The sequence below is a fragment of the Triturus cristatus genome, chromosome 4_1 (assembly GCF_964204655.1).
Source record: "Triturus cristatus chromosome 4_1, aTriCri1.1, whole genome shotgun sequence".
Lineage (NCBI taxonomy): Eukaryota > Metazoa > Chordata > Amphibia > Caudata > Salamandridae > Triturus > Triturus cristatus.
The window spans coordinates 1,310,193,988-1,310,338,166 of NC_140585.1; positions in this window are offsets into that span (position 1 = coordinate 1,310,193,988).

Consider the following 144,179-nt stretch of genomic DNA (forward strand, 5'->3'; position numbering starts at 1 on the left):
CTCTCCCCCTATGCTCTCTGTTTGGGTAGAGTGATCCATAGTTTCAGGCTTCACTCCCCTTACTTTCTCCTGGGGTGGAGGTGAGGCCCTCAGGGTCTCATCCACTCTCTCAGGGATGCCTAACATTCTTAAATGGGAAATGCGGTCTACCTCAGCCCAGGCTGAGATCTCTAGATCATTCCCCAGTAAACAATCTACAGGCAAGTTTGGGGACACTGCCACTCTCTTGGGGCCAGTGACCCCTCCCCAGCTGAGATTTACTACTGCCATGGGATGGTCTGTCCTAATTCCATCAATGTTGGTCACCTGGTAGCTAAACTCAGGTAAAAGCTGTTCTAGGGGCACTAGTCTCCTTGTCACCATGGTGACACTAGCCCCTGTGTCCCTGTAGGCCACAGCCTTCTGACCATTGATCATAGGCTCTTGTCTGTACCTGCCCAAGATATTGGGACTCATGGTAAAGTTGGCAAACCCCATGCCACCATCACAGACTAGAGTTGCTTGTGTAGGGGACCTGGTTAGGCCAGAGTCCACCTGTGTTCCCCAAGAAAACCCAACTAAGTTTTTGGGTGCACTCCCACCACCTGGGGGATTACTACTGGTAGTAACAGGAGGTGTTGGAGCTGCTTTGGGCGGAACATTCTCTTTATTGCCATTCTTTGGACAGCTGGAGTCAGTTTTCCAGTGTCCAGGTTGTTTGCACACATGGCAATATGGTTTCTTATTGGAAGAGGAAGGATTTTGGGACCCACCCCCAGAACTGGGTTTTTGGGGCCCTTCAGAGGACTTTTCTGTTTTATCATCCCCACCTTTCTCTTTGGGCTTAGTGGAATCTTTCTTCTGGTCACCACCTTGGTTCTTGGGCCTAACCCTGGTTCTGACCCATTTGTCTGCCTTCTTTCCCAATTCTTGGGGAGAGGTCAGATCAGAGTCCACCAGGTACTGGTGTAAGAGTTGGTTTTGACAATTATTAAGGATCTGCTCTCTCATAATCAGATTATACAATCCCTTAAAGTCAGTGACTCTACTGCCAACAATCCAACCCTCCAGAGCCTTGGTAGCACAATCTACAAAGTCCACCCAATCCTGAGTCTGTGCTTTCTGGGTATCCCTGAACTTCAACCTGTACTGTTCAGTGGTTAAGCCAAACCCATCTATCAAAGCACTCTTCAGGGATTCATAGTCATTAGCATCCTCTTCTCTAACAGTGAGGAGCTTGTCTCTACCTTTATCTGAAAAGGAGAGCCACAAGATTGCTGCCCACTGTTTCTGGGGGACCTGTTGAACTTTACAGGCCCTCTCCATAGCAGTTATCCATTTGTGGATATCATCCCCACTCTGGTAGGGAGGAACAACCTTGGACAGGTTCCTATGGTCAGGAGTATAATCTCTGTTTCTAGGGACACTGTTGCTGCCACCAGGGGCATCTAACCCCTCCTTCTTTGAAGCTCTCTGGAGCTCGAAGGCTTCCCTATCTAAGGCCAGTTGCTTGGTTCTGAGAGCAAGCCTAGCTTCCTCATACTGTAGCAACTTGTACCTTCTCTCAGAAGAGGTCTCCCTGGGAAAGTTGGAGTTCTTCTGTGGGACAGATTCTCTTCCAGAGTGGTATGAATGGTCAGATTCCCTTGAGAGGGACCTAGGCCTCTCTCCCACTCTGTCAGTTCTCTTAGAGAGAATTCCTCTGTTCCTTTCAGACTCTTCTAAGTCTGGCCCTTCAATCACAGACTCCAGGTCATCTTGATTTTCATCATCAGACCCAGAGACTATGTTTCACCCACCCCCTGATCCAGACCCATTTGCTCCTAGAGCTTGTTTCAGGTCATCTGCTACTAGCAGATCTATCAGGTGCTGTGATGAGGGACTCCTGCCCACCCTCAGTCCTCTTTCAAAGCATAAGGCCTTCAGGTCAGTGTAGGCCAGGTCTTTGTACTGAGCTGGGATGGACCCACTGGCTCCATCCTGGTGAGGCATACTAGTGTTGTGCAGTGTTGTACTACCTACACTAGTTGTGGCCTACTAAACCTAGCTTGAGCTGTAGCAAGGGTGTGTTTATCCCTTTACACACAGCTCTAAGTTCAGTAGAACTTATTGATACTAGCTTGACTTTATATGTACCTTGAGTACCTTAAGTGGTTTTCAGTTAGTAATTCAAATTGAGATTTTCTGGTAAAACAATGGCAAGCTGTAATCCCACACGCTGCCCACCAATGTGAGAAGTTGGCCTGGCATATGCTGGTCACTAGTTCTAGTGGTCACCTTGCACCAGTCCAATTCGACTCTTGGTAGATAGGTTTAAAGACAACCTTTTAAAAGAAAGCTATCCTAGTGGTAGCTGTGGAGAGCAGCCTTCAGGCTAAGTCTCTGAGGAATGTAAAGCAGCTTGTTTTACCTTATAATCTCTTGAATTACCAAATGAAAAGACACCACACAGGTATATATATGAAATATATATGTATTTATTACTAAATATACTCTACTAATCTCTTTATGAGATTAGTCCCAGGTAAACATTTAAAAGATCAACATTTCTCAACAAATTAAGCACATAAATCACTGTAGCCCAAGGGGCGTACCAGACCATATACTAAGTAAATGGTATAACAAATTCGACAAGCAAAATGAAGAGGCCTAGGGCCTTGGGAATCGCTGGGGCTTCACTGCTGTAGTGTTTTCAGGTAAGTAACTAGCCCACAGGAGGCGCGTGCAGTGTCTAAACACGCACGCGAGTTTCTCATAGACTTCAATGCAAAAATGTTGCGATTTGTATTTTAAAGTTCTAGGGCACTTCTGAGTGGACAACAAGCACACAACTTACAGGGTAAGTATTTCGATAGCCAATGCACACTTGGGCACCGTAATGCCAGAGTTACCTCACCCAGGGAGTCCGGGTGCACAGGTGTCCTTTGGTGTCGGGTCGCGATGCTGATTTCAATGGGAATCGAGGTGTTCTTGCGGCTTGTGTCGTCGAGAGAGGTGTCCGTTCGGTTCCAATGATGGATTGGAGTTGCAGGCGACCTGGAAATTGAGGGGACAGAGTTCAGAGTCACTTGCCAGTGACCAGTGGCCTTCAGGATAGATGACCACAACTGTTGCGTCGCTTTCGTCGCTGATGGTGTTTTGTCTCTTCGCCCACGCCGTCCAGGAGAGATCGATGACAACCAGCAGCTGGAGTTGGAGGGTCCCACAACGTCTGCAGCTGTTGGCGGTGTCGGCACTCGGATTGGAGCCAACAAACCTTGGCAACTGCAAGTCTCGAGGTGAGTGAAGATGGTGGATGGCTCAGACCAGCAAGGTCCGAGGGACTTACCCAGCAAGGGTAAGTGAGGGTAGGCCCAGAGCAACCAGGCCAGTCCTTGGAATAGTCGAGGATGTCTTCAGGAGGGCTACTAGCCAACGGGCAAGCAACCGCGAAGACGCCTTTGCAGGAAAACTTCAGCAACAGCCCACGGTCACTCGGGATGGGGTAGGCCGCTGATCTTTGGTTCAGTACCTGCTCAGGACTTGGACATTAAGTGGTCCAAAGCACAGGTTTGTAGTTCGTCGTTCAGGGCTTGAACTCGAAATCAGTGCACGGTTCCCTGGTATTGTTGTGCCTCGTCACTCGTGGGGTCCAGACGCCACAGCTTCGCTGGGGACTCAAAATGGCCGTAGAGAGGTCAGGAAATCGACTTCAGGGGACGCAGGGACTTCGGGCTCCGGCGGGAGCGGTAAAGTTTGCAACCGTTGTTCAGTCCTTAAGGTGCCTGCAAAGCAGGGGAGCCACTCCTTGGCTCCAAGGGAGATCCTTCGGTCTTCTAAAGGTAATAGAACGTTGAAGGGACCGGATTCTTCTTCGTAGAGCGTCGTCCAGGTGTAATCTGAATTGCATTGGCAATATTTGGTATCTTATACTGTAAAGATGGGAGGGACTAGCTCTATGGCCACTCCTCTAGGAGGGCTAGGGTAGGGGTGGTTACACCCACTTCCCTTTGTCCAGTTTCGCGCCAGGACAGGGGCAGAGGCCCCTGAACCGGTTTGAGCTGGCATATGCACAGGGGAGCCTACTGCTCCCCCAGTGCAGGACTTCAAAGGCACTCTAAGAGTGCACCCACCCAGCTCCAATACACTAAATCCTGTCTGGAAGGTTGTGACACCTCCCTGTGACAGGAAACCCTTTGTTGAGCTCCCTCCACTGCGAGTTTCGGTCAGCAGCAGGAGGGCAGCCTGGTGTCTGTGCTGGTGGCATCCATTTTGTGGTGCCAGGGCTCTAGAAGATTTCTACCGTTTGGTACAGTGGGTACATGTCGTCCCCTCTAGTAGGGTGGGATCATACTCCCACACCAGTTACTGGTGTGGGGGTATGATTCCAAAACGTTTGACACCAAACACGACATGTTTTGATGCAGTCATTCCAAAGTTAGCATTAACCGGGAGGTTATAATGCACTTAAGAGTATATGGTTTAACCGCATCCACAAACAGCAGCAGAGAATAGACTCTGCCAGCTGCAGAGGGGTCCTGCTCAGGCAGAAGCACCCCCTCACATAGTAAACCACGCACCCTGCCCTTGGGATTGATAGGGCCTACCATAGGGGTGACTGATAGGTTCATATGTGTGTGTATGGTGAGATATAGAAACCTATACCTCAGTGAGGAGTGCTAACACTACCTCACACAGGCTGCAGTAGCAGGCCTGTGGTGTCAGATTGAGAATGCTTCCCAGGGGTGGCATAATACATGCTGCAGCCCCTGGTAGGCCTGTGAAGTACCAATGCCCTAGGTACCTAAGGTACCATATACTAGGGGCTCACAAGGTACCACAGTATCCAATCACTAGTGCATCTAATATGCACACCAATCATTTTAGGGAGTAAGCAGACAGGCTGGGGTCCTGAATAGCAGGATCCCAGCCAGACTAGTCAAAAACCACTCAAACACCAGGAAAAAAGTGGGGGCAACCATATAGTCAGATTCCACCTTCCTACATAACCCCCCCCCAAACGAAAGGAGATAAGGCTAACCTTGTCCAGATAAGCCTTTATTTCCTGAGTGGCCATATAAGGAAGAACCTGCACTAGCATGGTTGCTCCCTGTCTCATGGTCCACTTGGGAAATTCTACCCCAAGGGGTTCTAGAGTTTCTCCAAAGTCTAGGGAAATTACCTGTATTGGTTTTTGGGTCAGAGGTGGGCTGGTGGGGTGTCTGAGTCTGGAAGTGAGGCCCTATTTGGGTTGGTCTCAACCTCCTCAGATCACTGGCCACTATGGAAGCCTTTCTGCCCATGACTGTGTCATATCTGGCCTAAGGGTCAACCTCTGGCTGCCTACAGCTGGGGGTTGGATCCCTTTGGTTGGAATAGTGGAGGGCACTGGAAGGTTTGGGGCAACTAGGCCCCAGGTTTCCCTGTGTTCAACAACATCCATTTGAGGGGTGCCTATACCTAGGGGTAAGGGGGATCCCTCAGGGTGTAGAGGAATTTTCACCTGGCTAGAACTACTCTGCTGGGTGTCCCTAATCTGCTGATGAGGGGGTTCCTCTGGACAGGGGCCCATTAAGGGTCCACTGACCTCCCTGACCTCTGCAGCCCTGGGCTGACTGAGGCAAGGTAGAGAGGGGCAGGATACCTGCTCCAGACTGGGTACCACCTTGGAAGGATCCCCTGCCATCAGAGAGGTGACCAGGCCAGGCCTGTCCATTTCTGGGGCAGTTACTTCACAAGGGGCAGGATCAGTTCCCTTAGAAACTTGACCCTCACCCTTGGTCTGGTGGGGGGAGGACTGTTCCTCTCCCCCTATGCTCTCTGTTTGGGTAGAGTGATCCATAGTTTCAGGCTTCACTCCCCTTACTTTCTCCTGGGGTGGAGGTGAGGCCCTCAGGGTCTCATCCACTCTCTCAGGGATGCCTAACATTCTTAAATGGGCAATGCGGTCTACCTCAGCCCAGGCTGAGATCTCTAGATCATTCCCCAGTAAACAATCTACAGGCAAGGTTGGGGACACTGCCACTCTCTTGGGGCCAGTGACCCCTCCCCAGCTGAGATTTACTACTGCCATGGGATGGTCTGTCCTAATTCCATCAATGTTGGTCACCTGGTAGCTAAACTCAGGTAAAAGCTGTTCTAGGGGCACTAGTCTCCTTGTCACCATGGTGACACTAGCCCCTGTGTCCCTGTAGGCCACAGCCTTCTGACCATTGATCATAGGCTCTTGTCTGTACCTGCCCAAGATATTGGGACTCATGGTAAAGTTGGCAAACCCCATGCCACCATCACAGACTAGAGTTGCTTGTGTAGGGGACCTGGTTAGGCCAGAGTCCACCTGTGTTCCCCAAGAAAACCCAACTAAGTTTTTGGGTGCACTCCCACCACCTGGGGGATTACTACTGGTAGTAACAGGAGGTGTTGGAGCTGCTTTGGGCGGAACATTCTCTTTATTGCCATTCTTTGGACAGCTGGAGTCAGTTTTCCAGTGTCCAGGTTGTTTGCACACATGGCAATATGGTTTCTTATTGGAAGAGGAAGGATTTTGGGACCCACCCCCAGAACTGGGTTTTTGGGGCCCTTCAGAGGACTTTTCTGTTTTATCATCCCCACCTTTCTCTTTGGGCTTAGTGGAATCTTTCTTCTGGTCACCACCTTGGTTCTTGGGCCTAACCCTGGTTCTGACCCATTTGTCTGCCTTCTTTCCCAATTCTTGGGGAGAGGTCAGATCAGAGTCCACCAGGTACTGGTGTAAGAGTTGGTTTTGACAATTATTAAGGATCTGCTCTCTCATAATCAGATTATACAATCCCTTAAAGTCAGTGACTCTACTGCCAACAATCCAACCCTCCAGAGCCTTGGTAGCACAATCTACAAAGTCCACCCAATCCTGAGTCTGTGCTTTCTGGGTATCCCTGAACTTCAACCTGTACTGTTCAGTGGTTAAGCCAAACCCATCTATCAAAGCACTCTTCAGGGATTCATAGTCATTAGCATCCTCTTCTCTAACAGTGAGGAGCTTGTCTCTACCTTTATCTGAAAAGGAGAGCCACAAGATTGCTGCCCACTGTTTCTGGGGGACCTGTTGAACTTTACAGGCCCTCTCCATAGCAGTTATCCATTTGTGGATATCATCCCCACTCTGGTAGGGAGGAACAACCTTGGACAGGTTCCTATGGTCAGGAGTATAATCTCTGTTTCTAGGGACACTGTTGCTGCCACCAGGGGCATCTAACCCCTCCTTCTTTGAAGCTCTCTGGAGCTCGAAGGCTTCCCTATCTAAGGCCAGTTGCTTGGTTCTGAGAGCAAGCCTAGCTTCCTCATACTGTAGCAACTTGTACCTTCTCTCAGAAGAGGTCTCCCTGGGAAAGTTGGAGTTCTTCTGTGGGACAGATTCTCTTCCAGAGTGGTATGAATGGTCAGATTCCCTTGAGAGGGACCTAGGCCTCTCTCCCACTCTGTCAGTTCTCTTAGAGAGAATTCCTCTGTTCCTTTCAGACTCTTCTAAGTCTGGCCCTTCAATCACAGACTCCAGGTCATCTTGATTTTCATCATCAGACCCAGAGACTATGTTTGACCCACCCCCTGATCCAGACCCATTTGCTCCTAGAGCTTGTTTCAGGTCATCTGCTACTAGCAGATCTATCAGGTGCTGTGATGAGGGACTCCTGCCCACCCTCAGTCCTCTTTCAAAGCATAAGGCCTTCAGGTCAGTGTAGGCCAGGTCTTTGTACTGAGCTGGGATGGACCCACTGGCTCCATCCTGGTGAGGCATACTAGTGTTGTGCAGTGTTGTACTACCTACACTAGTTGTGGCCTACTAAACCTAGCTTGAGCTGTAGCAAGGGTGTGTTTATCCCTTTACACACAGCTCTAAGTTCAGTAGAACTTATTGATACTAGCTTGACTTTATATGTACCTTGAGTACCTTAAGTGGTTTTCAGTTAGTAATTCAAATTGAGATTTTCTGGTAAAACAATGGCAAGCTGTAATCCCACACGCTGCCCACCAATGTGAGAAGTTGGCCTGGCATATGCTGGTCACTAGTTCTAGTGGCCACCTTGCACCAGTCCAATTCGACTCTTGGTAGATAGGTTTAAAGACAACCTTTTAAAAGAAAGCTATCCTAGTGGTAGCTGTGGAGAGCATACTTCAGGCTAAGTCTCTGAGCAATGTAAAGCAGCTTGTTTTACCTTATAATCTCTTGAATTACCAAATGAAAAGACACCACACAGGTATATATATGAAATATATATGTATTTATTACTAAATATACTCTACTAATCTCTTTATGAGATTAGTCCCAGGTAAACATTTAAAAGATCAACATTTCTCAACAAATTAAGCACATAAATCACTGTAGCCCAAGGGGCGTACCAGACCATATACTAAGTAAATGGTATAACAAATTCGACAAGCAAAATGAAGAGGCCTAGGGCCTTGGGAATCGCTGGGGCTTCACTGCTGTAGTGTTTTCAGGTAAGTAACTAGCCCACAGGAGGCGCGTGCAGTGTCTAAAAACGCACGCGAGTTTCTCATAGACTTCAATGCAAAAATGTCGCGATTTGTATTTTAAAGTTCTAGGGCACTTCTGAGTGGACAACAAGCACACAACTTACAGGGTAAGTATTTCGATAGCCAATGCACACTTGGGCACCGTAATGCCAGAGTTACCTCACCCAGGGAGTCCGGGTGCACAGGTGTCCTTTGGTGTCGGGTCGCGATGCTGATTTCAATGGGAATCGAGGTGTTCTTGTGGCTTGTGTCGTCGAGAGAGGTGTCCGTTCGGTTCCAATGATGGATTGGAGTTGCAGGCGACCTGGAAATTGAGGGGACAGAGTTCAGAGTCACTTGCCAGTGACCAGTGGCCTTCAGGATAGATGACCACAACTGTTGCGTCGCTTTCGTCGCTGATGGTGTTTTGTCTCTTCGCCCACGCCGTCCAGGAGAGATCGATGACAACCAGCAGCTGGAGTTGGGGGGTCCCACAACGTCTGCAGCTGTTGGCGGTGTCGGCACTCGGATTGGAGCCAACAAACCTTGGCAACTGCAAGTCTCGAGGTGAGTGAAGATGGTGGATGGCTCAGACCAGCAAGGTCCGAGGGACTTACCCAGCAAGGGTAAGTGAGGGTAGGCCCAGAGCAACCAGGCCAGTCCTTGGAATAGTCGAGGATGTCTTCAGGAGGGCTACTAGCCAACGGGCAAGCAACCGCGAAGACGCCTTTGCAGGAAAACTTCAGCAACAGCCCACGGTCACTCGGGATGGGGTAGGCCGCTGATCTTTGGTTCAGTACCTGCTCAGGACTTGGACATTAAGTGGTCCAAAGCACAGGTTTTTAGTTCATCGTTCAGGGCTTGCACTCGAAATCAGTGCACGGTTCCCTGGTATTGTTGTTCCTCGTCACTCGTGGGGTCCAGACGCCACAGCTTCGCTGGGGACTCAAAATGGCCGTAGAGAGGTCAGGAAATTGACTTCAGGGGACGCAGGGACTTCGGGCTCCGGCGGGAGCGGTAAAGTTTGCAACCGTTGTTCAGTCCTTAAGGTGCCTGCAAAGCAGGGGAGCCACTCCTTGGCTCCAAGGGAGATCCTTCGGTCTTCTAAAGGTAATAGAACGTTGAAGGGACCGGATTCTTCTTCGTAGAGCGTCGTCCAGGTGTAATCTGAATTGCATTGGCAATATTTGGTATCTTATACTGTAAAGATGGGAGGGACTAGCTCTATGGCCACTCCTCTAGGAGGGCTAGGGTAGGGGTGGTTACACCCACTTCCCTTTGTCCAGTTTCACGCCAGGACAGGGGCAGAGGCCCCTGAACCGGTTTGAGCTGGCATATGCACAGGGGAGCCTACTGCTCCCCCAGTGCAGGACTTCAAAGGCACTCTAAGAGTGCACCCACCCAGCTCCAATACACTAAATCCTGTTTGGAAGGTTGTGACACCTCCCTGTGACAGGAAACCCTTTGTTGAGCTCCCTCCACTGCGAGTTTCGGTCAGCAGCAGGAGGGCAGCCTGGTGTCTGTGCTGGTGGCATCCATTTTGTGGTGCCAGGGCTCTAGAAGATTTCTACCGTTTGGTACAGTGGGTACATGTCGTCCCCTCTAGTAGGGTGGGATCATACTCCCACACCAGTTACTGGTGTGGGGGTATGATTCCAAAACGTTTGACACCAAACACGACATGTTTTGATGCAGTCATTCCAAAGTTAGCATTAACCGGCAGGTTATAATGCACTTAAGAGTATATGGTTTAACCGCATCCACAAACAGCAGCAGAGAATAGACTCTGCCAGCTGCAGAGGGGTCCTGCTCAGGCAGAAGCACCCCCTCACATAGTAAACCACGCACCCTGCCCTTGGGATTGATAGGGCCTACCATAGGGGTGACTGATAGGTTCATATGTGTGTGTATGGTGAGATATAGAAACCTATACCTCAGTGAGGAGTGCTAACACTGCCTCACACAGGCTGCAGTAGCAGGCCTGTGGTGTCAGATTGAGAATGCTTCCCAGGGGTGGCATAATACATGCTGCAGCCCCTGGTAGGCCTGTGAAGTACCAATGCCCTAGGTACCTAAGGTACCATATACTAGGGGCTCACAAGGTACCACAGTATCCAATCACTAGTGCATCTAATATGCACACCAATCATTTTAGGGAGTAAGCAGACAGGCTGGGGTCCTGAATAGCAGGATCCCAGCCAGACTAGTCAAAAACCACTCAAACACCAGGAAAAAAGTGGGGGCAACCATATAGTCAGATTCCACCTTCCTACATAACCCCCCCCCCCCCCCAAACGAAAGGAGATAAGGCTAACCTTGTCCAGATAAACCTTTATTTCCTGAGTGGCCATATAAGGAAGAACCTGCACTAGCATGGTTGCTCCCTGTCTCATGGTCCACTTGGAAAATTCTACCCAAAGGGGTTCTAGAGTTTCTCCAAAGTCTAGGGAAATTACCTGTATTGGTTTTTGGGTCAGAGGTGGGCTGGTGGGGTGTCTGAGTCTGGAAGTGAGGCCCTATTTGGGTTGGTCTCAACCTCCTCAGATCACTGGCCACTATGGAAGCCTTTCTGCCCATGACTGTGTCATATCTGGCCCTAAGGGTCAACCTCTGGCTGCCTACAGCTGGGGGTTGGATCCCTTTGGTTGGAATAGTGGAGGGCACTGGAAGGTTTGGGGCAACTAGGCCCCAGGTTTCCCTGTGTTCAACAACATCCATTTGAGGGGTGCCTATACCTAGGGGTAAGGGGGATCCCTCAGGGTGTAGAGGAATTTTCACCTGGCTAGAACTACTCTGCTGGGTGTCCCTAATCTGCTGATGAGGGGGTTCCTCTGGACAGGGGCCCATTAAGGGTCCACTGACCTCCCTGACCTCTGCAGCCCTGGGCTGACTGAGGCAGGGTAGAGAGGGGCAGGATACCTGCTCCAGACTGGGTACCACCTTGGAAGGATCCCCTGCCATCAGAGAGGTGACCAGGCCAGGCCTGTCCATTTCTGGGGCAGTTACTTCACAAGGGGCAGGATCAGTTCCCTTAGAAACTTGACCCTCACCCTTGGTCTGGTGGGGGGAGGACTGTTCCTCTCCCCCTATGCTCTCTGTTTGGGTAGAGTGATCCATAGTTTCAGGCTTCACTCCCCTTACTTTCTCCTGGGGTGGAGGTGAGGCCCTCAGGGTCTCATCCACTCTCTCAGGGATGCCTAACATTCTTAAATGGGCAATGCGGTCTACCTCAGCCCAGGCTGAGATCTCTAGATCATTCCCCAGTAAACAATCTATAGGCAAGGTTGGGGACACTGACACTCTCTTGGGGCCAGTGACCCCTCCCCAGCTGAGATTTACTACTGCCATGGGATGGTCTGTCCTAATTCCATCAATGTTGGTCACCTGGTAGCTAAACTCAGGTAAAAGCTGTTCTAGGGGCACTAGTCTCCTTGTCACCATGGTGACACTAGCCCCTGTGTCCCTGTAGGCCACAGCCTTCTGACCATTGATCATAGGCTCTTGTCTGTACCTGCCCAAGATATTGGGACTCATGGTAAAGTTGGCAAACCCCATGCCACCATCACAGACTAGAGTTGCTTGTGTAGGGGACCTGGTTAGGCCAGAGTCCACCTGTGTTCCCCAAGAAAACCCAACTAAGTTTTTTGGTGCACTCCCACCACCTGGGGGATTACTACTGGTAGTAACAGGAGGTGTTGGAGCTGCTTTGGGCGGAACATTCTCTTTATTGCCATTCTTTGGACAGCTGGAGTCAGTTTTCCAGTGCCCAGGTTGTTTGCACACATGGCAATATGGTTTCTTATTGGAAGAGGAAGGATTTTGGGACCCACCCCCAGAACGGGGTTTTTGGGGCCCTTCAGAGGACTTTTCTGTTTTATCATCCCCACCTTTCTCTTTGGGCTTAGTGGAATCTTTCTTCTGGTCACCACCTTGGTTCTTGGGCCTAACCCTGGTTCTGACCCATTTGTCTGCCTTCTTTCCCAATTCTTGGGGAGAGGTCAGATCAGAGTCCATCAGGTACTGGTGTAAGAGTTGGTTTTGACAATTATTAAGGATCTGCTCTCTCATAATCAGATTATACAATCCCTTAAAGTCAGTGACTCTACTGCCAACAATCCAACCCTCCAGAGCCTTGGTAGCACAATCTACAAAGTCCACCCAATCCTGAGTCTGTGCTTTCTGGGTATCCCTGAACTTCAACCTGTACTGTTCAGTGGTTAAGCCAAACCCATCTATCAAAGCACTCTTCAGGGATTCATAGTCATTAGCATCCTCTTCTCTAACAGTGAGGAGCTTGTCTCTACCTTTATCTGAAAAGGAGAGCCACAAGATTGCTGCCCACTGTTTCTGGGGGACCTGTTGAACTTTACATGCCCTCTCCATAGCAGTTATCCATTTGTGGATATCATCCCCACTCTGGTAGGGAGGAACAACCTTGGACAGGTTCCTATGGTCAGGAGTATAATCTCTGTTTCTAGGGACACTGTTGCTGCCACCAGGGGCATCTAACCCCTCCTTCTTTGAAGCTCTCTGGAGCTCGAAGGCTTCCCTATCTAAGGCCAGTTGCTTGGTTCTGAGAGCAAGCCTAGCTTCCTCATACTGTAGCAACTTGTACCTTCTCTCAGAAGAGGTCTCACTGGGAAAGTTGGAGTTCTTCTGTGGGACAGATTCTCTTCCAGAGTGGTATGAATGGTCAGATTCCCTTGAGAGGGACCTAGGCCTCTCTCCCACTCTGTCAGTTCTCTTAGAGAGAATTCCTCTGTTCCTTTCAGACTCTTCTAAGTCTGGCCCTTCAATCACAGACTCCAGGTCATCTTGATTTTCATCATCAGACCCAGAGACTATGTTTGACCCACCCCCTGATCCAGACCCATTTGCTCCTAGAGCTTGTTTCAGGTCATCTGCTACTAGCAGATCTATCAGGTGCTGTGATGAGGGACTCCTGCCCACCCTCAGTCCTCTTTCAAAGCATAAGGCCTTCAGGTCAGTGTAGGCCAGGTCTTTGTACTGAGCTGGGATGGACCCACTGGCTCCATCCTGGTGAGGCATACTAGTGTTGTGCAATGTTGTACTACCTACACTAGTTGTGGCCTACTAAACCTAGCTTGAGCTGTAGCAAGGGTGTGCTTATCCCTTTACACACAGCTCTAAGTTCAGTAGAACTTATTGATACTAGCTTGACTTTATATGTACCTTGAGTACCTTAAGTGGTTTTCAGTAAGTAATTCAAATTGAGATTTTCTGGTAAAACAATGGCAAGCTGTAATCCCACACGCTGCCCACCAATGTGAGAAGTTGGCCTGGCATATGCTGGTCACTAGTTCTAGTGGCCACCTTGCACCAGTCCAATTCGACTCTTGGTAGATAGGTTTAAAGACAACCTTTTAAAAGAAAGCTATCCTAGTGGTAGCTGTGGAGAGCAGCCTTCAGGCTAAGTCTCTGAGGAATGTAAAGCAGCTTGTTTTACCTTATAATCTCTTGAATTACCAAATGAAAAGACACCACACAGGTATATATATGAAATATATATGTATTTATTACTAAATATACTCTACTAATCTCTTTATGAGATTAGTCCCAGGTAAACATTTAAAAGATCAACATTTCTCAACAAATTAAGCACATAAATCACTGTAGCCCAAGGGGCGTACCAGACCATATACTAAGTAAATGGTATAACAAATTCGACAAGCAAAATGAAGAGGCCTAGGGCCTTGGGAATCGTTGGGGCTTCACTGCTGTAGTGTTTTCAGGTAAGTAACTAGCCCACAGGAGGCGCGTGCAGTGTCTAAACACGCACGCGAGTTTCTCATAGACTTCAATGCAAAAATGTCGCGATTTGTATTTTAAAGTTCTAGGGCACTTCTGAGTGGACAACAAGCACACAACTTACAGGGTAAGTATTTCGATAGCCAATGCACACTTGGGCACCGTAATGCCAGAGTTACCTCACCCAGGGAGTCCGGGTGCACAGGTGTCCTTTGGTGTCGGGTCGCGATGCTGATTTCAATGGGAATCGAGGTGTTCTTGCGGCTTGTGTCGTCGAGAGAGGTGTCCGTTCGGTTCCAATGATGGATTGGAGTTGCAGGCGACCTGGAAATTGAGGGGACAGAGTTCAGAGTCACTTGCCAGTGACCGGTGGCCTTCAGGATAGATGACCACAACTGTCGCGTCGCTTTCGTCGCTGATGGTGTTTTGTCTCTTCGCCCACGCCGTCCAGGAGGGATCGATGATGACCAGCAGCTGGAGTTGGGGGGTGCCACAACGTCTGCAGCTGTTGGCGGTGTCGGCACTCGGATTGGAGCCAACAAACCTTGGCAACTGCAAGTCTCGGGGTGAGTGAAGATGGTGGATGGCTCAGACCAGCAAGGTCCGAGGGACTTACCCAGCAAGGGTAAGTGAGGGTAGGCCCAGAGCAACCAGGCCAGCCCTTGGAATAGTCGAGGATGTCTTCAGGAGGGCTACTAGCCAACGGGCAAGCAACTGCAAAGACGCCTTTGCAGGAAAACTTCAGCAACAGCCCACGGTCACTCGGGACGGGGTAGGCCGCTGATCTTTGGTTCAGTACCTGCTCAGCACTTGGACATTCAGTGGTCCAAAGCACAGGTTTGTAGTTTGTCGTTCAGGGCTTGCACTCGAAATCAGTGCACGGTTCCCTGGTATTGTCGTTCCTCAACACTCGTGGGGTCCAGACGCCACAGCTTCACTGGGGACTCAAAATGGCCGTAGAGAGGTCAGGAAATCGACTTCAGGGGACGCAGGGACTTCGGGCTCCGGCGGGAGCGGTAAAGTTTGCAACCGTTGTTCAGTCCTTAAGGTGCCTGCAAAGCAGGGGAGCCACTCCTTGGCTCCAAGGGAGATCCTTCGGTCTTCTAAAGGTAGTAGAACGTTGAAGGGACCGGATTCTTCTTCGTAGAGCGTCGTCCAGGTATAATCTGAATTGCATTGGCAATATTTGGTATCTTATACTGTAAAGATGGGAGGGACTAGCTCTATGGCCACTCCTCTAGGAGGGCCAGGGTAGGGGTGGTTACACCCACTTCCCTTTGTCCAGTTTCGCGCCAGGACAGGGGCAGAGGCCCCTGAACCGGTTTGAGCTGGCATATGCACAGGGGAGCCTACTGCTCCCCCAGTGCAGGACTTCAAAGGCACTCTAAGAGTGCACCCACCCAGCTCCAATACACTAAATCCTGTCTGGAAGGTTGTGACACCTCCCTGTGACAGGAAACCCTTTGTTGAGCTCCCTCCACTGCGAGTTTCGGTCAGCAGCAGGAGGGCAGCCCGGTGTCTGTGCTGGTGGCATCCATTTTGTGGTGCCAGGGCTCTAGAAGATTTCTACCGTTTGGTACAGTGGGTACATGTCGTCCCCTCTAGTAGGGTGGGATCATACTCCCACACCAGTTACTGGTGTGGGGGTATGATTCCAAAACGTTTGACACCAAACACGACATGTTTTGATGCAGTCATTCCAAAGTTAGCATTAACCGGGAGGTTATAATGCACTTAAGAGTATATGGTTTAACCACATCCACAAACAGCAGCAGAGAATAGACTCTGCCAGCTGCAGAGGGGTCCTGCTCAGGCAGAATCACCCCCTCACATAGTAAACCACGCACCCTGCCCTTGGGATTGATAGGGCCTACCATAGGGGTGACTGATAGGTTCATATGTGTGTGTATGGTGAGATATAGAAACCTATACCTCAGTGAGGAGTGCTAACACTACCTCACACAGGCTGCAGTAGCAGGCCTGTGGTGTCAGATTGAGAATGCTTCCCAGGGGTGGCATAATACATGCTGCAGCCCCTGGTAGGCCTGTGAAGTACCAATGCCCTAGGTACCTAAGGTACCATATACTAGGGGCTCACAAGGTACCACAGTATCCAATCACTAGTGCATCTAATATGCACACCAATCATTTTAGGGAGTAAGCAGACAGGCTGGGGTCCTGAATAGCAGGATCCCAGCCAGACTAGTCAAAAACCACTCAAACACCAGGAAAAAAGTGGGGGCAACCATATAGTCAGATTCCACCTTCCTACACTGATGTATCCCTTAGTGGTTCATGAGTTTGACTGTTCTGGAGTTGGGTTTATGGCCTTGGGTGCGGCGCAAGGAGTCCTTGGATTATGGGATATCGAGAAGGCAGCAGTTGACTTCCTGGCACGAAGTTACATTGAGATGCCTGCTTCATGTCCACGTGGAGTACTTGATGCTCATTTCCCTGTGGAACATGTGTGTTCTTTTTCTTTGCTGAACTGGATGACAGACAATTTCGCGGATGACTCCATTAATTTTCTACTGGAAGCTGCAGCTACATATGCTGCTTATACTTTCCTGAATTAACAATTGTACTCACAATGCCTGATGGCGAGTCAAGTGGAGTGATTTTTTTCTCTCTTCTCACAAACGATCGTTGGCCTTTACGGACGATGGATTGTGTTTTTACATTTTTTTTTCCTCCTTCTTCGGAAAAATTGTTTTTCTTCCTCTCATTTTCTGAACTCACATTTCAAGCTCTTTTAGTCTGCATCATTGATCTTGAACTCTGCGTTCTGTTAAAATATTCGCCCCTGGTTATACCGTGGTTCGATCAAAGGGGGATGTCACGTGGTTTTAGGCCACTCCCTATTTACAGTGCTAAGTTAGCTCAATCACGTTAGCTGTTGGAAAACCATCTTGTTGCTTTTGCTGCCTTTGCACCCGACACTGTTGTTACATGTTATTCATTTGAGAAATGCAGACTCGCTCTTGTCTCAAGTGAATGTTATTTATACATCCTTAACAGTTGCTAGTGCCCTTGGTCTGTACATCGAGTAAAGAACTGTTCTAGGACACTAGACGGTGCCGGCTGATTGTGTTCAGGGTGATCGTACCACTGTTTAGTCACAACATGCACGCAGCTGCAAATACCAGAAAGTCGTGGGCTTTAATATCACAGCGCAGCATATTGTTAGGGCATTCGATAGAAGAGCTGTTGCAGAGAACACTGAGCTTATCCTGTGATGTGATACACCTAAGCTGATCTATACGGTATGGGGTCCCCTATGCAAGCCTATGAGACCTTCTAATAGTCTAATAATATTTTATTAGTTGCTAGAGAAAGGAGGGTGGTTGTTTTCCACTGTCATTAGTAATATGATCGCTCCTTTCATTTTCTATGGTATTGTAACAATGCTAATGGTAATGATCTTAACCATTTGTCTGCTTATGTTAGCCAAAGTACTGTATAACAGGACTCGAGGTTTATGAATAAATTCTTTAAACTTTACTGTGTCTTAGTTATTCTGTTGTGGACTGATAAATATGTGCAAACGGGTATTTCGGGTTCCCACCATTCCTGAGAATAACTAAGTCGCATGTTCTGGGTTGTCTATACATTGGGACCGCCGAGCTAAATCTCGGATAACGAATGTGACACTAAGCTAGTCGGATAAGGGGTTCTTAGTTCTGAGGGGAGTTTCTGGTACACCACAATTCTCTAAGGTTCTGGTTTCCTGCGCATAGTTCTGTGCATACGCAGAATCCCTACAACAATGCCTTTAGGGGCTGTAATTGCAATGCATTCTAATGATCCACAAATGTGATGAGTACTGTCATCATAAAGTGATGTTTAAATGTATTCTTGCTGCTGCACTTAGGTGAAGAACCCAGACTACTAGCCTTTAAGATATAGAGGTGTATACTTCATGGTCAGTAGGGAATGCTCAGTCAGGGTTGTGTGTCACCAAGGTAGGGTTACCTATTTTAAATGCTTGTTGAGATAATGGGGTGAGTCGCCACTGGTATGGTGCCAGTGCACCGGGCCCTCACTCCAGGTTACGTTCAACTAACTGCATTGGGGGCAAGATGATGACCATACATAGGAGTGGTGGTACTAGACCCCAACTCCCCTGCGGGAGGGGTGGAGATGTTATGCAATGTCACAAAGTAATTCCAACAGCTTATGTATATTTGTAAATTGGCGCATAGTATTGAGTAGTGTGTGTGTGTTTTATAAATGTACTCTTACTTTTATAGAGCAAAGTACAGACTGGACAATCAATTATTATAGCCTTATAGCCCGCCGTAGCGGGCTATACCGGCTGTTAAAGGCCCGCTGCAGCGTTAAAGGCCCGAGCCGAAGGCGAGGGACTTTAACAACAGCAGCGGGACTTTAAAAGCTGGTATAGCCCTGCTACGAAGGGCTATAAGGCTATTAGAACATTCTGCCACTAGAGGGCAGAATGTTCTAACAAAACGAAGCCTTCAGGGAGCGCGAGGGGATTCAAATCCCCTCCGGCTCCCTGAAGTCTTTGTTCACAGCCAGAGCTGTGAACAAAGACACATTGGAATGTTGGCACTCCGGGCTTATACCAGCCATTATAAGCCCGGAGCACTCCATTGTTTTCAATGGAGCTGCCAACATTCCAATGTTCTAATGAGTGTTATTTCTGCGCACCTGCAAATGGCGATTACTAGCCCACACCACCTACCTTGAGTAAGCCACAGACTGCTCTGCAACGCTACCCTCTGAGAGTCAGGCACTACAATTGGGTGTTTGGTTCCCAGTGAAGGACAAATGTAGTCATGTTATTTGTGCAGGCCTCACAGATGCTGCCTCGTTTTCCAACATTGGTGTGTAGCGGCGGGAAACATAGTATCCCATTCTGGTGCCCATTTATCGCATTTGATAAGTCCAGTTTTGCCACACATTACCTATGCAGTAATGAGCAAATGGAAGAGCGCAAGGCTCTGGGAAGGGTTCAAAGTTTTGGTTATGTGAACTAGAAGTATGGGAAAGGAAAGCCCCGTGCACCTTTATGTCATGTGAAGATATTATGGTTTAAATGTAAACTGTATTGACATGACAGAGATTGCGTTAATTATCATGTGCTAGCGGGATGGTGCTTTCCAGGAAATGATTGCAAACAAATGTCCTAAGCCATATTGTACACCTTTGAACCCTAACACTACAGGCACTACACCTGCATGAGAAGGGTGTCTCCTCAAGAGATAGGAACAGCAACTGATACCTACATCACAGGTGTAGGGGTGGATTGACCTTTAAGGGGGACAGGAGAGGTAGGGGTCCTGGAAGGTTCCCGCGCTTTTTAAGGGCAGGGAGGGTTTCCACAGTAGGGGCCCCAGGTATCCTTCCCCCGCTGAAAGTTTACTTGCCATTGGCGCAGGCCAAAACCACTGGAAAGGTGGGGCAGAAGGTTTCTTTACCCCGGGTAGTAACGCCCCTGGGGTTCCCATGATGGGGGACCCCAAGGAACTTTTCCCACGGTGGGAGGAGAGTGTGGTAGAGATGGGTGTCAGGCAGGTCCCCCTGGTTAACTGGTGGGGAGGTGAGCAATCCATGGGTGGCCCCTGGTAGTGGGTGTCCCCAATGGAGGGTAGTTCTTGAGTGATGGTGTGTAGTGGTAGCCCCTAGGTACACTAGGTGGGCTAGGTAACTAACCCAGTGGAGATCTGAGTGGGGGTGATGTGCTCCCTAGGTTCCAGGTGGAGGGTTAGTGGCTGACCCTGAGGTGTCAGGGTTTGATGTGTGGTTACCCCGGGGTGGCCCATGGTGATGGGTGGCCCCAAAGGAGGGTTAGGTTTTGAGCTTGGATGTCACCCTGGAGCTAGTGTGGTGAGCCTGAGGTGGAGGCTGGGGCGATGACTGGCCAGGTGTCCCGTCAGGTAGGTCCTAGGGGCCTTGTATCCCAGGACCAGGAGCATGATGGTGTTCTCCAGCTCTATGCAGGAGGTGGACTTCTGCAAGGTAGTACCACCCTGGACACAGGTGGGGCCTATCTTAATTGAAGGGGCCCTGTGTTTCCCCAAAGGGGTGGTGCAGGCCTAGCCGGGATCCTTAGGGTCCCTGGCTGATGGAGGTAGTACCGCCCTGAAGACAGGTGGGACCTATCTTAAGTGAAGGGACCCTGTGCTTCAGCTGAGGGTGGTGCAGGCCTAGCCAGGGTCTTTAGGGTCCCTGGCTGAGTGTGGTAGTAGTATCCTGAAGGCAGGTGGGGCCTATCTTAAGTGAAGGGACTCTGCTATTCAGAAGGGGTAGTGCAGGCCATCCAAGGATCCTGTGGGTCCCTGGACGGTCTCCCAAGGTGCCGCCGGGAGACCGGGGAGAGCCATGAGAGGTGGGCCTGGGTCTAGCTAACTCGGGGCCCACAGGCGCTCTAAGGGTACTCCGGGAGGAGAGCGCGCCTCTCGGAGGGAAGGGTGCATGGGCCCTGTTCTTGCAGCGGAGAACAAGGAAAGGGTCTAGGTTCCCGGGGTAGTTTCCGTGTGGAACTACTGACAGGGGTAATGAGCTGTAGGATGTCTGACGAGGCACCCTCAGTGTTCCTCCCTGGCACTGCCAGTGTGGTAGTGAGGTCGGTCTGAGGTCCTATTCTGGGAGCAGGCCAGTGGCCAGAGGAGCTTTTCTGTGTGGGAAAAGCATGAGTGGCTGTGCTTTCGTCAGGGAAGATAGTCATCCCGAAAGGGTGGTGGCAGCAGAATGACCCCAGCGGCAGGCTGAGGGTAAGGGTCCGGAGAGGTTGCCTCTTTGGGGTGCAAGGACCAAAACGGAGAGAGGGTACTGGTTGGAACAAACTCTGGAAGGGAGACCAGCTAGTGACCCAGGGGATGGGATGTAGACCAATCCCAGAAGACCGCATCGGTGCTGAGGCTCTGTACCCTTGTCCAGAGAAGTGGGAGGCATAGTGTTGCATGCCCTAGGGCAAAGGTAGGCCTAGTTAGGCTGAATCCATGTAGACCATGAGTGACCTAGAGGTATCTAACCTAGAGCCGGGAGGGTTCTTAGGGTAGTCTGGGATCCCTGTCATCGGTGGAGATTTCATGGATGGGAGGAGTAGGTGGTCTGAGCGGATAACTGGTGAGTAAGGGGGGTCTGGTCACAACCCCTTATAATTAGTTATCGCTGACTACGGGAGTGTACCTATGTAGAGTGGCTACTTCTTCCCTGTAGGAATCAGCTGGGCGTGGCCTGTGTTAGAAGGTGGTTCTTACACTATGGGCCGCCCGGATTTTTCACTTTTTGAGCACCTAATTGCTGAGCTTTTACTGTGGGGGAGCCTCATAAGTTGGGACTCACCCCCAGTGAACTCAGGATGTAAGAGTCTGCATGAGGATTTTACTGGGGTTCCCCCTGGCTTGAACAGGCCACTGCACAATAGCTGGAGTAAGGGACACTGGGCTGGTTACATGCAGACACATGTGTACATAAGTTTGCACACGTGTAGGGGCTGTGTAGGGGAGATTCTTAGCATGCGCAGCCCAGGAGCAGCTACAGAGGGAATGGTGTGGCAGGACTTATGCAGAATTGGGTGGTGACATGGAATAGGCTTTATACACTGAGAAGGAACATGCCAGGGAAAGTCAGTGGGTTTACTGTTTTTCACTTCATTATTGCCCTATGGGGATGTGGAGCACATGGGCTAGAGTAACTTTCAAAAGGCCTACAGATTCCAGACACGCACTAAAGTCCACTGTAACGGAGGTGAAAAGGAGTATTCTGCAGAGTCCAAAGTCATATTTGTACTGCTTTTGGGTCATCCAGAAATGTCACATTTCTCTGAGTCTGTCATAACCAGGGCCTTTCTTCCACAAGCTAAGGACTCCTCTCCATGAAGAGTAGATGGGTGGGGCTGCAGGCTCATCCATCAGCAGCTATCACTGGGTGCCAGGCACCAGGCTGCACCAAGGAGGGAAGGCAGTGAGGGGGGAAGCTTTTTTAGAGACCATGTGGCAAGAGACCCTGGACGATGCCATTTTGAACAAACCCAGAGGCTGGGCAGGAAGGAGGGAGCAGGGGCAGTGAAGTGATGTGTTGCTGTTTGATAGGAAAAACAGAGACTTCCTGCCAGCCTCCTACTCCACTTTTAAAAAGTGCTTGCGCAGCAAGAGAAGCTCTCTCTGGGGTGCGGTCTGCTGAGGCAGAAGGTGCTGGAGCCTGATGCCATGGGCATTTGGAAGGAGGAACCCCCTGATTGCCCCCAGGATCCTGAACAGCGCCAGAAGAAGAGTCTAGGACCAGTGCGCAGGAGCAGAGGACTCTGTGCAGGGAGAAGAGAGGCCCAGGAGGTGAGCCAAGTGAAAGGCTGGCGCAGGGAGCCAGTGAACACAGCTCCCTGCTGAATCCCCCCTCTCAGAGACCCAGAGGGCAAGAAGAGGCCAATATCAGCCAAATCGAACTCCTGGGGGCCGAGATATGCCCCCCCAGAAGGTAGGCGACCTTTGACCTCTGGAGGGACCGATGCAAGAATCAACGAATCGAGGGATCGCAGCTGAAGAAATCGACGCAGCGCTGTTCGATGACGGTGCATCGTTCACCGACGCATCCTGGATTTCCACGCATGGTCCCTGTGCGGCAAGTTTTACCCAATGCATCACCTGCATATCGGAGTCGTCTCAGAATCGATGCATCGCTTCCTCCTACAAACCGGACCCGACGCACCGCTTCCCTGTGTCCAGCGGAACTGTTGCATTGCATCCGCGAAAGTCTCAGGAATCGACGCATCTCTTTGTTTTTCGCCGCTTTCCATCACTGCAGCTGTTTGGCATGGGGAATTGTGTCGCAACCACAGGTACTTTACAAGAAATCGCGCATCCATTGTTTTCTATGGACTCAGTTGCTAAAACCTTTTGAAAGTCATTTTTCTTAATACTTGTTTGTTGGATTTTTGTTATTTTAGTCTTGTTCAGTTTAGATAAAGATGCTTTATTTTTCTAAACCAATGTGGTGGCCATTTGTGGTGTTATCACTGTGTTACTGTGAGTGTTGGTACAAATACTTTACACATTGCCTTTGGGATAATCCGGTCTGCTTGTGCCAAGCTACCAAGGGGGTGAGCAGAGGTTATCTAGAGTGTGTATCCCCTTACCCTGACTAGAAGCAAGGGTCGCTATTTGGAGAAAGGAACCTACCTCTGCCAACTAGAGACCCTCATTTCTAGCAATTGCCTACAGGACAAACAAGACGCATAAATACATTTATCACTTTCTGCAATGATTTCGTAGTTTATGTCTTACAATGCCCTTGTAGATACCAATATGTGAGAAGCACCATTTGCCCCGTGAAAAAGAGGGTGCTGGAGCACTACACGGCCATTAGGAACTGTGATACGAACTATCCGGTAGCGATGCATTGGGTCAGATTTCACGAACATGATGCTGACTTATTATGTTATTTTGGCATTGACAGGATCCTGCAAGGTTCACGTAGTGGAGACAGAGAGAGGCATCTTAGGCTGCTGGAGTCGGAGTGTATTATCCTGCTTGGTACCAAATCCCTGGGAGGTCTCAATGAGTACGAGGAGCTTCATGTACATATCAGCTGACTCTAAATAGGATGATGGCCAACTATAATGTCTTCCTCCAGGTTGCATGTAAAGATTCTTTAGTGATAACATCTATGTTTGCATCAAAATCCTGCCTTTAGAGCATTACTGGTAGAATTTTTTCAAAATGTCTTACTAATATTTCTCAGATGTCTCTGTCATGAATAATTATTGGCTGATATGGTTTCTCTTATTTTGAATATACAGTTGACTTTTGTCTAGTTTTGTTTTTTGTTTTTTGCTCTATGAGGTAGTGGGCACCTATCTGGAAGATACCGGAGAGATAAGGTGCTGGGGTTTGGAAACTACGTTGCAGTAAACATAGGCAAAAATGTATTGTATTTGCACAGGTGTGAAATTAGTTGATGCATTTCAAAAAATGAGTGGAGGGTTTGGGAGAATTATCTCACACATGTTTGGTATCATGGAAATGGGTTGTGTAAACAGCCACTTGGCCTTTGTATGTTTCATTTGTTGTGTTATAATCTGGGGATTAAAATAACCCCTTTTTTCTACTATTTTCTACTACAGAACATAGACAGGTGACCACATATTGGCTGAGTCTGTGTCTGCATGCATACATCGTGAACATGGTTGTGAGACAATGCCACTTGGCATTGGCATGAGTTTTCTTAACACCTCTGTGCAGTGACATTTTTACTTAAAATTGTATGCTGGTGCCCGAGGTTCAGCCACCAGACTGACTTTGTCCCAGGATGTTTACATGATTTATGTACTTTGATCTTCAGCCACTGGGCAGATTCAGATGTATTTACACACCAATCTGATTGGGTTCACTCTTATTCATTTATATTTTTTCTTACTGTGAGATCAGTATAATTAACAGAGACATTTTTGTAGAGAGCCAACCGGGCTCTTCCATACAATGTATCTAACTACACGCATCCATACACCCCTCGGGGCGGGCTCGACCTGAGGGGATAAATAAATGGCTGGAGACCGCTCGGGGTGTAAAAGTGGTGTGGCGTACCTTCTTCGAGAGCTGCTGCGGCCTGTACTCCACGTGGCCCCGCCGTGCTAAATTGGCGATGAGACCGGTCGCGCCTCACGCGTGCATCGCCTCCTACTCGGCGATCAGGTGAGAGCTTGCGGAGCCCACCCATGTCGCTCCGCCCCTGCCCGCAGAGGAAGATCTGACCGGTGCCTCCATGTGTCACTGTCGGTGACTGCGGCCCGCATCACCAGCCCCTGCCATGGCTGCCAGTGCCACGTACACAGGAACTGGCTCCAGGCCCTCCGCCACTGTGCCCTGCGCCAGCCAGCGGGAGCGCATTCAGCTGGCAGCACACACTGTGTCCGGAATCATCTGCTGTGAGTTCCTGCCTAAAGAGAGAGCTTTTCCCACTGTGGTGACTCGCGGTAGTGCCGACGCTCCTCCTGCTTGCCGTGTCAGCTGCTTCAGTGCAGGACGTCTCGCTCCTGCCTTCGGGCCCCCCCACCTCCGTCTGCCAGTGCCTAGACCTGGTGCAAGGCCTCAACTCTCGCCGCTGCCCAGCCTGCTGCAAGGCCCTAACTCTCGCTGCTGCCCAGCCTGCTGCCTACACCTGCCTGAGAGTCTGAAGAAAAAAAGGGGGAGTGAGTGAAAAGAGAGCTCGTCCACAAATAAAGGGAAGGCACACTGGAACCACATCAATGTTCACCAGGTTTTGGCGCTTGGTTTGTCCCCTGCAAGCACGCCTAGAAGACGCCATTCACCCCAGTCCGTGCCAGGGAGCAAAGCCACCTCTTCTGCGCCATCAAGGCCCCAGACCAGTCAATTGCCCCTGGCCACGCGCCAGCGTGCACGCTCACCCACAGATTCTTAGCGCCAAAGCTACGCCTCCACACCTGCGCGCAGATGCACGGACGCCATGAGCAACCCAGCTCTAACTGATGCTGTCAGCCAGCAGGCCAGAGGAAGCAATCCAGACAGGGGTGCCAATGCACCACAGCCACACAGCCATCACACCTCTGCCACCTTTCTGTGAAGCCTCAGACCCTGCCACGGCTGCGCCACGATGGAAAGCGTGGGTTGAACGGCTCAACCATTACTTCAAAGGCACCAGTCAGACCGATGGCACCGTGAAAAGGTCTCTACTCATCTACTATTGAGGCTCTGAAATTTATGACCTCTTTGATACGCTCCCCAACACAGGTAATGACGACAACTACGAAGCAACAGTCACCGCGCTCAACAGGCACTTTGATCCCCAACTTAAACCCGACTTCGAGAGGTTTAAGTTCAGACGGGAATCGCAGTTGGACACGGAGTCTGTCGACATGTTTTACGCGCGGCTGTGCTGGCTGGCTAGCACGTGCACCTTCCCGGATCATAGGGAAGAGATACGAGGCCAAATCATCTTAGGGTGCCATTCCAAACTCCTGCGGAAGCTGATCCTTCGTCAACCTGGGATCTCGCTGGACGAGATCCTTGTCTTGGCCCGCTCCCACGAGCTGTCGGATGTTCGGGCTGATGAAATGGAGGCCGCCCTACACACGCCCGTAGCCACATCACATACGTCCAGGCACGTGCCCATCAAAGAAGAGAAGGATGAAGCAATCCAACAACGCCTCAACACAATCCACCAAGCGCCGAGGATGCAGCCCGGAGGGCAATGTGGATACTGTGGTGAGGATCACTCAGCGACAGCTGTCTGCGGGTCCGAAAGGGAAGACATGCTCCCGCGGAGGCAAGATCAACCATTTCGCCATGGTGTGCCGCAGCGGTCGGTTCAGGCAGATTCCTTCGAAGACGCGTGGCATGTCGCAACACCTTCGCCAGGTCTCCATCGATGACTTGCCATCGACAAGGGGGATCCAGCAGCAGGAACGCTGCCTTGCTGTTGAGGATGATGACGACAAAGTGTTTGTCATGTCATATGTCAGCAGGACCGACCATCGGCAAAGTCCACCACCAATGTGCTCTGTCTCAATGGAAGGGACGGCTGTTCAGGCCCTCATCGACACTGGTGCCTCTGTCAACGTGATGGACTCAGAGCAATACGACCGCCTGTTGCCACGGCCCCCGCTGAAGTCCTCCAGGGCCCGGATTTATACATACGGAGGGATAGATCCATTTCATCTCCGAGGAGTCATCCATGCCAAAGTCGTCAGTGGAAAGTACACCACGGTGACCAGGTTCCACATCACAGAAGGAAGTAAGGGGACACTGCTCAGCTGCCACACAGCTGAAGACCTGGGGCTCGTCTTCTTTGCCAACCAGATCCATGACTCCCACGCCGAATCCATTCTGAAGGAGTTTCCAGCATTATTCACTGGACTAGGGAAACTCAAGGGTAAGAAGTTCAAACTCCACATCGACCCCACAGTGAGACCAGTCACCCTAAGGCACCGGAGAGTGCCGTTCAATCTCTGCCCGCAGGTGGAAGAAGAGCTGAAGAAGCTTGAGGATCTTGACATGATTGAGAAGGTCTCTGGCCCCACCCCGTGGGTATCCCCGCTGGTCGTGGCTCCCAAACCCAAGCAGCCCGGAGCCATCCGGCTCTGCGTGGACATGAGGCTACCCAATACGGCAGTCAAGAGAGAACGCACATTACACCCACCATGGACGACATTGTGGCAGACCTGAACGGAGCCAAGTGTTTCTCAAAACTGGATTTAAACGCGGGATACAATCAGCTGGAACTTGAACCCGAGAGCAGGTACATCACCACCTTCTCAACACACGTTGGCCTCCGGAGGTATAAGAGACTCAGCTTTGGGGTGTCGTCGGCAGCCGAAGTCTTCCAAAACGCCATCAGACACTATCCTGGGTGAAAAATGCACTGGTGAACAATGGCTGGGCACATTTCATGGATGGAACCCGTTTTCACAGGACAGAAGTCAGCAACGCTAGGCAACAACTCTGGCAAGTGTGCCAGGAACTCAGTGTGGGTGAGCAGTGGGTCATCTTGAGAGGACATCTGATTGTAATTCCAGAAAGGCTGCAGAGATGGATACTCATGCTGGCGCATGTTGGACACCAGGGGATGGCTAAGACGAAGGCCAGGCTGCGAAACAAAGTCTGGTTCCCGTCAATGGACTCCATGGTGGAGGAAATGGTGAGACAGTGCCATGCCTGCACAATCACAGTGGGAGATCCGGCGCTGGCATCAGTGATCCCCGGAGAACCCAGTGAGACCTTCTGGGCCAAAGTCAGCCTTGACTTCGGGAGCTTCCCCAGTGGACCCCACATGCTAGTAATGGTCGACTCTTTCTCGAAGTTCCCTGTTGTGGAGGTGGTGGCATCGACGGCGTTCACACACGTAAAGAGGGTTTTGGACAAGACATTCGCAATGATGGGTCTGCCCGAGGAAATCAGGTCAGACAATGGACCCCCGTTCCAGGGCCGGGAATTCCAAGACTTCCTAGAAAATAAAGCGATACATCACCGGAAGATCACCCCATTGTGGCCTCAAGCCAACGGGGAGGTGGAATGTCTGATGCGAACACTTAACCGAACACTGCGCATTGCCGTAGACCATGGGGAAGACGCAGAGGCGACACTGGACCAATTCCTTGGCGTCTGTCGACAGATGCCCTGCCCCACAGCACCACCAAGTGCGCTCCGTCCCACCTACTATTCAAGCGGCCCCTGCGATACAGCATCCCGTCAGACCTGACATGGGAGCCCCCGGAGCGAGACAACGAAGCGGTTCAGACAAGAAGGACAATGACTAACCACAAGGCCAGCGAGGCCCGCCGGGCACAAGAGCCCCAGCTCAGAGTGGGGGATTGTGTAGTGATCAAGGACAGGCACCCTGACTGGAAGTTCAGGACACCCTAGGAGCCAGAGGAATGGGCTGTCATTGGCACTCAAGGGACCATGGTCACTGCCCAGCGGGGACAGCAGTCCATCACAAGAAATGTGTCCAGCTTCAAGAAGATTTGCGAGAACGACTCTGGCCACGAAGAGTCGGACCATCCAGAGACCTCCTCGAGTCTCTCCCCACCAGTCTCGCCAGGAAAGCTGAATCCGTCACTGATGGGCTCACAAAGGGTGAGCATAGAGGCTGTCCCCGTGGCAACTGAGTCACCCTCGAATACTCTATCTAGCGCAGTAGCCAGTGCCAGCTCCCAGAGCCAGAAGTATGGTCTCCGGGCCAAACCATGCGCCAAGTCAAAGACTGAAAGACTTTGTATGCACCTCTCTGTGAATCTGAAGGACCTGATGGTCAGGTACTGAAAGAAAGGAGGGATGTAGAGAGCCACCCGGACTCTTCCATACAATGTATCTAACTACACGCATCCATACACCCCTCGGAGCGGGCTCGACCCGAGGGGATAAATAAACGGCTGGAGACCGCTCGGGATTTTCCGGTCAAGAAAGTAAAAGTGGTGTGGTGTACCTTCTTCGAGCGCTGCTGCGGCCTGTACTCCACGTGGCCCCGCCGCGCTACAATTTTGACAATTATCATTGTGAGTTTTTAAAAAATCTGAAAAATTCAAAGAATTCAAAAGTCTGAATTTTAAGACGCAATGTGTTTTCCATTTCCATGGATTTACCTGACCTCTTGTTTTTAAAGTTGATGGAGCACTGTGTTTATTTTGAAAGCCCGAACGCGGGTGAAATGCATTGCAAAAATAAACCTTTTCTGGAAAATCCTGAACTGTGAAGTGTGATTTTGTCTGGATTAGATCTGAAATTCAGACTTTCATCTGATATACAAAACGGACTCTGCACCCGTGTGATTGCTCCAGCCCCGTCAGAGTGGACAAGACTGGCTCTTTTGCACGACTTTGCTTCAATATATATATATATATTTACATGCATTTATTTTTTTACCTTCTTACCCTCGCCAGTGTGTAGTTATATTTAGGACCTAGTTGCCATAGGAAAAGTGTTTATTTATTTGCCAATAACTTTGGCGTTGTTTGATGAATCCTCACAAGCGTTTCACAACTAGTTTGCTACTGACTTCAGCTGCTGTCTTGAAAGTTTCAGCATCCATCAAGCGGTGGCGGAGAAAAAGGGGGTTCCCAAAACAAGTTTTCCCCATGTCAACTTCTTCTTTTTTTTTTTTAAGTTTTTTTTTTCTTTGCAGTGAACACAGAATACATAACATAGAATACGAAAATACAATGTGTAGCGACCCCCCCTACCCCCACAGGGCTGAGCGTATCCAACGAGTGCGAACTCTTTAAAAATCTGTAAAAAAGTTAATCATTATAGCTAAACACATGAGATAATGTGGCCAACACCACAGCAGAGTAAATATTAATCGATGTGACTAAGAAAGCGTGAGGTAAAGTGGCCAGTGAGACTGTACATCATTAATAATAGAAGAAAAAAAACACCACAGCAGAATATATATTAATTAATGTGGCTGAGGGACATAAGATAAAGTGACCAGTGCAACAGTACATAATTAGACAAAAACAGTACCTTAGCAGAGTAAATAACTCGCATTTGAGTGAAAAAGGTTGCCTGATTTAAATAAAATGCTATCCTTGAGCATTATCCTCGCTTACTTCAAGAATTGGTAAGTTAAGCCAGCGAGAAAGAGGCTCCCAGATGACCAATCCTCTTTTTTTTCTCGATAACCCTTTTTAGAGTAGACTGCTTTTTCAAGAGAGAAAATTGAATAAAACCTAGCTAACCATTGCGTAAACAATGGGGGATTAGGGTACAACCAGGCAGACGCAATGCTCAGCCTGTAGGTAGCCATGGCAACGAATATTAGGGCCCCCCCCATTCTTTCTGTCAGTCAAGTCCTGTACGCCAAGTATTATGGTGGAGAGTGTTAAAGATACATTTTGAAGTAGCACATGACCTAGGAAGGATTGAATTTTGTTTAGTAGCGTCTTCAATTTTACACATGTGGCTAACATGTGGATTGAATCGGCGCTGAATTCATCGCAGCGCGGACAATGTGTGCCTTTCCCGGTCCCCCATTTTGCTATGCTGGAGGGAGTAAAATATAAAAAGAAACAAGTTTTATAAAACTGCGCTTGGAGACTAGCAGACAGCAGATCATTTTGGGCAGATTTAAGCGCCAAGCTGAAGACATTATTAGAAATGTTCAGTTTTTGATGTCACTTAGTTGAAACTATAGTCAGATCGTCAGGCATTAAGCTATTGAGAAAATTGTAGATGATACCAATGCGTGGAGGCGTGGTTCTGCAAAGTTTCCTGATTAATTCACAGTTTGCAAATCCTGAGAGCCCCCCTGTCTTCCTTAAAAAGAAAGACTTAATGGCAAGATATTTAAAGGAGTCCCTGTTATCTAAATTATAGAGGGATTGAAGTTTTTCAAAGCACAAGACCTCTTCGGATGAGCAAAGGTCGCCTAATTTCATTACCCCTTATCTATCCAGGTTTGAAAGTAAGATGGGCCAAAGATATCCGGTAGATTGGGATTATTCTTGATAGGAGTATAGAATTTCAGTCTACCAATACCTAAATTATTATGTACGGCAGAAAAAACCTTATATACACCAAGAAGGGTCTTAAATTTGACCCTTTTATAATATCCAAATTCCAACTGTCGCCACAGACAACCCAAAGCCTCGGGACCAAGCAAGAGTTCGAAGGGTGAGGGTAGACCTGCAGCGGGGGTTAGAGGAGAGTCTTGCAGCAGTATAGGACACGATTGCAAGATGGTAGCACAATAACATATTTTTAAATTGGGTATGGCACACCCCCCTCTTTCCCGGGGAAGGAACAAGAATTTATATGCCCTCCTAGGTCGAGAAAATGCCCAAACAAACTGGGAAAATAGCCTGTCAAATCTTAAAAGTGTTGACTTACTAAACTCCAAAGGTATGGCTCTAAACAAATACAAAATTTTGGGGAAAAAAATATTTTTAATATATTGCAGCGACCAACGATGGAAAGGTGTAGATTGTTAAGATGGTTCAGGGCTTTCCTTGTCTCTGAGACAAGAGGGTCCATATTTTGGCCAACTATCAGGTCAGTATCAGCCGAGATGTCAATACCTAGGTATTTAGCCACAACTCTTCCATCGTTCCAGGTGACATTTTTATTGATTATAATTTGGGTTTTTCCTTTGTTCAGTTTATATCCTGATATGGAACCGAATAATTGGGCCTCAGCCACGAATTCTGGAATGGCTTTCTCTGGATCCGGTGTGACCAAAGCCAAATCATCGGCATAGGGCATGATTTTAGTTGCTAGGCCAAATCTACTTATTGCCTGTATAGCCTGGTTTTCTTCAATAAGTGGGTCGATGTACATGGCAAAAAGTAGTGGGGAGCAGGGACAACCTTGTCGAGTCCCCCACGAGACTTTTATTTGCTCCATCAAAGACCCGTTAATAGACACCCTAGCCAGAGGTGTGAATTATAATGCCTTAATGGCCTGGATGGCTTTAGGCCCAAAATTCATTCTCTGCATGACGCCCCAAAGGAAGTTCCAGGAGAACCGATCGAATGTTTTTTCGGCATCAGTGAGTATTACAGCCATCGGGTCTCCTGAAACCTGTGCAGCGTCAAGCAGAGTAATGACCCTCTGAATATACTCGGCGGTACCTTTGGCGGGTATAAACCCATGCTGCCACCTGGAAACAAGACATTCAATCTTGGCCGAGAGTTGATTGTGGCAAAACTTTTAGAATATACCTTTGAATCACCGTTAATAAGGGTGATTGGGCGATATGAACCCATTTCTGTTGGCGGTTTGTCTTTTTTAAGGAAGACAATAATCTTGGCTATGGACCAAGATCGAGGAGGAGTGGCACCATGAAAGATCTGTGTCACTACAGCATTAAAAATATCCTTAATTTGACAAAGGAAAACCTTATAGAATTCGACTGGAATACGGTCGGGCCCGGCAGCTTTCCCGTCAGGTAGATTAATCAAAGCCTTGGAGATTTCGTCCCATGTGGGAGGAGCCTCAAGTTGCTCCCACTCCTTTCTACTATGAAATGACAGTGCAATTGGGTCCAAGTAATTCTTAAGGTCAGATTGTCCATCCAATTGGGATGTCGCCGCTTCCTCCGAGTATAAACCCTGAAAGAATTCGCAAAAGGCAGTACCGATTTCTTCCGGGTTGCTGGTTATCACTCCTGAGGAAGTCCTAATTTTTGTAATTTCGTAACCGGTGGTCTGTTTTCTGGTTCTCATTCCCAACTGGTGGCCAATCTTTTCGCTACACTCTTATGCCTTTTCTCGTGCAGCAGCCCACTTAGAAGCTGCTATCTTGGCCAAAATTGAGCAGATCTCGGCCCTGGCAGCAGCCACTGCCAATTGAGCCGGATCTCCCTTGGACTGAACTACCGCAATAAGGTTTTCCTCTGTTTTAGCCAATTTTGCGTGTAACTTCACCAGCTGTGCCTTCTCCTGCCTGTTTTTCCTCAGTGAGAATTGTAAGGTTTCACCCCGAACACAAGGTTTTAACGTGTCCCAGACTACCATGACAGGACTGAGCCTAAGTTATTATCAAGAAAAGTCTGTATCCAATGCTTCACATCAATCTGGTAGCCCTCGTCCAACAGGAGTGCTCTCTCAAAACTCCAGGATGAGATTTTCTTGCAGGTGAGCAAACCCCGAATAGTAAGGCATAAAGGGTTACGATCGGAAAGAATGCGGGGAAGCAGATCAATTTCACTATTATGGATTAAAGAAGAGGAAAGCAAGAAAAAGTCCAGGCGTGCAAAGGATTTATGGGGCGCGGAAAAGAATGTGTAGCCTGGCGAAGTTGCATTTAAATGAGACAAGGCATCCAAGAGCCCATAAATATGTAAAAGATTTTTAAGAGCTTGAAGCACTCTGGGTTTGTGAGTAGCCAGCCGGAATTGGGAATTTGACCCCAGTTGCAGGGTAGATTGATATTAAGATCCCCTCATACGATGACGCGGAGGGGTGATGGAGCAAGGTTTCGAATTAGAAGAAACTAGCTCGTATGCAATCCTCTTGAATAACCTGTAACATTATACCCAACCTGTTTGTAAGTACTAATTTTGCACCATATTTTACATATCGTATCTAGGGGAAGCTTTTCTATGTGCTTCACTAATGAGTAACCCAAATATCTTTAAAATGGCCGCAAAAAACGCGGGAACTCTTCTGCGCATGCGTCTACTACATCTATGTAGTATGACGTCTTCTTCAGCTTGGTGGGAAATCTTTGCAGCTGCGCAATAGCTTTTAACATGGCTGCTCGAAACCCTCGCTTTAACGCACATGCCGTGCTGAAACTAACCTATGCAAGTTTTACTAAGCCACTAATGCAAAAGAAATATTAAGTAAATGGGGTTAGAGTAGAAGTAAGTGGTATACAGTGAATTCATTTAATTTTGTATTCTAACATGTTCTTCTCTGACTTTATTAATAGCACGCATTTGGGCCTAGGAGGGTGACCGATATCCTCAAGTTTTGTGTCAACTACGCATGCGCACAACCTCCTTGTTCTGAAACTAATGAAACTATTGAATGGCTGCCAATCCATGTGCTCGGCGAGGACATGGGAAGAACAACTCCTGACCCTACGAGAGGAAGAACCTGAAACATTCTATTACAGATTTATCGATCCACACATGAAATGCTTGTGGGAATAAAGCTTGTGGGTATTAAAATTAAGGGGCGGGGAATTAGACAATAGAACCAAAGAAAAGTATTGCACTTAGTATGGTGTGATGTCCTCACCCCATTGCCTGGCCCAATCAAATTGAGGGGTGTTCATGGAATTGAAACATTTGGGGGTGGATCATACATTTGAATTGGTATAACAGAGGTAAGTTCTAGTTAGTTAGACACACTTGACCCACTTGATGCCGATGCTATGCTGAGATGCTGCCCGATTTTGCTGCAATCTGATTGAAGAATCCAACACTAGGGAAAGATCGCTGAACAACGGAGGAGGCACATCTAGGACGGGGTCCGGACGAACCCGAGCCGGAGAGAGTAGCACCAGAGAGGAGTGTAACGCTGGCGTTACACTAGAAGAGGTCACCTTCCCGGTCCTGAACCTGTCCTGAATCCTTGATACTCTGATGTCTAGGTCCTCACACCATTCTAGGTAAATATAGTTCTGTGGGGTTGTGCTTCGTATTTGCTCTCTGTTCTTTCTCTCCTCCGGTAATGTCATCACATGAGATTAATTAATATGAATTGAATTATAAACAAATTGAACTACTTTTCCTGATGGAGAATCTTAATGTGTCAACGTGTACTTGACTTGACTCACAAAATTATTAATTCAGATAAATCTTTAAAACTCCTACTGAGTCTGTGGTTCTTTGAATAAAGTTGAATGTATTGTTATTACTATTATCGTTTCCTCCCTATTCTAATCTAATACTAGATCTTTCGACAGGTACATTTACTTAGGAGACAGGATTGGTAAGAATACTGTTGTAAAGGTTCTCTAAGGTAAATCAAAATTGATGTCCAGCGGATATATACTAGCTCATTGAATGTATGAATGTTTATAGGCCCACATGAGTGTTGTGTGTATGTATGTATAGAGTTGGTAACCTCCGCTGCATCAGGGGCCAGTGTGCGAATTCTGCCGAAACCCGGTCTATCACGCTAGGGTCATCCAAGACGCTCCTGTATATAGAGCAAAGGGTAAAAGAAAAGGCAGGGGTTATATGGCATTCTGCAAACACCCATCTTCCTTGGGGATCTGATTTGACTTGAGTCGACTGAGGTAAGCAATTATAGCGTGCCAAAATAGCAACACCCCTCGTTCGGGTCCCTTGTGATGTCCCCCCAATAACTTTAGATCCCAGAGTGTTTAGAGGATGCAATTGAGAGCCTTCTATGTGTGTCTCTTGGAGCAGACAATGTTGGCCCCCAGCAACCGTAAATTCTGGGCTACCTTCTGCCTTTTTTGATTATCATTTAACCCGCAGATATTCAAGGAAATGATTTTAAGATTTGTTGTACTCAGCAAAATTTTAAAGAAAAAAACCCCCCTTGAAAGAACACTATGAATGAATGTGTGCAATATACATACAATATACTTGCCCATATGTCATATAGCCAATATAAATTAAACACATTGAGACACATTGAGACACACTGAGGCCTCCCAGAGTGAGTGGTTGGATAGCCCATATCAGACTATAGGACATTTTAGATATACTTTTGGCATAGAACTGCTCATGAAAATTGAAAATTAAGCACATCAAAAAAGCAAAAACAACTGTTTTAAACTCAGCCTTTCCCCCCTGAACACCCACCCCCCAAAAAAAATGAGCAATCAGGAGAACCCTGAATGATGGAGCCTATTATAACACCCCGCCACCCGTCCCTTGCCATGTAGAGTAATCCCATGTTTGGCATGCGGCACATACTAACGAGAAAGAAAGGGAAAAGAATGAAGAGCGAAAGAGAAAAAAGAGAAAAAGAAAAAAAAAAGAAAAGCAAATTCAGCGTAGCTCTTATCCTGAGTCTCTTAATCGAATAACTCTTTCCTAAGAGTAGCCCAGACGTTTAAATAGGGCTGTCTTAGTATTAAGGTAAATTTCCTAAGATCACAAATATCTAACCAGAAAAGATCAACTATAGAAATACTATAACCATATTAAGCCCAAATTAATATTAATTTGGCACTTTTCTGGCCTTGAGTCCAGTGAGAAACTCTTGAGCCTTGATTTCTGAGAAAAAAATTCGTGAAGCGCCGTTCAAGATGACCTTCAGCTTCGCAGGGTTCATGAGGAAGACCTGTGCTCCCAGCTCTTGGAATGGGGAAATTTAATGTCGAAGGTGCCATCTTCACTCCAAGGTGGTATGACAAAAGTCAGGTTTGGCGAAGAAAGATACCCCCTCAAAACATTTCTGAGAGGATTGTCAATCTTGGTCAAAGATTAGCTGTCTTAATAAAAAGTTCCAGAAGAAAACCAGGAAGGCTCGAGGCTTTGTGGATTCATTAGAACTGCCATACTGCTTCTTTAGTGTGAAGGGGAAGCGGTGAGCTCGATGGACTTCGTGTTCCTAGCACCACTCAGTCTGTTCGGCGAAGGCCCCCCTTAGAAATTTTATTATATAGCGCCGAGGATCTTCCCCCTCCACTCCTTCGGGAATCCCAAGCAGGCGGAGGTTATTTCGGTGCTGCCTGTTTTCCTGTTCTTCCAACTTCCACATGACAACCGTCATCCGATCACCCTGGGAAGAACATTGACTTTTAAGCAGCACGACATCTGATTCGAGGCTTTCAGTGCGGCCTTCCACCATGGTCACTCTCTCACAGATATCAGAGCACGTTTTGTTAAGTTTTAAAGAGACCCCCGTGTAGTTTTTTAGCAGCGCATTTAGCCTGTTGGCTGTCTACCCGGACTTCTTCCTGAAATTGCTTAATTGAATCAGAATGGCGGCCAGCGAGGGCTCTTCGGACTGAACTTGTGGGGTGTAGGCCATCTTAGCAGGTTCACCATTGGGGTAAAAAGAGAGATGAGACCCTGAATAGTCCCATTTGAGATGGTCTTTCTTGTCTAATTTCTTCCCCCTGCCTTTAGCCCTGTGGTGCTTCTGTTTTTGAACCGTGTTTTTCCCTTTAGAGGCATTGCTGATATTGGATTCAGAAAGGTCGATGTCACTTGATGAAGAAGAGCTTGCTTCAGCCGGAGAATTCGAACCGTCTGAGACCGAGAAAAAGTGCTCCCCCAAAGGATCTGGAGATCCAGGATTTTGTAACCAATGTGTATTAGTATCTTTCGCCTCGAAGGTTTCAGTGGGTGAAGAGCCCCAGATATCGTGAGCATGGGGAACGCTTGCCGCTGGAATCAAGCTAGAGTCAGCACCAATCAACAGGTCTGTCTCAACAGGGGTAGCTGAAACTTCCGTATTGAGGGTCGCTTTATCGGCTATTAGAGGCCCTTGAGGTTGAGCTATCAAACCGGGCTCTAAGCCGAGTATGCCGAGTCGAGAAGGAATAAGCTGTGAGTCTGGCTGTACATCAGGGAGTTTAGCCGGGCTGGCCCAGATTGATTTTGTTAAATCACTTACGAGCCATTTGTGGGTCTTGCCCCGCTGCCAGAGCCTGAATTAGTCACCATCCCCGCTACAGAGAACAGTTTGGCTACCGAGAGTTGGGAGGAGCCCCCATCCTTTGGGGGTGCCCCCACCAGTAAGTTTGTTTGAGTTTTGTTTAGGCCCCACAGTCTCTCGCTTGCTTCTGGGGATTGGTTCTGCTTCCAGAGAATGGGGCGCTGCAATTGTGGGACAGAAGCTTGGATTTGGAGGTATTTTGCCTTTTGACCCCGGACCCCCGACACAACATGCTCTACCCACCCGTTGAAGAGTCGGCAATTAGCGCAATTGAGGCTCGTGAGGGACAGCGCCGACTCACCAGGGAAAACAGCCAAGCAGCAAAAAGACCAAGCAGGAGGACAAGACAGCTCCAGCGCCCCATGGAGAACATCAGCACAGTCCGAGCTCCGAGATTTAAGGCAAGGCTCCGCTCTTTAAAATGCTTATTTCCGCTCCACGTCCTCGACTTTCTCAGCATTATCTGAGTTTTTCGCGGTTGCAGCTGCAGAGCTCTGCGCGGTCGAGGGGGAAATCCGCAGGTGCACCCAGAGCAGCAAACCGAGGCAGACTGATCCCAACAGAGTAGTGTCTCCAGATCAGGCCTCATAGCCGACGGCCGAGTGATCGCGTGACGCAGGTGGCGGTGAGGCAGGGAAGCACACAGGCACCATCTTGCTCCACCCCATGTCAACCTTTGTAGGAACTTTAGACACGGCTGCAGCCCGAACTGCTGAATGGATTACACCAAATTTGTCAGAAAGGTAGATGTTAGTTCAGGGAAGTGTTTTTTTGTGATATGGTGTAAATCTGTTAAGTAGTTGTGGAGTTACTAAAAGAAATTTCCAATTTTATATATTGGAATGCTGAGGATCAGTGACCTCTCACAATCTGAGACTTGAAATTAGGAAGTGTTGGCAGTCATCTTGAGACTCGGCTCAAGCCGAGTCCCAGAAACATTTTTACAAAAAGGGGGCAGGGTAGGAATACCCTGACCCCTAGGCCTCGTGGAGGAAGGGATCCCACAGGGACCCCGTTGCGCCCAAAAAACATTTTTTTGTTGAACTTTTAATGGCAGCTGCGTTAGATCCGCGGTTCCCACCGAAAAAGATGCTCCACTGGTCTGAGAAGACCAGTTTTGTACTAAAGCCAGAGCAAACAATAGACTGGGAGGGATGTAACAGTTTGCGGTTCTCTAGATAGGTCGAAAGCTGATCTTTAACATGATTTTCTGCAATCTTAACATGAATCTACAAAAAACAAATGGGCCGAAATTAGATTTGGTTTTTTAAAGTAAATTGACTACCAGGACATGTTTCCAAATCAAAGTAACATTGCCTTCCCGTCATGACAGTGAACTCCTCTTGTTCAATAATGGAAGTCAACAGGATTTATTTCAATAACTTCACTAAAAGTTAAGGCGGACTCTGCCTTGATGGGATTCAGGCCCACGGTCTGCGGGTATCATCCAGATATTGTTAGGGAACAGATTGAGCAATCTGACTAATTAAGACCAGAAAAGATGGGCGAAAATAATATAATAATATGTTTAGGTAAGCATATTTTCAGACCATTGTGAAAGACCGTAGTTATGAGGCACAAATAAGATCACCTTTTCGGATGTCTTATTTTCATAACACAATTGTCGTAGTGTTTAACTAAGACACGTTTTTGGAAATTGCAGAATTTATGTTAGCAGATAGACCCAGATAAAAAGCTGGTGAATAAATATCTAGAAAACAGGCCAAGTTCCTGGAAAAATGCCAGTATTTCTCATCTTCTATTCTATTCCCCATTCCATATGTGCCAATAGTGGGATACCCTTTAATCCCTTAGAAAAACCATGTACTGATACTAGCAATACTCCAGATATTAGAAATTCCTTGTCTGGTATTACCATCAGGAAATAGGATCCAGCTTGTAATGCTGGGCTATTGCCACCTATAATTGAGCAATTCAAACAACTGTGGCACCAATTGGCATTTGAGAAGAAAGCATTTGACTGAACTACAGTTTCACTGTTGAAACATCTTACTCCCTTTTTTTGTATGCTGGCAGAACAGAGAAGTAAACCCTAATGTTAGAATTTTGGAGGTGGAAAAGGCGGCAGAGTAGACTCCTGGGATGGCTAGGGGATTGCTGGCAACATCTTGCCTATAAGGGCAGTCTGTTACCCAAAAACTCTTTTTACAAGCCCATTGCGCCGCTGGTGCACTGGCAGCTCAATGACTTGCCATATGTACAGGACCACGTAAAGTCACCCTGCGTGACTTTTCATGGCCTTGTAAATATGGGCCCCTTTCACTCATTACTCTACATGAAAGGGGCATTCCCTGGTGTTGCTGTGGTTGTTCCCACACAACATCCATGGAATTTGACACATTCCCAGATTTACAACATTTTGTAAAACTGGGAATGCATCAGTATGCTACGCCTCCCAAGGGGAGGTGTAGGAATGGGGCAACAATGAGAAATGCTTTTATTTCTTCTCTTTCTATGCATGCCGCATTTAGCAGCACGCATAGAAAGAGGAAGATGCCATCATTTATCATTTTTGTGTAAGAAGGTGTCCCTTCCTGCACAAAAACAATCATCCCTGCAGTGCAGGCACCCTTGCAAAATGACACATGGGTGCCTGCGCTGGCGCATTGCAACCAATTGTTCGTCTGCACAGGGGAAAGCATAGGGATGCGTTGTATTGTTGTTAATATGACACATCCATGTGCTTTGATAATGGGGTACCACTGCACAGCTAAATTGCTTGCTGCGCTGCATCTTTTTCTTGTGGATGAGACCCTATTGATTTAAACTCACCTCGAGTGCTACATTTGAGACCAGAGAGGGAGCAGAGGAGGGCATTTAACAATACAGATGCAGGAAATTAGGGGATGTTTAACATTAAGATGACTCAACACACCTAAACATACTATGTAGTTATGGCCAGGATAAGACACTACCAATGTTAGCATATTTGTTCTACAATAGGCAACTATTACGATTTTTCTAGCTATCTTGGAGATAAAATATATAAAACAGTCAAGGTAAACGTTAGGAAACTGTGATTTATCAAATTCAAAATATGAATAAAGTGGTTATTTGTATCATCTAGGTAGCGACTGAGAATGCAAATGAAACACAAAACACAAAATGCTGATTTATTTTGTTCTCAGAACTGAAAAGCAAGTGAGTGGAGTTTCTCCTGATACGTCTTCAAATTATTGAATTTCATTGCATTTGCCCTGTAGCCATTCCCTCCCAGTCCTCTAGGCCTGGAAGTAGCATATCGACTTCCTTTGGAACGTCTAAAAAACCGTCAACGCATTGAATTTGATGACCTTCTCGGAGCTCCGATTGACAGAATTACTTAATTTTGTCCATTTCCAAAGTCAACTTTGTCCATAATAGGAAAATATTTTGTGAAAATGAAAGGCTGCAGATACCAGTGTTTTTCATACCTCTCGATCAGTGATGCCTCGGCCTTTTTAGCTAGCCCCGGAAATAGGCTATTTGTTTAAAGAGGAGACTGGCGGATTACCATTTTTATTGTTGCTCCATCATTTTCACGGGAAAAAGCATCTCTTCTCTTAAATAAGAACGCTTTTTGTTTCACATGGACGTACCTGCAGATAAGCTGCCAGTTAATTTAAAAGCAGAGTCCCTGTTTCTTGGAATGGAAAGGTAATTACTGCGTGAGAATGACCTTTTATGGCTCTGCTCACCACAAGATTGGAATCCGGGCCTCTGAGGTGAAAGGTGACAATTAATCCTGCCTGGACCTCATTTCTGCTCGCTGAAGGTTTCAAGCAGTTATCATGTGTGTAGAGGTGAAGGCTTCCTATCTGAGAACACGAGAGAACTCCTGTGAGTTAGAAGCGTGCCGATGAGGCACGTTCTCCTGCTAGCAGGCTTGGAGGGGCAGAAGGTGAACTGCGCATATTAAGGGTTAAAAGGTGAATGTCTAAAGGGATTATTTCTTCATCACTTCCCTGCCTTTGATCAAGCTAGTTACATGTGAACACACTGGCACCAGTTCCTTATTGCAAGTCCTTGTGCAAAAACAAAATATGTTCTTAGTATTGATGAAATAGTTTTTGCAAGATATAAAGTTAGCATACTCTTATCAGGTATATTACTGTGGAACATTCAGGAGGTGTGATGTAACTTCCGAGCTTTGGTCCTCTAATCTCATATAATTCCTCATAATCCACCTAATTTCGGGGCATATTATCAAGACACGGCGTTAAAATTATCGCCCTTGAGAATTCCCATGGTGTCAACATGGGCTTCTATTGGAATTCTCTTCGGCATATTATCAAGCCCATTATTGCCGCTTTAGCGGCAGTTTTCTGCCGCTAAAGCAGTGATAATTTTAACGCAGTGCTTGATAATATGCCCCAGAGTGCTTTGTAGCTAGGATCGGTTAAGCACTGCTGCTGAGTGATGCACAGAGATTTTCGAATGGTCAGTGCATCCGGTTGCCGGCGGGACCTCACCGGAATAAGAGAACTGCTGAAGGACATCGACGGAGGTGCATCCTTGCCGAAAAGCGCAAGGCGGGATAGGGTGACCAGAAGCACCCGGTCTTGCCTAACACCGTTCATGCGGTACAAAAGGGGGTGGTGATGGACGGAGCATCAGAACCAATCAAACACTCACACCCAGTCAACAGATCTGGATTTGATCCATCAGCGTTCTTTAGCCCACTCTGACACCGTTCATGTGCTGTTGCTGTGGGGAGTATTGTATGCAGTAAAGGGCTAGGGGCCCCGCCATCACATACTGTTTGCAGGCTTGATTGCCAATGTTTGTAGCTGCCTTCTTATTAGCCACCATAAATCTGACATCACGTCCTATTTTTAGGGAGCATGGACAAAACACTAATTAATTTAGCTTAATTTGTGTCCTTCTGCTACTAGTGCTGCGCTTTTGAGAATTTGTTTTACCTACAATTTCTTCGTTTCAGACCACCATTGTTTCACATCTGCTTTGCATCAGCATCTTCACCAATGGAGTAGCATATATTTCGTTCCATCCTTCCACGTTTGGCTAGGCCAAGTACATATTTATTTACATTTGGCCTAATGTACTCGTGTGATGCAATAATATTAATGAGATATCATGCCAGAAGGTATAGAAGTGCATCTATTGTGTGTTTTTAAATATATGTGTGTGCATATTAAGGTTTTTCTTTTTAGAAACATCTAGACTGCCTATATTGATCTTCTATAGGTTTGAATTGTAAGGTGGTGTGCTAATGCAGTGTGTTCACCTAGGATTAGTGAGAATGAATCACGTGTTTAATTCTTTCCTTATAAATTGTGAACAGTTGTCATAAGTAGTAAATTACATGTATTAGTTTATGTGCCACATATAAGAGTACCGCTCAATATAGCTTGATTCATTATTAAACATTTCAAATATTGGATTATATGTAAGTTGTAAAGCTAATATGCATTTAAGGAGAAATTTTAATATAGCACGATTGTGGGTCTTAAGCTTGCAGTCTAGACATATAGAATTAAGTCGAAAGTTGTTTTTCTGGACGTTGTTCTCCTGTGCAGGTGCAGACCAAAGGCATTCAATAGTTAGTGAAAAGCACATTGTATTTCAGAGATAGTGAGGCGAGGAAACGCTGGCAAGGTCAGATGATTTTATTGAAGAACAAAGGGAGTGTTACTGGTTTGCACTACCAGATGAAGGGAGGAACCAAGGACGCTTTGGAAGTGGAGAATGGAATATGGAATTAGCGTTCAAGGCATCAAGTTTTCTTCTGGGCAATGGAAAACATAATATGATGGGTAGAAGGTCATGTTTTCACGAATGTGCATTTGTATTAGTGATCCCAACTTGCGTTTAGTCAGATTCCCTTTAGACTTGGAGAGGCACAGACCTCTCTCTCGACATCTCTGGCTGTGTGGCTTCATGCTGTACATGAAGAATCTTTACTTTTAGAACTTCTGCACAGGTTCTGATGCTGATGCCTTTCTTGCTGCCTTGCTTCAGTAGGGTTTTTCCTTTTCTTAGTTTAGTGTAGGGTTTAGTAGATGCTGCAGCTGTTTTGCATGTATGGGAGAAGGATCGAAACCATTTGATGAGTCATCAAATTTGTTTCCTTATTTTCTGTATCGTAACTACTGAGATCCTTATATGTTTTTTGCTGATGAGGACCACTATTTTAAGATGCTTTGGTCCCCCTTTGGTTACTTTAAACTTTTATTGTATGTTTTTGAGAATGATATACATCAGTCTGGCATTGAGTTTGTAATAAATCTTTTTGACTTCAAGTTATTGATTCAGACTTTTATGTGTGTTGTCCTAATTATCACACTGTAATTTGAGATGAAAATTGCCATTAACCTCTCTCCCTCACAAGCTACTACAACGGTTTATTGACCAGAGCTGAATCGGAAGATAAGGCCCAGAGCATTCTGAGATGGTAGAATATCGAGAATGGCTAGTACCTGAAGTAAATGGGTTAGAAAACTAATACTTTAGATTTCTCTAAATACAGTCGCAGTCCCAAGTATCCATGTTTTGACTTGGAGAATCAGTGTTGGGGATGTTGCAGTGATTCGAGAGTGAGTTGTAACAGTGGAGGAGTGAGTATCAATAGGATTCTGTGTAAATGGTTTATGCTTAGCTTGTGGTGTTTGCGACAATTGTGAGCTGTCTTGTGGAGATTGCGTAATATGATGTGGTAATGTTTAGATGATTGTGTGAGTGTACCGCTTATTGTGGAGAATTTGTTATTGGGTCCGACGTGGCCTAAAATTCCAGGATCATATTAAAAAGAGTAGAAGACACTGTATTTTAATTGTCTGCTGAGGTTTTGTGAGGTTTATTGTGAGACGTCGTTCAAGTGGGGAGGTAGTCCACCTCGAGCTGCATGAGTTTTGGGAGCGGCGGCCACCCCTTGCTCGTACCTGCGGCTGTCACGGGGCAGCAAAGGCTGGAATCACTAGCACCCCCACACTCTTACATTATGCCACTGCGGGTAACAAATGCAGGGGCCGCCACAGGAGGCATAAGGCCTAGCTACACCACAGTTTCATTGACAGTCAAATAGAAATTTGTGTGTAAATGAACACATTTTAATTGAAAATTAAAAGTTTTAAAGTTGTACGAGATTTGTTAAGAGGAAATGTTCAGATATCTCTTGGGGGGGAAGAAGACCTGCCTAAAGACACTGCAAATAATTACATGGCAATCAATGTAGGGTTACACACATGTATTTGGCTAGAACAATGACACAAGATCACTGAGAAAGAACGTGCAGTGGTGTGTTCACATTTTAGTTTTAGTACATTTAATTTGAGAAGTATTAAAAATGTGAGGCGAATTTTACATGAGATGAAACTACAACCTAGTTCTACACAGTTTGCAGTGCTTAACGATTGGGAACAGCGGTTCATGGAAGAGAAAAAGAGACATCAGGGATGAGGGAAATGGTACGGCGTTCCTGTGCAGATGTGAGGTGGGATACGGAGCAGAAAAGGTGGAGAAATTATATGATAGCGGGGGCGAAATTATACCCATTATTGCAAACAGGAGAGTTGTAAAGAGGGACTGAAAAGAGAAAGAAGAAAAAAAGCAAGAGTTTCTGGAGAGAAAGATGTAAACAGTGATAGCGATACTAGTGATAAGTGACCACCTCTGCATGATGAGATTAGAATGGAAGGAGGTGGGAGCAAGGCTGCAGGTGGGAATACTGGATTGCCTATTAAACCAGTAAATATGAGCCCTCGTACAATAGGGATTTCTCTTGTGCAGAAGAACCAGAGCGTAATGGGGTCTATTACAGTGACTCAAAACATGATAGGAGGAAATTCAGAGACTTGCATTCCTGAGATCTCCACTGGTCGTACGGTCCCAGATGCACTTAAAGTTCCTGTTACCATTGGACCAGGGGTTTCTATGTATAAACCTGTTTCTGGGGGAAGTCAAAACTCAGCTGTTCCTGCTCAAAAACAAGCATCAGACATTACACCCATGAATCAGAGAAAGTAGGGGAATTTGTTATGTTAAGTTCTCCTTGCAGTGCAAGAGCAGACCCATCTGTATGTCAAACTGGATTTGGACCTTTAAGGTTGTTCCCAGGGTTACCAGATCGGGGTTTACTTACCTGGGAACTGTCTTTAAATATGCATAGCAGTACATCTGAAGTAAAGGCAATATCTAAAGCTTCTAAGGTACATCCTGGTGTTAATATCCAGGAATTGGAAGATTGTTTGAAAGCTCTTAATGTTACATCAGATGAGAGTAGGAGTACGAAAGTGAGTTAGGGAGCTCTTCAGTAGTCTTTGAAAGTAAATGTGGTGGATGTAGGAAAATTAAAGTTGGGATTGGACAAAGTGGTAAGTAGTTGTCTTGCTTTGGATCAAATAGAAAAGTATCAGAGGAGTGAAGTTGTGTTCATGAGTAAAGATGTTACTAGAAGAGCAGGACAACCACATGACAAATTATCGGAATTGGCTCAGAAAGTTCAGATAGTTTTAGAGCAGAAAAAGGCTTTAGGAAAAAGCAACCAGCTCGATTTTAGTGATCAGGACATAGAACATCTGAGAATATCACAAATGATGATACAAATTTTGAGTGAATTAGAGAATAGGGATGTTAAATGGCAAAAAAGAATGACTCCCAAGAAAACGTAGGGTGAGCACCCTCCTCCTGGAGGGGAGGTGGAGGTACAGGAGCTACAAGCTTTCTTTTGCGGGAAGTACTGAGCGGAGGTTATTTATATGTACCTAGGAGTAGGAGTGATCTTGCGTCATTTAAAAATGAATTCCCTAAATTAAGAGAGAAGCTTGTGGAGTGGAACAAACAAGTTTGGTGGTTTGTTAAAATTTTGAAGGTTTCACAGACTTATCTGAACACCTTGTTTGACATTGTGGTCCCAGGTGATTTGAGTACGGCATGTAAAAAAGCCATTGAGAGGCTAGAGAGAGAGCCAACAAGAGACCCTGTGACTAATGATCCTTCAGATATGAGGAAGTAGGATCAGGTGATGATGTGGTTGAAGTATAAGGTGCCACCCCAAGATATCGACTGGATCAACATTGATCAGCCGACCCAAGAACTGAAGGAGATGGTTCATGATTGCTACAAGAGATTGTTAAAGGCATTTAAACAGTATAGTGGAAATGGAAACATTGGACCCTAAAGATATGGGTCATTTTGTATCCAGGTGTGTGATATGATTGAGTCCTGAGATTAGTATGATGATTCAAAAGCATATGATTTGTTGGCAGAATAAGTCGGTTGATGAGTGTTGCAAAGTTATCCTGTGCCCTGGGCACCCCCATTTTGTTTGCTGACTGCCACCGGTGGTAACCGACTCTGACTGTTCCTGAACTCTGCCTAACCAGGCCCAGAGCCAGTGCTATGCTGAAAACACACTTAGAATACAGCGAAAACACCTACACACAGGCTACTATGATTTAGGGTACCACTATGATTGGTATGACCTACCCTATAAGGCCATAGTATATAATAGGGTAGGGGAATCAAAACTACCTTTAAGTCCCTAGTATGCAATAGGGCAGGGCAATTTAGAGGCCATCAGCCCTTCCTGCACTTGCATGTGTGCACTGCTGAGGAATGAGGTCAGTTTATAAGCATTGTTGCAGGACTGCTTTAATACAACAGTTATGCTCAAAACTGACTTTGGTGGTTTGGGGCACACAAAAATTAATAAGCTACAATATTTTGCCATATTGGGTACCCCCAGGGTCACCCCTTGCTGTCCCAGTGGTGGGGGGTCAGATAATTATAAGGAGGAACTTTATGAAATATGTTTTATATGCCTTGGGTTTAGTGAAATTGCACATTTTCCTTCCCTCATCGTAGTAAAGTGCTTCCCAAAATTGACGTTTGTGCTAGGCGCACTGTGGAGTGTGGATCTGCAATCTATGTGAATATTCAGAACCCCTAAAGTCTCCCTTAGTTGTTGCAGGGGTGGGGGGTCCTAAAGATATAAGCAGGGCCCTTATTAACTGATGTTTTATAAGCCCTGGTGCTGGAGAAAATTGCCCAGTTCATCTTTCCCATTGCAGGTTTCCAGCTACATAGGTTAACATGGCAAGATGTTATCAAGGAATAATTCCCTCCAGAAACACCGAAAAATATCATTCGAGGTCGTACTAGAATGGCATTAATACATACAACACCATGCTATTGTTGAAATTATCCTAACATGTACAGACAAGAAGTTAAAAGACTTTCTTGTTTGTAAGCCAGCAGTAAGCCTTCCAGTGATCTGCCCTGATTGGTCGGAGTTAAGTGGATTAGCCAAGCTGCTTTGATGAGGTGAAAAATCGCCCCTGGCGTGATAGTGCCATTCTGGGAGGAGAGGGTTCTGCTGTATAGGAATGCCAGAGCAAGGGGGAGGATTAACCATAATCTTCAAAAGAAGGAGGAGACAGGCAGAAGAAGCCAGTTTAATCTACAACCCTACTTTTTGATCCCACCCAGATGGGAGGCTCAAGGAAGGAATGTGCAAATGCCAGGGGGAGGGAGACTACGTAGATGAGCCATCCTGGAGGTTGGCTTAGCCAGCTCTTGCCTCTCCAATAAGACTTCAGCAATATTGAATTTTGTAGAAGTAGTGCTTTCTGGGAGACAATTGTGGCACACTTTGGAGGAAATTGTCATGCTCTGGGATGTTGCCCTGCACCTCATTGCACAGGAGGGCCTTCCTGTGTAATCCCATACAAAACTGAAGAAGTATCTGAGAGGGGCAGTGCCTCTCAGATCTGCTGCTTGAAACTAAAGGAAGAAGAAGGGTCCATGCTGAGAAGTTCGATTAGCACCAACCAGGCCCTTCACTCAGACTGACTGCGCCTGCTGCACAATTTGGAACAACAGTCCTGTGGATCAAACCTGCTTCAAAATGAATGAAGGGAAGAATTCTCTGCAAGCTACAAGTTAACATATCTCCCATGGACCATCACCACCAAGAATCCCCAGACTGGATGGAGTACTACTGGTGGATTTGTAAGGTTCTTGTCCAAGTATATTGGTCCCAAACTTTCAAGGACCCTCTTGGAGCTTCCAGACCCTTGGAGTAAGTTTTGCACACTTTGGAACCCTCACAGGAACTTCAGAAAGAAGTTCCAGAAGTATGGAGAACTTTGGAGCAACTTTTTAAAAAAAGCTCCATAAGTGGACTGCCTCAACCTGGCCAGCCAAGCTGGTGACCCTCAATCGCAAGCCGGCCTGCCCTCCAGGTGCGCACCGATGAAACGCTCCGTAGGTCCGACTTCCAGAGTTTGACATTCCCATTGTGATGCCTATTTCATAGGCATCCCTGGGAATGCCAAAGAACGACTAGCCAGACCAGGAGAAACTACTGAACTGGTGATCGGTTCCTACATGGGTTTGGGGGTGTGCGAGAGGGGCGGTCTCGCTTCACCAAACTCATAATAAGGCCCTAAGAAAAGATAAAATTGGCTGAGGCCAAGGATCGGCCAAACCTAAATATCTTTTTCCCAATCATCCTAGACATTATCCTGTCATTCTTTTCACTTTGAGATTTGAATCACTGGGCTTCCCCTTCATTGTGAGTCAAGTTGTCCCTAAGAAACCACACAATGGTTTCTTAAATAGGCACCCACACCCTTGCTCAATGTCAGTAGCATTACAGCTTGAAGCACTTGAGGTACACCTAAGGCTGTGTCATCTATCTCATCATGCAATTCTGAAAGCACAGATCACCTTGGACTGAGCACAAAGAATAACCAACATGAGTGACTACCACATTTTTTATTTTCAACTTTCACCCTCACAAACGTAGCAAATTGTCTCTTCCCTCTTATTGAATTTTAGTAAAGTTGGAGCATTTCATTTCTGTTAACACTACTGCCGAACAGAAGTTGAGATGCTAACAGTTCATTTCTTGCAAGGTCACCCATTATCAAATGGTAGGGCTAGGATCATGCAGATAGTTTACTTTAATCAGCAACTGTTGATAGTTGTGTAGAGAGCCAGTTTCATAATTTTCCACGCTAGCTGCATTATATATTTCAAAACATTGATGGACAAAGATGACCCTCGCATGCAGATATTTAATTTCCACTGGTGAGACAAAGGCACTGAAGACAGTGCAGTTTACAGAGTGGTAATAATTTTTTTGGGACCACTTTGGCAAACTGCTTGGTTTCACATGGAAAATTAGTTTCAGTAAATAAAATAAAAAACTTTGAAAATTATGCCATGATGATCAGGCAGACTTCCCTCTGTGTATCTGAGCCATTTTTTGGTTTCTGTGCTGTAGACTGCATGCTTCACATGGCAGTGCCAGCCAGGAAACTCAGTGACTGTCGTTTTGGTTTACTAACAAAATATCAAAATTACAAATATTGTGGGAAAAAAATATCAAGTACAAGAATATCGTTAACCAATACTTATAATGTAAATAACTAAAATATAGAAAAATACATCGTAATACACTAATATCCAACACAAACATATTGTTTTTTAATATAAACATAGTTAAACATAGCAACCATGGGTTTCAGGGCTGTTAGAGTTAGCTGGACGTTTCACTCGTACAAAACCATAGAAATTCCTCCGTTATAGTTGGTTCTGCTAACTATAACTCGCGCGCCTGCAATGCACTGCTGATGATGTCACACATTACATCATTCATGACATGACTGCCAGTAGGTAATAGATAAATATATATATATATATATATATTACAGCAGCTTGTGACACACTCCCGTTTTCGCACGGAAATCACTAGTACAGACCCACTTGTGCAGCATTATTTTTTATTTTTCACTCCTCATATGTCAGGACGCGTTTCGGCCGTCCAAGCGGCCTTGATCACCTGATCGCACGTCACTGATAGACCCGTTTTTAAAGTGCAAGTGCATGGATCAACAATAGACATAGAAGACATACTCTGTTTTCCTTATTTTAAATCACTCTAAATCGACCATCCATGATCATATTATAATTTAAAATGAAAACATTTATAATTGCATAATGCACATGTATGCCTATAGTGTAACTCACAAAATTAAAGCCTAAATGCATTAGTACTTGCACATGAGTATGCATGTCTAAGTGAGTTATCTTATGGCAAATGTATAATGAGAGTATCATTCATTGTCTAAAATTACATTTAAGTTGATTCATTGCAAAATTTTCCTAACAAAATTTATACCTTTTTTCTTTTATAAAGTGCTCACCGAAATAAAGTGCTATAGTTACATCCTTTTAAAGTATACATAATACTAAAAAATAGATATACTATGATACAATTAAAACCATGAAATCTGTAACATTGCAACAAACAATCAGGGACATGAAATTGGAAGAGAATACTTTCTAGAGGGATAACATATGTGCGTTATGATTTGTCTATGGGGGATCTGATGAAATACCAATCAACCATGTTGTGTTAAAATTAATTCAATAAAACCAGCCTGGTGACGCAGTTAAAACAATCAATATAAAAAAAACAAACATAGATAAAACTACCCATGAAATTCCTTTTAAGATTGACTGTAAAAACCAGCGTCCACATGCACATATCAAAATACAGTACAGATAGCCATATGGTATAGGGCACCCTCTATTTCCTGATGGATATTAGAGTAGCGTGTAAAGATCTTCAGTCGTGTTTAAACCACCCGGCCACTTACTATTGAACTCCAGTATATAGTTGGTCTCAAGCCTACGGAGGGTAGCCTCCCTGTCCCCTCCTCTTTTTGTTGTAGGGATGGACTCAATGGCAAAATAATGAAGAAATCTCGGGTCACTGTTGTGCATAGCTTCAAAATGTCTAGCGACCGGGTAATTCTGATCTTTGTTTGTTATTGCCCTTAGATGTTGGAGGATTCGCTTATGGACTGCCAACTTTGTGCTGCCAATATATTTAAGATGGCAGTCACATTCAAGGACATATACACAGAATTCCGTTTTGCAGGTTAGGTGTTGCTTTATTTCTCTATCATTATTCGAGAAAAATGTCCTGTATTTTTTGGTATTTACACCAAATTGGCAGGCTCTGCAACTTGTGCACTTATAAAATCCTTTCCTTGCTATAAGCCAGCTCTCCTTTTTACTTAGCTCTTGGCTATTTCTCGATAGGACATTACCCATACTAGTAGACTTTCTGAAGGCTATTGCTGGATTGTGTGGCATCAATTCACCTATCACTGGGTCATCTCTGACAAAGTGCCAGTTCCGTCTAACAATGTTTCTCAATTGTTTCTCCTGTTTTGAATAGGTAAAAATTAAACGGACTGGTTCCACTTTGTCAGGAACTGTTTTGGTCTTGTATTGGAGAAGTTTATCTCGAGGCTGAAGATTTGCTTTAGTTATGGCCGCTTTAATAACTTTAGGGCTGTATCCCCTATCTAAAAACCGTGCCTGACTTGCCATTTGTTTAATCTTCATGTCTGCTGGGTCACTGCATATGCGCCTAATTCTGAGCATCTCCCCATATGGGATACTATTTATAAGATGTTTGGGGTGTGCACTTGTAGCATGTAACAGTGTATTACCAGCGGTCGGTTTCCTAAAAAGGGTAGTTCTTAATACATTATTGTCAACTAAAATTTCAACATCTAAAAACGTCACCGAGCTTTTACTAATATTAGATGTAAAATTTAAATTAAATTCATTGTGATTGATATTTTGTACAAAATGTAAAACTCCCTCCTCAGAACCTCTCCAAACAATAAACAAATCATCTATAAAACGCCACCAGGAGACTATGTTATTTTTGCAGACTTGATCATAATCACGATGGAGGACCAGCTCTTCCCACCAGCCCATAAATAAACAGGCATAGCTGGGGGAAAAGCTGGCCCCCATAGCCACGCCTTGTACTTGCTGATAAAATTGATCATTGAATAAAAAATAGTTGTTTTCCAAACAGAAGGTTAACATACTAAGTAACATTCGTGTATGTTCAGTATATTCCATTGGTCTTCTGTTTAAAAAGTACTCCACTGCTCTAAGGCCATCCATGTGCTTAATACAAGTATATAGGGAAGTCACATCCAGTGTCACTAACAAGAGTTCAGAGCTCCATACCAGATCCTTGATTTTGTTCAGAAAATCGCTGGTGTCTTGTACATAGGAATCTAAGTTTTTCATGTGGGTCTGGAGAAAGTAATCTATGTATTGTGAGAGATTTTCAAGGGGTCCATTGCACGCTGAAATAATGGGCCTTCCAGGGGGGGCTGTTAAACTCTTATGAACTTTGGGTATAAAATAAATATATGGTACAAGTGGATATTCCTTTTTGATAAATTTGTACTCATCCCAACTTAACAGTCCTAAGCCCTTCCAAGCCAGTAGACTCTGAAATAATTTGTCTTGCATGGCTTTGAATTTCACAAGGTTGCTTTTCCTATAACACTGGATGTCATCTAACTGCCTGTGAGCTTCCTTCAAGTACATTGTTACTGGCCAAAGAACAATGTTGCCACCTTTATCCGAGTTCCTTATTATCAGGCCCCCTTCGCGTAGCTTCTCCATCAATTGGTGGTATTTTCTTTCAGTGTTAGAATATTTTTTCTTTTGTCTAGTCACTGCAAAAGTCAATCTTTTGATCTGCCCGACCACATGCTCGTTGAATGCGTCCAAACCATCGTTGGCAGATAGGGGGACGAACTTAGATTTGGGTTTGAAGTGGGTTTCCACTCTCTTCTGGCCAATGAAAGTTGATGCTTCCTGTGTGTTACTATTTGCACCTGAAGCTAGTTGGCACATGTCTTGTAACAAACCCAAGTCTGAGATTTTCAATCCAGGGGGGTCTTTCTCATTGGTTATTTGCAGGGCTTGATCCGAATTAGCTCTTTGTAGATGAAATTTCTTGAGCTTTAATTTACGGATGAATTGATATATGTCGGCTCTTGTTTTGGTGTCTTGAAAATTTGATTCAGGACAAAAACTTAGCCCTAGACATAGCAGTTGTTCCTCTGCTGCTGACAGTTCAATTGCACTCAGATTGATAATGGATTTAATTTTTTCCTTTTCTGGTACCTGGCCGGTGGATGTTGTTTGTCCATCTTTCAATTCTAGTACCTCCGACCTCTTCCCCTGCCTCTGCCCCGCTTTCTTTGTTCTACATTGTTTGCGGGCCTTGCGTCTCCCCCGTCTCCTCTGGCTGCTGGTTTGGCTTGTGCTTCTTGTTGACGGGGCCTCAGGGTGTCCCTCCTGCTCTGCTTTAGGACGTCCAATTCTTCCCCCAACGTCAGTTTCACTCCAGTTGTTCTGTTGGCGCATTCATTTTCCGATTCACTCTCTGGTGCCGAGCTAGATACTGGAGATATCTCATTTTGTTGTTGACGGCTTGGCACCTCTTTAGAAGCTTGAGCTCGTTTTTTTGCTGTTGCTGCTCTGAGTGAGTCGTATCGGCGCGCAAAAGTAAAGATTTGACCATGTTGATAGTCATCCCGGTCCCTTCTAAATTTGTACGTTTTGCGAGTTTTGATTTTATCCTCTTCTTTGGTTAGTCTTGTAGTCATATCCTTCCTCAATTTAATGATCTGATCCTGGTGGGCTTCATCGCTCTGCTGTTGTATCTTGGCTTCCAGGGCATCAATTTTGATTTGTAGGTCTGCCCCATCTATCTCCGCATATTTTACTAAAATCTGCATGAGACGTTTGGATGACTCAAGGTTACACTGCCCCCATTCCGCCATCATCAGGGGGTTTGGCGTCTCATAACTAGGGGCCAACATAATGCGAAGCCCTCTTGGTACTCGCCCCACATCCAAGTACCTTTTAAGTGAGCGTGCTTCCCACCATTTGGCCTGCTCTTGCTTTTTGTATTTCTCCAAGAGTCTGAAGGATTCTTTTAGACCTGTAGTTTCAGTCCCTGTGTTTGTGCAATTTTCGTTTCCGCCTGTTACAACCTCATTTTCCAAGGCGTCTGAAAAAATATCATCCGCGGCAAGCTCACGGGCTCTACGTGCGTCGTTTGACATACTGAGAGGAGTTTATTCTTGGAAAATATGCTTAGCTCTTGATAAAGGTTTGCCCCTGTACGTTGTAGTTGATTTACTGCATCTATGTGGCCAAACGGTCTTCACAATACAGTCAACCACTCTTCTCCGGCTTCCATTTATCAGCTTAAACCTCCCGAACCACTGAGCCTATGTTTTGCGAGCGCGCTAGTACCTTGAAACGGGGACTGCGAGCGATGCCTCCGACTTCCGTCTGCTCAGCCGAGTGACTAAGATGTCAGAGACGTCTTGGCTCTCCCCGCTCTCTCCGCGCTGCTCACTTTGAATCTCCGGCACTCTCCCAAAGGCTCTTGGGGGGCTTTACCCAATCCGTAGTCGGAACTCTGTTTAGTGCCCCCGGGGTCCACGCCAAATCCACATCACGAGCCCGCAATGTCGATAGTCCGTAGACGCCTGAGGACAATTGGACTGCCTCTGGTAAAGCCTTCTTGCTTCGGGGGGGGTCCGTAAACCGGCTGCAATCCACGCCGGTAACACTTTACAGCAGCTTGTGACACACTCCCGTTTTCGCACGGAAATCACTAGTACAGACCCACTTGTGCAGCATTATTTTTTATTTTTCACTCCTCATATGTCAGGACGCGTTTCGGCCGTCCAAGCGGCCTTGATCACCTGATCGCACGTCACTGATAGACCCGTTTTTAAAGTGCAAGTGCATGGATCAACAATAGACATAGAAGACATACTCTGTTTTCCTTATTTTAAATCACTCTAAATCGACCATCCATGATCATATTATAATTTAAAATGAAAACATTTATAATTGCATAATGCACATGTATGCCTATAGTGTAACTCACAAAATTAATGGTTGTTATATGTCAGTAAACATTCGAATCGGTCGAAATCAGGAAGTGTCGGCCGCCATTTTGTCTCTCGCAGTCTGAGGCAGTGAAAAACAAAGGTGGAGAACGTGAAAAGGGGGCAGGGTGGACAGTTCCTGACCCCCGAGCCTTTGTCAGGGGGTCACAGAAGGACCCCCAAGGGTGAAATTTTTTTAATTTTTTTTTTTTAAAAATCGCGGGGTGCGCGCACCGTGCGCGCACGGTAAAAAATCCTTTTAAAAAAAAAACCATATAAGAACGTGAAAAGGGGGCAGGGTAGAGAGGTTCTGACCCCCTAGCCTTTGTCAGGGGGTCCCTGAAGGGTGAGAAAAAATCGGAAAGGTGCGCGCACAGTGCGCGCATGTTGAGCGCAACTGTAAATGCCATAAAAAAAAAAAGATATATAAATTAGCATTTAAAAAACCTTTGAAATTAACTGAAAAAACCATAGGTTTCACACACATTATAGTTAGGAATTAGCATTTAAAAAACCTTGCAAATTCACTTAAAAAACCATAGGTTTCACAAATGTTATAGTTAGCTGGACATTTCACTCGAAAAAAACCAATGAAATTCCACCGTTATAGTTAGTTCAGGCAACTATAACTCACGCGACCGCAATCCACTGCTGATGACGTCAGATATTACGTCACCGATGACATATGTGTCTTTCTGTAAAATAAATATTTGTAATATATGTATAGCTGAAGATTAATGGAAGAATAAATGGGTAAATAAGTGTCTAAATACAGTGATGTAATATCTGACGTCATCAGCAGTGGATTGCGGTCGCGTGAGTTATAGTTGCCTGAACTAACTATAAAGGGGGAATTTCATTGGTTTTTTTCGAGTGAAATGTCCAGCTAACTATCACATTTGTGAAACCTATGTTTTTTTAAGTGAATATATATATTATAGTGAATATATATATACGCATATATATATATATATATATATATATATATACATATATATTCACTGATTTCAAGGACTTTACAAATTAGCATTTAAAGAACCTTTAAAATTCACAGAAAAAAACATAGGTTTCAGGGATGTTATAGTTAGTTGGATATTTCACAAAAACCAGAAAAAGTCAGCCGTTATAGTTAGTTGAGCTAACTATTACTCACGCCCCCGCAATGCACTGCTGATGATGTCACATATTACATCATTCATGACATGGTCAGTGACATCACTGATGACATCACTGTTGAATTTCACTTCATTGTCAACCTAGTGAAAACAGCCAATATCCCCAGTTTTCCAGCAATAGCTTCCACAAAAAAAAATTGTCACAAATGAGAACAACAACTAACGGTAATAATATTCAGAGTAGATGTCCCCGTGCAAAAATTAACACAAAAGCACCAGATCCCGATATTTTCAACGAGCAGCCAAATCTGGGGTGCGATCCAAAAACAGGGAATAAGCCACGTTTGCAGTAGGTATCTAACATCTGCATTTTACTGGTGTAAATCAGGACGACTACCTGCAGTGTGAAAGGGATCGGAGCCCAGAATCACATCTGAAGCGCAACATATGTCATAGAATTACTGATTGCGCAGCTCAAACACCCAGGAAGGCCACAACACTCACTGGCACCAGCCTCAGGACGTCGCCCCCGGACCACCCCCTCCCTACTAGCACTGAGGCAGCGTAGAACAGGATAGCGGACCTTCCAAAAATGGCATGGTCCCTCAGCCACACAATACTTGAATGTTGGCAGATATAGCAAGCAAATATGTGTGAAGGACGCAACTCATCCATCAATAATAATAATGCACACAATACCAAGTGTAGTGGTGATGTGCTGTACAGACCTCACTATACAGATCATAAACCTCTCCATCTATACATGTACTGCTGGTGCTTGTAGTATTGTGCTCAATAGACGTAACCATGTTACCTCAGGCAGTGGGGAAGACCTCGGACATGTAGCTGTGTTGTCCTCCCCTGGAAGCGGAAGCGCAGTGGGCTGGTCCAACGTATGCCACTCCAGCGTAGGAGTATGAATAAATAAGCCGGGGCTCTGGGCGTGGTTCACTTGTGAACTGTGAAGACCAACGAGTCTCCCAAATTGGCGGGCCTCACCCTGCCACCTGGCTGCCGCCATGACCTTGGGTCTCCTCGACACAGGCCCCCTGCGAACCCAGCGGCACAGTACTGCAGTCTTATGTCTGTACAGACTACTGCCTTCGATCTACACTGCGGACAGCAGGCATCACAATTCAGATGGAGTAGCGATTGCAGATGACACAGTCCAGTACGCAAGAGACTTTGCTCCCAGTGCGTCCCTCTCGGACCACGCATCATCGCAGGGTGCGAACACGCTGAGTGCTTCAGGTGCCACTAACTCAGTGCACCACAAGTCATTGCCAAGGCAGAATTCAAAAGGCATTGGTACAAGTGCGGCCCCCCAGACCACGCATCATCGCAGGATACGTACAGACTGAGCGCCAAAGTTACTACTAACTCAGTGCACCATAAGTCATCGCTACGTGGCCGTATTAAGGCAGAATTCAATAGACAAAAGACATTGGTCCGAGAGCGGCCCCCCCGGACCACGCATCATCGCAGGGTACGTACACGCTCAGTGCCAATGGTACTACTAACTCAGTGCACCGTAAGTCATCGCCATGTGGCCTTGTTGAGGCAGAATTCAATAGACAAAAGACATTGGTCTGAGTGTGGCCCTCCCGGACCACGCATCATCGCTGGGTACGTACACGCTGAGCGCCAAAGGTACTACTAACTCAGTGCACCATAAGTCATCGCCACGGGGCCTTAGTGAGGCAGAATTCAATAGACAAAAGACATTGGTCCGGGAGCAGCCCCCCCGGACCACGCATCATCGCTGGGTACGTACACGCTGAGCGCCAAAGGTACTACTAGCTCAGTGGACCATAAGTCATCGCCACGGGGCCTTAGTGAGGCAGAATTCAATAGACAAAAGATATTGGTCCGAGTGCGCCCCCCCAGACCACGCATCATCGCAGGGTACATACATGCTGAGCGCCAAAGGTACTACTAACTCAGTGCACCATAAGTCATCACAAGGAAGAGTGAACAGTTTTATGTCAGCAGTGAGGCATACTATCACTCGAAAATAACCCAAAAATACTTATAATATAAAATGATCGGAAGAATCGAAGTACATTAATGTTACGGAAAATATAAATGAAGGAAAATACGTTGTAATTGGATCTGAAGGATGTTTTTTAAAGTATGCCAAAGGAAATCTGATTAATCGCAGGAAACTAAGTTGCGATACTCCAGATAAAAGAGAGTTTTTCTATTTAGCTCTTCTACAACTCTTCTAACCTTGGCGGACTGAAATAGAATTACTTGGAGATTGTGACTGCTATGATGATTCTTTCAATGCATGTAAAGATAGAATTGAATGTATAATTTTTCAAAATTATCTCCAAATGTTGAAAAAAGAAAGGAATCAAGAAAGTACTATTGCAGCTGAAATAGCCATAGATAGTTCTCAAGATAGTCAGAGAATTTCCTGCTTATCTGTTTGTGGAAGCTTGTTTTAAGTTACGTACTGCACAATGTATTTATAATTATTGTTACAATAAATTAAAACAAAACAAAATGCCAGCTAGAGCTGTCCATAATGACTTAGAATTAGTTGCTATACCTCCTAAACTTACAGATTTAAATACATATAAGGCCATCCTTATACAATCTGTGCACCCTTTTCAGGCTATAATTTGTATGCAGCCTAAAACAGGTAAGCTGCCTTCAACAGATCTATGAAGAGGTTTGAAAGGAAGAGTTGTGTATTTACCTTTAGATTTTAAGAAAAATGTCGAAACTGTTAGTGTAGAAAGAGACGATACTGAACCTGTAGTCATTCTTGTTAATGGTGTACCCACAAAGATTCGGGAAATATGGCAAGAGTTAGTACATGTCACGAAAGTCCAAAAGGCTACATTACATCTGGTGCAACACAATATTTGCTATAAAATTGTAAATGTAGAAGGAGAAGAAATGACTTTAGAAGATGAAACACATATTTCAAGTGGACAATTCAAGAAAAGAAGAAATTTATGAACATTATACTATACATCCTCTACATTCAAAATAACAGATTGGACATACTATTGAATTGTTCCAGATGCAAAAAAGCAAAACGAACTCCCATGAGTGTGTGGGAAACAAGTTTGGAAGCTCGTTGTTTTCCACAGCTCTTCCCTACTGAAAAGGTAGACGATATGATGAAGGACCAGTTCAGATTCTAGCTTCAGAATACCGTACTTTACAACTGTACTCAAAACAACCAAGATTTCCTCAGTGTATTCCATAAATGTTTCATCTTTTGTTCCATACACCAGAACTGCGGTCAGCCGAGCTCACAATTTAAATTGAAACATGATTTATTTATTAGAGAGAATTGTACTCTATGTCCTCGAACTTTGTCAAGAGGATGTGACTAAAAACATTCCTCGATGTCTGTGCTGACTACTGCCTTCGATGTACACTAGCGATAGCAGGGCTCACAATTCACATTGAGTTGCGATTCTGTGGCTCGCCCGCAACACGCATCATCGCTGGATGCGCAGATGCTAAATGCTTCTGATGCCCCTATCTCAGTGCAGCACAACTCATGCACCCTTTCTGATACAATATTTTGTGTATACTTTCACATCTGCTGTCTTACCTCAGTGTTTCACAAGTCATGAACCCTTTACGATAGAATCTTTTCTGTATGATTTCATATCTGGTACCCGTACCTTAGTGCAGCACAAATCATTGACCCTTTATGATTGAATCTCTGTGTCTGATCCAATGATTACTGTTCTACTTATTGCCAACACCAACCATTCCCTGAGGGCTGGCTTACACTCACACCACACGCATCCAGCACAGACGTCACTGGACATGTGACACTGGTAATAAAAAGGAGTCGAGCGCACGTGCCCGTACCCAGTTCCACTATCTACCTGTGTCCGTGTGTTCATTATGTATGCAGCGTGCTTCCCCTAGGCCCTACCACATTACATAGTGCTCTGGACAGCGTATGCAACCATCTTACCTTTGACAGTGGGGGAAAACTTTAGTTATGTAACTTTGTCTTGGTCATTGTACAAGTACGTACATAGAGACTGCATCATTAGAGTACTGCAAGCAGAGTGTATAGTGAATTTATAAGTGGGTGAGGATCGTCGCAGTGAATGTATAAGCACATATGTTGGTGCTGCCTAACTCTGACAACGACCTTGTCTCTAATTGGCTGCCCTCCATGTGCCAAACACTGAATCTTCAACTTTCCATGGCCCTGCATTGCTACAGCTGCAACACTCCACTGAATGTACAATAAACATTCATATCCACACAGATGGCTCATGTCCACCATCTTTCTTGTTTGGAACTATGGATGAATATAGGGTCAGTAATTCCCCGTACCTTCCATGTTTGCCATATTGTTGGACTTGGCACACAGAGTGACACTATGGCTTTTGCAACCCGGGTGACGGTAGCACTCCAACACGGACACCCACATCCAGTGTTGTCAGATTTTTTAAGCTTTCTATAGCCTAAGCCAACCAAAAAGTAGCCCAAAGTAGCCCAATATTGCTACTTTAGGAAAGGAGAGGCAGGCACAGCGGCAAGCAGGCGGTGAATGCATTGGAATTGATGTTGCAGCAGGATGCCAAGTAAATATTTGTCTAATAAAGCGCTTTAACATAATACTTTGCTGGAGCGTTGTATTTATATTTATATAATCTGGCAACTAGCACAAACCAAAATTGTACCACACAACTGGCAAAATATAGCCCAATTGTGCGTGATCTAGCCCAATCTGGCAACAGCCACTCCCTCACAGCTGGTATACACCCACACCACACCCATCCAGCACAGGCATCACAGGACACGTGACCCTACTAATAAAAAGACCGGGTGCACGTGCTCTGTGCCATTTTAGAGTTGCTCGCAACGCATGCACTGCGGCTGGCACCTTCACACCGCCACGTGATGGACCATCCCGGTGGTCCAGACACTTGATGTTTTGTGTGCTCTGCTGCACCGCAGTGTAGGCCTGAGCCCAACAGCGATGCCTCACTTCTCACTGAGTTAGTAGCACCGCAAGGACTGAGCGGGTGTACAACCTGCGATGATGATAGGTGCGCTAGTATGTCCTCTGACATGGCGAAATCAAGACTCAGTAACAAATGTGAGACCTATTAGCTTGCAGAATGGAGCTGCATGATTCGGAGGGTGCCGTGACCGCGAAAAGGTGAGCAGTGAGGCCTTGGTGCGCAGCGTCGGGTAGATACCTCTGGTCGGCGGGAGTGGATGGGGGACAGCAGCCTGAATGCAGAAAGACGGCAGAGCGATTTAGGCGTACGCACTCGTATATACTCTGCTACAGCGTCGGATTGGTAATGCAGGCCCTGGTGCTCTGCCCGAGGAGCCGGTGCCGAGTTCCAACTGTAGGCTACTTTTTGGAGCAGTTTGGGGGGCAGATTTGGGCGGTGTCGCTGTTGTTTGGATACAGCCCGCACCCAGTGGGTCTCTGAATGGCCTTTCTAGAGGCAGATGGGCGTCATTACCTCACGTTTAGCAACAGGCAGAGGTGTCACTTTCTTTCTCTCGCAGGGCCACCCATTAATGTATGCATACCTAGCAGGCCAGGGGGCCTGAGCAGAAGTGGCCTCACTTGTTTTTAAGTCACCAGTGTAAATGAATCCGTGCATTTTTTTGTATCTCCCCTACCCCCCTTTTTTAAGATAAAATTTTGCCGAAGCAGTGTTTTGAGGAAAGGCAATATGCAAATGTGGGCCACTTTTTTTTAGCATGCCCGGGCCGGTTTTGAATCCTAATCCAACCCTGCTCTGCCATTACTAATTCTGTACTATCTTTCAGATGTGGGAGCTTGAGAGTTGCACTAGGTTGCGGCACATGGGTGGAGACAGAATGGTGGTATAAAGGTAAGCTGTGCCAGTTTTGTACACAGTGTGGGCACTCAGTGTCCCTCCTCATCTCTTCTTTTCTCTCCCTCACACTCTTTCTATCTCCCTCTTCCTCTTACACTGTTTGTCTCTTTCTCTCTCTCTTCCTCTCTCTGTTTCTCTCTCTCTCACTCTTCCTCTGTTTCTCTGTTCCTCTTTCTCACACTCTTTCTCTCTCTCTTCCTCTCTCTCACTGTTTCTCTCTCTCTCTTCGTCTTTCCCTCTGTCTTCTTCTCACTTTCTTTCTTCTTCTCTCTCTCTTTCTCTCACTCTCACTGTTTCTCTCTTTCTCGCCGTCTTCTGCTCACTCTTTCTTCCTTTCTCTCACTCTTCCTCTCTCCTTTGAGGGACGCATGATGCACAATCTTATCTTGCTTTTTATCTAACAGGCTGTGAATCACGATTCGATGTTCACCCCCCCAACACCACCAAAGCTGAACGCACGAAAAATCTGCTTGGGCACGTGGTAGCCCTCTTACACACACGCCGGTGGCAGAAGGTGAGCAGAGAGACTTCTTTCCGCAGCAGCGGGCAGTCACCTCTGGGCGGTGGGAGTTGATAGTGTGAAGCAGTCAGGGCGCTCAAGAGTGCACAGACACCTCCGAGCAGTGGTAGTGGATGGGGTGCTCCAGCCTTGCGCATTAGCGAAACAGAAAATTAGGCATGTGCAGTTGTATGTACTCTGCAATTACTAATTCTATACCATCTTTCAGATCACTAAACTTGAGGGCTGCACTATTTCCCGGCATGTGGTTGGAGACACACCAGTGGCACAAAGGTGAGCTGCAAAGATTTTCTCCGGTGTCAACACTCCCTCTCCATCTCCTCCTTCCTCTCTCTCTCACTTTCTCTCTTTCTCTGTCTCTTACTCTCCCTCATTCTTTCATTTTCTCTTCCTCTCTCTCACTCTTTCTCTCTCTCTCCCTCTCTCTCACTTTTTATCTCTCTTTCTTCCTCTCTCTCACACTGTTTCTCTCCTTCTATCATCCTTGTATCTTACTCTTTCTCTCTTTTTCTCTCACTCTTTCTCTCTGTGTCTGTCTTTCTCTCTCTCACTCTTTCTCTCTTCCTCTCTCACTTTCTCTCTCTCTCTTCCTCACTCTCACACTGTTTCTCTTTTTCTCTCTTCCTTGAAACAGAGAATTACGCGTGTGCAGTTGTATGTACTCTGCAATAACTAAATCTATACTATCTTTCAGATCACTAAACTTGACAGTGCACTATATCCCGGCACGTGGTTGGAGACACACCGGTGACAGAAAGGTGAGCTGCGAAGATTTTCTCCAGTGTCAACACTCCCTCTCCATGTCTTACTTTCTCTCTCTCACACTTTCTCTTTTTCTGTCTCTTCCTCTCTCTCTCATTCTTTCTTTCTCTCTTCCTCTCTCTCACTCTCTCACTTTCTATCTCTCTCTTTCTTCCTCTCTCCCTCTTTATCTCTCTCTTCCTCTCCCTCACTCTGTTTCTCTCTTTATCTCTCTCTCTTACTCTCTCTCACACTGTTTCTCTTGTTGTCTTCCTCTCAGTCTCACTCTTTTTCTCTTTTTCTGGTTTCCTCTCTCTCACTCTCTCTCTCTTCCTCTCTCTCACTCTTTCTCTTCCTCTTTCTCACACTGATTCTCTCTTTCTCTCTTCCTCGTATCTCACTCTTTCTCTCTCTTTCTCTGTCTCCCTCGCTCTCACACTGTTTCTCTCTTCCTTGTAGCTCACTCTTTCTCTCTTCCTCTCACTCACTCTTTCTCTCTCTGTCTTCCTCTCTCTCACACTGTTTCTCTTTCTCTCTTCCTTATATCTTACTATTTCTCTCTTTCTCTCTTCCTCTCTCTCTCTTCCTCTCACTCACTCTTTCTCTCTCTCTCTCTTTCTCCTTTGCTGGACGCATGACGCACCATCTCATCTTTCTTTTTGCCTTGCAGGCTGTGAATCACAAATGGACCTGCGATGACACGCCACGGCTGTACATAATTTTATTTGTTGTTGGGTTTTTTAAATAATATGTTTTATATGTAAATCTGTACATGACTAAGATTCTTATTTCTCCAACCTCACAAGCATCTTGTTATTAATAGTTCATAGAGGGACACTTCCGGGCCCAAGAAGGTTGTTGGGGGTATGCTGGTGATGTGGGAAGGGGGTGCATTACCTGCTGATGTGGGGAGACGCATCGTGAAAGGGGTATCTCTCACAGAAAGAGCTCCGGTATGTTTTCAGAAATGCCTCGGACAGATGACAGCTGACTGACTGAATAACAAAATGGCTTTTCAATGCTCATATAGTGTGACTTATGAACAGTTCGTACCCAGGCTAACAGTTCCTGGTTTGAAGTGTTAGCAGCCAATCAGAGGACACTCCTGCTTTGAAGTGTTAGCAGCCAATCAGAGGCAAGCTCATGCTCGGGAGTTAGGCACTGACCAGATATATATATATTTTTCCTTTAATATCTCAAAAACTACCAAATGGATTTACACCATTTCTACAAAACCGCGCATTCTGGACCAAGAACTTTCTCCCTGCCAAATTTGGCGCAATTCCGTTCAGCAGTTTGACCTGTAGCCTTCTCTAAAGTTTCCTATGGAAAATGCATTGAGAAAACACGTTTTTACACCCCCCTTTTTCTCAGCCCCCCTTGACCAATCATCCCTAAACTGTCAAGATAGGAGCTGATCAAAAAAGAGAAACTTTTTTGAAAATTTCATTAAGAATCGTCAAACGATGCCAAAGTTATAAGCAGATGGAGTGCTCCAGGAGGGGGGCTGCGCAGCACGCCTCCCAACATGAGTGAAGCTCCGAGACTGCCGGGACCCCAGCGGGCCCCCGCAGCCCCAGCGAGCCCCCACTATTCTTTTTTAAGAAATTCCCCCGTGACCTAGCCCACACCGGGGTCTCCTGAAAATAAAACTCAGGAATCCGCGACCCCAGCATGAATTGCGCCAAATTTCTTTTTTTAACTTTTTTTTGGGGCCCTGAGGTTCCTTCTGGGACTCCCTGAGCAGGCCTAGGGGGTCAGGGTGTTTCTACCCTGCCCCTTCTCTTGTTTCTCTGTTTTCTAGCGACTCGCTTCTACCGAGCCACAAGATGGCTGCCAACACTTCCTGGTTTGGAGTGTTGGCAGCCAATCACAGTGAAACTCGTGCACGGGACTTAGGGTCCGCCCAGATATTGAAACTTTTATTTTTCTATTTTCTCAGCAACTAATGAACGGATTTACACTATTTAAAAAAAGGTCATTTTCTGACCCACGCACTACCTTTGTGCCAAATTTGGGGTAATTCAGTAGTTTCAGCTGTAGCCTTGCACAAAGTTTCCTATGGGAAATTGATTTTTTGACTCTTATTTTTTGAATTTCTCAAAAGCTACCGAACGGATTTACACCATTTAAAAAAAGGTCGCATTCTGAACCAAGCTCTACCTTTCTGCCAAATTTGGGGTAATTCCGTTTCATCAGTTCGGGGTGTAGCTCGTCGCAAAATTTCCTATGGAAATTAACATGGGGAAAACGCGTTTTGGGACACCCTTATTCTCAGACCCCCCCTTGACGAATCACCCCCAAACTTTCAGGATAGGAGCTGACCTTGATAGACTTTTATTTTGGAGAATTTCGCAAAGATTCGTCACACCCCCAAAGTTATTAGCATATCAAAAAATGCTTTTCCTATGGAAACTAGGTTGTAACTATAACTACCTACTGGCGACCGCCAGTAGGTAATATATATATACACATAAACACACATACTCGCAATACATTACTAACTGTAACAAATACTTTGGAAAACATTCTAAATAATATACCAATTTAATTACAGACAAAAACAGTAAAGGAAATAAAAAAATAAATTTTACTAAAAATATATGCCATATTCCAAACATTAATAAGTAAAAATCATATAATGTTAAATGAGCCCTATTATGTAGAATACACTCCCTTCATGGCAGTCACAAACTCGCACTGTCCCCAGGGCAGCAAATTCAAAAGTGATATGGAGCAATTGTTTAAAAGCTGCTTCATGTTTCATCCCTGTGCAGGCGGCAACCTGCCTGCACTTTCAAAAGGGATTCGAGCTTCCCTTGCAGGCAGATGCAGTTAGTGACAGCACCCACCAGAAAGGGGATGTCTGCAGAGTCCATATAGACCCCCTTTCATCTCTTGAGAGCGCTAGACTCAGGGGGCGCACTGACAGTACTCCACCTTTTATGTGGCACACTTTGAGTGCACCTACAAAGGGCATGTTTGCCTCTGCTCCCATGTCGGTAACATGGCGCAGTGTTAACAAAGTGATTCGCTCATTTGTTTGACACCACACTCCCATGCAAATAAGTGAACACATTCTCTTTATAGATGTGCACCAGCACTATCTGTATTACAGCAGGGGCCGTACAAGCATGTGCAGCCCCTATTGTAATACCAAAGTGCCCCAGGGGCATGCAAAGTGAGCGCAAACTCCAATTGTGCCCCCGGGGCATTTTCTATAATACGGCCCCAGGAGAGAGAAAAGAGCCAAGTAGGATGATTGGATGAGCGTCAGATGACCCACAAGCAAGTTGATTCAAACTTACTTACAGTAAAATAGCAACAAAAAATAACAAAAGCTACAGCAGTAAACAGACAAGGGAAAATTCAAAAAGAATGATTAGATCTGCAGAGAATAATTATGGGCAAAAATGTAGAAAAAGCAGGCTTTGAGCTTAAGAATAAATTCTGTTATAACATGTGTTGCTACTCATCCTTTTTCAACCACTGTTTGACCTCAGAGGGAGAGACAGTGGCACATCTTAGATTGGGAAGTTCATGTGATTTCCAATGGAGAGACCGCCCTTTTGAATTGGACACTCATGCTGCTCCTTCTGCTGGAAGCTCATGGCATCTCTAATCCAGAAATGAAGAAGCCCAGGTTTGACCTTCTGTATGCTATGCTGTAAACTGGAAGCCCACCAACACTTACCATGCCATCTGTTACCTGAGAGGAGTACTTGGTGCTTCCAGGGAAGCAGAGACTCTGATAAACAGAAGACCCCCCTTTAACCATAGCACAGTAAACAGCTACACTCTGAACATACGCACATCCTAGACTACTCCTGTAAAAGCTTACAAACCTTGAATAAGAGATTAGTGTAGATATCGGAATAAAGTGGTAAGCATGAACATATACAGCGAAACGTTAAAAACGACTAATTTATGCTACTGGTTTTACTGATTTTATAACTGTCAGCACTCCGAAAATTATATTGTCACAAAGGGAGATTTTCAAAGCATAAGGAATTTGAATCATTTCTCTGTGACCCATAATTTGATAAGGAGTCTTTTCCCACACACTAGGCCAGCAAAGGATATGCAGTGATAACACCAGTATTATAATCCTGTCGCTCTCTGTTAGAAGAGGCAAGTGGCTGCAATTCCTGAACTACAGAAAAATTAACTGTTTTGTCAGGAATATAGTTTCCATGTACTAAAAGTGAAATTCGAATTAATATTATAATCCACTTTAGAATGGATATGACTCCAGTATTAATCAACCTGTGAGACTGAGGTGGAACAAGATATTTGTTACAAAATCAACAGCAAGCAAGGAGTCTGTTGTGTTTATTGATTGTTGGAGGGATTATTATTTTTCCTCCTTCAAAATTTGTATCAGAGATCTATTCATATAAGTGAAGGTTTTTCTTGTGGTTCATTGTTGCAGAAGTTGCAAATGTTCATATTGCGGCATCAAGTTAACTTGTTGAAATTGGAACTTAGTGTAAAGCAGGGGACACAGCAGGGTTATTAGTCCCCACGATGGGGCTGATGATTTCCGTGTGACGGTACTCTTCATGGGATAATACATCCAGTGCAGGGAGAGGATGTGTTAATCTCCTCTGGAGGCACCTTGGTGTTGGCTGGGGTATGCTGAACAGAACGGGCTGCATAGTGCTCAATCTACACTTTCCTGTTCATTTTGCACTAGGAAGATTACTGTACAAGTTCCATCTACTCCAAGTACTAGAACAGGTGGTCCATAAGACTGTCCAAAAACTTTCTTGTCAGGGATTATTCCCTGAACTACATCTCCCACTTTGGAGAGCAGCGTTATTAACTATATCTTCATTGGTGGCAGAGTCAGAGTTCATGACTTGGTCTTTTAGTTCTAGTTTCTTGAACAGTCTGCAACAGATTGAAACTGGTAAGATCACCAACTGTCACCTTTTCAAGGACATAAAGATCAGGCACATGCATTGGTACACTGAAGAATAATTATTATGGTGTTACCACCTAATGCTCATGTAGGTAAATTATGTTGTGCTCTCTGAACTCCATAAAGGTTATGTTGCCAGGTAAATCCAGTATTCAATAACTTGTTTAAGCGTGCAGTTAGCACGCTGTAAGCCCCCGTTTGATTTGAAATGCAGGGGGTGTGAGTACAGCAGTCATACTTCCAAAGCAGACACTGCATCCATGAATGCTTTTTCAGTGAACACTGAAATATTATCTAAATGAAAGGTATGACCTGCTCCTATGTATGCTAGGCACTGCAAGTCTTTTATAATGCTGGAATAGTGGGAGGCTTATGAGGCCGAATCCACAGGAAACTAGAGAAAGTATGAATCACAACCAATTTATATAGTAATATAAATTGACACTTGGTAGTGACCCGGTATGGTTTGTGCTGGTCTTACATGGTCAAATGTTTTATTTCTTTAAAAATACTGCACATATATTTCGCAAGCTTTGGTAAGCATAGCCGCCAGTATTGTTGGTGTAGGATGGACACATTAGCCCTGATACCAGAACGAGCTGACGGCTATTCCCTCATGAACTGTTCAAATGAGATTGCAATTAGTGGTCTCATTAGGAATGGGTCTATTCCTCACTCCAGGTATAAAAATAAGAAGAATAGTATCTTTAGTGACAATGTAAGAGTATTTAGAGGGCAAACGATTGGGAGACTGTTTCCTTTCAGTGTTGCAAGAATTGCTACTTACATTTCTGCATTGATACTGGTTTGAGATCAGGTTACAGCAGATACATTTGTAATGCTGTCTTTGCAGCTACACTCACTGCACAGTTATCTTTCCGCTGAATTCCTTCACTTTTATGAGCCATTGTGTGTTCTTATGGGATAAAAGAAAATTGTCCTGTAGAACAGCGATCTTTCCTTAAGTTCCTTACTTTTTATTGATTTCCCCTTTGAATCTCTGAAAATCATTTAAGCATCAAAGCAGTAAATCTACATTATAGCCTTTTAAATACAATTCTGAATCTGAAACAGTAAGTACAGGAACTGACTGATCAATTTTTGAAAGACACGTAACAGGGCATATTTTTCTACTAGCTGTGCAGTGGAATCACCCAACACTTTGGTGTGTGCATGGTGCCCTGAAACTGCAGAGTACTTCAATTTGGTTCCAACAACAGGTCGTGTAGAGCCGTCCATGTAGAACACGCTCATATACACATGTTTGTTTAAATTGTACGGAGCTGGATTTTCTTTGTGTACTGAAAAAATTCCTGAACATGAAGTGTAGTCATATTTAGATTTTACATCAGTAGCATTTAACAAGCAGCCCCCTGCACCCAATGAAGATAAACACCACACATGTTAGAACTACTAGCTTTTGTTGTAGCTTCCAGGGTAGGTATGAGAGAAATTATAATGATGTGTTGTCCCTGTGCTAAAGGGCGCTTCTTCAGTATTGCTATCAGTACTGCTGTAAGAAGTATCTTAGTAGGAGTGAACTGTTTTTCAGAAGAATAATTCAAATTGTATCTGTATGCTATGGGAGTTGTCTGTTCCTCATTGTATACTACATTATTGTAGTCAAGATTTCTAGGAACAACCCTTAATGCTAGGTTTGTCTTGTTTTCCTGTGTCTATAAATATTTAGTGCCATATTTATGGCAAAGAAATTCAACACAGCGCGGTAAGTCACTTACAGGAAAAGGGGAGAAATCTGCTGAATTTAAAAGATTACAATACATTTGTGTCCATGTCCCTCCACTGGTGCCATTTTCGCACTCTAGCTCCAATGCAGGCACCCTTGCACCATGGTGCAAGGGTGCCTGCTTTGCAGACAGGATGGTTTTCGTGCAGGAAGGACATCTTTCTGCACAAAAACAAACCTGAGAGGCAAATTCCTCTTCCTACCTGTGCTGCAGAATGCAGCACTGATAGAAAGAGAACATAAAGAGGAGAAATAAAGATATTTCTCCTCGTTACACTTCACTGGGAAGGCATATCGTTTTGGCGCATTCCCAGGTTTACCAGTTCTGGTAAATCTGGTAAATCTGGTAATGCATCAAAAACGATGGGAGTTTGAGCGAGAACACCCACAAAATTCCCATGGAAATGCCTCCCTAGTGCAGAGTAAGGCAACATAGCAATTTGCACTGACTTGCTTTATTCAAAATTTATGAAGCCACTCAGGGCTCCACAAGGTAGCCATGCATGGCTTTATAAATTTCGTTTTGTATTACATCCTTTTTGCACCATGTTGCGTGGTGCAAGAGTAATGCAACAGAGCTTTTAAATATGGCCCTAAGTCTTGAACATTCCTGCTTGCAGTCTATTTAAGCTAGCTGTGTCTGTTTTTGTCCAATTCGTTTTGGAAAATATTGGAGTGATTAATTCATACAAAGGCTTAAATCACTCAGCATAATGTGACAAGGAAGTCCTGCCAAAGTTAAGTAACTTCATCAAGGCTTGTATCTTTCTCAATATATTTGTAGGTTGTAATGTAGGGCACTTCTGAAGGGAAGTCAGGTGTTAATCCTTTCTGGTCACTGGATAATTCACATCCAGGAAAAATCACATTAAAATTCTACATTTTACATTCAAAAAAAGTATTTTTATACCCATGATGGGCTTAACATATCACTGTCCTTTCCAACCGTGTCAGGAATTCAGTCAATTCAGTGTCAGTAATATAGATGTCATTAATAATGATAGCAAGTCCAGATCTTTTTGTAAGATCTCTGTAATTCTTGCTATAAAAAGCCCTGGGTTACTGTAATATCCCTGAGGCAACCTTGTATAAGAGTACTGAAATCGTAGGGTGAAAAAAAAGGTTTGATACTGGGATTTAGGTGCTACATTTTGACTAAAGAATCCATTAGATATATCATTTAATATTTTTTCCTGGCTAGATAAGTCATTAATCCGGTATTGTGAGCCTATTGTACAGCTTGTGTGATGTGTGCATGTTAGACCTGGCACCTTGGCGTGGGTCTCCCTTCCATTTTTTGCTGTTGCCTCATGTATTTTTGCTGGTGTTAGATGCTTTGGGCACTGTGCCACTGCTATCCAGTGCCACAGTGCAAATGCTCCCTATGGTAAATTGATGTATGGATTAGTGATTCCATGATTGGCTGGTTTGGTTTACCTGTCAGACCCTAGTACAGTGTACCAGGAGTGCCCAGGGCTGGCAATCCAAATGCTGCTAGTGGGCTTGAAGCACTGGTTGTGCCACCCACAGAAGCAGCCTGTTAACCCCTTCGGTGCTCATGACGGAATGGTTCCGTCATGACCCACGGTTGAGCTGTGCTCATGACGGAACCATTCCGTCATGACCACGCCCGCGCAAGATTCCGTCAGCACAGCGGCGGAATCTGCGCAGCATCGAAGGGGTTAAAGTGCGTCTAAGGCTTGCCATTGCAGAGCCTGTGTGCAGTCTGGTACTGCCATGCTGACTGGACAAGTGCACCCACTTGCCAGTCCCTAAACCTTCCCTTTTCTTCATATCAGACACCCTTATGGTAGGCCCAAGGGCAGGGTGCAAGTATAAGGTAGGACATGCTCTGGTGTGTGTGGCATGTCCTAATAGTGAATTACAGCCATTTTGTTTTTACTATTGCAAGGATACCTGTTCCCCATAGGCCAGAATGGGCAGTTTGATTATTACATCTTATAATCCTAACTGACTCAGGGAACATGGTAAAAATTCGAGCTTAGCATGCCTGAACTCAGAATGATAAAATGCATCTTTTAGTGAAGTTGGTTTTAACATTCTGTATTTGAAAATACCACTTTTGGAAAGTAGGTATTTTCTTGTTTAACCATTCAAACCTGCCTCTGCTAGGTTGTGTATTCCTTGTCTGGAGTTTGAGTGACAGGAGCTGGGGAATTTCAGGAGACAGGGTGAGTCAGCACAGGGCTGAATAGAGAGATCTGTATTTAGATGGGTGGGAGGAGTTGCACCTGGGACCTGAATAGTGCTGTGCCTTCCCTCCACAATGCTGGCTCCACCTCCTGTGGAGCATCTGATGTCTCTGCCCTGCACTTTGAAAGGAAAGAAGGAGTCTTGTCAACAAAGTGCTCCAGGACTGACCAGAACTGGTTTGGACTAGGCAAAGGCCTCTCTGCCTTCAGAGAACAAAGAGAACCTGGGGATAAATATTGGGACCCAAACCCAAAAACTTTAGATCACTTTGGGAAACAAGAAGGAACCTTTGCTGAGGGGAGGAACCAGAAAGACTGAGGAGAGACTATCCCTAAGCTTGAGGGATTGGCCTGTAGTGGTTGCCTGACTGCCAAAGAGAGGAGAAAAGGAACTTTGTGTACTCTATACAACTTGTGAAGGATCTCCAAGGGCTTGAGAAAAGAGCTTGCCTCCTGCTGAAGTCTCAGGGATAACAGACTTCACCCACCAGCTCCCCAAGAGTTCTTTGGGAGTGCCTGCTGTTTTGTGAGGTTTTCTGAGGGACTGCGTGTCGCAAGGAGCTGGAAGTGCGACTCACGAGCAAGAAGCATGTCGTCGCACTGCAGCTTCACAATGAGAAAGCGCATCGCCGGAGAAGAGGATCGACGTCGCATCAGACGCCGCCGCATCACCGGGAAGCATGTCGTAGGGCCTGTCGCAGCCCAGAAGAACCGTTGAGTCATCACAAAGTCCCTGCAGCACCTCGCATCGCCGGAGAAGAGGATCGACGTCGCAGTAGACGCCGCCGCATCACCGGGAAGCGTGTCGCAGGGCCTGCCGCGGCTCGCATCATTGTCGAAGCAACTCGCATCGCCGGAGAAGAGGATTGACGTCGCATCAGATGCCGCCTCACCCCCGGGAAGAGTGTCGCAGGGCCTGTCGCGGCTCACATCGTTGCCGGAGCGTTGCGCACCATCGGAGAAGAGGATAGGCGTTGCAGCAGATGCCGCCGCCTCACCGAGAAGCATGTCACAGGGCCTGTCGCAGTCTGCATCGTGTCACATCAAGAAAAGACGCATTCTTTGTTTCTTTGCACTGGATCTGCATCGCATCACAACGTTGCGTGCCACATCACCACGGAAGCGCAGTAAGAAACCGATGCATCACCTTCCCTGCAACACTTTCGTTGTATTGCGTTACGCATCTTAAGGTACATTGAACTCAAAGTGTTGCATTTTAACATCTAAAGAGAATTAAGCTAACTCTACCATTTTAAGAACAGTATTGTTGATTTTTCTCATTTGTGGTCTTGTGATAAGTCTATATAAAGAATACTTATTCTTTATATAAAACTTGTGTGGTGTCCATCTGTAGTGTTGTCTCTTGCACAAATGCTTTACACACTGCCTCTGAGATAAGCCTGTCTGCTAGTGCCAAGCTACAAAGGGGGTGATCAGGGGTTATTTTAAGGAGTGTACCCCCTTACCCTGACTAGACGCAAGGGCCCCTACTTGGACAAGGGTACCTACCTCTGCCAACTAGAGACCCCCAAATCTAACAGTGCAAGTATGTTCATTCAAATTTCTATTATTCAATTGATGGGTGTGCGCAGAATGATAAAGTCCAGATAGCAGAAGTAAGATTTAAAAGATTTCTTTATTGTTCAGTCAATATCAAAGCTTTAGATTCCAGCCAACGCATTTTGTTCTCCCTGGGAGAACTTCATCAGGGCTGAAAAAGTACAAAGACAACATTCAATTTTTTGTATAAACAAATAGTAAAACAAGGGAAGAAAAAGCAAGAAATGATGAGACACATGAAAACACACAAATGTACTGTCACGTGAGAAACTAATACACAAAACATAACTATATAGAACAACACCACATTGATAATATCAATTTAATCACAATATATTGATTTGCATTGGATGACGGCAGAAAGTAAACAATGATACTTGACATTTAAACTAATAGTAGGACATAATAATACAAAAATGGAAATCCTGAAAAATACCTCATTTCAAACTTGTTTAAAAACAATCAAAAGCCATTGATTCTTAACCACACATAGAGGGAGAGCATTTATATGCGGTCATGAGGCAGCTCCCACTTGAATTATGGAGGGCTTATCAGAGCATGCGTGGACACACAAATAAAAATACCAAACAACAGATATAATATATAAATAGACAATCACTACATGGTAAGAAGAAGAAGGGGAGAGATGGCCATAGAGAAGCATATTTTGAAGTGATATAAACAAAATGTATCGCCAATAATAAGTTACATTCATTTGTAATAGATCAGAACAATGACAGAAAAGGGAAATGGGGATAAGATAAAAATTAAAAAGTCGCCCTCATCGTGAGACCCTTGACAAATCCTAAACCAGGATGAGATTCAACATTGAAGCAATATCTGCTATGTGTTATCAAATGGACTCAAAAGTATTCAAGGAAAAAACGAATATAAAGAGAGATCTCACCTCCTATGGGTAATCGCACTTATTATTGGGAAACCAAGTTGAGTATAGAAAATCCTTATATCTATGAGATATCCTGAGCTGTGCCCGAATATTTCTTCGGCAAAGATGTCTATAATGATAGATGACAGAGCGATTCAGTAACAGATCTTGTGTATCATCACAGAAAATAAAAAATAAATAATAATTTTAAAAAACGAGAATAGGAGAAATGAGCAAATAAACAAGAGGGATAGAAAAATAAATAAAATTGAATAAGAGTCTAGCAAAGTGAGATAGAAAGAAAATAATACATGAACGGAGGTTCATATAAACAAACCTGAATCAGTCACAACTTCACATGAAGCCTAGGTAGGAATTCTGACTAGCGACTCCCACTCTTATGAAGACAAGAATTGATTGCCGTGTGCTCAGAGACAGATCTATATAGATCCTGAGTTCTTCATTCACACATGTAATAAGAAAAAGAGCAAATGTCAGATTACTATGAAACAGGGCCACTAACTACCCTGGATAAACATTATAGTGAGAAGCGTTAAAGTGAAGTCATAAACATGGATTGAATATATGTCCATTAACAATAAAGAGACAGGTGTACTGTTGAACTCCCAATTTGGGATGTTATGGCAGAATGTATAATCTCACACTTGTTGGCAAAGGTCCTGATTTCTAAAAACAAGTCCGAAGCGCAAGTTGTAAAGTAATAATATAAAGTTATTAACCCCTTCGCTGCTAGGCCTTTCCCCCCCCGCCCCCCCCCCGTGCTAAACCTTTTTTAGGCTTTTTGGGGTTGGTGCGCACTTAGGCCCCTGTATCGTTTTGACCACATAAGGTATCCACGCCCAATCTACGTCCTTTTCTTCCAACATCATTGGGATTCTAAAGGTACCCAGGGTTTGTGGATTCCAGAAATTAGCCGAAATACAGCTAAATTTTGTTTTTGGGGGGAAAAATGGGAAAAAAGGGCTGCAAATGAAAGCGTCTGGGTTTTATCTCTGCAAATGGTATCAAAAAAAGGATTGTGGTGCTGAAATCACTATCTTCCCAGCTTTCAGGGACAAGCAGACTTTTGTCAGAAAACCACATTCTTTTACACAGTTTTGGCATTTTTCTGGGACATTGCCTATTTTTGCTATTTTTTGTGCTTTCAACCTCTTACGGGTTAATGGTAGAATTGGGTATGAAAGCAATATTGCATCCAGGAAAGCTATATATTTTGGAACAGTAGACAATGTTCTGAATTCAGCAAGGGGTCATTTGTGTAGATCCTTCAAGGTTTCGTTATAGAAAATAACAGTTAAATATAGGAAAAATTGAAAATTAGTTGAAAAAAACAGCCTTTTGTGTCAACGTTTTTACATGTAACTTCTTCTAATTATGACACCTCTATGAAAGCAATATACCGTTACATCCGCTGGACCTTCCTGGTTGTGGGGATATATAGGACTTGTAGGTTCACCAAGAACCCGATGAACCCAGAGCCAAAAACTTATCAGTGACTTGCAATGGTTTTTAATTATGTACCGGGTATATAGCAATTATTCTGGGAAAATGTGTACATGGAAAAATCAGTATGAAAGACACCTATGTATTTCTGAAATGGGAACAAAATATAAAGTTTAGAAACAGTAGATATTTGCACATTTCCGAAATTGGGAATACTCATAATAGCATGAGAATTATCGATCATTTTTCAAAATGACTTCTTTTTTACACATCATCGAAAGTCAATAGGTAATAACAGTTGCTTTACAAATCTGAATCTCCCAATAAAAATGGTACCTCACTTGTGTGGGTAGGCATAGTGCCCACGACAGGAAATTGCTCAAAACCCAATGTGAAAACACCACAATTTCACAATGAAAAATTACCCTTTTTTGCAAAGTGCCTAGCTGTAGTTTTTGAACCCTAGCTCTGCCGGCACCTAGGGAAACCTAGCAAACCTATACATTTTTTTAAAACTAGATACCCAGGGGAATCCAGGATGTGGTGACTTGACTGCCTCTCACAGGTTCTGTTACCCAGAATACCTTGCAAACCAAAACGTTTGTCCAAAAAAACACATTTTTCTCAAATTTCTGGGGTGGAAAGTTCTGGAATTTGCGTGGATCCACAAATTTCCACCCACCCCGCGTTCCCCAAAGTCTTTCAAGAAAAATAGTACCTCACTTGTGTGGGTAGACCTAGTGCCCGTGACAGGAAACGGCGCAAAATGCAACATGGATACACCCCAATTTCACAGTGAAAAATTACCCTTTTTTGGCAAAGCTGTAGTTTTTAAACCCTAGCTCTGCCGGCACCTAGGGAAACCTAGAAAACCTATACGTTTTTCAAAACTAAACACCCAGTGGAATCAAGGATGGGGTGACTTGACTGCCTCCCACCAGGTTCTGTTACCCAGAATCCCTTGCAAATCTAAAACATTGTCAAAAAAACTAATTTTCCCCACATTTCTGTGGTGGAAAGTTCTGGAATCTGCGTGGATCCACAAATTTCCACGCACCCCGCGTTCCCCAAAGTCTTCTAAGAAAAATGATACCTCACTTGTGTGGGTCGGCCTAGTGCCCGTGACAGGAAATGGCGCAAAACACAACGTGGACACACCTCAATTTTGCAGTGAAAAATGACCCTTTTTTGGCAAAGTGCCTCACTGTAGTTTTTGAACTATAGCTCTGCCGGCACCTAGGGAGACCTAGCAAACCTATACATTTTTGAAAACTAGACACCCAGGAGAATCCAGGATGGGGTGACTTGACTTCCTCCCACCAGGTTCTGTTACCCAGAATCCCTTGCAAACCGAAAATATTGTCCAAAAAAACAAGTTCTGGAATCTGCATGGATCCACAAATTTCCTCCCACCCAATGTTCCCCCAGGTCTCCCAATAAAAATGTTACCTCACTTGTGTGGGTGGGTCAAGCACCCACGACAGACATGGGCCCAAAACCTATTGAGGCAACATCAAAATTACCTATCACAAACCAACCTCGTTTTGCATGGGGGTCCCATGTGTTTTTGGCCCGGGGCTCGGCAGCCATCTAGGGAAACCTACCAAACCCACACATTTCTGGAAACTAGACACCCAGGGTAGCCCAGCGAGGTATGGCTTTCAATATTGCAAGGACTAGCTCTTCCATAGGCTATCATTTGAGCTGGCTTTGAATATTTTGCAAGTGTAACTTTCAATTTGGAACATCTAGAGATTTGGAGTTTGTGCTCTCTGAACTCAGAGTTTAATAACACACCTTTTAGTAAAGGTTTTTTTTAAAATTGTGTGTTTTAAAATACAACATTAAGAAAGTGGGCCTTTTCTTTTGTAACCATCCTGTGTGCCTCTTTGTGCTTGTGGATTCACCATCTGGTTTTAAACTGACAGGGGTTGTTTGTCCATTCACTCCAGACATTCACAAAACGGGAGCTGAGGTGTGCCCTGCATATGCTGATGGGTCATCCTGGCCTATAGTGGTGGGAGGAGTTGTCACCAGCACCTGAATAGGCTGTGGGTGCTCTGCACAATGCTGTCTCCACCTCCTGTAGTGAATCTGGACCAGGGAGGACATAACTGGTTTTACTGAGCAAAAGAGAGACTTTCTGAACAAAGACTTACAAGGAAAAAAGAGGTATAAGTTTTAGACCTAAAACCCCAAAAATGTCAGATTGCTTCTGTACTAAGAGGACCCTACCAAGAAGAAAAGCTGAAGAGCTGCCATGACGTATGTGGCCCCCCTTTGTTGTGTGTTGCTTTATTGGGTGGATCTGCAGTTGCTGCTTCTGTCTGTGGGTAGTGGCATAGACTGAACGTTTGCCCTATGTGTATCCTGCTTAAAGAAGATCTCCAAGGGCTTGATGTAGAACTAGCCTCCTGTTAAGAAGTCTCAGGGACACAAAGTCTTAATCTGCAGCTTCCTTGAACTCCACTGCTGGGAGTTCTGACGTGTCTTGTGGTGCCAAACCCAGTTCTGGGCTCTTGAAGGTTGTTCCTGCTGCAAAGATCTACAACAATTTGAGAAACCTGAAAAGTCGACACTTCACTCTTCTTGCAGCTGAATTTTCCAATGCAGCACTGCTGTGTGGGAGAAATTCCCAATGCACAGCCCCGTGCAGCTGAAAAAACTATGCATTGCCTGTCAGCTGCCCGAAGAATCGCAGAGTCCAATGCAATAGTCTCCAAAGTCCCAGAACACTGCCCTAACTCCGATGCAAGCCCGGCTGTGCCTCTAAAAGAAACGACGCATCATGGGACCGCAACTGAAGAAATTGATGCAGCGCTTGTTTGCCGCCACCGCACCGACCCCCAGCACATCCAGATTTCCATGCATTTCACCTGAGTGCAAGTTTTCCCTATGCAGCGCCCGCAGTCCAGAACCATTTTGAAATCGATGCCTCACTTTCCCATACTTTCTGGATTTGATGCATCACTTGTCCTGTGTGCAGCAGAACTGTTGCATCGCCTCCCCAAGGACTCAGGAACTGACGCATCATTGTATTTTACAATACTTTCCTTCTCTGTGTCTGTTTTGTCTTGTGGATTTTGACACATTTGCGGTACTTTGTATAGAAACCGCGCATCCATAGTTTTCTATGGACAGAATTGCTTGAAACCTTTAAAAAGCCATATTTTGAGTTGTGTTTGTTGGATTTTTGTCATTTTGGTCTTGTATGCTTTAGATAAAGATACATTATTTTTCTAAACTGGTGTGGTGTCTATTTGTAGTATTTTCACTGTATTATTGTGTGTTTGGGTGCAAATACTTTACACATTGCCTCTGAGATAAGCCTATCTGCTCATGCCAAGCTATCAAGGGAGTGAGCCAGTGTTCTCTAAGTGCGTAACTCCCTTATCCTAATTAGAAGGAATGGTCCCGACGTGGACAGGGTGCATACCACTGCCAACTAAAGACCACCATTTCTAACACCATTTTTCTATGAAAGTCTTACAGAAGTTATGCATTGAGAAGCATTATCAATGCAAGGTATTTGGTCTTAGTACTGAGATGTGAAGTGCTCCATTATGAAAAGGAATATTGGCAGGGACTTCCACTAGGGGGTCTGTCTTTATAGGGTACCCGTTTTATTTTAGCACTAGATCCATGATTAGAATCATTTTCAGAATATAAATAGCCTGATTGTGATCTGCTAAATTGTTTCATATAATAATGTATACCTATTCATTTTCAGACAGGTATTGCAAAATGCTGCAATCCTGTGTTTAAGACCAATTGTACAAAGAATAAGATCTGAGCAAACATTATTTATTTATTCACTTTAGAGAGGAATATGTTATAACAGAATAAAAATAACTCAAGACAGCAGTGATTATGGGTGTGAGAGCAAAGACTCTTTGGGCATATTTACGAGGCCCGCTGCTTCGGATGCAACACATCCTGCAGCACACATAGAAAGAAGAATATGCATTGCCTTGCACCATGGAGCAAGGATGCCTGTGTTGGCGCTAGGCAGCCAAAACAGCGCCAGCGTAGGAACAAGGACAGAAATGCATCATATACTAGTTAATATGGCGCATTCCTGCCCTGTCTCTGTAACACAGCACATTGCAGCAAGGTGACTTGCTATGCTGCCTTGCTTTACTTTGCCATAATTATGGCCCACAGTCTATTCTAGACAATGGCGGATACAAAATCAGGGAGTCAGGTCTGAAAGGAGAAGACCTTTGAATTGTTTTAGATTGTTTTTCATGAAATTAGGATTTTAGGAGATCAACGCTGGAGGGGGGTGGCAATATCATCATTCATAAGTCACCTGCCCTAGCCCTTCCACTTTGCTTTTTAGAAATTAGCCAGTTTCCCTGCTTTTTCTTGGATTAAGCTCTGAATTTTCCTTCATGCCTATAAAAATAGAAATGTTATTCTTTAACCCCTTCGATGCTGCGCAGATTCCGCCGCTGTGCTGGCGGAATCTTGCGCGGACGGGGTCATGACGGAATGGTTCCGTCATGAGCACAGCTCAACCGTGGGTCATGACGGAACCATTCCGTCATGAGCACCGAAGGGGTTAATTGCTTTATTCTGAAAAATTGTTGTTTTTGAATTTTTTGGAAATGTATATGTCAGGACAACCCTGATCACTTTTTGGTTTCCTTATTCCAGATGAAGAAGGGTCTTGCTGCCTATTGAGAATGCAGGGGAAGAGGATATGTCGCAAAGATTCTGCCTGATGTTGGTTACATATGGGAACGGGGTTGTAAAGTTTATGTTTCATTTTACTCATATTTATTCATAAATGCCAACAAAATACACTTTCACTCTTCCATGTTGTCAATGGGGCTGCATACAGAGTGACAATTTCCATATTTACCTTGGTTTTTGGAGGGATGTTTCATTGTGTGAGGGCGTAAGTGTGGGATCCTCGAAGTCACATGATAAGATGATACTCCAGCCCAATGTATGCCATCTTAAGGTAGACTATATCAGAGTATGTAAAAGCATATGGTAAGCAAGGGTGTCAATCGCCCTTAAGTTCGAAGAGACAGCATTTGAGAGAGATTTTGAAAGCTGGTGGTGGAGGTGGTGCACACATGATCCCAAGGGAGGGACTTCCTGCCTAAAGGAAAAGGTCCAAAATGGTGAACTGAAAAGTGGCGGTAAGGGGTGCAGGGGGAGAATATAAGAGGTTAGGGTTTGCAGATTGTGGTGTACACGCTGAGGGTAGTGTACCAGTAATGTTTTTTTTTTTAGGGTCAATATGTAGTTCACTGACCACAGGAAGGATGCACCAAAACACACACATCTGGGGGCATATTTATGACAGCTTTGCATAACCGCTTGCACCGAGCAATGTGGTACATCCATGACGCAAACCTCTAAGTCATATTTATGAAGCTACGCACAGCCACTTTACGTGGGTTTGAATGGCTTCAAATATATTGAGTAATGCAACACATTGCAAATCACTGTGTTGCATTACTCTGCTCAAGGGAGGTGGTACAGGGGCGTTGCGGTGAATGTTCCCACACAAATCCCATGGGTTGTTGACATATTGCCAGATTTAACAAACCTGATAAACCCGGGAACATGCCAAAAAGATACGTCTCCCCAGTTGAGGCGTAATGTGGATAAATATCTGTATTTGTTGTATTTTTTTCCTCTTTCTATGTGTGCTGTATTCTGCAACACACATGAAAAGGCCGGTCAGGATTGTTTTTTGTGCAGGAAGGTGTACATTCCTGCACAAAAACAATCCTACATACTACAGAGGCACCTTTGCACCATATTACAAGGGTGCCTGAGTATGCGCCAGGCTGCCGCAACGGCCCTAGTGCAGGGGGAAAGAACAGGAATCCACCGTATTGGATAAATACTGACATTCCTGCCCAGCAAACAAATCTCTTAAATACCCCTCTTAATTTGCTCTTGAAGGTTCACCTATTGAAGTGGCTAGCAAATAAAGATGCTAATGAGATGCGTGAAGAAAGAAATATGTTTTTTCTTTTGAAAAATAATTGCAACCTTCAACACGCATATTAGGACTTCGAGAATACCTAGTTATTTTGTGATTTAGAGTTCTGGCTCGATGAATAGCTGAGTTGCCTTACGCAAAGAATAGGAGTGATGTTTAAAATCCATTAACATTTTTGCCAGACCAGGCGCCTGTACCTGTGAGAAAGAGGTGTGAGGAAGTAATGATGGTATGAGCCTTTTAATATTAACAGGTTTTAAGAGCCTTCCTTTTCAGAGCTGACAGGTCAATGTTAATCACGTTGATTAATTGGCTGTTTCATTTCCCAGGGAACGTGTGTGCCCTGCGTGTACTTAACTCAGACCTTTGCAGTGTGTTGTGGTGTGCATGTCGTTAGGGTGCTTTCTTGCAGGAGCGCAGATGCACTCACTGGAATGAAGGCGACAGTGCAGACCTGCCACATTATCAAGCCGAAGGCGCCGCCTGCTCAGATGAAGGTGTCCCCGACATGATGATCATGGTGCGAAAATCAGATAACCTGGACCCATCTTTGCACATTTCCGAATACACGTTTTTGTTTTTGATTTATTCAGCCCTTACCTCCCACGCTTTGTTATGTGCTTCAAAATGTCAGGGGTTTATGAATTTTAGTCAGTTGTTGCGATGTTCTTTAAATAAAATGTCTGATAATGTTCTGATCCAAACAAGGCAAGTACTATTAAGCTCAATTACATAAAAAATGAAGTACTGATGATTTGCACCTAGAAGTTATTTAGCACAGTTATAATTATCATTAGGGTATGCTATTTGGTTCCATTTATTTTTACATTCGCCATTGCCCTTTTTTGGCATCAAAATATTGGCCTTTGGTCATGTAATACATCTTCATTTCAAATCATTCTCCTGTGCATTCTTACACTCATTCTTGCACTTATCCATTTATTCATCTACCCAATGATTCCTTTTGAGTTCACTTGCTTACCTGTCAACAGTAAAACGCAAAAAAGCTCAAGACGCATATGCAAGACAAATTACACGTGCAGACTAAATGGGATGTGTTGGACCAGGCACTTATTTCAGGGTCACCCCCAAACTTTTTGCCTTCACCCCTTCTGTTTTGTAAACCCTTCTTGTTGACTTTTAGGACTCTGTGCACTTTACCCCTGCAAACCAGTGATAAAGCACTTGTGTTCTCCTATTTAAACATGGTTGAATTGGCTTACATCCAATTGGCACATTTAATTTACTTATAATACCCTAGTCAAATTGTACTACCTGTACTCAGGGCCTATAAATTACATACTACTAGTGGGCCAGCAGCACTTATTGTGCCACCCACTTAAGTAGCATTTTAAAACATGTCCTAGGCCTGCCATCGCAGCCTGTGCATGAAGTTTTAAATTGCCATTTCGACCCGGAAAAATAAATCTTTTGCCACGCCTAAACCTTCCCTCTTAATACACATAAGTCAACCCATAGGTAGGCAGGCACAAAACAGCCAATAGAGCAGTGTGCCTTGTATGAAAAAACTTGGTCAGGTACTTTTGAGTTTTACAAGTCCTGGCAGTGGAAAAATCTCAAATTCGTTTTTTACTACTTCAAGGCCAACCTATTACAGAAGGTAAGTCATGTTTGGTGTCTGAGGAATTGCAATTGTCTTTAATGGTTAAAATTGATTTAATGTCACTTTCAGAAAGTTGGCATTTTCTCCTAGCCATTTGGTGCCTGCAGCCTGTTTCCTGGGTGACAAGACTAGGTGTAGAAGATTGCTGACATTTGTGTATTATTCCCAGACAGAATAACAATAGAGGGTCTGGGTTTTGGCTGGATGGGCCATCCTGGCTTGATGGGGGTGGGGGAGCTGTCACCTACCTCACTTGCACTTCAAAGGCACTTGGGCAGCTCACACACAAAGGACTTCATTTTAGCCTATTTTGCCTGCATACAAACTAGGACCCGGGAGGGTAGGTGAGAAATTCCAGATATTTCTGTAGGGTGAAGCCTCTAGTAGTTTATTAACCTTTAAAGTGGTCACCAGGTATAACAAGCACTGAAATGTCAGTAGGTCTTGCACTTACTAGAGTTAGAGGTACCCGCATTGTACTTGATTTAGGGCCAGATGTACAACCAGTTTTTGCGTGCAAACGGGTTCGCAACCCATGTGCTCACGCAAAAAGCTAAATAGTGTTTTGCGACTCACTATTAGGAAGTGGCTTTCCCTTCCTAATAGCGACTCTCTAGCCATGAATGAATGTTTTGCGAGTGCAATACACTCGCAATTTACCGCCCTCTTCAAGAGGGTGGTAATGGAGTCGCAAATGGGAATGGGTCCCCGGGGACCCCTTCCCCTTTGTGACTGGCTCTAAAAATATTTTTTAAGGGCAGTCAGTGGTCCTAGCGACCGCTACCTGCCCTTAAAAAATTAAACGAAAACGCTTCATTTAAAAAAAAAAGAAAAATGCAAGCCATTTGCCTTTAAGGAAAACGGGCTGCACTTAAAAAAAAGCAGTGCTTTATTGACAAGCAGTTACAGACAAGGAGGTCTGCTGAGCCCAGCAAGCCAAGCCATTCCCAATGGGGTCGCAAATTGTGAGTGGCTCATTAATATTCATGAGCCTCGCATTTTGCGACCCCATTGTGAATCGCAATCAGTGTCTCTGACACTGTTGTACATTCCAAATTGCAACTCGCAATTTGCGACTCGCAATTGAGCGCAAATTGCGAGTTGCAATTTGGAATTGTCGTACATCTGACCCAATGTCTTTTACCGATGTGTTTTACTTTGGAGTGGAGAGGATTATGTGTAGCACTGAGAAAACAAGGGAAAGAGGTCTGAATGATTTACATTAAAATTAGATGAACATGGACAAAAAAAAGCTTAGAGCTTACAACGGTTGACTGAAACCTTTGGCTCCACTCCTCTACGCCAAATGTAATTCCAATGGGAAACCCGGTCTGAAAATGTAACTTCCCTACATACTGTTCCAAATATAGTGCCCCAACAGCCATCACAAGCATTAACATCTGTAAAAAGTATTTCCTCTTCAGGGAGTAATAAAGCACATCTGATTATTAAGTACCTTCCTTAGCCATTTATTTTCCTTAATAACACAAATACTCTCCCTCACTTAAAAATTTGCCAAAATTGAGAGAAGCCACATTACTGTGTAGAAAACATCGGAGGCACTGCAAGTCTTGATGTATGGGCAGCGGACTGCCACTGTACAGTAAGAAAATGATGGTGCTTTTTAGTAAAATTAGGAGATATCATGATACTGTATTGAAAAGACTCGAAAGGGCCGGGGCAGTGTTAGTAGCATGGAAAGTGATACTTGACGTGCAGCTCACTGCCACTGTAAAAGGTGAAGAATAGGGTGCCTTTTAGTAAAAGTAAAAACATTCCATGTTACTGCGTCGAATATACCGGAAGGGCTGGGACAGCTTTAGTGACACTGGAAGTTCTGGTTAATGTGCAGTTCCCTGCCACTGTAAAATATGAAAAATATGATGGCTTTTAAAACAAGGATAGGCTTCCGTGCTATTCCATGAAAATATGATAAAGTCTCTTCAAAATTAAACTGACACTGAAAGCGCTGCTGGTATTTACTGTGCCATACGAGCCCAAGTCGTATGCTCTGTTGTTAAACATTGGGGGCCTTATTTATGAGGCCCTGCAACTGTTTTGCGCTTCTGTTGTGTCACTTTTTGTGACGCATCGGCAGCGTAAAACATGCCTCCTGTTGCACCCTATTTACAAAGTGACGCATCTAAGCAGATGCGTCACTTTGTAAACCCATGCGCTACATTATACCTGTGTCAGGTATAATGTATTTAGGGTAGGCGTTCCCACGTAAGTAAGCTTCGTAGAAGTGACGCAGTGAAATGTACGAGATTTCACTGCACCACTTCTAGGGTGCAAATGCGTCAATATCTTATGCCTGCCTCACAGGGCTTGCCCCATGTGAAAGGACACATTGCTGGATTTGCGTCACTTTTTTCTAGCAATGCGTCACTTTTGCGCCTACAAATACGTCAGAAATAGTGACGTATCTTTAACTCCTTGCGACATGATGCGTCATACAGTAAATATGATGCATCCATTATATCGCAAGGAGGGCGCACTAGGAAGTGACGCATCGCTGCTTTCACGCAGCGATGCGTCACTTCTCATAAATGAGGCCCTGTGTATGCTTCCAGCTCACTGAGTTCATTGCTGGCAAATACTTTGTGCACATTCCTCATCTGAGGATCAATATGTACATGACCTGTCGACACTGTATGCACCATTGTCAAACACCGTTTGAACTTCTGCCATGTACAGCAGGTAAAAACATTACGCTCACTGCCAGTACTGCATCTCACTGGCAAACCCTGCTGAGTATACTTCCGGGCGGTAAAGTGTGTGCTGCCACTAAACATCTTCTACACTCCTGGCACTGAGACAAATGCTGTATACCCCTCCTGTTCCTCTCTTCTAATTACCACCTGAGGCAAAGTGTGCCCAGAAATAACTCAAAGAGTTAACACAATCCCAAAAGAACACAATCCCCCAAAAATCCCAAAAGATTGTGTTAACACAATCCCAAAAGAATGTGATGCAAAACATTAGGAAATGTAACAAAGAACCAAAGAAGGGGGAGTGTGGGGGTCTGACTTGGTTCAGTATGGGAGCCGGCTGGGTAAGGAGGGGGTGGAGATATATTCCCTGAGGGGTGTGAATATTTGAATACCCTGGGCCGTGAGAAGCCACGTGAAATGCAATGCAGGTGACAGATGACAGGACAGGTTAATGGCAGAAGAGGCTGAGATGTTGGTGGGAAACCAACGAATGTCGGTAAAAGAAACAATGCCATATTGCCACAAAAAAAGGACAATTTAACAATATTTCCGTCCTTGTGCTGCAAACAAATCAATTTGGTGCCTCATTATTCGAGGGGGGCTGTGTTTGGCACATTCCTGGGTCCTGAAATCATTGAAATGTATTTACAGTCCTCGCCAATGGACATACAGTGCTTGCAATCATGGCAGTGGTTTCCTTGAGCACAAACATTATCACTGTTCTCAGGAAACCCCCAAATCCTTGAATTTCCTGCAATTAGATTATGGCGAGAAGGACGGAACATAATGATTGGTCCACTGCAAGGGTTTAGCAGGAGATCTGTGACACCCGATGTTTCTTGTTTCAATCGCAGCACGATCAGCTTATCTGTTCATCCTCCTTTGGAGTGAATGAAATTAAATCCTATAGTAGTACGTAAGGAGGAGATTGAGCAGAATGAGGTATCATTTCCATCATGCTGCAAAGGAATTTTGATTCGTGAAATTAGCGTCATGCCTATGGTCAAAGGAATCTGAATATTAGAAAGAACACCACTTTGTAAAACTGCTCCATATTCATTTATTGGTTTGGATACAGAGGCTGTACAACAGAGTTGCTGTGAAATCCTATCTAACATAAAGTGCAAAAAGAACCTGTTGCTAATTGCACAATGACGTTTCAACCACATTCTGCTGTGCGCCTCTCGTTGCATTGTCTGCGTGTTTGCTATGGAAGCAAAAGGGATTTGATGTGTCCTGTAAAATGAAATACCTTTGTTCCACTGCTGTGAAAGTTTAACAAAATTGTGAGCCTTATTTATGGGAAGTGGCGCATCGCTGCGTGAAAGCAGCGATGCACCACTTCTCAGTGTGGCCTCCGTGCGACACCAATGATGTGTCATATTTACAGTATGACGCATCATGTCGCAAGGAATGATAGATACGTCAGTATTACTGATGTATCTGTTGGCGCAAATAGTTGCACATTGCTTGAGTTGAGTCGGAAGCCTGACGCAACTCCAGCAATGTTCTTTTCACATGGGGGAAGGGCCTGCATCACCCTTACATCTGCCATGAGACAGGCGTAAGGTTTTGACGCATTGGTGGCATAGAAGTGTCGTAGTAAAATCTCATAGATTTCACTGCGACACTTCTACGGGGCTTTGTTATGAGAGAACGCCCACCCTGCATACAGTATGCCTGACGCAGGTATTATGTAGCGTAGGGCTTTGCAAGGTGACGCATCTGCCTAGATGCGTCACTCGGTTAATATGGCGCAACATGGCGCTTTTTTTACACCTCTGGTGCATCACAAAAAGTGACGCACCGGCGGCGCAAAACATGCGCAAGGGCTCATAAATAAGCCCCTCAGTGTGGAATCCTGAAAAAGAATGGATGACTTCCCTCAGTTTGTGACAGCAGGTCCAGGGAAACATGTCGGCATGCAAATGATACCGACTTACCCCCTACCTGTCGATCTTTAAACTTAAAATGCAGATGAAGTCAGGCTTTTACGATAGTGACCCAACCAAGGTCAATTAAGAATGATGATTTAGTCTTCATGTACTACTACATAAGAGCATCTACCTCATGAACATGCATTTTGTTAATCTATCCGTCAGGTTTCTAAATCGCTTTGAGATCCATCTTTTATTTCAATGATTTGCACAGATTTACCGGATATTGACGATGTGCTCTGATACGAACCTGGCTCTCCAGTTCCCGCACCCTGCATGCCTCACACCACCAGTGTTTATCTGAGGGCCCTCGGTTGGCGCAGAGCAGCACTGGGAATTAGAACTACACTATTGAATGGGAGGAATGGTTGGTCAACACATTAGCTGTGGGGAAATGGAGCACCGACATCCATAACTAAAAAAAAAGAGCAGTGAGCACTATATGTTGTTTGTACTGATGCCTAGGAGTCTGCTGCACTAATGTTCTCTGCTCACCTAACACCAGCCCACCCAAAAGACCTACAACGCCTTTGGCGCTCCTTCTGTCATATGCTCTTGAGGATGGATAGCTGATTAGGCCCCTCATGCCTGAGAAAACAGTATATGAAAGTATTCACTGAGATCCGCAAACCGAATGCCTGAAATGCTGAAGCCTCAAGCCAACTATGGTGGCCACCAAGGACCGCTTCTTCTGATGCCTTTGAATGCAGGCAGCTAGCGAAGGAAAGACATTGGGGCGGTGGGCACACAGGAATTTGTTGAAGCTGGTGCCATTGAATTCAATGTAAAGATGCAGGTGCCTAGTGAGGAGGGTGCTGAAAAACGATATTTGTTCGGGGCATGTGCCATTGAGCTGCACCTTGATCCCAGCTGTTGCTATGTCAGGACAGGCAGATGACGCCAGGTTATGGTGGCACACATAGTCCATACTCCAGCCGCCCCAGACAAAGGGGGTCAGCAAGCCACAACTTACAAGGGCGAGTCAATAGCTGTGGGATCAAGCCTGTGACAAGTGGCACAGGCCATTTCATGCTACCTGAGTATTAATTCACCCAGCTTTCACAAACAGCTTCGGCTTTCCCTGTGCCACCCATATTTTAGGTGTGAAAGGGGAATGCAGGTGGGCAAGAGACCTACTAAACAATTGAAAATGAGAATGAGGGGAGCTGCTGATCTTTTAGGAAGGGCATCCTGGAACCATAATGTACCCTCTCTTCACCACCTGCTATTTTTCTTCACCCTGGCTCTCTGCGACACATGAGAATCTCATCTGCAGAAGTAAGGGGCCTCATTATGAGTTTGATTGTGCCGGAGAGGGGTGGCTCACCACCACCCCACTCCCACACTGCCAAACCCGAATGCTGCCTGCCCTCCAGATTATGATACAAATTGTTGTCTGGCGGTCGGGCAGCCTGACGTTCCTACAGAGGTGCAGTAAAACAGCAAAATGAGTCTTTAGTACTGCCCCGCCATGGGACCATCACAGAGCACTCCAGCATGGCATGGAGTGTAAAGTCCATGCTGTGCTGGAACTGGGTGGGGTTTGCACACAGGGGGCACAACATGTGCCCCCCTGCATGCGCCATTTGGGGAAATGAGGGGCCTGTAGGGCCCCTTTGTTCGCCAGTGCCAGCTTTTACATGTCGGTGCTGACCACTGTGTAAGACTGGTGGTCAGGAAACTCAAAATATGCATGGCAGTTATGCAGCAGCACCGCCTGCATATTCTGAGGCCATGACTGCTGCGCCACCACCAGGGAACACTGTGTGCTGGCAGTTGCAGCGGTCAATTGTCAGTCCGACCTCCAAAATTATAATACGGTTGTCGGACTGCTGGTGTGGCAGTGGCTGGATTCCGACCACCCATCCCCACGAGTCTGGCTATCCTTGGACTGCAACTGAAAACACGAGGGAGTACAAAGCACACAAAGAAAGTAGTTCCAAATCACATGCTAAGAAGATAACTAGTGGAGTGAGATTGTACTTATTCCTTCTCTTGGCGAGGGAGAAACACTAAAAGAGGCATGACAATGCAATCAGCAAATAGCAAGCCTATGGGCTGGATGTAACTCCACAAACTGAATACAGCATGTCTCGAAGAGACAGAACGTGCGCTGCATGCGCTGCCTAGGCTTGACCTTAAAAGGGGACCCTCAAACCCACTCTTCAGTGCACTCCTGGACTTGTGGATACTACAGGAAGTCCCGTTCAGCTGACCTTCTGCCCTGTACCTCCCTGGACCAACAACTGGACCTACTTGAGGCCTGCCCTGCTGTCTGAGAATGAAGAATGGACATGCACGCTTCACCTCAGGCTGAACTGACCTCCTGTTCTGAGTCAGCTAAGCTCTAGAGTCCTCCCTGCAACTGTCCAGCTGGCCTGCTGTACTGGACCTACCTGGACCTGCTACTGAACTCCTTGAGCTCGGCTTACCTCTGCTGGAGTGCCCACCTGATCTCCAAGAGGGGCCTTTCAGGTCCTTGACCCTTAGAGTGGCATCCATTGAGCTCCTTCTAAAAAAAGGAGAAATTCTGAGGTTTTGGGCTCTTTGCAAACACCAACATGCCCATTCGCACCAAGATCTTGCTACTTGTGTTGACCAAAAAATGTAAAACTCCTGTGAACCCGACTCTTTGAGCTACAATGACTGTCAGTGACAACCGGCAATAGGTGATCTGGAGTTCACGCTATAGTATCGACAGTCCGCAGTGACCACCAACACAAATCTCCAACCTGCAATGCCCGTCCTGCTCTTCACACAACAGCGACGACCATCCGTGGTGCTCTCCCTGCTCCTTTTATTTGTGTCAAGTTTTGTATAGCGCGAACTAGACCCGGAGGTATCAGAGCACTTTACATGGGCACCAGTTACGTTACAGACGGACGCATTCATTTTTGTTAGGCACGGGGAGATGAAGTGATTTGCCCAGAATCACAGAATGTTGAGCATCCCTGCAGAGACTCGAACCCGGTTCCCCAGCTCCGAGGTCAACTGCCCTAGCCGTTAGGCCACATTCTCTCCCCAACACTGTGGCCTCCTCCCCAACAAACGGAACTCTTAACTCTGAAATGAAGAAGGAAACTTTTCCAACAGGCCTAACCTGGTCCCTTTATACGGCCCACTCTTGATCGTGGTCAGCCTGAACTTGTGACTTTTGCCCGGTCTCGCATAACCAGATAACCATGAGTGGCGTTTTGTTCTTTTTGGGTCTATACTTACCCAAATTCTTTGTAATTGCATAGCTTCGGTTCTGCTGATTTAATTTTGATCATTTTGGTATCAAATAATTTATGAAATTTTACTTTAATTTTCTAAATTGGTGTGGGATTTCTTGTGTTGTGTTTTCACTATATTACTGTTTTAGTACTGCATAAATACTTTACACCTTGCCTCTAAGTTAAACCTGCCAGCTTTTGTGCCAAGCTACCAGAGGGTTAAGCACAGGTTAATTTTGTGACTTTTTGTGGTTCACCCTGACAAGGGTTGTGAATGCTACTTAAGAAGGGCTCACACTCCCCCTCAACCAACAACCCAATTTCTCACTTTTGGTGGCAGTGGTGGGAACCAGCACTTTGTGTTCGTGCAGTGCTTTACAGTGATTTGAGTAACACAAAAATTCCATTATAAATAATTTGATGCCTTAATCTCTTTTTAAATTCTCCTTCATTGGCTCTTTTGCTTTTTCAAAATTCACTCCCATTCAACCTGTCTGTTCATGTGGTACTATCTGCAAGGGTGAAGTTTGAGCTTAGCCAGATGAAGAGCAACACTGCAACTGATTTCAGAGAGTTCTGCCAGGAAAGGGCAGCTCTAGCGAAGTGGAGGGGAGCACAGGTCAAGAGCTATAGCACTCAGAGCAAGAGGAGGAGGACAAATTGTCTACGGGAAAGGTGTCCCCTGCCAGGGCAGACGACAAGGTGTCTTCCTGCGGCTGTCCACTGATAAGTTGATGGACAGGAGGGCTAAGAGAGGATTTAGGCTGCAGATGGCAAAAATCAAAATTGAGGCAGAGGAGAGGAAGGCTGAGACAGAGAGACTTGGCAGGGGAAAAGGCTGAGAGGGCTTTGGCTGAAAAGAACCAGTTTTGGCTCATGAAGTGAGCATGAAGGAGCTGGGCATCAAAGCAAAACAAGCCTCATAGTCCAGCAAAAGTGATTGCATAGATACTCCAGTGTCCTCTGGGAACCGAAGGGTCCACATCCCCTAGTATCTTGTGACCACTTTGTTGTGAGGAGTGACATAGGTAAATTGTTTGAGGGCTATGAGGTTTCCCTAATGATGCCCAGGGTTACTATGCCAATATATAGTTGAAAGTTTGCTCACTGACCCCAGGGAGCCTCCTAAGGAGGCGGAATGCTGGCTCAGCACAAGGGCAAACTAGAAGGCCCCTGGGAGGGACCTCAAGGAGGGTTGTTCTTGTTCGCCCAAGCAGGGTGAGGGGGAGGTCAAAGGGGACAGACAAGCCCCAAAATAAGGTGAGTGGAATTGGGTCCCATGCCCCTTCTGAGAAAAAGTAGAAGATACTGGTGTGTGATGGCCCAGGGAGTCCCATTTCTAACCCTGCTGTTTTGGTTGTTCTCAGCAAGAACAAGAGCAGGGGAACTCTGTCTGTCCTAGGAAACTACCCATTTGTGGAAGATCCACAGGGGAGGCGAATGTGGCCTTAGGGGTAAGTAGTCCCCTGGGGCAGGAGTTAGACCATGCCTTAGTCTCCTTTATTTGGGAGGTAGGCTCAGAGGGTGGGATGGTGATCTCTAAGGGGGTGGGGTTGTCACTTCCACCAGGTCAAAGTGAATGAGATCACTGTTACTGCTCTGATCAACACCAGGTTCATCCAGACCATGGTCGTGAAAACGCCGGTTTCCCTAGAGCAGCACCAGGGACAGATGTGTAGGGTAACTCAGGCCCAGGGTCAAGACTTTTCTGCTCCATGACTCTGGTATCCCTGTAGTGGGGCGGGTGGGGTGGGGGGAGGTGATCCACACAGATGAGGACAAGGGTTCCTCATAGGTCAGTTCAGTGATTCCGGAGAGCGTACACAGAGGTATCCAATTGAGCTCAGAGGGGCATAGAACTCACAATTACCACTGCATATGAGAGTCTTCATCCTCCCTCAACCAGCAACCCAGTTTCCCACAGTATGCTTGCAATAAAACATAAATAAAACATAGCCGAGGCCTGTCACCTTGCACATACTGTACATAATTTATTGTCAATTAAAAGTTCCAACACGGCTCCCCTGTTTAGATGCGATGTGTTGGCAATCCGAGAACAATAAACAATTAAACACCATGGAAAATGTCATTACAAGATGGCTGTCTGATTCAGTAAACCTATGGCACGAAATTCACTACTTCGTTTTGACAGTCAACATCCCAAATCGCTTCGCGCCAATTTGCCTTATGGGCAATTTCTCCGTATTAGGAGGAACTGTTCCACCCGTGAGAATTTTGAAATCCACTCTGCAATTTTGAAACAACAACTTCTTGAGAAAGAGTATCCTAAGAAACTGATCAAAACAGCGTATAAAAGAGCATCCAACAACAACAGGGATGCTCTTTTAGACCCCCCAGTGGATAAGCCTCCATTGGAGCGGTTAACGTGTGTTACCACCTTCTGCACTCTAACCAACGTGATCCAAAAAAGTGTTCGCAAACACTGGCGAATACTGAACAGTGATTCTGACAAGATACCACTCCCTTTGTTTTCTCTGAAAAGAAGCACTAATTTGAAAGATGTACTAGTCCACACTCGCCCTCGTGAACAGAAACAAGCTACAGACACCACGTTATGGGGTTTACCTCCAGTCCAGGGACACTACCCATGCGGCAATTGTGCCGTCTTCCCACAAACCCACGCATCAAAAACAGTGAACATTGGTACCCCTAGACCTTGGATACAGAAAAGTTTCACAAACTGCAACAGTGAAAACCTTGTATACCTCATCACATGTCCATGCTCGCTTGAGTACGTGGGCATGACAACGAGAAAGGTAAAACTCCGGATGCAGGAACACAAGAGCACATTCAGATGTAAAAAAACCATCACGAAACTAACAAAACACTTCGTTGAGAAAAACCATGATGCAGGTGATTTTAGTTGGACTGTACTTGAAAAACCATACATCCCACCACATGTGAGTGATGTATCAAATTTCTTGTTCTTACGTGAACAACGGTGGATTTTTAAATTGTCCAGCGATACCCAGGGCCTGAACGACGCGATACCATGGATGTCGCTAAAGAAATATTGAACACTAAGAACTATAGGTGATCAGAATACATGGTAGCTTCTGGCCCAAGAAACTCAAGAAAACTGATTTTACCATCACTGGGTTTTCCCTAAACACTTGTGACTAGAGATTTTTCTTTCTTGCTCTCCAGTCTAGATTGCCGTCTTTCTCTCTTTCTGGGCACAATATTTTCCACACAGCATATGTGCCTTCACTGTTATCTACATCCGCATTGTAAACAAATTAATTATCTTATCCCCTTTGTTGCTATTTAGCGCTATATAGCAAGTCTAAATAAAGTCTTTTTGAGTTTCATAAAAAAACACAGCCTTAGTCTAGAACTACATTAACCAGCCCTCGAGATCCCTCTTGTAGTCCTATAGACGTCACACTCAGCGCGCCAGAATTTCGTCTGATGGGCGTTACTGATTGTAGACAGGTGAGGCTCTCCCCGACTCGACATAAAAACAGCCGATCCCGTCACGTCAGGTACCTCCATCCCAGTACGAGTCCCAGCCGGAGGTACCGACGGACAGGTAAGGCTCAGGAGATTCACCCTTGCATGTAGATCTATTTTTATACTTACAGCCTCGCATGCCGCAATTCGGTTTCTGCGAAGTTTTTCTCTTTAAATAACGATGCACCTTGAGTGCTGTAAATACGAGTTTTTCATTTTACAAGTCATCTAAAGATGATAAGTTTCTGCCTTGATCAGATTGTTTGGTGGATCATTCCGTCTTTTTGGAAGTGGAGTTTTGCATTTCGTTTTCGTGCCAAATTCAGCTATGTTATTTAATGCCATTGAAAAATCGGCTGACATGTCCCGGTCACTACTACGGGTGTGAGACATCGTCAAGCGCTGACAATACTTCCCCTTTTTTTGTAAAACAAATTGTTTTGACGAATGTACCGTTCTCTAGTGGTAGAGACCGGTCTATTTATTGGCTCACGTTTACTTACAGAGCGGGGCCTCTTCCTTGACTCAAGCTGGTGCCGAGTGAGGTGGGGCTTTTTCCTCAGATATTGTTCGGTAAGCATGATTCTTTTTTCTAAACGTTCTTCAACAGAATGAGGTTACAGACGTCCTGAAGCAAAATGTCTCATGTGGTTTTTTGTCCATTTAATTTATTATACTGTTGTTTCTCTTGTCTTGTAGATGTCAACTAACATCAGCAATCACATAGAGGAATTGAAGACATAGTGAAGGGTATGGTAGCAACCCAGTTTCTTTTTTCAAAGTCCATACTAGGGACTTTGTTCATGAGGTCCTGAAGAAAGCCAAGGAGAGTTTCTCCGGAAGGCTGAAACATGTCGACCAATCAGCAAACGTTGGTTACCTGCCTTCCTTTTTCTTTTTCTCACTATTTTAGATAGAAACACGATTGATGGGGCACAGTTTAGTACTTACGTATATCTAGTACATATCAATTGTGTATTCTGTTTTATGAGCACTGGTAAAATACAAAAACATTTGTTTATTTTCTTTGCACTCTTCTACATACTTTCGCTTTTTTCCTCTTCTTTTGGATGTTTCTTGAGAAGAGGATACAACTCATTCATTTAACCTCGATACATTATGAGGACCCTGTGAAGAGTTGTTTGGTAACCCAGATGATGACACTGGGCACTTTAAGAGTGTAATGATGGGATGCTGATTATCCTTAGATCAAGCTTTTTTGCTTCACCTTCTGCACCTTTCAACTGTTGTATTGCTCTATCACATGTTTACCTATATTACCATTGGCATAAAAATGGCTATTAGCCAACTCTCTTGAATCTCAGATCAAGGGTTGTAGATTAGACCTCGGATTCCTCTCTTGGTTTTTTGAAATGATTCAGTAAGTAACAGTGTGACGCATTGCACATGAAATGAGTAACAAGCAGTGTGCCGTCCGGGGAGCTGCATTACATTGTAAAAATATTAGTAAAATAAAAAAGGAAAAGGATAGGAATGAATGGGGACCTATAAAAAGAGAAAATGAAAAACTGAAGGACGGGCCTACCAGCTGTGGCACTGAAGCACATTTATTTTCAAGCAGACTTGCGCATGTGAACAGGCAAAATGCTGTAACTCATAAGGCAATAGAGTGGTAGCTGAAGTGGGCTGACTCATTGCAATGTTGTCTGCTGTGATGAAAGGAAGCAGAATGAGAATAATACTAGAATGAATCAATCTCAGAAGAGGACTGATCCAAAGCCTCTATATCTTTCTATACGTGTGTGTGTGTGTGTGTGTGTGTGTGTGTATATATATATTTGTTTTCTAATTACTAGTTCCTGTCAGACAACTAAACCTTTCAGTCCCTCCTGAGAGTGTCTATAAAGGATTATTACAATGCATATGTTTCACCATTAGTTTTTTTCAAATGGAGTAATCAACACCAAAACTTGTTCCTGCTAAAATGCTAAAATAATTGGTAAGATTTTATGTACCAGAATAACTATCTCCAGGCTTAACTGGGTGTAGTAAGACTCTACTATTGAGGTCAATTAGCTACAACATACGCTTTTCATGATAAATATATCACCCTACGGCTGATATATCTTTTCCTTAAGAACAAATCAGGTCTATAGCCTTTAAAATTGTTTTGCCACTGTATTCAACTCTGGTCTGCTCTATTGAGCACAACCTATCCTCAAGGTAACTATCAGACGTACAGTCATTAATGTATAAAATTACCATTGACAAAACATTGTGCAAACCTTGTTACTGGGTGTAACTTGGGTTCTAATAGTGGAAATCTTCTACCCTCCCCTGGTTTTTAAATGGGGGTAACTAACACCAGCATCTGTGACTGGTATGTTGATCATTGAACTTCCTTTTAACAAAACATCTATTCACAGTCTTAAACACAGTGTAATACCAATCCACCCTTAAAGGCTTGTTGGCTTTAAGAAATGTTTTTCACAAAATTACAGTCAGACCTACAGCCTTCGTCTAAATTTAATTGAATTTTATTGAAGTGCTTTCGAACCATAATATAAAACATAGCTGCCTTTTGCACAAATAGTTACAAACAAAGTATAAAAGATAAAATAAGTTAAAAGCAATGCTAAAACACTGTGGGGCATATTTACTGGTAAAGTTGCGAAGAGTGTTGTCAAGCCAAGAAGGCTAACGACACGCTCGGTCACTTTAGAAATTCAGTGCTGCACCATATTTACTAGAATATGGTGCAGCTCTGCATTTCCCTCTGCGTTGGCGCTAAATTTAGCAGCCAGGCACCATAGTGCATGGGTGTCTGCATTGCAGTGGATGATTGTTTATCTGCAGGAAGGTGTCTCGTTCTCGCTTCGGTAACACCTGAAAAGTTAAATTTTTCTTTTTTAAATGCATCCTGTTTTCCTTTAAGGAAAAGGGGCTGTATTAAAAAAAACTGCTTTATTCAAAAAGCAGTCACAGACATGGTGCTCTGCTGACCCCAGCAGGCCACCATCCCTGGGAGTGCTAGCCATTCCCAATGGGTCCGCAAATTGCGCTTGTCTCTTGTATATTAATGAGGCATACAATTTGCGACCCCATTGAGAATCCTGAACAGTGTCAGAGACACTGTTGTACATTCAATTTTGCGAGTCGCAAACTGCGAGTTGCAATTTTATGCAATTTCCAATTCGCAAAATTGATTGGTCGTACATCTGACCCCTAAAAGTTTTCTTTCTTTGTGGTTTGTTAGTAGGGCAAGATATAGTTGAGCATGCAGGGATGATTCAAACAGGCCAATATAGGAACTCGTTTTTAATCTGCCAAGGGCAGCCAATGTTTCCTGGAGCTTTAAAATCAGTGATTGTGTTTTTTACGATGGCATTTTGCCTCTTGCGTATTGGTAGGCTGGTGATTGAATATGGCGATATGCCCTGCATCTCTGCTTCTTTAAGCCATTCGATCACATAGCTGGATTTAGGCTGAGCAGATTTTTTTTTATTTCCAGGCCTTGTCAACAAGGTGGGAAGTTCTTGAAATCAGCCTTTTCAGTCCATATTTAATGGGGGGGGGGGGGTTGACATTTGGATTCGACTGAGGAATAACCATAAACCACCTCCACTTCAGCAAACAGGAAGCTTGCTGTGTTTTCCAAAACCTCCTCGCAATGTCCTACCCGTTTTCTTGAGCTGCTGAGCCCCCTCAACTCCTCTACATGGGAAATCTTTGCTCCCACTTCTACTTGAAAAACATTTTTTATGAAGCTGGTAAACCTACATGACTATTCCTGTACACCATCTACAGAATTCGATTTATAGCAGCTTCTGAATTTACAATTGTTAATGTTTTGATAATTGGACACCTAAGTGTTTAAAGGTGCCACTTCCTTGAGTTTATCTCAATTTCTGAAGAATGAAATCTTTTTTGAATGCTTGCTCCCAAAGATCATTATCTTGGTTTTATTGATATCGAGTATACCAATTTATTTGTCTTGCGTTAAGTTTCTATCACTAGGAGCTTGGCTTGGAAGGCTTTGAAGGTTTTTGATAGGAGAATGAAATTGTCCACATATTATAAAGCTGAAGTCTTAAAACTGTTGATTGATGAATGGTGCATTGGGAGATGCTTTCAAAACGCCTTCTTATATATATCATTAATATAAAGAGAACAAAAAAGGTGGTAGGACACAGCCCTGCTTGACTCCCCTATTTGTGTATAATTTCCTTCTAATATGCCCCTTTTGGCTTAGTCTCCTCTGAATGAAGGCACCGAAATATAGCATCTGAACTAAACACAAAAGCCTGGCTCTAAGCCAAATATGAAAAGACACACAGAGAATCACAGGGAGAAGTCCATGAAGAAAAAGAGACCGTACTGCTCCCTATCAAATGTATACTCACTAAAAGTATGTTCGCAAGCAAAACATAGATGCAAAAAGAAACAGGGTCCCCACTCGTGAAGTGGACCCAGGAAGGATGTTTGTGTTTAGAACATAGGAAAAGTATAAATGAGGTGGAAAGAATGAGAACACTCACTCACCCGAGGGTGACATGCTTCATAATAGGGTGTCCTCCTCTCACCAGGGCTGCAGGGTCCCTGGTGTGGGCTACAACTCTTCTGGTTAAGAAGAGGAGCTGAGGGGTTTTCTAAGGGGAAAGGACCGGAGATTTTTCTTTTTTTCTTTTTTAGAGTTTTTATATAGCGTGAACTGGACCCGAATATATCAGGTATCAGAGCGCTTTACATCAGCACCAGTTTTGTTTCAGATTGACACATCCATTTTTGTTAGGCACGGGAAGATTAAGTGATTTGCCCAGAATCACAGGATGTTGAGCGTCGTTGCCGAGACTCGAACCCGGTTCCCCAGTCTCGAGGTCGACCGCTCTAGCCGTAAGGCTACATCCTGTCCCATTCATCATCTCGCCACCGAAGATGGTGGGGAGTGAGGGGCAAAGTGCAAAAGAGGAGTCTTTATAATGATAAAACTGACTGTGGGAGACCAAAAAACATTATTGTCTCGCAGGACAGGATTAAAAAAGTAGAGGACTCGTGGTTACCAACAAATAACCCCTTACTTAGGACTTACTCTAGGCCAAGTAAGCACAGTTTTTCCCAAAGACCATTTCTTGAGACCAGATCGAAGGCAGAGGACAAGCCTAATAATGCCACTTACTGGGACATTTTTGTCACTGTACTGGTCATGTGGAATAAGCGTAGAAGAGTAAAAATCCTGATGATGATCCACTCATCTAAGGCCATCGATACCAGTTTGGATATTTTTTTTACAGCTGATGTCAATTAGACTATTATCAGTCTACAGGACTTCTTAAATAAGTGGGACAATAATGATATTTTAACAAGAGAGGTGTGACAGCACTGATATGCTACAAGCCCTAAAGACTTCTGTGAGGATTTCTGCCCACCAATCTAAGTCCTCAATAAATGTGTCCAGGGAGTTCACGTTGGGACCTTGGGCCTTTCCTTTATGAAGGCTTTTTATAGCTTCAATTATTTTGCCTTTTGCGAATACTTCCAGGTGGCTGGAACTGGGCACATTGCCACTGGTTCTGGTAGCACTGCCAAGGGGAAGTGACTCTTGGCATAGGTCAGAAATAGCATTAAAATGGTTATAAAATGCTTTACCCAAGCAGCATCAGAGATATTAGCTTCCAGGTGTTTTTACTTACTTCGTGGCCTTCCCTGATCTTCCTACAAAAGGCCTGTGTAGCTTTCTCTGCAGCAAATCTTTCCAACTCCAACTATTGTCTGTTTACAAACTCTGCCTTCTTTTTCTTGATTAGCAACTTGTAGCTGAGTGTTGATGCCCTTCTAACCTGATTGTGGATTCTCTTTGGAACACATCTTGTAGTACTTGTTTCAATATCTTTTATCCTTTATCAAACCATCGAATCTTCTCAGAGTTATTTTGGTTATTGTAGGATTTTTTGAAAGTGCAAGATCTTGAGACAATTGGGGTTAATGATTTCAGCAAGAGATGATAAAGGGATAATATAGTCTCCCCACTTGCTCCATTTGCTATCTTTGTCGAGAGATCCACGGTCTAGGGGTAATGTTTCCAGTCTTTCATTTTGGATGCAAGGTTAACATTCCATTTAATTCTTTTTTGCCCTACAAAGTCCTAGTTGTAGTTGAAATTCAGTGTTTGTCTGAGCTTGAAAGCAGTGTTATTCATTACCTCCAGTGAAAGGGAATTTTGATCACTTTGCAATTTCCAATTTAACCTCATATTTTCAAATCTATGCCAGTTCATGATCCTGATCAGGATTTAATCTATTAGACATTGGGCACCACTGGCATCATAGGTGGATGTAGAAAATATGGTAGAATTTTCATTTTTGTAGGAATTATGTGCTGACATGAGACCTTCAACCGAGCAGAAGTGGGCCAGGCATTTTCCTTTAGCATCTATATTTCGGAGGCCATGTCAGATTGACGGGACACCACATGGTGTTTTATATTCGGCTATTCCCTCATCATCGTTTCCCCACTCTCCCATCTTGCAGTTTGAATTGTCACAGACTATAGGTACAACTTCCAGCTTGGAGGGAAAATGTAGTGCCTCCTTGATGCCCATTAGGAGGCATTAAAATCTGCAATCTTCTTCTGTTGGGCATAGATATTTATTATTCGCAGGATGGAGTTATCTAGAAGTCGAATACCAACAACTTGTAGGTCCTTATGAAAATCTTCCCAGACTTTGCTTGATATGCATATCTCTGTTCTATACAATACCTATAAGTCACCACTGTTTCTAGTTTTCTCCTGTACTTTTTCTTCTTTTCAATAGAAGAATAATCACGTCATGGGACATCAGATAGTTTAAAAGGTCATCATCACCCAGTATCTGGGAGATTCCTGCATTGCTCCAGAAAATAATTGAGCTATTTTGAGGCTGATTATGGAGCCTTTGAATGTATTGCCTCTGACCCTGTGGCAGTCAGTTCAAGTTCGCATTTCAGGATATCACCACTCTGGGGGAAGCCAAGAGTGTGAGAGCTCTACAAGATGAATTGCTGTTTTATAGAGACTTCATGTTCTTTACATAACTATGTATTTTTACTGAAGGATTTGGGTTCTTAACACTCTCCTTAGTCAAGGATGGGTATGCCCCTTTGCTATGCACTTGGGGATGCTTATTAAAATTCCCTTTGGAGGTAGAGGTATCCTGGCTGGTGGGGTTTGGTTTGGCCTGTACAAATGTGCCTTTGCCTATCTTTAAAGAATAAACATATCATGTCTATGGTCTTGAAAATTGAATTGACACCATAGCCAACTCAGTCCTGTATTAACCATAAGGTGAAAAATGAGAAGTGCAAGCACTCTTTTTCAGCAGAAGCACACATCTGCCCAATCAAATGCCTTACTTGAGGGAATTAGCATGTGGGTGGAGCCAAAGTCCCTGTCTTTGTAGTGTTTTTAAAGCTCTTTTTCTGTTTATCATTTTCTTTTTAAGTTGGCTTGACAGTGCAGATGTTGCCAGACTTTATGTGGAGTGGAAGAATGCAGTCTTACTATACGCAATTTGGTGCAAAATAGGATTGCAGTGCAAACAAGAACCATTTGGATAGTTTTTGATATCAGACCCCAAAAGTATAATAAAATCAGCACCCACAATGGAATCCTGAGAATGAGTCAGACAATCACATTGCATAGAATGTCGGAACTTTTGTTTGCCCGTATGCACAGTTCATTTGTAGGGAAATGAAGCAGACAAATACAGTATTTATTTGCCTTTTTTAGGATGAGACTAAGAGTGATGGGTGCTAATTGCTGCATTATCCACAAGCATTTGGGAAATTACTCCTGTTATTTGAACTGTTTTTCAATGTAGATTTTTGCTTCTTACCCATAATTGCTAGAGTGACACTGCACAGATGACATTACCTATGAATACCGTTAGGTAGGATGTGGGCAGCAGAATATGGTGAAGGATGTGCCTGCTGAGTTTTCTGACATGGGTGACTACCTTATATGTAATACCGGCTAATTAAGAAGCAACTCAATAAAGAACCTTGTTATTGTGGTCAGAATCAGAATTGGAGGTATAGGGCCTCACTTACGAATGATAGGAGTAGGGCAGCACTGCAAGTCTTTGTGCTATGCTGCCCTTTGCCAACTTGAAAGGGCAGGAATGCACTGTATTTGTGAGATACAGTGCATTCCTGTCCTTTCTGCCAGTGCCAGCACATTCCTGCACACAAACAATCCTGAGAGTCATTTTCCTCGTGTTATGTGTGCTGCACAATGCAGCACACATGGAAGGAGGAAAGGATGAGGAGAAAGGGATACATTTCTCCCTGTTACACCTGATCTGTGAAGGCATAAGGTCCCTGGTGTATGTGATTTTGTAAATCTGGAGCAGCGTCAAAATCCATGGGTGTTGTTTGGGAAAACCCACCACAACACTTTGTGCTGGCTTGCCTTACTCCATATCACAGAGGCCATGCAAAGCCACACAGGGTGGCTTTACTTTGCCTCATAGATATGATTGAGGGGGCTGTGCCACCAGAGCATCAAAAAGGTGAGGCTCTGGCGGCACAGGCCTCTTGTAAAATGCCCCATAATGTCTGGCCACTGCACGCACAATCGCTCCTCGTTTTGTCAGTTTCTTGTAGTTTGGGAATTTTACAGGCACGGAATTTGCATTGCGCAATCTCAAAATCACAATGGATTGACTCACTAGTTTGAAATCGTTCTCTAGGATGAAGCGTTTAATACTTTGTAGGGGCCTATGATGGTGCATTTCCTCCTCAGCCAATGAGACGATGTGTTCTTCTAGGTTCAGGAACTGGCACAACTCGTAACTGGAGGGCGACAGTTCAATATCGTCAAATATTTAAGCCAAGCTTTTGCAGGGATGTGGCAATTTGTGGAGGAGGCCAGAAGGAAATCTTTTTCCATTGGGATAAACATGAGATGTTGTAAATCATCCAAGCTTGATTTTCAGGCGGTACCCTAGTTAAAGCCATCCTTATGTTTAGGGGAGGAGTTTTCTGACATAGCTGGGTCTCATTCATCGAGATGAGGATATACAAGATGTTTGAGTATAAAGCTTTTAATGCAGCATTGAGGGGTCAGAGAGTGACTTTGACAGTTTTATGAATTGACAATGATTTTTAATGAACAATGTGAATCAGGTTCGGAAGCTTCAGAATGACTGTATATACTAGTATATGCTACAAATCAGACCCCCCCAGGATATTGCGGCATAGATTTGCAAATTTTGCAGCACAAAAAGTCCTAAAAAAAAAAAAAGAAGTGGGGGGACTAACCAAGTTAGGTAGTTTGCAAGTCACCTCACACATAGTTTTATCTGGTATATCAGGAGTACATTTAAGCGCATTATGAGATTCAACAAATTAGATTTGCTTTGCTCCAAAACAAAGTGGTGCAATCCCAAAATCTGGGCCTCAACTAATATATATTTCTTTACAAAGCCTTGCCACAAATGAATTGGCAACAAGCAGAAGCATGGCAGTAAATCTATTCTGCTTAACTGGTTGCAAAATCTGCATTTTTAAATATTTTATGTTGTTAAGGCTTCTGCTACAGAGGTGCCCAGTAAATCTCAAGGAATAATAATAGTGGTGAGATAACTCTGGAGGTTAAAGCTTTTCTGGAGAGGTCTGTGTTTTGTGTAGTCCCAGATTTGTATCAAAGTAGTATAGAAGATTAATGTGCCAACCATCTAATAATATCACTACACTGTTCTGGTGTACATGGATCAGCATACGTCGACCACCTAATCACGCTACACTTTTCTTCTGCCAAGGGTTCTCAGTGTGTGAAACACTTAACAATGCCACTACCTTTTACAAAACGTATCAATCACGCAATGGATATACACCTTGTGATGCAAGTGCTTTCAACGTGCCTACCTTCTAAGAACACCAGGTTACTTTTTTGGAGCATGGGTCTTTCAGAACTCCCTCAAACTAATAATGCAACACTTTACTTGGGCAGTAGTCCTGTATTGTTGCAACCAGTAAAGCTATTGCACTTTTTTGGGTGCAAGGGTTTTCAGTAAGCTAACTACTTAATGCCGTCACATATCTCTGATGCACAAGCTTTGCAATGTGCCTGCCATCTATTGTCACTATGCTTTTTATGTTCTTTAGGGCTTTCGACGGGCCACTGACCTAGAGCCACTACACTTTCCTGGTGTCTAAGGCTTGCTATGTATCAAGCTAATGCCTGTGGATTTTTTTGTGCACACAATTCTCTGTATATTCTAATCGGTCAATGTTGCACCACTCTGGCACACAAAAATCTGTTATGGCAAACCATCTACTGCCACTACACGTTTCTGGTGCACAGGCCTCATGTTGCAAGCACAAAGAGTCACTAAACTTTCCCAATGCACAGGGCTCTTGATATGGCAGCTCCTCAATGCTGCAACACCTTTCTTGTGCATGCGGTCTCTCAACGACGACTGAGAGCTCCTCTCAGGTGCCTAGAGCAGCTTCCTTACTTTCAAGCTATTGGTCTCCTCTCAGGCTAACGATTTAGTTTCCTTACTCTCCAGTGCAAGCCTTCCCTCAAGCTTGCATTACCGATTGTAGACTCCGGAAGCAGGCTGCTATTATGGCTGTACGACGGCACATAGTGGCGTGTGCGCTTATAGCTAATAAGATGTCACCATTTTCTTTTGCTGCCTGTCGGAGACCTTTTTTGCAGACCAAAAAGTAAATACCGCAGTCATCGCGGTCTCCAACAGATTTCGCGATTAATTTGCGAATCGTGAAAAATGCGAAAGGCTGGAGGGTCTGTCTATTACCATGCTGGGATTTTATCAAGGCACCGGAAAACCCCTTGGGAACATCATGACCGGCTATGAGGTCTGGATGGAGCTCGCGAGCTCCATCCAGTGAGGCATGAGACTTGATCGTAAAGACCCCTAAATGCAGGATCTCTCAGGGTAATGGTTTAAACGGCGAAGAAAATCAGAAAAAACGTTCCATAAGTGAGATAATCGTACCTTTTTCAGTCGACAATCCCCGACCCCTCTTCATGAGAGAGACGCCGACTTTGCAACGGTGGCTTTTTTGCAGCGCAGTGTCGGAGTGGAGGCGGGAACTAGCAGAGAGCGGCCTCCCGGTCTTCCGAGGGTGGTTGCAATCGGAGGAGGCATATGACAGAGGCCTTGGAGGGACTGCAAAGCAGTCGAAGAGCCACGACTAGGGTAGTTTTCAGAGGCCCGACTGGCGATTGGAAAAACTGCTCCTCGACGAGCCCAGCGTCAGGTGGACGTGGTGAAGGAAGCAAAAACGTGTGAGAGGAGTCGGGCGAGTCGCCGTGTATGATTTCGGTAAGGAGGAGGGGAAGGGGAAAAAGAGGGGAACTGCCAGTCTCAAATATTGGGGAAAAGTTTTTGCAATAGGGTCTTATTCAACCTGAGACTTGTATTCTGGATACTGCAAAGGAATTCCCAGTAAGTGATGAAAAGAGTCCCTCCAAAAAAGAATCCCCAAACCCCAAATTTATGGCATAAGTTACGCTTTAAGGAATAGGCACTTTATTTCTAAATCTACAGAGAAGGCAAGTCAATCTTCCTCGGGGAAAGACCGAGTGAATACCCCAACAATTATTATAACAAACAACAGGAAGCAGCAAGACAAACAGAAGGTTCAGAAAGTAAAGGGAGGAACTACTGCCGTAAAATCAACTAAAGCGGCCAAAGCTGCCAAGGTTGAACAAATCAAACAGGGAGCAAAGATAACACCTTTACTCCGCTCCTTCTTTAAAGTGCAAGAAAAACTGTCACCTAAAATTTCAATTTTCAAGGAAGGAAGCAGTAGTAGTGGGGCGGAAAAAATGCAAAAAGCAATATCACCCTCCAGTGGCAAAAGAGTGGAGACACAAAGTCGGTTCCAAGTCTTATCGTTGAAAGACTCCGAAGAGGTGGAGAGGAGCCATCAAAATGCCTCTCAAGGAGGGTTGGAGGTAGAGGGTATTTCACAGGTGAGCAGGGAAAAGGCTTGGAGCAAACTTTGCAGGTCGAGACAGATAACCTGTTAGGGACATTTTTAAAAGAAATTAGATCAAACTTCGCAAAATCAGAGAAGAACCAGGATAAAATCGAGGCATCATGCAAGGCATTAGAGTCCAAGGTTAACACCCTAATGGACTGAGTGCTGGCCATGTAAAATACAGTGGAACAAACTAGAAAAGAGGTTAAAACCTACCAGGGAGAAATTGACAAACTAAGACTAAACGAGAAAAGATCGAAACTCTGGAGAACAACTCAAGAAGAAATGATCGGCGAATTGTAAACATTCCAGAAGGTCTGGAAGGACAGGATATAAAGAAATTTGTAGTAAATCTATTGAAGGACTATTTCCCTTGGTTGGATGAGAAAACGCTGGAGGAACACATACAAACATCCCTTTAGACTAGGCAAACTGAGGAAAAACGCTTAGAGAATATTAGTTATTTTTAAAACCTATACCTTGAAAGAGAAGATCCTGAATGATGCTCTAAAAGCAGGCACATTTGCCAAAAGAGACTATAACCTCAAAATCTGGTCTGATATACCAAGAGCCACACAGGATAGGCAGTGGGAGCTGGGAAACTACATGCAGGACCTTAGGTCACTGGGAGCAACAGTGCAAATGAAATTCCCAGCCTCACTAAGGATCATGTGGAAAAATCAGACATATAACCAAAAGAAGTAGTCAACCTTATAGAGCAAATTAAGTCACAAAAATAAGGAGGTCACCTTTAGTGTACAACTAAGGCCTCATGAAGACGAAGCTCAAAAAGGACAAACCAATTTTGTCCAATGACAGTAGGGAGGGTTGTCCAAGGGTGGGGGGCTTGTTATCTTATTATTTAAGTGCACTGCTTTTTTGTTTTGGTGGGGAGCATTAGGGAAAAAAATACAAAAAATATTGTCTGATGTGCAGAACATGAGTTTAGATAAGACATCTATAAAACAAATGAAGTCCCTCAAACCTGATGGAGCAAAAGAGACCCAAAATAAATGACCAAACTATCAGGTAGAAACATAATCAAGATTATATCCTAGAATGTAAATGGCCTTAGAGTGAGGAGGATACGCCAGAAAATTTTGAATATCTGAAAATATGTAAATGCGATAATATAATCTTACAAGAGACCCAGCTTTTAAAATCAGAGTGGAGTGAATTTATGAAACACCAAAAGTGGGTTGACAGTTTAGCTTGTACAAATCAAACTTGATGCATCAAGGGGGCTGCAATAATTTTCAAAAAATAGTCAAAAGCAATAATCCTAGAAGAGCATGTAGACATGAAGAGAAGATGGGTGGTAGTCAAAATAAAAATAGAGAGCAATGCATTATTGCTGGGTACTATGGCCCAAATACAGATGTCCCGGCTCCACATCAAACATTATACACCCAACTAATTGATGCTTCAGCTCCAATTATTTTGGGAGGAGACTTTAATAGAATGTTAGATCCAAAAAATGATAGATACCCTTCAGGAAAAACTCTGAACCTCCCTAAAATGAGAGAATGGTTGAGCAGATTTAGAGAAGACTTGGGATTGGTGGTTGTATGGAAAGAGAAAGGCAATCCCAGTAATACATTCACTACAAAAACCACAAGTATGGCCATGCTTCAAGGATTGATTTCTTTTTGATAGAGAAAACAATAAGCAGCAACATAAATATGGTTGAACATGTACCTGCTCATTTATCTGATCACTCACTCGTCAACATAGAGATAAATCTAGGCCCTTCCCAAGGAGAAAGAAGATGGACTTTAGATTGTATGCTTCTACTAAATGAGCACATAATAGATAAATTAGATTTCATAACTAAAGACTATTTTGATCATAACACTAACAGGGAAACCCCCATTCAGGTAGTCTGGGACTCCTACAAATCAGGAATCAGGGGAGCCCTCATTGGTTTGGCAGTCACAAGAAACAAAGAGTCTAGGCATAAAATAAACCAGTTGTAGACGGAGATCTTAGACCAACAAAGGATAATTGACACAACAAAACTCACCCTAGCACAAGATAAAGCAGAGGAAATTGTTAAAAAGAAATGGGAATTGTCAAACTTATTGGAGGAGCGGATAAGGAAAAGATTGGAAGCTAGTAGGCTGGTAAAATACGACTATGGTGAGGGTAGCTGGAAACTTTTAGCATGGAAAATTAAAACTTATTCCAATAGAAATGAAATCACTGCAATACAAAGAGACTCCGGGGATGGCCAGGTAGTGGATGATCAGGGGATCGAGAATGCATTCATAGATTTTTTTCAAGCTTTATACAATGAGAATTTAGCGGTACCTAGCAATTTAATGGATTCATATCTGAAAGATTCTGCAATTCCGCTGTTAGATGCAGTAATGTGTGAGAGGTTAAACGCAGACATAACCATAGAAGAAGTAATTGGCGTATTAAAAAAACTGAAGAGAGGGAAGGCTGCTGGTCCAGACGCACTTCCGAACAAATTCTATATGGTGTTAAAAGAAACATTAGCTCCTAGACTGGTAGACCTATTTAACATGGTTTTTGGTAAAGGCTTAGCCCTTCCCAAGACCTGGAATGATGCCACCATCAGTTTAATTTTAAAACCAGGAAAGGATCCACGGAAATGCGAGTCATATAGACCCATATCTCTTTTAAATAATGATTATAAAATCTACACGCAGATATTAGCAATAAGACTAGGGAGTATCGCTGATAAGTTAATCCATGAAGATCAGAAAGGTTTTATTAAGGGGAGACAAATGCATGATCTCACCCATAAGCTAATAGGAGCTATTGATATCGCCACCCAAGAAAATGTCTCACTCGCAGTTCTAACATTCGATGCTGCAAAGGCATTTGACCGAGTGAATTGGTTGTTTCTGCGCAGAGCAATATCTTATTACGGTTCAGGAGATAAATTCTTAAATGCAGTAACAAATATATATGCAGCTCCGGTGGCAAACATACTCGTAAATGGCAACCTTATGAAAGAGTTTAGAATTAAAAGAGGTATAAGGCAAGGCTGCCCTCTCTACCCTCACCTATTCAATTTATACATAGAACCTCTAGCCAACTTGATAAGAACATCGCAAGATGTCATCCCCTATTGCTTTAAAGGATGGGATAAGAAAGTAGCTCTATATGCCGATGACCTGATGGTCTTTACAAGTGATCTGAACACATTGTATCCCATAATTATTAAGTTGTTAAATGATTTTGGCGAGATCTCTGGATACCAGGTTAACCATCAGAAGACAGAAATAATGGTATGGAACTCTCAACCAGTAACAGTTGTAACAAAAAACAAATTTAAGTATCTGGGGATAGAGATTCTAAAAAATATCGATGAGATTGCCCAAGTTAACTTTGACTCCAAAGTGAAGGAAACAAGAAAATTATTAAGTTCTTGGAGCAGTCTACCTCTCTCCTTTATGGGGAAATCCAACATTATAAAAATGTCTATATTGCCTAAATTGTCTTTTATTTTTAACGCTATCCCCCTGGAATTTAAAAATCAGTGGATTAAGAAGATCCAAAGTGAAATTAATGGTTTTATTTGGGCCTCAAAAGGAGTGAAGATTGCGTGGAAGAAACTACGCAGGAGAAAAAATCAAGGTGGCATTGCTAGCCCCGATCTCCTGCTCTACTACAGAGCCTTTCAATTTAAAAACATTAGGATTCTCCTTAAAGCTAATACCTCTTATACACCCTTTCTGAAAGCTGTTACTGATGAGGACTGTTGTCTATATAAATTTGGTCACCCAAAATATTTTAAGAAAATTAAATTAAAGGTACTAGGCACAGTTTGTAAACAGTGGTATGAGATAAGAATAATATGGAAGGAATTCACCAGGAACTCCAGAATGCCTGAAAGACATTTTCGCAAAACCTCTGAAGAGAGCAGGCATTACAAAATGGGGACAACTGATCCAAGCAGGAAAGTTGATAAGTTGGAAATCTTTATCACCGACGGGAAACTGTCCAAGTTTAAATACTATCAATTGGCGAGCTGGACAAAAGACTTGGAGACTTGGAGAAGATGAAGGAAGATAAGATAGATTTGGAGAAAGAAGTACAAAGTGGCCCAGTAAGAAAAGAAACATCAAAGTGGTACTGGCGTTTAGTACAAACAGGAGATGGAGAATGGGCTCTGCCAGAGGATTTATGGAGAAGGACTTTTCCAAATCAAGACTTGCAGTATGTATGGCAAGTATCCTGCATGTTTTTATGGCATGTTGTAGTTTCCGCACCTCTTAGGAAAAAACATCTTTTTACTTTACATAGGTCATATTGGTCACCGGAGAAATGAACTAAAATGAATAAGGAAGTGGTGAAAATTGCCCAAAGTGTGGGGAAACAAAAGTAAACTACATCCACATGTTCCATCAATGTCCCCATCTTGGCTTGTTTTGGGAAGAAGTGGGTAAGACTATCAATAAAGCCTTAGGGCTGAATATTGAGGTAAGCATAACCACTGTTATTTTTGGTAGATTAGAAAGTAGTAGTTCGCGCCGTTAGTCAAAAGCAATTACTGTTTATGTTAATGTTGCTAGCCAGGAGAGAAATTTGTGTAAAGTGGATTCTTGCTAGCCCTCCAAACTTAAATGAATTAAGAGCATCCGTAGAGAAATTTAGAAAATTAGATAAATAAAGAGGGACAAGCTCTAGGATCAATTTTTGGGGGATATGGGAATATCTATCACAATGAGGCATAAAGGTAGGGTAGGGAGGGATGTCCAATGATTACTCTATAATACAACTAAACAAATTTGGGGAGGATCATCTCGGTGGCTCCATGAGTGATCAGCCCATGGAATTTGTAGATTTGGGACATTGCTCACGGTGGAATCTGGAGGCAGTCCCTCCAATCCAAAAATGAGAATAAAGCTCCACTAGATACCAATCTAGAAATAGGGGGATCTTGTCTACTCATATCTCAATACTTGCATAAATGAGGCCAAAAAGAAATTAAAAAAAAAGGTACAGGTAAACCCTGGCTATCACCCTGGTCTGCATAAGGTGCTGGAAGTAGGTGCTGTAGCACCCCCGAAAATAATCATGCTGGAGTTCAGATGATGAATGGGTACCGAAGCCTGTATATTTTGTTTTTTCTTGTCCCATTTCCTGTGAGGTCAAATGTCAGGCTATGTCTTCTGACAAATGTATGCTTATTCATTTAACGTGGTAATGATCGGTTTTTACTTTTTTTTCTCTGACTGAAAAGTGAGAAGATTTTGAAAAGTATGATATGCCACAACCTTCCTGGGAGAACAGGGAACGAGTATAGATAGATCAGTTTTTCTAACAAGTGTGACTCTCACCTCTACAAAAGAAGGACTGCACCTGCTTTTGTGATTTGTGAGGGGGAACCCTATGGCCTGGACCTGCTCTCACTTATGATCAGTACCAACAAGTGGACTCCAAACGTCATGTAAAACCTGCTATTGAACTATACAGATATTCCAAAATATACCAGCAGTTAGGAAAGCACAAATGAAACACTTTTTTGTAATTCAGAGGTGAGATGGAAACAAAGATTTTAATAGGATCAAAACAAATTGAGGCACTTGGTGATGTGCAAATAATAAATATTAATTGAAACTTAATTTCCCCACATCATCCTTTGTGAGCTAGATGGAGTTAATCAGTAAAACTGTAGGTCTGTGTGAATTTCAATGAAAAATGTCTTGTCAGTGAATGACAGTTCACGACCACACCATGCTTTAGTGACATATTTGCAACAATGTGCTCCTACAAGCGACATGCTTACCAAATTCCTGCTGAATGGGCGAGGCTCCTTTGCTACACTTGTGTAACACTTGGATTTTTACAATCTCTATGGATTCATTGATTGAACGTTGATGCAAACACTCCCACTCTGAAAAGTATTCCAGTGCCACTGTTGATCTCTGAATAGATACCCCCCCCCACACCCCATCAGAGAGATGGCACAAACACAACTCTACGCCCAACTTGTCTGCTTGTAAGAGGGACAAAAAATAGAAGCTGATAGGAAGAGGGAAAATATACTTTTGGCCAACACTTTACTAATGTATTGATCAAAAGAGAGAGATGATTAAGAGAGAAGGTGGGGCGCATCATGCAAGCTCTTTTGGACATCACCCGGCCCACTGGAAAGTCTGCATAGGGAGATTTGCAAACATGCAAGTGTGCAAGGGTGAATGCACTGATCACCATTGCATTATGAGCTTAATTAAAATAAGAAGACCCCGTTCTAAGATTCTCAGAAGGTAAAGCAAGTTTTCTGACAAATGCATGTGCCAGTGAAATGATACGGGCTCCATTTGCTTTAGTTTTCAAATACCTCTACGTTCCGCATCCTGGTCAGAGTCATTACATTATGAGGTGGATTCACCTCCCAGACATGAAAAAGAATGCAGTGGAATTCTTAAATGAAGCACCACGCACCCTCTGGAGGGCTATATATAGGTTAGCAGTCCCAGAATCCTCCTGTTTTCTTTTTCGTGCCTCCTGATGGGATGATAACACAGGACTTTAGAGACATGAATATTCCTGTGTTATTTTGGGAGGGTTATCCCTTGCCTGCTGGGCTTGTAGGTGATTCCTGCTGCAACATGAGACTCCTGACCTTACTGCGCAGGTGGCAGTGACAGTTCATTATGCAGGGATCTTTTCTTTCCCGTTGGCAGGATTCAGAGGGAATCGGCCCACTATCACACATGGGTGATGTTCTGGGAGTCCGCACATGCGTGTTCTTTTGTTTTCTAAGCGCGAGGCTATGCGTCTCAGTTACAGTCTGTTTATTAAAGAGGAAACATGCAATCATAGGAGTAGAAGTCTAAGCATCACCCTCGCCTCCCAAAAGTCGGGAATTGAGAGGTAAAAATATCTGTTTTCACTTTGTGAGCCTTGTAAACAAAATAAAAAAATAATAACATTTTCGAAATTTCATGGGCAGTTTTGTAAAAATCGCGGCATTTTTACAAAACTGCTGATTTCACGAATGTTTTGCAAATCGCGAAATCTTGGTGGGTCTGACTAATGCTAGGAGAACAACTGCATCAATTGGTTGATGGTGAGCTTGAATTTCCATGAGATGATGAGGTACAAGCTCAGCATACACCTTAAATTATTTTGCACTTTATTAAAAGCACCCATCAATGTTCCATAGTCCTGCACCGTAGATTGCTGTGGGAATTGTGATTTTGGTCCTATATGCTTCTATTGAAGAGCTATATATCAAGCTTTAACGCCCTCATTACGTGTTTGCATTCCCCTGGCTGTCCATGCTGCACTATGTTGCTCAACAACAGGCTCCCAGTATCTGTTTTATTGAATATCATTCGCAACTAAGTAAAATGATCGCTGCTTTAAAATGCTTTTCCAGGGGTAATAAACTTCTCATGAACTTTCCAATTATGATATTCCCTCTAACCTTTGTTTATTCTGTCCTCTTCTCAAAATTTGTTACAAGTCCCTGCTGTTAGATTTCCCCTTCACCAGAAGCCGCCGGTCAACTGGGGCTGTGGGGCCACACCCCTCCACCTTTTGCCCCTCATGAACAGTGTCTGTCAGGCTGGACAAAGGTCAGTCTGACAGACACTGTTCTCTTTCAGGTCAGGCAGCCAGGAGCCAGACATGTGCTTTTAGCACAGGATCCTGGCAGCCTGACCTGAACTTTGCTGGGCTGAGGAAGTCACAGCTCCTGTGGGTGTGACGTTCTCAGCTCAGCAAAGGTCCCTGCGGCACTCCCCTCAGTGACGAGTGGTAGCGTCACTGATTGCCTCACACCTAGACACTTCAGTTTTAAGCCCTGAAGAGCCCAGGGTCGAGTGTCAATCAGTGACACTTCATCACACAGTGGAGTGGGGTCAGCAGTCTCACTGACCCCATCTCACTCTGTGATGACATTGGGACTGCTACCTTCCCTCATTGGCTGGCCTGAGGGAAGGAAGCAGACCCAAGCCTACTGAAACCACAGAGGAAGAGCTGGCAGCAGGTAAGTGTTTGTTTTTCTTTTATTAACTGTTTGGTGCGTGCTTGTGTGTATGAATGAATGTTTGGCGAAGAGTGTTGTGAATGGATGTGTTTGTGTGCATGTGTGCATGCGTGTAGGTATGAATGTTTTGTGAAGAGTGTTGTGAAAGGGTGTGTTTGTGTGCGTGAGTGCGTGCATGTCTGCGTGTGTGTGAATACATTGCTTTGAGTGTTATGTGTATGTTTTTTTAATTTAATTTAAATTTTTTTTTTGAGAGTTTTGTATAGCGCGAACAATACCCAAAAATATAGAGCATCAGAGCGCTTTACATAGCACCAGTTTCGTTACACAAGGACACATTCATTTTTGATACGCACGGGGAGATTAAGTGTTTTGCCCAGAATCACAGGATGTTGAGCGTTGTTGCCGAGACTTGAACCTGGTTCCCCAACTTCGACGTTGACCGCTCTAACCGTAAGGATACATCCTCTCTCCTGTATGTGTTTGAGTGTGTGTCCCGTCCGTCCCCCTCCCTCCAAAACTTACCAGCCGCCACTAGCCTTCACAAGTGGGCAAAAGTATCATTTCAACGAAAAGTATGATGGATATAGTTGTATATTTCATAATGGAGACAAGCATGTTACAAGCAGTCATGATCTTAAATAGGTTATTTTACAAAGACTGAATCAGTGTCTCCAACAGTTGATTGTGTGCTACCAGTAGCTTCCAGATACCTTCAGAGTAGCTCTCAACCTTGAATTCATCTTTAATTATGCACAGGGTCGCATTTCCCTTTTACATTTAATGGCAGGCTATGTTTATTTTACATTATTATCATCAGCTGTAGATAGCAGGGCCTGATAATGAACAAGTTCTGATTCAGATTCATTAGCCAGACTAGGGCACAGAGGTATGGAACTGAAGCACTGACATTTAACTCTTGATTAAAACATCTTGTCAACTCAGTATTGGAGTGTTAGACCTGGCATCCTGGGAGTGGTTTTCCCTGACTTTTTGCCTCCAACTCCTGTGTTTTTTATGCTGTGCTGGATTTCGTTTTTGCTGACTTAGATGCTTTGGGCACTTTGCCACTGCTGATTAGTGTCAAAGTGCAAGTGCTCCCTGTGTAAATTGATACTGTGGTTGGTTCTCCCTGATGGGCATATTTGTGTTAAAGAGTAGGTCCCTAGTAAAGTACACTGAGTGTGCTAGGGCTGGCGAATCAAATGCTACTAGTGGGCTTGCAGCACTGATTGTGCCACCCACATGAGTAGCCCTGAAAAGATGTCTCAGGCCTACCACCGCAGTGCCTGTGCACAGTTTGTTAACTGCCATGTCGACTTGGCAAGTGCACCCACTTACCAGGCCCTACTCTTCCCTTTTCTTACACATAAGACACCCTTATGGTAGGTCCAAGGTATCCCCTGAGCAGGGTGCAGTGTATGTGAAATATAGGACATGTACTAGTGTGTGTAACATGTCCTGATAGTAAAATACTACCAATTTCATTTTTCACTATTGTAAGGTTATCTTGCGCCAGAGGACAGAATGGGGAATGCTTTGTAACATTTTACAAGCATATCTTCCCATAGGGATAAGATAGAAAAATTGAGTTTGGTATCCCTGAACTCAGGATTTAATAACACATCTTTTAGTAAAGATGGGTATTAAATTGTGTGTTTGAAAATACCACTTTTAGAAAGTGGCTATTTTCTTGTTCAACCATCCTGTGTGCCTTTGCCTGTTTGTGGATTAACTGTCTGGCTTTGGAGTGACAGGGGCTGGGGAGGTGCAGTGGCTCCAGGAGTCTGGATGAGTCAGCACTAGGCTGAATAGGCCTGATCTGCATTTGGAGTGGTGGTAAGAGTAGAACCTGTACCTGAATAGGGCTGTGCCTGCCTTCCACAATGCTGGCTTCACCCCCTGAGGTGTGTCTGGAGCCAAGGCTCACAGTGACAATGGATGTCTTTGTGCACTTGCAGAGTGCCCTCCCCCAGAACTGGTTTGAACTGGGCTCAGAGCCCCTTGCACAAAGAGATCAAATACATTTTGGGGTATAAGCATCAAACCCAAAACCCCAGACTTTAGATTGTTCCTGGAATTCAAGAGGAACCTTTACCAAGGAGCAGAGCTGGAGAGACTGAGGAGAAGTACTGCCCTTGCTGTGTGCCTGCAGTTGCTGTTTCTGCATAGGATGGAGAAGGACTTTGTTTTGTGCTGTGTCCCCTACTTGAAGGAGATCTCCAAGGGTCTGAAGTGAGCTGGCCTTCTGTTCTGAAGTCCCCGGGACACAAAAACTTCACCCCCAGCTCCCCTGAACTCTGCTGTTGTGAGTTATAGCCTGCCAAGAGGTGGATGCGCCCGTTTTGGGCCTCTGGAGGTTGTTGCTGCTGTTTGGGAGCTGTAAGAGGGAAGAAACTCAAAAAACAATAGAAATCGATACATCGCTCTTCTTGCGGCTGTTCTTCCGATGCTTTTTTATGACGCAAGAAGAATTTCCACGCATCGCCACACCACTGCGAAAATCGTCACAGCGCCTATCGTCGCTGCAAGAATCGACACATCAAGGGATCGGGCTGAAGAGGCCCAGCACCACGCAACCCCGCCGCATCGATCACCAACGCATCCCGGATTTCCACCCATCATACCTGTGCAGCAAGTTCTTCCGACGCATCACCTGTGGACAGGAAACAACACGAATAATCGATGCATCACTCCCCATACAGACCGGATTTGACACAACCCTTCTTCTGCGTGCAGCAGGACTGTCGCATCGCCTCCCCAAGTTATCAGGAGTGTCGCATCTCTTTGTTTTCTGACTCAGCGGCTGTCTGGCTTTTGGAACTTTCACACATCTACAGGTACTTTGGTGAAAAGTCATGCATCTATAGTTTTCTATGGTAAAAGTTCTTGAAACCTTTTGAAAGTCATTTTTTGAACTGTGTATGTTGGATTTTTGTCGTTTTGGTCTTGTTTACTTTAGATAAAGATATTTTATTTTTCTAAACTGGTGTGGTGTCTATTTGTGGTGTTTTCACTCTGTTACTGTGAGAGTTGGTACAAATACTTTACACATTGCCTTTGGGATAAGCATGTCTGCTCATGCCACGCTACCGAGGGGGTGAGCAGGGGGTTATCTAAAGTGTGTATCCTTCTTACCCTTATTTGAAGCAAGGGCCCCTATTTGGACAAAGGTAATTACCTCAGCCAATTAGAGACCCCCATTTCTAACATGGAGCATGGGAACAAAATTATGTTTCTGAATGCTTTGAAATGGGAGAAAATTTAAATTAAAAGTTAGCTTAATGATTAAGTTAACACTTCATCTAAATTTTCTCCCATTTCATAGTGTTGCATTTACAAACAGCAGGCCTCTTTCTTCCAGTGGCCAGTAGGCACTGTGTCATATTTATACCTGCAAAATATTTCTAGGAAACATTAAGTCTTGATGTCTTTCCCCTATCTCAGATACACCAATTACATGTTTTATAAAGCATGTTTCTTTACTTTAACTTCTTCCCCCTCAAACATGTGGCTGTATTTTTCAGTTATTACTATGGCACTGTGTCTACAGGCCATTGGGAGCAAGGTTCCTGGTGTTTGTAAATTTGACACTTGGAAATGGGAGAAAATGAAAATGATGAGTTTTAAAGATGACTTCCCATTTCAAAATGTCGCCTTTCCACACAGCATCCATCTTTCTCCCGATGGCTGGAAGACACACTGAAATATTTATAACTGAAAAATACCTGCGTTATTTTATGTGGGAGAAATTTAAAGTGCAAAAAAAGTTCAATATTATGAACATTTCTGTAGAACATTTTTCTGCACTTTACATTTCTCCCATTTAAAAAACATGGTTGCATGTTTGTGTTATACATTTAATGGTGCCAAATATGGCAAAAGCTTTGTCCTGTGTCATAAGTACATATGGCACAGGCTCTCAGTCACCCATAAATCTATATCCCAATCATACCCATGTATGTTCATACATGCCCAAAGGCCACACTCTCACTGACACACACAGCAGCCTTGTCATAGTGCCCAATGTCAAAGCATTTTGTTAGAAAAATTGTATTTGGCTCTGAGGCCATTAGGCTTAAACTCAATGAAGCTGAGCATGGCGCGTCTGGTATCAATTTGTGCGTTGCTTAGCCTTCAGTCGCTCACAATATTTTCACTGATGTTGGTGACCGCTGGACTAAAGAGTGCTCTACCAGCAAACAACTTGTTGGCTGGCATAGTTAACACAAATTGTAAGTGTGTTTCCCCATTTATCCCTCCTAAGTTTATTATCTGCATTAGTATTTGCACTGAATTATCACACTCCATCCTTTTGCCAAATCGAGCCAGGCACAACAAATCCTTTCAGTACATACAAAAGCATGTTTTTAATTGATTCATTTTTATCATGAGTCATAGCACACCAGTGCCTGATAGGTGGTTGTTTAATTGTTGTTTGTTACATTTCCTTTTCATACTAGGTCACTAGTATTTGAACTGGAATCCACACATAGGGAGTGTGAGTTTTGAGAGACAACCAATTCTTTGATGTTCTTCACAGAGGTGAGGATTAATAACTTCACACAACTAGTTAAAGATCTCCATTGCCAGAGAAGAATAGGTTTTTCTATAGGTCCTGATGAAGTGCTATTGATCCTTAGGGATAGAAAAGGCATGAAACATGTTGACCATAAATCCAATCTAATTTAACTCCTTGATTATTGTGTAACAGAGAAGGCTACTTAAAAGAGAACACTAGGAACAGAATTTCCTGTGGTTTCTCATGTTGTGTTTTTAACCTTGACATAGATATTCTATTTTTCATAAAAAATTATGGTTTAGTATCTACAGTCAATGTTAATCACCCTACAACAATCTTCTAATTCATTTGCTGGTACTCATCAAAACACCCCAAATCCATCTGGCAGAAAAAATCTCCAGGAAGAGCTTTCTTGAGGTGCCCATTGGGGCATTGCAGTGGCAATCCAACAAGCCCCAATACAAAAGCATGCTACCCTTGGGTGGGTGAGGGCTCATCCTCCGCTGAGCAGACGCTCCTAGGGAGTGTGTTCCTAGTATTTAATATACTACGTTTAACCAATATCAGAATAGTGTACCCCATTGAATATATTCTTGCCAATAGTTGAAATATGCGTAAAGCTTTTACTACAGAGAAGCATCAAAGTTCCATAGCAACCAGCGTTTTTATTTTTTGAGTTTCGCTTACATTTATGTTTTAACTTCTGAAGCACACTTTGAGCACTGAAACTAGTGGCCATGTCAGACCTTATTTGCTCCCAGAAGAATTTCTCCGCTAGTTATTTATCTTATCATCTTTCAATTTGAATAAATATTCCTCTGGTCTTAATTATTCAAATCTTCAGATTGAGATGGTATTAATTCTGCAAGTTGTTTCTGATTTTTTCTAATAAATAATCACTTGAGTCTTTACTGCGATTTGAGCAGGCTGTTGACCCCCCTATTCAACTACCTGATAATGTGATTAAGCACTTTAACTGTAATAATAGCATTGGAATCTAGGTGGACATTGAACACAAATACCTTCTCAGCAGTAGCATTTTTATTGCTAAATTGCAACTATGATATTACTGAAATGTTCAACCCTATTATTTACACGGATGTTCCACTCTTGTATGACCTGTTCATTTGGTCACCATCATTAGTGGAGAAAATTATTATTTTGTGCATACTTATACAACTGAACACATTGAGCGCAAAGAGCAAACCTAGCTAAAGTGGGTTGTTAGGTTAAAGGGGATGAGATATACAGGGTTTGAGGGGAGAAGGACACTGAATATGAGGTGGAGTGGAGCTGGGGGTAGTTGGAGGGGTCTGGTAAGCAGTCAGGGCAGTTACATGGAGGCAGTTGGATTCTGATGAGACACTCTTCAGATGATCTTCTACTGGAGGGGCACAGAGTGATGATACACTGATTGGAGAAGTGTTTTAAGCCAAATACTGAAGTCAAGTAGGAAAAATGATTTGCAGATTTTTACTGAAATAGATGTCCCTGTCCTCTGGCATAACAGAACAATGTTTGGTATCTTGTCTTCTTTCTACACTACCCTTTTTCTCGAGTCTGGCAATGTTGCTACTTTAAACTTTGCATAGCCATCTGGACGTCCTGATATTGGAGTAAACACAAGAAGTAGTACTGTCATTGATTACCTCCTGAGCAACAGCAGAATTGTTTGAAGAAGATTCATCAAGGCAATTGAAGCTAGTGAACATCTATGAGTGGTATATTTTGAACTAGAATAGACCATTGATGGAGCAGGTTCCAGAAAGATGAAAGCTCTTCAGAGAAATCAGATGGGTCTCTTCAAGGTGTGGGTGAAAAGTGCATACATTTCATTGTGGAAATTGCATAAAATGTCCAAACAATATGCAAAATTATGTTAAATGTTGACTTCTGCATTTTCCACTTTTTTTTAGATTGAAATGTATCCTTGCATCTATTTTTGAAGCGAGGATAGATTTTGTGTGATAAACAAATGCAAACTTTTGAATGACACGAACATCAGTTGCTTATCATTTATTTCATTCATGTTTGTCCCGTGCTCGGGCAATAGGATATCATGTGTATGAAGTCCGAATATCACAAATTGGCATAATCTCAAACATTGTGCGTGAGAATAGGAATGAATGCTGGAAATGACAACATTTTACAAAGTTGTGAATAACATTTTGCCTCAGCCTAATCTTAATCAGTAGTTAATTAGTAGTTAATCAGTAGTGTTATCTCCTTCAGGGTGAAACAAGACCTTTGCCTGGATGGCTATTTTGAATTATTGTGCAGAAGGAAGGAATTACGTCACTGTGTGTGACAATGCAGTGATAGTTGATGTCAGGCAGTATTGGTGCATCTTGAAACAGGTGCTGGTATTGATGTAACACTGTTGATGAGTCATTCTTCGATGTCAATTGAAGTCATGCATGAACCTTATGTTGTTTCCTGGCATTAGATAAGAGGACACAAGTTGTCTTGGTTGGATCCAACCTTGAGCTATGCTTAGCCCATCTATGTGTGTGTGGCGTTGATGCAGTATTTAGCAATATCATATCGTGGCTTGATATAAATTCCAGGAAGACTTAGGAATTGCGCATGTTTTGGTGGATGCTGAGGTCCTTGTCAGCTAATAGAACTCTGAGCGACTCCATCTACAAATTATATAACACCAAAGAAGGGAGATTTTAATGATATCTAAATAAATGCTATGAGCCCATACATGAAATTTACACCAGCTAAGATCTATTCCTAAGGTGCAACTCAAACGCCTGTCGAGCGGCATTGTTGGCGTCCTTTAAGTAAACTATGGTGTCAAGCAGGACTTAATGGTAATTGGCCACATAAACTACATAGAGGTTACGCAGGATAAGTTGGCAGTTACTATTTTCTACAGTTCTGAACGTTTTTGCTTTCTGACAGCAGAGGGACCTGAAATCTGACAACTTGTAGACATGAAGGCCAGACTGGTAGTCCTACCTAATAGTGTTGGATTTGATCTTGCCATATGGCTGAATTGAAATAGTCTCAGTGTTCAAAGGGTGCTTCAGAAGTCAAAACATAACATTTAGTGAAATGCAAAATGGATATTATTGTGGGGAAAGACCATAAATGGTCTTGTCTGACAACAATGTATATTTTCCGTTTGTGTATATTAGTGTAAATAGTGGTAATTGGTGAGGTTTTCATGGTATGGCAGGATGTGTGTGGTCTTGAGGGCATCTAACAAGCAGTATTGGCTGTGGGACACTGTGGGATACCTATCCTTCCTCCCTCTATCTCCATGTTTCTATGCCCTTGCTTTCCTGCTGCTCTGTTGTATGTTTTTATCAAATGTTCTTTTCTAATTACTCTTATATATCCTGTGCTGCACTGTATCCTGAGTTTGATCTGACTCTCTTCTTTTTTATAAATTCTTACTTTTCACATCTTGGGGTATTATCAATCATATTCTCAACAACTCCACTTCTCGAGAAGATAATAACTGTTCAGGGAGTTTCTGAGTTCTATGAGGAACCAAAAGAGAAGCCAACGTGCATCAACCCAAATAACCAAGCCTGAGTGTGTATGGGAAGGTGCCAGTTTTTTCGTAGACAAACAAGGCTTTCTCTTCCAATGCATGAGTCTGTGATGGCCTCTACCTCAGTGAGAATCAGTGAGTCTTAGGAAAAACCACTGTGTGTTTCAAAGGCTGAAAATTCTTCTCTTCCTCAAGAGGTTTAAGCATGCTCCTTGTTTCTCAGGGATTGAAAGTCTCAGGAAGTTTAAGTGCATGTTCTTTAGGGATTCCTTCAGAAAAAAAGACCACTGGTGTCAGTGTTCAAAGGGTGCTTCAGAAGTCAAAACATATTATTTAGTGAAACTCTTTTAGAATGCTTTACGGAGTGCCCTCATGGAGTTTAACTGCATCTCAGGTTCTGTGGGGCTTATTTACAAGTTCTTTGTGCTGCCGGTGTGTCACTTTTTCCCCTATAAGAAGTGATGCTTTGGCAGTGCAAAGGGCTTGTAAATAAGCCCCTAAGTGTGTTTCAGCAAGTGGGAGTTTGTTTTCATTCGAATGGGTTTTCACTCAGGGATATACAATGGGAGCCGGTTCACATTTTGGAGAGGTAAAAACGTTTCTCGACAAACACAATCACTTTGAAGCACCAAGGCAACACGTTACCGGCTCTTGATGGCAAGAGTTTGGCACCAAATGATCATGACATGTTTTGAGCAATTGGGATTACCACTCATGGGTTCGCCATTGTTTACAGCATGATTTATATGAACGTGATGTTCTGTGGGGAATCAACTCATTTGCTGAAGCATGCTTCACTTTTCAATTATAAACAATTACAAAATGTTCCTTGAGGATTCATTCACATAAACAATTCAATACATATATTGTCACATATGTGATCAAATTATTCATAAATCAGAGAAATTTCCAAAACAAATGTTCTAATTTTGTATATATTTTATGGTTTGAATTCATTCAAAATGTCAAAACAAAATCTTAAAACCATGAAAAATATATAAATACATTCATTTTTTCATGTACGGCAACAGTTGCACTACTACCTCATTTATAAAGCTAATAGTAGTGTTAAGACGCCCTTTTGTTAAAACCTTGGTATGGATAGTACCTTGAATGAACGATACATTGCGATCAATTAATCGTTTGCATTGATTTCATTGTTCACAAACAATCACAATTTACAACAAAAAAGGGTGTTATTGCGTCGACGCTTCGGTCTCTAAACAGCCACCAAGGTCCACAAGACCATCTTTTGGACGATATGTTGCACCATGACTCTAATTACGTCGACGCAATAACACCCTTTTTTGTTGTAAATTGTGATTGTTGGTGAACAATGAAATCAATGCAAACGATTAATGTCAAATCTTTACTTAAGGATCAATATATTTTCTCGATTGTGTTACACATCTAAACATCAGTGTTGGACTTGGCCCTTTTTGCAGGCTCACCCCAAAACTTTTTGCCTTCCTCTGGTATTTTTTCTGACCTGTTGTTGGTGGTTTTAGGACTCTGGGCACTTTATCACTGCTGTTCAGTGTTAAAGTGCATGTGTTCTCTATGGTAAACTTGGTAAGATTGGTCTACACCTGTTTGGCGGATTTAATTTACCTATCAGTCCCTGGTAAAGTAGTATCTCATATACCCAGGGCCAGTAAATTAAATGTTACTGGTGGGCTTGCAGTGCTGCTTGCGCCACCCACCAAAGTAGCCTTTCAAACCTGTCTTAGGCTTCTGCCATTGCAGGGCCTGCACACGCAGTTCACTGCAGCTGTGATGTGGCAGAGAAAGTGATTGCCACATCTCTGACTCCCCTTTTACTACATATCAGTCACCCTAAGGTAGGCCCTAGCTAACCCTGTGGGCAGGGTGCGGTGTAGGTGTAGGACATGTGCCTTAACTGTGTAGCATGTCCTGATTGTGACAAACAGCCTATTTGGTTTCTCACTGCTGTGAGGCTGCCCTCTCATAGGTATGCATTGGGGATTCCCTGATCTGTGTTTCACTGGTAATTCTTGACATGAGAGGAGTAGCGTGATCAAGTTTGGTATGTTTGGAATAGTGGTGATAAATGCTGCATAATGGTATTTGCAGAGTTATTATCACTATTTTAGATCGCCACTATTAGAAGTGAGCATATCTGTGTGCTATGTGTGTTTTGTGCCTGCCTGTTGTGTATTGCATATCTGGCTCTGGATGACAGGGGCTGGGTAGGTGTAGTAGCTCCAGAGGACCTGGCTGAGTCAGCGCTAGGCAGAATAGGCCTGAACTGCATTTGGAGTAGTGAGAGGAGTAGCACCTGGACCTGAATAGGGCTGTGCCTGCCTCCCACAATTCTGGCTCCGCCCCCATGTATTGTGTCTGGGGCCAGAGCCTACACTAACAATGGCATGAGTGTTGTGCACTTGATAAGTGCCCTCCCAAAACTGGTTATGACTGGGTCCAAGGCCCTGTGCCAGGGCAGAACAAAGACTTGAGGGATCTAAATATTGGGGCTGTGACCCCATATGTTTTTGCTTACTTGGAACTGGTGGAGGAGAAGCCACTGGGGGGACTGCTGCCCCAGAGGATTGCTGGCCTGGGAACCGCCAGCTGGAGTCTGCTTATGTGCTGGCCCGAGACTGCCTCATGCTTGGGGCCCCCAGGGAACTCCCAGGATATTCGTGGCTTGCCTCCCTGACTCTAAAAACAGCATGTGGTGAGCGCTGTGCCAATCCGACAGCAGCGCGTGTGAGGGTCTGAATTTGCTGACCGAGCCCGACATGGGGGCTCACTCTCAGGAAGGGCGGTGGGTGCTGAAGAGTGCAATCCCACCCCAGAGGAGTCAAGGGCAGGGTTTCAGCCCGTGCTGCTGGAGGCAGAGAAACTGCGGGAAGTGGGTGCCTTGTGAGCGCTGCATGCTTCTGTCCCCTGAGCCGGTGGTGGGGGCTCGCTGCTGCAAATAATGAAAGAAAGAGCGCAGGCTGCTCATGGCCGCACCGCACAACAGCCCTTTTCCGGGCCTATCAGGTTGAGAGAGCCGCGACTTAGACCACGGTGAAAAAAGCAGGAAGACAAGCGAAGGTTGCCTGGTTGTGGGCGGGGCTGGCAGGATTAACGGTGCCTCGCGGGCTTCTGTGGCCCCAAGGAGGAAGTCAGGCAGGAGAGAAGCCTGGTTGAAGGCGGGCCGGCCGAGAAGAAGGGACGCGAGGGCACAGTGCTGTTGCTTTGGCCATCAGGAGGCCTCGAGAGAGCCTTTGGGAGCTTGACTCTTCGGAGGGAGGGTGAGTCTGGCGATTGTGGAAGGAGCTACTCCGAACTACCGTGCAGTCCAGGTGGAGAGTGCAGAGGCCCTGGGACTGCCGATTGGGGGCGAGCGGACTCTCAGGAATATGGCGGCATCTTGCGCGTTATGGTTATGCCTAAGATGGGCATGGTGTGTTGTGGAAATGATGCACTGCACTACTGCTGATTATGTTTTGCATAATATGCTATACTAGGAAATACTAGTATGTTCATGCCTAAGGTGTTTTTACTAAGTGTACCCTTACCCGTAGTTACTGGTTGTCTTCACTAACTGTGAATTATGATGGTTATGGTAGGAACTCAGCCTACCCGTTCCTAGCACCAAGATGCTCCATTGGAGTGATGCCAGCGCTTTATAAATGTCATCATTCATTCATTCATCATTCATTCATTCATAATCCCTGTAAAGTCATACCAAGTGCCAGGTGGCACAGTGTATATATGTGATTAGGTTCAAATGTGTTTTACGGATAATTCAAAGGCTATTTGTACATAACCTTGTGTGGAGTTTCTTTTATGGTGTGCCTAGTGTGTCACTTCTGTGTGAGTGTGTTGCGCAAACGCTTTACACATTGCCTCTGGGATAAGCCTGACTGCTCTGCCAGTTACCAAGGGGTTGAGCAGGGGTTCTCTTTAAGGGTGGGCGACACTTTCCGTTCCGCTCGCGGAAATTGCGAAAATTCGACATTTTCGCGTTCTGCGCAGGGAACGGAAATTTTCGCCTCGGCAGGTGTGCTTTCTCCCCATATCTACTACTTGCTGTCATCCTTGATGGAGCTCTGGGCATCCATGAGTTTCTCGAGCGCAATTCCCGTGTAGTTCCTGACCCCAGGAAGTTCTGTCTCTTCATCTGCTGCTCTGATCCGTCTCTGGCCCTTTATAAACAAGAGGCATGTGAACTGCATGGAAGCCCCTCCAGTTTGGCCCCACCCCAGCGGTGTGCATCGTCGTCTTCCTTGTTCCCTCCCTTTCCCCCACTATGATGGACAGCTCACTCGAGGGACCCCAGCACACGTCGGTGCTGTGGCAACGTTACAGACGCACATGGTCGCTGTAGACAACTCTTCTGGGCCCTTTACACTACACGGGGACTGGCTGTAGTGTAGGAAAAGCACTATACATTTACCCAACGAGGTAGCACTTACTGAATAGCCAGTAGAATCCTTGATGGAGCTCTGTGCATCCATGAGTTTCTCGAGTGCAATCCCCGTGGAGTTCCTGACACCAGGAGGTTCGGTCTCCTCATCTGCTGCTCTGATCGGTTTCTGGCCCTTTGTAAACATGAGGCATGTGAACTGCATGGAAGTCCCACCCGTTTGGCCCCAGCCCACACACCAGCGGTGTGCAACGTCTTTCCGCCCTTTCCCCCACTATGATGGACAGCTCACTCGAGGGACCCCGGTGCCCGTCGGTGCTGTGGCAACGTTACAGACACACATGGTCGCTGTAGACAACTCTTCTGGCCCTTTATACTACACGGGGATTGGCTGTAGTGTAGGAAAAGCACTATACATTTACCCAACGAGGTAGCACTTACTGAATAGCCAGTAGAATCCTTGATGGAGCTCTGTGCATCCATGAGTTTCTCGATTGCAATCCCCGTGTAGTTCCTGACACCAGGAGGTTCTGTCTCCTCATCTGCTGCTCTGATCGGTTTCTGGCCCTTTGTAAACAAGAGGAATGTGAACTGCATGGAAGTCCCACCCGTTTGGCCCCAGCCCACACACCAGCGGTGTGCAACGTCTTCCCGCCCTTTCCCCCACTATGATGGACAGCTCACTCGAGGGACCACGGCGCCCTTCGGCGCAGTGGCAATGTTACAGACACACATGGTCGCTGTAGACAACTCTTCTGGCCCTTTACGCAGCTGTAGTGTTGGAAAAGCACTATACATTTACCCAACGAGGTAGCACTTACTGATTAGCCAGTAGAAAGTACTCCAGTTGAGTAGAGGTATTGCACAAAACTGTGGCATCTTCTTGGGTAAATATGCAGGGCAGGATTCATTCTGGCACAATGCTCCTGTCACAAAAATGAAACCCCAACAGGAAGCACTTGTATTGACCTTCAACTCGGGCACCTGCTTTATTTATTTATATCTGTTAGTCTTACAGAAATGAATAAAGCAGGTGCCCGAGTTGAAGGTCAAATTCAGTAACGCATTAATTCAGCACACATTTCGCGATATATTGCGAAAGGCACTTTCGCAAATACCGCCCACCCTTAGTTCTCTTCAGCGTGTAACTCCCTTGCACTGACTAGAGTGGTGGTTTCTGCCTGGCTTAGGCGGATGCCCTAGCCAACCGGAAATCTAATTTCTAACAATCAGGAACTATGATTTACCACTGGAAAGCTACATTTGCCCTTCGGGATTGGTTTATGCTGTAAACAGTGACCGGCACATATCGATTTCGCACACAGGGCTAGCATTTATTTTAGCGTGGCACACCATGGTTTTATCGGTCATTACACCAGTCTACAATTTGAGTCTATATCCATCAGTACACTTGGTTTCTTGAGCATATTCAGGTTCAGAATATGATTGACACATCCTCCTAGAAATATCACCTTTTATCATGTTTTATTTTAGTGTTCTAACACCACCCTCAAGTGTAAAGATTTGATTTAAGACATTTTTACTGTGTACTCCATTTCTGAAAATCAATTGGTTATTCATTTTTTTAACATTCCTCAGAATTATATATATCCCTGAAGAAGGGCAACGGCCAAAATTCATTGGGATCAAGGAAGTGTCGGAGCATACCATATTCACCTAATGGGATGACCCTAAATTGTATATCCTTGAATGAAAACCCATGCAGAACTTTATCAAATTACAGAAATACTATTAAGAATAATATGAGTGAAGATTGATTATTCATTGAAAGAAATGTACCAAGGATGGGTCCAATCCACTGTATATGATTGACCCATTAAATGAGTGCATGTAGGGGATGTTGCTCCCAGCCAAGGAGAGCGCATTCATATAGTTCTGACCTATTCCCAGGATCAGAGGGCAATACCCTTGTGCACACAATCAGCTTTGATTAGGAGACCACATCTGAACTACACTTGCTCAATAAAGGAGTGCATTTTTCAATTTCCTTGTAAGTGTATGAGTCTCAGCATCAGTCACAGCAGAAGACTATTTATGCATTTCGGATGGAAACAAGCTCTTCCATTGGTGAGGTGTCTTTATGAATGGGATGAAGTGTGATGTAGTTGCGTCAATGTTAAACCTGGTATTTATGGTCGCATTTCCCCTGCCATTTTGCTTTCTGGCCTCCTGGCTTTGACTGTTTTTGCTGGTTTAGTGTCTCTGGTCACTTTCTCACTGCTGTTCAGTGTTGAAAAGTGCAAGTGCTCCTATTTTAATTTATAATATGGATTGGTGTTTCCATGATTGGCATATTTGATTTATTGGTAAGCCCCAAATAAAGTGCACCGAGAGTACCAGGGCCTGTAAATCAAATCCTGGTAGTGGGCCTGCAGCAAGGATTGTGCTACCCACGTGAGCAACCATTCAAAGGATTCTCAGACCTGACACTGCAGTGTTTCTGTGCCGTTTTTACTGCCATTTTGGCTTGGCAAGTGTACCCACTTACGAAGCCCTTACCTTCCCTTTAATTACATGTAAGTCACCCATAAGGTAGGCCACAGGTACCCCAGTGGGCAGGGTGCAGTGTATGTGAAAGGTAGGACATGTACTGGTATAGTGGACGTGTCCTGATAGTGAAAGACAGTGCATTTTGTTTTTCACTATGGAACGGCTAGCTGTCCCATCGGGTAGAATGGGAGTTTACTTGCAACATTTTATGAGTATATCTTCCCATTGGGACAAGATAGAGAAATTAAGTTTAGTATGCCGGAACTCAGAATATAGAAATGCATCTTTTAGTAAAGATAATTTTTATGTTCTGTATTTGAAAATACCACTTTTAGAAAGTAGATATTTTCTTGCTTAGCCATCCTGTGTGACAGGGGCTGCGGATGTACATTCTCTTCAGACAGCCACTGGGGGGGTTCGAGTTGTGTCCTGCCTTTCCAGGAGGAGTCAGGGCTGGACAAAATAGAAATGGGCTGCATTTATGGTAGTGGGGGGGAGATGTCCTTGCAACTGAATGGGCCTGGTCTGCCGTGGAGAATGCTGTCTCCACCTCCTACCAGGAAGTTGAGAGAACAGAACTGGTTTGGGCTGAGCACAGCAATCTCTGCCATAAAGAACAAAGAGAAACTGAGTATAAATATTGGGGCCCGGACCCAAGAACTTTAGAACTCGCTTAGATCATGCAACCTCTCAAGATGAAGAGCTGGAAGAACTGTCATGAGGAATTCTGTCCCTTCCCTGTGTTGTTGCTTTGCTGGGTTGGCCTGCAGTTGCTGCTTCTACCTTGGGCAGTGAAGGGACTGGACTGAAATGTCTTCACTTGTTGCTGAGTATCTCCAAGGGCTTGAAATAGATCTTACCTCCTGTTCACGAAGTCTCAGGAATAGCAAAGACTTCACTTACCTCTGGGATCTGCCTCTGGATACATGGGTTTCAGTTACCACAGAGGGGAAAAGCAGCTGAAACTGTCACTGACACCGCTGCTTGCACCGCAACGTGTGGGCACTGCACTCCACACCTCCTCTCTTCACTCCACCACTCTGGTCCCACCCATGACGTCTTTGCATGCTGACCTTGACACCCATGACTGCACCGTGGTTTGTGTGCACCACTCGTAAGTCACTGCCCCATCTCCCACTGCAGTCTGGGATGATCGATGCCAGCTCCCATCCACTGGCACTGCCGCTTGCACCGTGACCTGTCAGAACCACAACGAGCACTGCCCCACTGCGTACCACAGCCCTGGTCTCACCGCCACCGCTGGATGACCGCCACCAACCTATGCCTGCACCACGACTTGAGGACAGCACACCCTGCACCGCTATGCTTCACATCACAACTGCGATGGTTGCCGCAAGAGACCTGCCCTGATCCTGTCGGGCAGAACCAAAGGAACTGTTTACAAGTATGCTGACACTGACCCCGGCCCCCACTGATGCGGTTGGCCAGAACGTTTGTATTCTGTTGTTTTCAGCACCACTGTAGCCCCTGACTGACCTACCGACTTTAAGGAATTGCATTTTATAGTCATTCTTGCAATGTGCATATTTCTGAGTCTGTATGTTGGTCTTTTATCGTTTTGGTCTTATTTGCAAAGAAAACTATTGGTTATTTTTCTATAACTGGTGTGGTGTCATTTGTAGTGTTTTCACTGTATTACTATATGTTATGTGCAAATGCTTCACACACTGCCTCTGAAATAAGCCTGACTGATCATGCCAAGCTACCATGGGGGTGAGCAGGGGTTATATCAGTAGTGTATCCCCCTTATCCTGACTAGAAGGAAGGGTCCCTTTACGGGCAAAGGTGCAAACCATTGCCAACAAGAGACCCCCATTTCTAACAGTCACATATCACAACAGTGTGACTTGCATATCTGGGTTTAAGTGGGTCCCAACATGGACAATGTAGATAAAATTAACATCATAACTTCCAAGTATGAGATGGTACAAAGAGTCCCATTCCCCAGAAATAAGTGCTGAATAGGGCTACTGGCAACCACCAGAATAAATCAACTACTAGGAATGACAATGCTTGTAACAGGCATGCCAACTATCATTGAAACTATGCACACTTTTGTGCGCATGATTAACAAAAAATGTTAATCTTGGGGTCACTTGTGTATGCTTATGATTTTTAAGTTTTATAAAAATCCCAGCGTTATGTATGGGAACCCATGGCTATTTTAGATTTGCATTTGTATACCCACTACCCCGAATGATGCTGTTGCTGGCAGGCATCAGGTTTAGGCGAAATTTACATTTGCCCATTTTGTCCTTCTGTTTTTTTCTCTTCAAATAAAAAAAAAATTCACATGGAGATATCCATTTCATTCAAATATATTAAATATATATTAGTGGTATAGGGCGATTTCACAGTCCTCGATGGCACACTTACTCCTGCATTTTTTTCAATTAAAATTAGGCATGCATTTAGAATTAAAGCTCAATTGGAATAATTCTGAAATATACATAAAAAATTATTTGTACTTCATCCATTCATTGCAGATGTTCTTCCTACTTGCCTCTTCTGAGAAAAAAATCCTGCCACTTAGCTAAATATGCCCCACAAAATTCACGATTGGCCAAATTTTCCACAGTAGAACCTTGATGTACGAAAATTCTATTCGTAAAATGTGGTTTCAATTTGTATGTTAACTTATGGCAATGGAATGTAATTTTGCAATCTGACTTATGTACTAATAGGTTGATTCACAAAATTTCACAATGTGGTGGATCACAATCCGACCTACCTCATTAATATTCATGAATTAGGTCGTAAATTGCGAGCCACTATGATTTGAAGGTTGACCTGTAGGTGTCAGCAGACCACCATATCTGCCCTTGCAATTTAAATAAAGCCAACATGTTTTTTAAATGCAACCCGTTTTCCTTATATGCAGGGGGGCTATATCTAAAAAGAAACTTCTGTTTGTTTGAGATTTGGTAGTTGTCCTATGAACCTCTGACTACTCTCCAATAAAACTGTTTTTTTTTACATTCACAAAGGGGAAGTGCTCCCAATGGGACACCTTCCCATTTGTTAAAGGGCAAGCACCTCCTTTGAGGTGTTGGTAAAATGTCAATGTTTTGTGATCTGATTTCAGTCACTAAACACTGATAGATCCCTTAACAAACTGCTGTGCAGAACAGGCAACCTAAACATGCCCATTCCAAATAAAAATTTGCTGTGACTTTCTAAACCTTTTTTACGATTCAGTAACTTGTTCTTGAACACAAAACTTGGTTTAGTATATAACAAAATGCCATTTTAAAGTCCATACTCTGTGATTTTTCAATTTGCTGGCTTTGAGACAGCAAAATGGCTTTGTAGATTAGGCTGTAGGTTTGGTAAATGAGGGCCTCATTTATTTCAAAATGACACAGCATGGCGTCACAAGCCATTTTGCTGCGCCGAGCTGTGTCATTTTAAAAACACAGGAATGCATCATATTAACAACAATATGACACATCCGTTTGGTTTCCCCTGCGCTGGCTCGCAATTGGATGCCATGCGTCAGTGCAAGCACCCTTGTGTCATGTTGCAAGGGTACCTGCATTGCAGAGATGATTGTGTGCAGGAAGCGACACCTTCCTGCACAAAAACAATAATTGGTGGCATTTTCCTCTTTGCAGAATGCAGCACGTAGAGATAGAGCTAAAATGAAGAGACACACAAGTTTTTATCCTTGTTGCACCACTCCTACGCCTTCTCTGGGGAGGATTAGGATGCGGACGCATTCCCAGTTTTACTAAATGTTGTAAATATGGTAATGCGTCAAGTTCCATGCAGTGACTGCCAGTGCAGGAAAGAGTGGTGGGGCGGAGGGGCGTCGACAGACAATGATGAGGTAAATGAAAATTAATTTGAAAAAAACACTTACCTTGCGCTCGCCGCAATGCCCCCCGCCACACCACTCTTACCTGAACTGGTCGTCACTGATTCCATGGATGTTGCGTTGGATCACCCACAGCAACACCCATAGAACACTTCTTTCACACAGAGTAGTGCGTGAAAGAGGCCCATACTTACAAGACCATGAAAAGTCACGCGTGGTGACTTTATGTGGCCTTGTACACATGGGCACGTCTATTGCACAACCGGTGAATCAATAAAAATGACGCACCAGCGGCGCAATAAGCTTGTAAATAAGCCCCAAAGGTTCTGTGAGTCGAGCTCTTTGTAATACTCTTTTCACAGTGGGAATATTTTAAAATTCAAGGAAGGTGCATTTCTACATGATGGAGTTGTACAAGGCCGTTCAGTGTAAATCATGCTTTAGCTCCTCACTGGGGTTAAACTCATAACTGAATAAAACATAAATTAATGTGCATATATACATAAGCAAGCTGCCCTCGAACTATAAGCTGAATAGGTTTTACATGCTATAGGAAAGCATTTTGATGCATTCAACGAAGGTTTAAGGCAGAAATAAATAAAGCATGTTCTCCTTCCATCACGGCCGCCGCTCGTGTTTTTTTTATGTTTATTTAGATATTTATTGCACACTATAAACAAGACCTGGGGACACTGCATCAAAGGACGTTTATCAGGCTTTCCAGTTACACAAAGAGAAAAGGCAGCACATACATCAGGTCCACCACTTGCATGCCAAAGAAGATTTACAGTTATTTGATGTGTTTTGCGGAAAATTGTGTGCCACGGTGCAGAATTTCGAAAAAGAGGCCAGTTGAATGGATTTTAGCACCACTAGTTCCCGGAAAAGGGTTCAAATGGGCTCTGCTCAGGCGCGCAACACCCATTTGACTGAAAAAGCTTTAGCCTCCAACTCTGTAAACCTAGCCTTTTCAGCTGAGGAGTTAAAGAGCAGTGACGTGCAGTATTTAAACTGAGTGGGGGACAGGAGTGAAATCAAAGCAGGGATGAATCTTCTGTTATCACACCCTTTATTTACAAATAAAGAATAGAGGCACCGAGTAACAATTTTATGAAAAGAAAGACTCAAAAGCAATTAAAACCGAAAGAGGGGAATCTGACAGAAAGCAGTAACCTGACGCCATTGAACATTTCTCTGAATACTGGTTTTATCTTGTTGACCTGTAAGAGACATGATAGTGTGCTACACAATTTAAAAAATAACTGAGCAAAAGAAACATTACACTCTTACATTTAGTAAAAGTAGTGATGGAGCGCTGAAACCCAGGCAACGGGGAAAACAACCCGTACCAATATCCTCCCTGCGTCACAGATCCGCCGTCACACTAACTCATTCACACATGCAGTCATTGGTGGGGCCCATAACACTCACACGTCACTTCCACACCGGTCGGCACACATAGGAGGGATGAGTGATTCAAGCGCTGGACATGTGGGGAAACACCTTATAACCTATAGGGAGGAAAAGTTATTTTACAAAATATACATTAACGCCGTTCGCCTACAGATCCTTAATCCTAAACATCAAGGCACTCCTCCCACTTGGTCAATGGACCAAATTTGTTGGATTGGTTGATGGTGATTTAAAACCAGCTAAAACACATTTAAGACTTCAGAATCTCTCTAAATGAAACTCACAACTCATAGTTTTCATAAATCAATAATTGTTTATCTAATATTTCATAATAATTTAAGTTTGCATTTGTCTCATCAAAGTTTAGGAAGTTTTATATCAAATTTTGAGTAAATCGCAGAACATCATATTTACCTAATCTGGCTATTTGGATTCCTCTAATTCATTGGCTCTGCATAATCAAATTTGCAGTCAAACATCCGAAAGCAGGCCAAAGCTCAAAGTTCTTTGCTCAGCACGCTACAGTCCCAAAGATCGGCGAAGGACCAGAGACGTGCAAGCTTCTATCATTGCCCGCGGACTTAGGAAAAGTTTGCAGTCATCAGATAATCGGGCAGCATCCGGACCTTCAAGGATTCAAGAGAATGCGGTAACGTAGAGCGACGTGACCCAAAAAGCAAAAGCGAAGCCCCCTCTCTCTATTCTACTGCTTCTTTTATAATACAATGAAGTAAAGAAGATACAATTTAATATTTTAGAACAGTAGTGATTGGCTGGTTGAGATCGTCCGATGTAAAATTTTAGGTTCTCAGTACAGTTTGAGGGGTGAGGTCATGAGTTAGTCAAAAAGTCGGCTTGTTCCGGTTTATTGTAAGGTTGATTGTTTTCTTGTCTTGGCGGATTTCCCACTTTGTGACCTCGTTCTGGCACATGGTGAGCAAAGGTCGCGACGAGGTTTAGAAGATTTCTTGCGCATACTCAGCTCATTCCACGCCTCACGGGGCAGTGGCCAAATCGTTGTGTGGTTTCAGTGGCCATCTTTGATTTAGGCCCAAAAGCCAACTTAAGCGAAACAAACACAAAAGAGTCATTAATACATATAAATAATGAATCTAATGTTAACTCCTTACTATTCCCTCTATGTGCTTGTATTTATCTAGCGTATAGCGACATTTAAAGCAATTATATTCACCTTTCCGGTCCTCCTCTGGGCAACATTACAAAACATTACAAAATCGACATATATCATGCAGTATTCTATTTACCACATATACTATTGTTAATCTGCGTACAGATTTTAGTTATAAAGGTTATTTAGCCATGCAAAATGCAAATCCCGCGTGTAATTCAAATATTAATAATGTTGATTAATATACATGCAAACTCGTTTAATAATATTACAGTTAATAGATTATTTAATTAGTATTTTCATGCGAAATAGAGGAGGTATACAAAATGTTGTACTACCCGCTCCATCAATCCCCCCTTTTTATCACCACACCATTAAAATTTTGTATCCTTTTGTCATTGAAAGCGAAATGGATTCTTTAGATTAATTCACATTTCTGTTTCCCCAATTTCTTCTCTTCTTGCTGTTTTATACATACTATCTTTCATCTCTTCTAATTCTACTTCTACACATTCCCTTTCTTGTGTCTTATTCTGTCTTCTTCTCAAATTTTCTCTTTTAAACTTATTCTGTATTTTCTTTCTTTTATGACATAAACATCCTAGTCTTAAAATTAATACTAGAAAAATCACACATGTTAATGGAAATAAAATCCTACCTATAAAGGTACCACCTAAGTTTAATAAGAAATCTTTAATAGAAGAAAATGTCTTTCCATTCTTTTCCCAAACACTTTCAACCTCCAGTGGTGCAATTTCCTCATGCAAATCAGTTATATTTTCAATGTAGACTTTTAGATCTTTACTTTCGTCAGGAATGTAAGTACAACAATGTTGAACTTTCAGCATTCCACAGACTCCACCCTCTTTTGCCAATAATATATCAAGGGCAAGTCGATTTTGCATTACCATGGCACGCATGGCAACCATTTCAGTATTTACCAATAAAAATCCTCCAGCGGTGCTTGTTGACAAGCGATCCACTACTGTTGATAGTTTTCTAATTTTGTGTGCATTCAGAGATATTCCCACTGCTGGTATCAATGCTCCAAAAATGTCTCCTACAATTTCTGACCAAGATTCTCTTTTTATACGTGTTAGATGACTACCTAACTTATGTACACCATCTTCTCCTCTTCCCATGTGGAATGTCTTTGGGAAAACCAGACCTACATGACATGTGCCATACAATGGTCTGGCAATTGATAATATGCCTTGTTCCCGCAGATAAAATATAACCCAGGAAAAACTGGATCATTTCCTTCTTTAAATCCCCATTCACCCATGATTCGGTATGTATCATGGCATTCACTGTTACCTACAAAGTAATTATCATATGCAGTTTGATTCCTTCTAATACACAACTTTCCTTTCTGAGACCAATCTAAAGCCATAGTGGGACTAGCTTCTCCTTTCAAGTGTTTTTCCATTTCCACATCCCAAACAGTCTTTTCTTCTTTCCCTTCAGGTACTTTTCTTTGCATTTTTTATCTCCTTTCTTCAACCATATCTAAAAACATCATTTCCTCGTTCTTTAGACTGCAAGTCAGATTGTTTCTAAATATAGGTTCTAATGTTAGTTCTTTAGTTTCTAAGAAAAATTCACCTAATACCTTTGCAAGCTTTATTTATTCAATTTGTTAATTGCAGGTACTTGTGAAAATATGTTATCTACATCTGAAAAATAATATTCTAACTTCCCTATTTTGTAAAACAAACTAGCTATTACACTACATGTTATTCCATATGTTACTGGGAGGTGATGGTAGGTCACTCCCTCCGATACAGATGCAGGTAATTGCATACAGGCGTAACAATCCCTCACATCCATTGTCTTTACATATCCGTACAGTAGTTTCGAAAATACATTGTTAGAAAAATCATTTATAGACCTATCTTTATGCAGATAATTTCTATCTATTTTAGTCGGATATACTTTCTGAATCTTTTCTATATTAGTTTTACTTTCACTATGTCCTTCTATTGTTTCTAGCTTAACTTTAAATGAGATCATCAAAGCTAACACACTCCATGGAAGCATTAGTAATCCTGTACAACAACAACACATCTTAAACCATCGTTTAAGAAATACACATTTAGCTTTTCTACTTTCTGTGTTTGCCATTTTCGTAAAATGATCAGTGTCTTTTGACTTAGCCTCTCCTACTTCACAACTAGTTTTGTCTAACCCAAGGCTCTAAGCACCTGCTTGGACCTATCAATTATGTCTTTTCCTGTATTTTATTGTCTTTCCATTAGCAGCATTTTTGTCTTATTCAGTTTGGCATTGGATCGTCTTTCACTTTTCTCTAATCTTGATACAGAACTTCCTGAATATCTGTCTCTTCTCCAATATCGGACAAGATAACTCTCAGGATTTCCGATTCTTCGTCTTCCTCAACCACTTCTGGTACAGTCACCTCTAGGTTTTCTTGGCTGTCCGCCTCTTCTTTTATTTCAGGCAGGGCCACATACGACCATTCCGGAGACTTATACTTCTGGTTAGGTTTTCTCGTTCTTTTGTTTTCTTCTACTGTAGTTATTTTCTCGGTTTTCGATTTTTCTTGACTAGATACTTCATTCACTTGTTCTGCTTTTGGTGAATTCACTCGTGTCAGCCGATATCCCAGTCTCTTTATTTTGTTTGGCCAGATTTCATCTCTTGCTGATCTTTTCAATTTACTTCCTTTATCATTCTTTTCAGCTCTCCATGCTCTCTTTCTCATGACTCGACCTTCTAGTACTTCTTCATCACTATCCTCTGATTCTGTTTCAACTTGCTTTTTGCTTTCAGCTGTTTTTTCTTTCCACCTCTTCTTTTATTTTCCCTACTTCTGTCCCTCCTCGTGTTTCTTGCACAATATCTTCCTGCTGACTAACTGTCCCTTCCTCTAACTGGATGCTCGAATTCCCTATAACTCCTCGGGGGTCTTCCGCAAGAATCTTTCCCTTACTTTCTGTATCTGTCACCTGTTCATCTACTCTTGTTATTTCAGGTGGAATTTCTCTCAGCTTTCCATCAGGAACTTCCTTATCAACAATTTCTTTGATTGTCTCTTCACTGCTTTTCTCTTTTCTCCAATGTACCTATGCTTGTTCAGTCTCTGAGTCTGAGCTGGTATCAGAAATCTGTAATTTTCTTCTCAAGGGAATATTTTCTGGGGCATCGGTCAAATTTGGTGCTGACCCCCCCCCCCCCCCCTTCAGGATTTTCTCTTGTTCTTGTTTCCTCAGCATCCGATTCAGAACTAGTCTCTGACTCCTCAAAATGTTCTCCTTCCTTGTCGACTGGATTTGGAATTCTCAACGTGTGACTGTCATGAATCCAGTTCTTTATTCCAGCACACTTCACAGCTGTTGTTGTGGTCAAAATCACTTGCTGTGGTTTTCCCCAACGTGGGACCAGACAGTTCCTTCTTCTGTGTACTTTAGTTCTCACCCAGTCTCCTGGGCTCAGATCATGAGCTTGCTTCTTTTCAAGGGTGGTTGCATCCGATCCAACCTGATGAAACCCAGAATGTACTGCGTCAGCCAGCCCCTTACGGTAACCCAACACCAAGTCATCAGTTATAGGCAACAGCTTGTTGACTGGTATGAATACATGGCGCATTGCTCTTCCCATGACAATTTCATGGCGACTCAGACCTGTTTTCCTATCTGGAATAGATCGAATAGTCATGAGTACCAGAGGCAAGACATCAGGCCATTTCAAACCTGTGGCTAAACACATTTTCCCCAATCTGTTTTTAATGGTATCATTTACATGTTCCACCACACCAGAAGCCTCTGGGCGATAGGCACAATGTAGTTTCTGTTGTACATTCAATGCTTCACAAATCAGTTTCATGATCTCATTATGGGAATGTTTTCCTCTATCTGACTCAATTGTGACTGGGAACCCAAATCTGGGAATGAACTCTCTCAACAGTAATTTAGCTACTGTGATTCCATCATTTCTTCTTGTGGGATATGCTTCTACCCATCTAGAGAACAAGCAGACCATTACTAGAACATACCTCAACCGGTTACAGGGAGGCATTTCAATGAAATCAATCTGCATTCTGGTGAAAGGCCCTCCTTCTCGACCTATCATTCCTAGACTTCCAGGATTGAACTGCTGACATATAAGGCATCTTTGACAAAGGCTCTCAGCTACAAGTTTGAAGTTTGCATTGTACCATGTCTGCTTAAATGACCTAACCATGGCATCTCTCCCTATGTGTGCTTGTCCATGATACCTACGTGCCATGGCAGACACCATGCTCTCAGGTATAACTGGTCTTCCATCCCGATAGACCCACACATGATCTGTTTCCCTGGGTGCACATCCTGCTTTTACCCATTGTCTCATTTCCTCATCTCCTGCTTCTTCCTGCAATTGCCTCACTTCCTCCCATGTACTCACAATGTTAGTAAACAATAAAGGATAAGAATTCATTTCCCTTTCTTTCGCCCTATTAACCGAATTCTGATTGCGTGCACAATATTGAGCCATATCGTTGGCGTACCTGTTCCCAACTGCGACATAATCTCCAGTCTTCGAGTGTGCAATACACTTCACAACCGCCAATTGCCTAGGCAGCTGTATTGCCTCAAGCAATTTCCCAACCACCTCAACATTCTTTATGGGAGTTCCACTCGAAGTCAAAAATCCTCTCTGCAGCCATATCTGACCAAAATAATGCACACCACCGAAGCCATACTGACTATCGGTTATCACCGTCACTCTCACATTCTTTCCCAACTTGCATGCTCTAGTCAAAGCTACAAGTTCAGCGACTTGGGCTGATTTGACGCCCTTCAGGTAAGATGCTTCCATTACCACTGCAACTGTGCATACTGCATACACTGCACTCAGAATTCCTTCATCTGTTCTCAAGCATGACCCATCCACAAACATCACAAAGTCACTATCTGACAAAGGTACATCTTTTATATCAGGACGTGGTTTAGTACAGAAATCTAGTACATCCAAACAATCATGATCCACTTTGTCCCTGACTTCCAACATTCTCAGCATCAGGCAATAGCGTTGAAGGATTCGCATTCAGGCATCTCACAAGGCTCACATTTGTTGCACCTAATATGACCTTCTCATATTTAGTCAGCCGACAATGTGTCATGAACTGAGTGCGGCTCCTTGTTAAAAGGATTTCCACATCATGGGGTACAAACACTCACACAGGATATCCCATCACAATTCCTTCACTCTGTTCCAGACTCTTACAAGTAGCAGCTACTGCTTTCAAACAACCTAGCAATGCTACAGCTACAGGGTCTAGCATAGCCGAAAAATATGGAATTGGTCTTCTCAATTTTCCATGTTTTTGTATTAATATCCACATCCATTCCTCTCACTGCAGTACAGCTCAAACTCTTTCTCATAATCAGGCATTCCTAATGCTGGCACTTCACACAAACCATCTCTCAATTGTTTAATGGCTGTCAATTCTTCTTTATTTAACTCAATGGGATCTCTCACATCACTTCTCATCAGTCGTACCAAAGGTTTTGCAATCAGGGAAAATTTACTTATCCACTGATGACAATATCCAACCATTCCAAGAAACATTCTCACTTCTCTTTGCGTCATTGGGCCTCTCATTCCTTTTATTATCCTGATTCTGTCTGTTGTTATCTTCCTCAGTCCCTTTTCAATTTAATGGCCTAAATAGTGTACTTCCTTTTGACAAAATTGCAATTTCGATGTTGACACTTTAAGTCCTCCATCTGCCAGATGATTCAGCAATGCTATGGTGTCCATTACACAAGCTTCTCCAGTCTTTGACGCCACAAGCAGGTCGTCAATGTATTGTACAAGCACTGAGTTCTCGGGCATTTCTAGGTCTTCCAAGGACCTTTTCAATATCTGATTAAATATCGAGGGGCTCTCTGTATACACCATGCCAAAATACATTCGCCAAATCGGAACGAAAAAATTTGCTGACTATCATGATGCAATGGGATAGAAAAGAAAGCATGACACAGATCAATCACTATGTACCATTCTGCATCATGCGGAATCTGATAGAAAATCACAGATGGATTTGCTACGATGGGACAGCATGACACAACAATTTTGTTTATCTTTCTCAGATCTTGCACTATTCTAAACTTTCCATTAGGCTTCTTCAAGCCCATAATTGGTGAATTACATGGACTACTCATTATTTCTACTAAAATTCCTTGTTTAATCATTTTCTCGATTATAGGGGTAACTCCTTCAATTATCTCGGGTGTCAATTTATACTGAGGAACATTTGGGTAGCTTATTCCTTCCTTCACTGTTACTTTTACAGGATCTACATTTTTCATTAATCCTACATCTTCTCCTGTGAAATCCCAAACCTCTGCTTTTACTGTCTGTTTCAATTCTTTTGGTAATTCGTCAGGGTTGAATACAGCAAATGCTTCAGTAATTTCAGTTTCCATATTAGCCATAGTCATTTTATACAGTACGTCTTCATCAGGGGTCTCAAATGCTATACCATCAGGGGTACAAAATATAGTGCAATTCATTTTGCACAATAAATCTCTTCCTAACAAATTTACAGGACTTGAATCGCACACAACAAAGCGGTGCATTTCAGAAAATTTCCCTATACTGACTTTTACTGGTTCTGTGAGATACGTTTTAATCTGTCTGTTGGATACTCCAACCACTTGGATTGTTTTGTCCGAAAGAGGAAGATTCTTAACATCAGCTGACCTAACAGTTGATCGAGTAGCACCAATATCTACTAGGAAAGTAATATTTTCATCATTTACCTTTCCGTCCACAAAAGGGCCTGTCTGGTCTACTTTTAGAGTTGCGCCAAGTACGCACTCTTCTTCCTCCCGTCGGCACCGTCAATAACCTTCTTCTGACTCACTCTCATCGCGTTGTAGCCAATACTGAGAAATAGCGCTAGCGCGCGGCAGCTTACTTACCTGTTCTTCGTTGTAGAATCCTGTCTCATTACTGTCTTTCTGTGAATTTACGCTCTGTGGAAAAGGCGGTTTTGGCGCCTGATTCTGTTGGGTAACAACCTGCTACTGTCGCTGCGGTTGACAACTCACCTCTTTCTGCACCTGCGGATTCAATGATGCATTATCATTATTAGTATTCGGGGGAAACTTACACTCAGATTTCCAGTGCCCTATTCTTCCGCAATTATGACATGGCCATTTCTTTTTGGCTTCTTCTATATTGAATTGCCCCTTTCCTTTTCCAGCATTACATTTAGGTTTTGGTCCTTCACTATTTGCTTGTTCAATCAGCTGTGCTTCCTGTCTTTCTGCCACTTTTACCTGTGCCCACATAGCCTTTTCTTTTAATTTACGCTGCTTGTCTTCAATTTCATCACTAAAATATTTAGCATGTCTTAGTACTTCATCTATTTTCTTATTTTGCCAATCCACTGTATGCTGTTTAATCATTTCACTGATTTCTGGACGTAGACCATATACAAATCTGTATACAAAATGACTTAAATCTTTCTCACTTAAATTTTCA